The sequence below is a fragment of the Scylla paramamosain genome, chromosome 20 (genome assembly GCF_035594125.1).
Source record: "Scylla paramamosain isolate STU-SP2022 chromosome 20, ASM3559412v1, whole genome shotgun sequence".
NCBI lineage: Eukaryota > Metazoa > Arthropoda > Malacostraca > Decapoda > Portunidae > Scylla > Scylla paramamosain.
In genome coordinates, this window is record NC_087170.1 from 2,012,796 (window position 1) to 2,156,974 (window position 144,179).

At 40.5% G+C, this 144,179-nt stretch overlaps 1 long non-coding RNA gene across 1 annotated transcript; it reads left to right on the forward strand.

Annotated features, from left to right (window-relative positions):
* Positions 1-62,541: 62,541 nt before the first annotated feature.
* LOC135110729 (uncharacterized) lies at positions 62,542-65,122 on the forward strand. The gene is made up of 3 exons (XR_010273389.1): positions 62,542-62,618; positions 63,234-63,334; positions 65,031-65,122. It is a non-coding gene; the product is annotated as an uncharacterized LOC135110729 (long non-coding RNA).
* The last annotated feature ends 79,057 nt before the right edge of the window (positions 65,123-144,179 follow it).

Here is a 144,179-nt window from a genome sequence, read left to right on the forward strand (position 1 = left end):
CTGAGCGCATAACAGAGGTGATAGTGTCTGGCATGGAGGCTTACATTCCTCACTCTTTTTCTCGTCCTAAACCTTCTAAACCTGGGTTTAACACAGCTTGTTCTCGTGCTATACATGATAGAGAGGTGGCCCACAAAAGGTACTTAAGCCTTCCATCACCAGAATCTCATGCACTTTATATTTCTGCCCGGAACCATGCCAAGTCTGTTCTCCAATTAGCCAAAAACTCCTTCATTAACAGAAAATGTCAAAACCTTTCTCGTGATTTCTGGCATCTAGCCAAAAATATCTCCAATAACTTTGCTTCTTCTTCTTTCCCTCCTCTATTTCAACCAGATGGCACCACTGCTATCACATCTATTTCTAAAGCTGAACTCTTTGCTCAAACTTTTGCTAAAAACTTTACCTTGGACCATTCTGGGTTTGTTCCTCCCTCTCCTCCACCCTCTGACTACTTCATGCCACGTATTAAAATTCTTCGCAATGATGTTTTCCATGCCCTCGCTGGCCTAAACCCCTCGGAAGGCTTATGGACCTGATGGGGTCCCTCCTATTGTTCTCCGAAACTGTGCCTCCGTGCTTGCACCTTGCCTAGTCAAACTCTTTCAGCTCTGTCTGTCAACATCTACCTTTCCTTCTTGCTGGAAGTTTGCCTTCATTCAACCTGTTCCTTAAGAGTGTGACCGCTCTAATCCCTCAAACTACCGTCCTATTGCTTTAATTTCCTGCTTATCTAAAGTTTTTGAATCTATCCTCAACAGGAAGATTCTTAAATATCTATCACTTCATAAACTTCTATCTGATCGCCAGTATGGGTTCCGTCAAGGCTGCTCTACTGGTGATCTTCTGGCTTTCCTTACTGAGTGTTGGTCATCCTCTTTTAGAGATTTTGGTGAAACTTTTGCTGTTGCCTTGGACATATCAAAAGCCTTTGATAGAGTCTGCCACAAAGCTTTGATTTCCAAACTACCCTCTTACGGTTTCTATCCTTCTCTCTGTAACTTCATCTCAAGTTTCCTTTCTGACCGTTCTATTGCTGCTGTGGTGGACGGTCACTGTTCTTCTCCTAAATCTATTAACAGTGGTGTTCCTCAGGGTTCTGTCCTATCACCCACTCTCTTCTTATTATTCATTAATGATCTTCTAAACCAAACTTCTTGTCCTATCCACTCCTACGCTGATGATACCACCCTGCACTTTTCCACGTCTTTTCATAGACGTCCAACCCTTCAGGAGGTAAACATATCACGCAGGGAGGCCACAGAACGCCTAACTTCTGATCTTTCTAAAATTTCTGATTGGGGCAGAGCAATCTTGGTATTGTTCAATGCCTCAAAAACTCAATTCTTCCATCTATCAACTCGACACAACCTTCCAGACAACTATCCCCCCTTCTTCAATGACACTCAACTGTCCCCCTCTTCTACACTGAACATCCTCGGTCTGTCCTTTACTTATAATCTGAACTGGAAAATTCACATCTCATCTCTAGCTAAAACAGCTTCTATGAAGTTAGGTGTTCTGAGACGTCTCCTCCAGTTTTTCTCACCCCCCTAGCTGCTAACTCTGTACAAGGGCCTTATCCGTCCATGTATGGAGTATGCTTCACATGTCTGGGGGGGTTCCACTCATACTGCTCTTCTAGACAGGGTGGAATCAAAAGCTTTTAGTCTCATGAACTCCTCTCCTCTAACTGACTGTCTTCAGCCTCTCTCTCACCGCCGCAGTGTTGCATATCTAGCTGTCTTCTACAGCTATTTTCATGCTAACTGCTCTTCTGATCTTGCTAACTGCATGCCTCCCCTCCTTCCGCGGCCTCGCTGCCCAAGACTTTCTTCTTTCTCTCACCCCTATTCTGTCCACCTCTCTAACGCAAGAGTTAACCAGTATTCTCAGTCATTCATCTCTTTCTCTGGTAAACTCTGGAACTCCCTGCCTGCTTCTGTATTTCCACCTTCCTACGACTTGAATTCCTTCAAGAGTGATGTTTCAAGACACTTATCCACCAGTTTTTGACCACTGCTTTGACCCTTTTATGGGACTGGCATTTCAGTGGGCATTTTTTTAGTAGATTTTTTTTGCCCTCGGCCAGTATCCTTCCTAAATAAAAAAAAATAAAAATTGTTCCCAGGCGAGTCTTTGCCATGGGCCCCTCCATTCTTGCCCTGGCACATGTCTTACACCCAGCCACATACTTTTTTTACATCCTCTTGTTATCCTGGCCAAGCAAACTTCCTGTTAATTAAGGCAGTAGTTTTAGCTACCCCATGATGGCCCTATTCATCATGAGCTCCCTTCATCACCTACTTTCTCTGTCCCTTAGGTAAAACTACTCTCCATTTGCTGCGGTTCTTCTTATCTCCTGCCTAATATATCACTCCATCCCTCATAAACAACTTCCGCCTCACTCTCCACAACTTTCTGAATTCTTCTGATTGCAGCAAATCTCTTATTTCCCTCACATGCAACCTGCCAACCATTTCTATCCATAGTTTGCCCAGCACAGGGCAAGCCTTCTGCATCCCGCATCCCGCATCTGTTCTACATGTACCTTGTCCCACACCTTCATTACTGCCACTCTTGCTGACGGAGCACTCTCCCACACCTCCCTTAACTCTTCGTCTTTTCTTTCCTCCACCTCATGTGGTCTCCTTGACAGCCCATCTGCATTGATATTTTCCTTTCCTGGCCGATACCGCACATTAAAGTCAAACGTCTCCAAATCTCCCAACCATTTGCTCTCCACTGCCCTGAGCAATTTGTGGTTAGCACCACACATTTTCCCCCAACCAAATAGTTTTTATACTGCTCTGTCATCGCCCACTTCAAAGCTAGCAGCTTTAGCTTCCGTGAGCTGTAGTTACTCATGTTCCTCTCCGATTTTCTGAGGTCCCGACTAGCATAGGCAACTGGGTACAACTTCCCTTCATACTCCTGAGAGATTACTGCTCCTAAGCCTTCAAAGCTTGCATCAGTCTCTACCACAAACTGTTTTTCATAGTCTGCATTTTTCAGCACAGGCGCGTGAGTCAACTTTTCTTTTAACTGTGCAAAAGCACGAGCCTCTCTCTCTCTCCCCAGTACTTGCTTATATCTGCCTTAGAATCCCTACTCATCAGTCCATGAAGTGGTGCAGCTACCTTTGCAAACCCCTCAACAAATCGCCTATAAAATGAACAAAAGGCCACAAAAGCTCTCACCTCTCTTACAGTGCGGGGGTAGGCCACTCATGAACTGCCTTGATTTTCTCTGGGTTTGTGCTAACCCCTTCCTTGGACATTATATACCTCAAATATTTAACTTGGGATCTGAGGAGATGACACTTAGATGGATTCAACTTCAAGCCATACTTCCTAGGAAGTTCAAGCACCACTTGCAGCTTATCAAAAAGTTCCTCCACATTCCTGGAAAAAAAATCAAAAGGTCATCCAAATACACAAGTATGGTGACAAAAATGTTATCAATAAACACGTACTCCATAAAACGCTGGAAGGTAGCTGGAACATTAGTGAGTCTCATGGGGCAGTGCACATACTGGTAGTGACCAAAGGGGGTTACAAAAGCTGTCTTGGCTCGATCCTCCTCTCTCACCCTAATCTGATGGTAACCTGCAGCTAAATCAAAGGAAGAAAATACTGTTCTCCAGCCACAGCATCCAGGGTTTCTTGAATACGTGGCAAGGGAAAAGCATCCTTCACTGTAACCTCATTTAACCTCCTATAGTCCACACAAAGTCTCAGGGAACAACAAAGTCTGAGGTACAACAACTTGTCTAATTTTTCCAATTGTCCCACCTGTAGCTGACTCTCATTTACATGTACTCCCAACTGTTGCCTAAACTTGGCAAGCATCTCTGTACTCTGTACTGACACTTGTTCTGTCAATAAGCTTGCAACTTTCTTCTTTGCCATCTTATGACCATATGAAAATGTACCTATTTTCCACTGTGGCCTCAACTTCACATCCACTTTCCCCACATTTGCCACTGCCATCCAACCTCGCCCTCTTTTCACTGTAGTGTAACTTGGAAATACACATATTCCCTCTGGCACCCGGTACCCATGTCCATTTTCCAGGGGCTCCAACATTACACTTTCACTGTCCACTTCGTGCAGCCTAGGCACAAACACACTCATTATCTTCCTTGTTCCTGCTGGGATCACCAGATCCTGCAACTGTTGCACCACAGCCCACCCCAAAGGTTGCTGCATTACTCTTAACTTAGTTTCTACAGCCTTCACACACCTACTCCATTTTATCTCTAGCTCACCAAATCTCTTTTCCTTCACAGAACTCCACTCTTGCACCCACACTGCCATTACATTCATTCCCAGCAATAAGGGTAACTGGGTCCCCTGCACCACACCACCTCCCTGTACTGTACACTTAACAAATAAACCACAATTTTTTATCACTTTCCCTTCCACCACTAAATCCACTAGGGCATAACTCAAGCAAGGGATGGCAGTCCCACTTGCATCTGTAATTTGCCAATTTGCTTCATGCAACACAACTCTCCCTGGTAAGAGATGATTGATATACCACTCCTCGGTGACCAGACTAACCTCCGCCCCTGAGTCAGCCATAGCATCCACTGGTACACCATTCACAGTTAGAGTGATTACTAGGGTTCTCCCAAACAACCTGCTTCTCTTCACCTCTTTGCCAACTTCACAAGCACCTCCCACGATACTATTTACAGCATGATTTTGACATGGGCCCACATCTGGCCTCAAGGGTTGGCCCACTTTTCTCAAAGGCATCCCATTTCCCTGTGTCTTATCCTTCCACTCCCTAAACCTAGTACACTGAAACCCCTAAATGACCCAGCTGGCCACATAGAACACATGGGGCTACAGAAGCAACACCCCTTATGGCCCTCTTTGTTACATTCTGCTGTCCTAGCTCTGCCTCCTCCTGCTGAATCTGCTCCTTTTCCCTCACCTTCTCCTGAGCCCTCAGCACCAGTCCATCCCAAGTTATAGGATCAGGTTGATTCTCCCACAACTTCTGTAGCTTGACTCCAATGCCCCTGTGCCTTAGGTTTCTAAAAAACCAGGTAAACAGCAGCCACTGCCGATCCTTTACCCCTCTCGGTCTAACTTCTCGCATCTTATTCTTAATTTCCGTCAAGGAGTCAGCATACTCCCACTCCCCTTCATGTGGGTGCTGGATTCGACTATGTAATTGTTTCTCCAGCTCCACATATCCTTGTTTTGGACAAAAGGCTCTCTTGAAGCACTCCAATAACTCTGTGACACATCTCACTTGGCTGTACCTTACTCGTGTCAGTGCTGGCCTGTCCAGGAACCCACACAAATATTCCACAGCTTCAAACCCCTGCAGGCCAATCTGTGTTACAGCCTCTTGTGCATCCCTCGCCCAATCATCCCACTCCTGGACATTCTTAATCCTGCCTGAAAACCTGTTAATATTGGGAAGTGGCCGTGACCACACTATTGACTGAGACTGATGGCTGTTGGCCTGCTGCTGACATAAACCTGCAAAAGCCTCTGCCAGTTGCCCCACAGCCTTAAACCCTTCCTGACATCCAGTCCCTAACAGTTCATGGTCAATTAACTTCTCCACCTTCACAGATGTCCCCTCCATGGCTTTGACAGCAATATAAAAATACTGGACCCAAGCAGGAGTTTCTCACAAGACCCAAAAAGGGGTATGACAACTACGCTCTGCTACCAAAACTGTAATGAAGTACCAGCTGCCCACCAGCCAGCCTGGGCTCACCTCAACTTCACCACTGGAGTGAAAACTAAAAAAATCTCCTGCCAGGGTAAACAAACATAAAACATACAATTAACACTTTAATGGATATCAAAATAAATCAATACACAACTTGTGTAAACTCACAACCAAAAAAAAAGAAGAAATAACTAAATGAAACTTATACACCTCAAAATTTCCAGTTGTGGGACACCACGGGTAACCCTCGTTCACACACGAACGCTTTTTTTCCCCTGCTGAGTGATGACAGGCGTCTCCCTCTTGTCACCACAGTCTGATAGGGCTCAGGATGGCCATACACTACACCACTCCTCCAGTAGACAGGCACACACTGGTGAAGACGACTGCGGCTACTGTCCTTAAGCATCACCGTGAAACTCCTGCAATGCTGACAAAGTCACACAATCCAGACCTCTAAAACAATGCTTCAAGTGTCCGTGCTCAGCGCCAAAATCTCTCTCTTTCCAAAGCCAACACTTCCCATCAAACCCCAGGCTAAGCAGCTGAACATCATGATGCATCTAGCTCCGCCTGACTCCTCATATATATATATATATATATATATATATATATATATATATATATATATATATATATATATATATATATATATATATATATATATATATATATATATCGTGCACCGAAGCCGCGAGAGTAGGGGAGGCATGCAGTTATCAGAAGAGCAGTTACCATGAAAACAGCGGTAGAAGATAGCAAAATATGCAACATTGTTGCGATGAGAAGAAGCTAAAATAAAGTTAGATGAGAAGAGTTCATAAGACGAGAAGCTTTTGACTCCACCCTCTCTGAAAGAAGAGTATGATTGGAATCTTATCATACGAGTACATGTGAATCATACTTCATACATGGACGGATAAAGCCCCTGAACAGTTAGCGCTCTGGACGAAAAGTGAGATAAACAGGCAGAGACGACTCAAAACCCTCAATTTTGTAGATGCTATTTTAGCTAGAGACGAGATGTGAAGTTTCCAGTTTAGTTTAAAATAATAATAATAGTGATAATAATGATAATAATAACAATAATAATAATAATAATAATAATAATAATAATAATAATAATAATAATAATAATAATAATAATAATAATGATAATAATAATAATAATAATAATAATAATAATAATAATAATAATAGTAATAATAATAATAATAATAACACTTAATTGTTTATGCAAATTACATAAAAAAATATTTTGTGCGTCTCCTATATAAGAAAAATAAGCAAACATACAATACATTCATTAAAATGGAGTACTCTGTTAATTTACAGGGCCCCCAAAGGACATCGCATTACTATTTAGGACTGGGTTATCGCTTAATTCAAGAGTCTTATACTAGTTGCCACAAAAGATTTAGAATATATGGCGGTTCTGCAGCTTATTGAACTTAACCTTCTACCTGAAGGCAACAGCTGATTACTGCTATTTAGAGTGTGTGAGGGGTCACTAATAATTGCTTCACATATGTGGAAAGTACTTGTTATATATATATATATATATATATATATATATATATATATATATATATATATATATATATATATATATATATATATATATATATATATATATATATATATATATATATATATATATATATATATATATATATATATATATATATATATATATATATATATATATATATATATATATACGAGTATATATATATATATATGAACTATTCTCTACTCCCAATTTCAAACAATTTTGAATGATTTTATTGTTTGGAACAAAATTTGTTATCAATAATTGAACCAAGATACTTACATTCTCTGAGTAACTCAGCTACTTCTCCATTTATAAATAAGGATGGGTGAATAATTGGTGTTGCACTAAAGTATAGTACCATCTATTTAGTTTTCTTAACATTAAGCTTTAAATAGTGTTCGCTGCACGAAGTACTGAAACATTGTACTTCTCTGTAACTAATATCATCATTTATCCACAAACTTACAAAGGCAGTATCATCAGCGTACTTAAATAGTTGAGAATTAGTGGCCTGGCAGTGACAATTACTGATGTACAGAGTGAATAAGATTGGAGATTAAACACAACCTTGTGGAGCTCCTGTATTCAAGCTTGCGACTGATTTTTGTAACAAAACATCTTACATATTGTGGCCCGCATTAATTCATTAATCCATGAAACTTTTTGTGTTTACATTCATGTTTATCAATTTTTGCATCATTTTGTGTGGCTGGATCGTATTAAATGCACTAAAAAAGAACCACGAAGACTATTTTTCAAAATTATTTTGTGCTCAATTTGTTAGATTTATCTAGAAACTTTAGAACATAATATATTAAACACAAAGAAGCATCCTCAACGCATCTATGTTTAGTATATGCATATTTGTAGGGATCAGTGTCATGTTTGACCTGCTGATATAATAGGTTTTAATTTTTTTGTTTATCTATTTATTTATTTTTAAATCATTATAATCAAAGTTAAAGTTACTAGCCGATAATCATTCTATTTCCTTGGAACTGAAATAATTTCGGCTGTCTTGCAAACTACAGGTATAGAAGCAATATCTATTTGTTGGAACAATTTACATAATATGGCAGAAAATTATTCTTTACATAACTTTAAAAACTCCGGTTGATTTTGTCTGGTCCCACGGATTTACAAAGTTTAATAGTTTGCAAACTTTTAACTCTCTCCTCCGGGGTTATAATAGAGGATGGGTCATTTCTATAACAGAGTCTACCAGAATTGATCGTTCATTTTCAAAATTAAACTTATTGTATATACCATGAAAAACTGTTGAGCTCATTATACATGTAAAAATCTGAAGGATTATTACTATGTAACACGATTTTTGTCTTTGGCAAACATGTGTTATTTTCCAAATCTTTTCTTTTGTGGTTTTAGAATGACATTTTGCCCCAAAATATCTAAATTTAATAAATTTCAACATTCTTGGATACAAAAAAAAATCAAATGGCACAAAAATTTATTTTAAAACTTCTGAAACTAATTTTTATGATTAAAAATGAACAGTTCTATCTTGATTTGCGTGAATACAACAAATCACTTTCACGTATGAGCCCCCAAATGTAGTCTCCCATCATGTTTTCATTGAAGGATCCCTGATATCTCTGTTCAGAGTTCATTATATCTTGATGGAAGCGCTCCACTTGTTCCTCTGAATTTGCTCCCATATTCTTGAAATTGTCGAGGTGAGTATCTAGGATATGGACCTTCAAGGACATTCTGCAACCCATCTCACCATAGCTTTTCACTAAAGCTTCAACCGGTTCTATATAGTTATCAGCCTTGATGTTGCCAAGAAAGCCCTGTAATGCAGATGTGAAACACTCCCAAGGTTTTTTTTCTCATTCTCTGTGAGCTTTTGTAGAAATTCTGAGCACTCACTATTTTTCCTTACTTGTGGTCCAATATAGATACCAGCTTTCACCTTTGCCTCTGAAAGCTTAAGAAAAAAGTCTTGAAGATATATAAAGGCAGCAGACTCCTTGTTAAGAGCTGTAACAAACAGTTTCATGAGACCCAGTTTGATATGTAATAAAGGAAACAAAACCTTTTGAGGATTCACCAATTGCTCATGTTTGATACTGTGTGCTCCCATTGTAGGGTCAGTTCTTGGAGGCCAGTGCTTTCTCTGGTAATGTGCTGCTCTGTCTCTACTATCCCAAAGACAAAGTAAACAGGGATTATTGGTAAAACCCCTTTACAGTTCCATAAAAAAAAAAAGCCACCATCTTGAAGACCCAGTAACTTCCAAACCATACTTGTTGTAGTTCAAAATTCCCAGTAGAAGCTTTACACTGCTGTAATCCTCTTAAAGATGCACAGAATGAACAAGAAGCAGAGATGGATACTTGTTTATATTTTGCAGAAGTACAACTTTCAGGCTTTTAGAGGAGCTGTCAATGAAGAGTCTCCATTCATCTGCATTGCAAACAATTCCAGTAGCATCAAACAAGCCTTATACATCATTGCAGTAGTATAGCCTGTGCTCCTTTGCAAAGAAGCTGGAGAAATGTTTGTAACACTTTCTGTGCTTGGTCACTTACACACTGTCATGAAGTAAATCCCATTTCTTCAGCCTTGAAATAAAAAGCTCACCATTTGACTTTGTCAAACCAAGATCTCTGATGAGGTCACTGAGGTCCCAATGGTTTGGGTAGTAAGGATTCCTTGCGACTACAACTGTATATGTGATGTCACAGTTATCCTCTCTGTTCAGCTCATCTTCTGACTTGCTGATTTCTTCTAATAGTTGACTTCTTTCTGAAGGAGCTGATAAAGGAAGATCAGCACCGTGTTGTACTGGTGCAATGGAAGATAGAATGCCTGATAGAAAAGAGTAGTTGCATTTTTCTCAGTTCGGCGTTTGGAAAGATCCACAATGTAGAAAAAACAGTCAGTTGAGTGATCAGTAGGTTCAACCCATATTTTAGGAATAGCAAATTTCATGGCTCTGTTTTCCCCTTTATACCATCCTATAAAAGAATAACAGTATGAGTTTCTGTTAAACGTATATTAGTTTTATACTTCATTCTTGACTGGATTTTACTCTTGAAAAACTAACAGCTATTTTACCTTCTAGTGTTCTCTTACAATGCTCACAAACAAAATGAGATGCCCAGCTGGTAGAGTAAAATATGTTTTGTACGTTTCACACATTTTTCCAGATGCTGTCAAGGAGAACGTCTTTGCTCTTGTCTTGATGAATTGACCACATATGTAGCAGAATGCATCTAGAGAAAGAATGAAGCCTCTTGATGTCATTTTTACCTCTTGTGATATGTCTTCTCAGGCAGCCAAAGCAGAACTGACTGGTGGTCTGCAAGCCCCTATTTTTATATTGTCAAGTAGTACTCTAGAATATTCTTGGTCTTTCTAGAATGTGTTCCAGAATATTCTCAGTCTTTCTAGAAAATTTTTGTACCTTCTTCAGAATATTCTGAATCATTGTAGAAAATTTTTGTAGATTCTAGAAAATTTTTGATACTTCTACATATTTCTACTCTTCTAGAATATTCTGGAAATGTTTACATTTAATATAATGTTCTAAAATGTTCAAGAAATTTCTAAAAGTGTCTAATAGAACATTTTGAAAGATTTGGGCAGGTTTTTTAAATGTAAGCAAATTCTTCTAATTATGATAAATTTCTTGTTAGATTTGGTCAGTTCAAGCATGATCTTATTAAAATAAAAAACAAATCTTCAGAACACTTTGTATTCTTTCCTTCATTGTTTTAACTTATTTGTAACTTTTTAAAAGTATTTAAATAAGCAAATGAAATTTAATAAAGGTCTTTACCTGACATGAAAACCAATAGTAACCCATACTATATTGAAATAAGCCAAAAATATAAATTCATTGTTCTAACCCCAAAAGCAAAGTTTTAGCGTCATTTTTTTTTTCTTTAGATGGAAATAACTGGAAAATTATGGTTTTGGGCAAACGGCAAGAAAAAGTTAAATTTTGTTACATAGTGTCATCAACTATAATATTGGCAGATTTCTTATCGATACCAGTTAACTGTCTAAGCCCATTCGAAACAGCTTTAGGATCATTTTGTCTAAACATTTATTCTATTTTTTTTTAAATTAATTTTACATACATTCATGGTGTCATCAATTTGCTTTTCATTACTCTTTAACATATCTCTATTGTTATTGGTATGAATACACTTTTTCCTATCCAATAGTTCTTTCAATTTTTTTTGTCACCACGGTTTGTTATTAGGGAAGCATCTCACAATTTTCTTAGGTACAATAGTAGTTTAACACATCAACATTTTTATGAACTGAAATATTACTGTCAAATAAAACCTCAAAATCTGCATACTCTATACAACCCAGAAATCTCTCATACACTTCGTGAAGGACAGACCGAGGTTGTTCAGTGCAGAAGAGGGGGACAGTTGAGTGTCATTGAAGCAGAGTTATTTGGATGGTTGTGTCGAGTTAACAGATAGAAGAATTAAGTTAATAAACATTACTAAGTTTGCTCTGCCTCATTCAGAAATTTTAAAGAGATCACAAGTAAACCGTTCTCTGGCTCCCTAAATGAGCTGTTTACTTCCTGACGGGTTGGACGTCTGTGAAATCACGAGGAAAAGTGCAGGGTGGTATCCTAAGCTTGGGAGTGGATAGGATAAGAAGTTTGATTTAGATCATTGATAAATAATAGGAAGAGAGTGGGAGACAGGACAGAACCCTGAGTAACATCACCGTTAATAGACTTAGGAGAAGAACAGTGACCGTCTACAACAGTAATAATGGAATGGTCAGAAAGGAAACTTGAGATAAAGTTACAGAGAAGGATATAAGTAGAATGAGGATAGTTTGGAAATCAAAGCTTTGTGCTAGGTTCTATCAAAAGCTTTTGATATGTCTAGGGCAACAGCGAAGGTTTCACCAAAATCTCTAAACGAAGATGACTAAGACTTGGTGAGGAAAGCCAGAGAAATAGAGCGGCATATTATAAAACATATTATAAAGCGATCATAATATAAAGTTATAAAGTTAGAGATGCTTAAGAATGTGTTGAGGATATATTAAAAAAATAATAATACAGAGGTAGAAAAATGAAAGCAATATTTCGGTAGTTTGAAGGATTAGTACAATCACGCTCTTTAGAAACACGCTGAATGTAGGTAAGAAAGACACGGAAGCAGTAGTCATTCCAAGGAAAATCAGCAAAATACCTCAGGTCCCCCGCAACTAGCAAACGCCAGAGGCACCTTCGCTTACAGGGATCCTGAAGAGGGATTGGAGCGATAGGACAAGATACAAATATGAGATTGTGATCGGAGGAGCCCAACGGAGAAGAAAGGGTGACAGCATAAGCTGAAGGATTACAGGTCAGGAAAAGGTCAAGAATGTTGGGCGTATCTCCAAGACAGTCAGGAGTACGAGTAGGATGTTGCACCAATTGCTCTAGGTCGTGGAGGATAGCAAAGTTGAAGGCTAGTTCACCAGGATGGCCAGTGAAGGGAGAGGAAAGCCATAGCTGGTAGTGAACATTGAAGTCTCCAAAAATGGAGATCTGCAAAAGGGGAAGAGCGTCAGAATGTGTTCCACTTTGGAGGTTAAGTAGTCAAAGAATTTCTTATAGTCAGAGGAGTTAGGTGAGAGGTATACAGCACAGATAAATTTGGTTTGAAAGTGACTCTGCATTCATAGCCAGATGGTGGAAAACTCGGAAGATTCAAGAGCGTGGCCACAAGAGCTGATTAATTCACTGCGCACATAAACGCAACATCCAGCTTTGGATAAAAAATGAGGATAGAGAAAGTAGGAGAGAACAGAAAAGGGACTGTCAGTTGCCTTAGACACCTGAGTTTCATTGAGGAAAAGAAGATGAGGTTTAGAAGAGGAGAGGTGGTGTTCTACAGATTGAAAATTAGATCTTAGACCACGAATGTTGCAGAAGTTAAAGAAGAAAAAGTTGAGGGGGGTGTCAAGACACTAAGGATCATCGACAGAAAGGCAGTCCGATCTGAGGACATTTATGGTCCCCTCCCCAGATGGGGACTCTGAGGTTGGTGTAGGAGTTGCCATGATCATTTTGAAATCTTTTGGTCAGAATTGTGGTCATTTACACCACGTGCAGTGTTTGGTATATTTTTATTTTTCATAAAATACAACATACTTACATGCATGGAATCTACTACTGTTTTCAACTCAGATAACATAGATGAGATTTCTTAATAGCAATGAACTTCAAGAATAAGGACTACCATTGCTAGTCCCGTCCCGAAGAACAAGGCAATAAATGCGCCCTGAAGGTGCTCCAGTGTAAGAGACTGTTTGTCTCGATTTCGCTCCTTCCATTTGTACAGCTCCTTGAAATTCAAATTTCTGGAATTCGGTGATAACAAGACGACGCCAGAAAATCGTCAGTCCTGTCTTTGACATCTGGAAATAAAATTATGTCGATAAAATGCTTGGGCTGAACTGGTCCCGGCTCCATCCAGGATGGAAGGAAGTGAAGTGAAAAATCTCTTGTGTGGAGCTGAAACAACTAAATTCATTTGTCGCCGAAATATACTGTAGTACTGAATGAAATCCTATTGATGTTAAAATGAGAGGTTGAGAGTAACAAAAATAGGATACAATTCAATTTTAAAGACTAATGTATATATATATATATATATATATATATATATATATATATATATATATATATATATATATATATATATATATATATATATATATATATATATATATATATATATATATATATATATATATACACACACACACACACACACACACACATAACGCTACCGCATTAGAGTCATTCCTACTCCAGATACAGAAGAGGAAACACCAACCTACAAGCTACTGAGGAAGAGTCACGAGACCCGAAATCCGGATCTAGCACACATGGCTAGCTATTGCGCAGCCATTACACCTTTAGAAAAAGAAGTTAGAACACTTTTAAGGTGTAGAGAAAATACCTTAAAGAAAATCATTAACGCCGAATTGGCTATCACCTTCAATGAAGTATGCCTTAGAGAGAATCTCCTGACCCTAAATACACTTTATATATATATATATATATATATATATATATATATATATATATATATATATATATATATATATATATATATATATATATATATATATATATATATATATATATATAAAATCAGTGAGGTTGAAATGAACGGAATAACATTTTTTTCTATTTAATTTTATTTTATTGTGTTATTATTATCTATTTTATCTTTTTTACAAAGGACCAATATCTTCGGTTTTTGTATACAGTATAGTATAAAGACTAATATCTTCGGTTTTTACAGATAGCTGATTGAATGAATCCATTCAATCAGCTATCTCTGTTTACCATTGGAAACCCTCTGATATCTGTAAAAAAAAAAAAAAGAGATTTGAGGCAAATTTCAACAATGTAGGAACAAGACTCAATATAGCCGCCACTTACACTGCAAGAATCCACCTAAAAGCGCTTCAGGAAATACACAATAATCAGTTAACGCAAACATCTATATTTACCCTTGGTGTTTCTCTGACATCACTAAGAAAACAGTCTTAACTCTAAAATACATTTTTATTTCCTAACACTCTTCTATTTCTTAATATAATCACTGTTCAGAACCCTGTGGCATCACTACTGAAAATAGATTTAAGACATATACAGATACACAGAATGACAGTGTCATAGACAAGGACAAATATTGCCTGTAGAATGGGAAACATATAGGTGGATATACTTATAAGCATTAATCTTATTGGTGAATTAAGTACACCAAGCATATCTTATGTGTGGTGTTCCTTGCTGTAAAGGGAATTTTTAAAACACTTAAAAAACTGTGGTGACCTCATTCCTGAAACATAAGAACCTTGCTGTGGTGTTTAAAGAGTCGAATTCCCTCTCACGTTACACAGAACGTAAGAACATAAGGAGGAGGCAGTAGACACCTGCTGAAACGATAATTTTAGACAATCTTTTAGAGATTTTTGTGAAACTTTTTGCTGTTGCTTTGGACATATCAAAAGCTTTTGATAGAGTCTGGCGCAAAGCTTTGATTTCCAAACTACCCTCCTACAGTTTCTATCCTTCTCTCTGTAACTTCATCTCAAGTTTCCTTTCTGACAGTTCTATTGCTGCTGTGGTACAGGGTCACTGTTTTTCTCCAATATCTATTAACAGTGGTGTTCCTCAGGGTTCTGTCCTGTCACTCACTCTCTTCTTATTATTCATTAATGATCATCTAAACCAGACTTCTTGTCCTATCCACTCCTACGCTGATGATACCACCCTGCACTTTTCCACCTCTTTTCATAGACGTCCAACCCTTCAGGAGGTAAACATATCACGCAGGGAAGCCACAGAACGCTTGGCTTCTGATCTTTCTAATTATCTTTTTTTTTTTTTATGTAGGAAGGATACTGGCCAAGGGCAACAAAAATCTAATAAAAAAATGCCCACTGAAATGCCAGTCCCATAAAAGGGTCAAAGCAGTGGTCAAAAATTGGTGGATAAGTGTCTTGAAACCTCTCTCTTGAAGCAATTCAAGTCATAGGAATGTGGAAATACAGAAGCAGGCAGAGAGTTGCAGAGTTTACCAGAGAAAGGGATGAATGATTGAGAATACTGGTTAACTCTTGCGTTAGAGAGGTGGACAGAATAGGGGTGAGAGAAAGAAGAAAGTCTTGTGCAGCGAGGCCGCGGAAAGAGGGGAGGCATGAAGTTAGCAAGATCAAAAGAGCAGTTAGCATAAAAATAGCTGTAGAAGACAGCTAGATATGCAACATTGCGGTGGTGAGAGAGAGGCTGAAGACAGTCAGTTAGAGGAGAGGAGTTGATGAGACGAAAAGCTTTTGATTCCACTCTGTCTAGAAGAGCAGTATGAGTGGAACCCCCCCAGACATGTGAAGCATACTCCATACATGGACGGATAAGGCCCTTGTACAGAGTTAGCAGCTGGGGGCGGGTGAGAAAAACTGGCGGAGACGTCTCAGAATACCTAACTTCATAGAAGCTGTTTTAGCTAGAGATGAGATGTGAAGTTTCCAGTTCAGATTATAAGTAAAGGACAGACCGAGGATGTTCAGTGTAGAAGAGGGGGACAGTCGAGTGTCATTGAAGAAGAGGGGATAGTTGTCTGGAAGGTTGTGTCGAGTTGATAGATGGAGGAATTGAGTTTTTGAGGCATTGAACAATACCAAGTTTGCTCTGCTCCAATCAGAAATTTTAGAAAGATTGGAAGTCAGGCGTTCTCTGGCTTCCCTGCGTGATATGTTTACCTCCTGAAGGGTTCGACGTCTATGAAAAGACGTGGAAAAGTGCAGGGTGGTATCATCAGCGTAGGAGTGGATAGGAAAAGAAGTTTGGTTTAGAAGATCATTAATGAATAATAAGAAGAGAGTGGGTGACAGGACAGAACCCTGAGGAACACCACTGTTAATAGATTTAGGAGAAGAACAGTGACCGTCTACCACAGCAGCAATAGAACGGTCAGAAAGGAAACTTGAGATGAAGTTACAGAGAGAAGGATAGAAACCGTAAGAGGGTAGTTTGGAAATCAAAGCTTTGTGCCAGACACTATCAAAGGCTTTTGATATGTCCAAGGCAACAGCAAAAGTTTCACCAAAATCTTTAAAAGAGGATGACCAAGACTCAGTAAGGAAAGCCAGAAGATCACCAGTAGAGCGGCCCTGACGGAACCCATACTGGCGATCAGATAAAAGGTTGTGAAGTGATAGATGTTTAAGAATCTTCCTGTTGAGGATAGATTCAAAAACTTTAGATAAGCAGGAAATTAAAGCAATAGGACGGTAGTTTGAGGGATTTGAGCGGTCACCCTTTCTAGGAACAGGTTGAATGTAGGCAAACTTCCAGCAAGTAGGAAAGGTAGATGTTGACAGACAGAGCTGAAAGAGTTTGACTAGGCAAGGTGCAAGCACGGAGGCACAGTTTCGGAGAACAATAGGAGGGACCCCATCAGGTCCATAAGCCTTCCAAGGGTTTAGGCCAACGAAGGCATGGAAAACATAATTGCGAAGAATTTTAATAGGAGGCATGAAGTAGTCAGAGGGTGTAGGAGAGGGAGGAACAAACCCAGAATCGTCCAAGGTAGAATTTTTAGCAAAGGTTTGAGCAAAGAAAAAAGCTTTAAAAATAAATGTGACAGCAGTGGTGCCATCTTATTGAAGAAGAGGAGGGAAAGAAGAAGAAGCAAAGTTATTATAGATATTTTTGGCTAGATGCCAGAAATCACGAGGGGAGTTAGATCTTGAAAGGTTTTGACATTTTCTGTTAATGAAAGAGTTTTTGGCTAGTTGGAGAACAGAGTTTGCATGGTTCCGAGCAGAAATATAAAGTGCATGAGATTCTGGTGATGGAAGGCTTAAGTATCTTTTGTGGGCCACCTCTCTATCATGTATAGCACGAGAACAAGCTGTGTTAAACAAGGTTTAGAAGGTTTAGGACGAGAGAAAGAGTGAGGAATGTATGCCTCCATGCCAGACACTATCACCTCTGTATATGCGCTCAGCACACAAAGACGGGTCTCTGACACGGAAGCAGTAGTCATTCCAAGGAAAATCAGCAAAATACCTCCTCAGGTCCCCCAAACTATCAGAGGCAAAACGCCAGACGCACCTTCGCTTAGGAGGATCCTGAGGAGGGACTGGAGTGATTGGACAAGATAAAGATATGAGATTGTGATCGGAGGAGCCCAACGGAGAAGAAAGGGTGACAGCATAAGCAGGATTAGAGGTCAGGAAAAGATCAAGAATGTTGGGCGTACCTCCAAGACGGTCAGGAATACGAGTAGGGTGTTGCACCAGTTGCTCTAGTTCATGGAGGATAGCAAAGTTGTAGGCTAGTTCACCAGGATGGTCAGTGAAGAAAGAGGAAAGCCAAAGCTGGTGGTGAACATTGAAGTCTCCAGGAAAGGAGATCTCTGGAAAAGGGAAGAGGGTCAGAATGTGCTCCACTTTGGAAGTTAAGTAGTCAAAGAATTTCTTATAGTCAGAGGAGTTAGGAGAGAGGTATACAGCACAGATAAATTTAGTATGAAAATGACTCTGTAGTCGTAGCCAGATGGTGGAAAACTCAGAAGATTCAAGAGCGTGGGCACGAGAGCAGGTTAAGTCATTGCGCACATAAACGCAGCATCCAGCTTTGGATCGAACATGAGGATAGAAAAAGTAGGAGGGAACAGAAAAGGAGCTACTGTCAGTTGAATCAGACACCTGAGTTTCAGTGAGGAAAAGAAGATGAGGTCTAGAAGAGGAGAGATGGTGTTCTACAGATTGAAAATTAGATCTTAGACCGCGAATGTTGCAGAAGTTAATGAAGAAAAAGTTGAGGGGGGTGTCAAGACACTTAGGGTCGTCGACAGAAAGGCAGTCCGACCTGGGGACATTTATGGTCCCCTCCCCAGATGGGGACTTCGAGGCTGATGTAGGAGTCGCCATGATTTTAAAATTTTTGAGTGAAGGGTGTGTATGTTAAAAGGTGCTTGTAGTTTTGTGTGGAGGAAGAGAGTTGTCATTAGAGGGCAGGCTGTGACTGCCCCCTTGTGTTGTGAGACACAAAGGGAAACGTTCAGTGAGGTCACAGCTGGTTTTAATGATAAGTTCACAGCACCCCCTGAACAGTGCTTTAGACCTCACTGGGAGTAATTATCGTTTCGGCAGGTGTCTACTGCCTCCTCCTATTGGGGCAGAGCAAACTTGGTATTGTTCAATGCCTCAAAAACTCAATTCCTCCATCTATCAACTCGACACAACCTTCCAGACAACTATCCCGTCTTCTTCAATGACAATCAACTGTCTCCCTCTTCTACATTGAACATCCTCGGTCTGTCCTTTACTTATAATCTGAACTGGAAACTTCACATCTCATCTCTAGCTAAAACAGCTTCTATGACGTTAGCGTTCTGAGACGTCTCCGCCAGTTTTTCTCAACCCCCCAGCTGCTAACTCTGTACAAGGGCCTTATCCGTCCATGTATGGAGTATGCTTCACATGTCTGGGGGGGTTCCACTCATACTGCTCTTCTAGACAGGGTGGAATCGAAAGCTTTTCCTCTCATCAACTCCTCTCCTCTAACTGAGTTATTTTCACGCTAACTGCTCTTCTGATCTTGCTAACTGCATGCCTCCTCTCCTTCCGCGGCCTCGCTGCACAAGACTTTCTTCTTTCTCTCACCCCTATTTTGTCCACCTTTCTAACGCAAGAGTTAACCAGTATTCTTAATCATTCATCCCTTTCTCTGGTAAACTCTGGAACTCCCTGCCTACTTCTGTATTTCCACCTTCCTATGACTTGAATTCCTTCAGGAGGGAGGTTTCAAGACACTTATTCATCAATTTTTGACCACTGCTTTGACCCTTTTATGGGACTGGCATTTCAGTGGGCATATTTTTTTTTTATTGGATTTTTGTTACCCTTGGCCATTGTCCTTCCTACATAAAAAAAAATAAATAAATTACTACTAGAGAGGTTTCAGAAACTGGATCATAGGGTGCTGTGAACTCATCAATAACCCATCTGTGATCTCGCAACATAAGGGGGCAGTCACAGCCTCCCCTGTCAAGACAAATTTCTTCCTTCACACAAAATTACGAGTACATCCACCTAATTACACACACACACACACACACACACACACACACACACACACACACACACACACACACACACACACACACACACACTTCACTTTAAATTCTAAACTAAATACTCGTATGGCAACTCCTACACCAACCTCGCAGTCCCCATCTAGGGAGGGACCGAAAACGTCCCCAGGTCGAACTGCTCTTCCGGTATCGACCCTAAGTGTCTTGACACAAATGTCCCTACTTTGGACTGTTAGGGTATCGACCCTAAGTGTCTTGACACAAATGTCCCTACTGTGGACTGTCTTGACACAAATGTCCCTACTTTGGACTGTGTCCCTGACTTTGAACTGCTCTTCCGGTATCGACCCTAAGTGTCTTGACACCCTTCCAACTTCATTAATTTCTGTCACATTAATGACATTCACGGTCTTATATCTAATTTTCAATATGTAGAACACCACCTCACTTCCACAAAACCACATTTTTTTTTCTCACTGAAACACAGGTGTCTGAGGCAATTGAGAGTGGCTCCTTCTCTGTTCCCTCCTAAATTCACTACCGTCATTTTAAATCCAAAGCTGAATTGCGTCTATATGCGCAATAACTTAACCTGCCCTCGTGCTCACGCTCCGCTCTGGAATCTTCAGAATTTTCCATCATCTGGCAGTGACTACAGAGTCACTCTCGAACTATCGAACTATATCTATCTGTGTTGTATACTTCTCACCTAACTTCACTAACTATAAGAAATTCTTTGACTACTTAACTTCCAAAGTTGAACATGTTCTGACTCTTTCCTTTTGAGGAGATATCCATTTGTGGAGAGCAATGTTCACTGTCAGCTCTGGCTTTCCTCTCCCTTCACTGACCATTCTATGGAACTATCCTTTAATTTTCCTATCCTGAATCATGGTCTAGAATAACTGGTGCAACACCGTACTCATATTCCTGACCGTCTTGGAGATACGCCTAACGTTCTTTACCTTTCCTTCACTTCTAATCCTTTTGCTTTTGCTGTCACCCTATCCTTTCCGTTGGGCTCCATTGATCACAACCTCTTATATGTATCTTCTATCGCTCCAATCCCACCTCAGGATTCCCACAAACTAGTGGTGCCTCTGGCGGTTTGGCCCTATTAATTTGGGGAATCTGAGGAGGTATTATTCTGATTTTCCTTGGAATGACTACTGCTTCCGTGTCGGAGACTCGTCTCTGTGTGCTGAGCGCATAACAGGCATTATTCTGTCTGGCATGGAAGCGTACATTCCTCACTCTTTCTCTCAACCTAAACCTTCCAAACTTTGGTATAACACAGTGTGTTCTCGTGCTGTATATGATAAAGGTAACCACAAAAGGTACTTGAACCTTCTATCACCAGAATCTCATGCGCTTTATATTTCTGTCCGAAATCATGCCGAGTCTGTTCCTCAACGAGTCAAATGTCCTTCATCTATAGAAAATGTCAAAATCTTTCAAGATCTAACTCCCCTCGTGATTTCTGGCACCTAGACAAAAACATCTCCAGTAACTTTGTTTATTCATCTTTTTTTTCATTTATTTCAACCTGATGGCACAACTGCCATCTCGTCTATTTCTAAAGTTGAACTCTTCGCTCAGACCTTTGCTAAAAACTCTATATTGGATGATTTAGGGTTTGTTCCTCTTTATCCTCCATCCTATGACTGCTTCATGATACCCATCAAGAACATTCACAGTGGTGTGTTCCATGCTTTTGCTGGCCTTAACCCTCAGAATGGTTTTAGTCCTAATGGGGTCTCTCCTTTTCTCCGAAACTACACCTCCGTGCTTCTACCTTGCCTAGTCAAACTCTTCCAGATGTCTCTATCAACATCTACCTTTACCTCATGCTCGATGTTTACCTACAGTCAGCTTGGTCCTAAGAAGATTTATTTATTTATCTTTTATTTGTTTATTTGTTTTTTTATTTATTTATAATTTTTATGCAAGAGTGTCAATTGGCAAGGGACACAGAGCCGAGAAAAAAAAATCCCACCTAGGCGCCAGTTTCAAAAGAAACGTCAAAAGGATCTTCGAACATTAAAGGATAAGTGTCGTGAAGCCTCCCTCTTGAAAGAATTCAAGTCGTAGGAAGGAGGAAATACAAAAGCAGGCAGGGAGTTCCAGAGTTTACCAGACACAGGGATGAATGATTGAGAATACTGCTTAACTCTTGGATTAGAGAGGTGGACAGAATAGGGATCAGAAAAAAAGAAGAAAGTCTAATCCCTTAAACTACCGTTTTATATCTTTAATTTCATTTAATTCCTTTTATTTCCTTTCTGACCGTTCTATTGCTCCTGTGGTCACTGTTCTTCTCCTAAATACTCGTATATTAACAGTACTATTCCTCAGGGTTCCGTCCTTTCATATACTCTCTTCCTATTATTCATCAATGATATTCTAAACCAAACTCCTACATGTACATGACCTATCCACACCTTTGCTCATGATACCACCCTGCTCTTTTCCACCTCTTTTCGTAGATGTCCAGCCCTTTAATAGGTAAACAATTCACGCAGGGTGCTAGCTTTGTACAAGGGCCATATCCGTTCATGTATGGATTATGTTTCACATGTCTGGGGAGGGGTTCAACTCATACCACTCTTTTAGATGGGGTGGAATCGAAAGTTTTTTTGTCTTATCTACTCCTTTCCTCTAACTGGCTGTCTTCAGCCTCTCTCTCATCGGCGCAATGTTGCATCTCTTGCTATCTTCTACCGATATTTTTATGTTAACTACTCTTCTCATCTTGCTAACTCGATACCTCCCACTTCCTGTGGCCTCGCTGCACAAGACTTTCTCTCACCCCTATTTTGTCAAAGTCTATAATGCTAGAGTTTTCTTTTCACCCCATCTATCTTCTGTTCCACTACCTTCTTAGTTATGGAAATATGTATCAGTTTCTCATTTTTTTCTGCTCTGAAAATATGTTTGATATCCAGCATTTCCTGCACCTTTTTTTTTTAGGGGGGTGGGTGGTTAAAAGTGTAAAAAAAAAATACACTTTTAGAATTTTACTCATCTCTTCCCCCAGAACTAGCTCTCCATTCTGCCGCCGTTCACCGGCGCTTGTTTACCAAGCAGCCGGCACCTTCGGCAAGAATTACCCCTTTGGAGGGGACGATAGGGTAGCGGGCTAAAGCCAGCACTACTCACGCCTACCGTCTTCAACGGCACAGGCGATGCGAAACCTACCTGCCGAGGTCGCTCCCGACAGGATTCCGGTTGTGAGGACGCCACCCTCAGCCAGACGGTTGGCTACCTGAGCTTCTAGGCCCACCGCAGCATGACAAACCGTTCGCAGACTACGAGCTCTGCTAGGACGCTCTGGGTCCGAGAGGACGTGCACGGAGGCTCTATGCACGCCCCTCGGACCCGAGGGGGACTGGGACCGCATCCACCCCGTGTACCCCATTTCAAAGCCATGAACCCGCTGGCCCTTGGGGGCAGGAAGAGCGCTACCCCCCAAACCAGCGGGCCGTCATCCCGGAAACGCCAGAGTGACTACCGCTGTCGAGGGTTAGTGGGTTTAGCCCACCGACTCGGCAAATCACCCTGACGGCCCACCACCCAACGAGGTAGAGAACTCGAAGGAGCAGAAAGGACTCCGGACCAGTGAAGCTGTTCTGGGCTCCGAAGCCTGGCGGAGCCCCATTACTCTATGAACATTTATTGAGAAGGGAGGATGGAATATTTGTCCAACTCCCCGCCCCACATTCATCTCGCGGGGTAAGCACTTTAGCCGTAGGCCCAATCCCTCGGGCTTGTGCCTACGTTACCAGCGGGCGCCACTAGGAGGCAGGCTTCCCCTGTAACTAAGTCTCAAAGAGGTTTTTCACGTCACTCGGGGAGTCACGGCATGACACCATCCCGGGACCTCAGAGAGTCATAGTTTTCGCTCTGGCCACGTGAGTTGTGTACCCCATGGATGAGACGGGCAAGCCCAAGAGTGAACCTCTGGGTCTGAACCCGACATCATCTCCGTCAAGTATCTCCGTCAAGTAGCAGTGGGGTGGGGGTCTTGGTAGCAAGGGGGATGACGGCGAACTTGGCCACGTTGGTCCTGATCCTCCATTATCTCTCGAAGGCTTTGATTCGGGCGATCTCTCTACCAGTGCGGGCGTTCAGCATCCTGCTGGAGCGGCCTGGGTGGAAAAAAAACCTGTGAAACATCATCAGCATAGCGTACATTGATTCCGGCGTCTGAGACAGGGCAGTCGCTGGTGTAGATGCTGTACAGCATCGGCGAGATTACACTGCCCTGCGGGACTCTCGTGGCTAGGGGGAAGGCAGGGCCTAGGTGACTCCTGACTGTGACCCTGGCCGACCTGTCGTCCAAGAAGTCACAGAGCAGGCGCTCAACTGGGGCAGGCAGGCCCAGGTGAAGAATCTTGTACTTCAAGCCCAGGTGCCACACACGATCAAAAGCCTTACTAACGTCACGCAGGACCAGGTTACACCGGAATCCACCCGCTTGGTGTATGGCCATGGTCTAGGTGGCCAGAGCGATGGCGTGCACAGTGCTTCTGCCACTACGGAAGCCGTACTGTGCTGGATGCAGGTGGTTACCGGCCTCCAGGTGGACGCGAAGTCGTGAGGTGACAATCCTCTCAAGTAGTTTCCCAGGTACTTCAAGCAGGAAGATGGGCCGGTAGCTCTCAGGGTGCGTGAGAGGCTTGCCGGCCTTGGGTATCATCCTCATCTCGGCTTGTTTGAACCCATCGGGAAAGTAGCCGGCAGAGAGCGCCGCGTTAAAAATGGCCCAAAGTCTGGAAAGAGCTGAATCTGGAAGATATGAGAGTATAGTTCTTTTAATCCTACTTCCTCCCGGGCAGGTTGGCCTCCCGCGTTTCACAGCGGCGACAAGCTCCTGGAAGGAAATAAGACAGTCCAGAGGAGAGGTACCAGTGAGACGGGCAGGGTCAGCGTTGTCATAAGGGTAGGTTATCTGCACTGCAGCGGCCATGTAATCCAGCACGAGGTCGTTATCGTCAAAGTCGTCGTCGTAGTCTTCCCTGTAAATACGGTCTCAGATGGATGTAAAAAGTCGTTCTTTGTCAGGGTTGGTGTATTTCTTGTCTCCTGTGACGTCAATTAGATAAGTGTCAGGTCCCGTTGTTCTCCCTGAGAGGCATTTAATCTCCCGCCAGAACTTCCTGGGATCACGGGTGCTGGCAGCCAGGCCAGCCAGCCTCCTACCCCAGTGTTACCTAGCCTCTGTCCGTCGTGAATCCTGCAGTGCAACCTTTAGCTGGGAGAACTGCCTTTAATCGTCATAAGTCCAGCCTCTCAGCATCGCTCTTTCACGCAGTGCTCGAAACTGTATTCTGAGCAGCTGCGTAGTCCGGGAAGACCTTGGGGTAGACCTGAGTTTGAAAGAAGTCTATGGTATATGTCGGTCGGCTGTTGTCTTTACCGTAGTCATCCAAGTCTCTAAAGCATCGTCAATTTCCTCTAAGGTACCATGACTGACGTCAGGGAGCTCTGTCATCTGTAGGGCGTCGTCCTCTTTGAAAGCGTCCCAGTCGGTCCTATGAAAGGTAAATGTTTTGGTGCTGGGAATAAGAATGGGGGTGGTGGAGATGTCGAGGATGACAGGAACATGGTCACTAGTCGTAAGAGGGCCAGGTGAAAGGGAATAGTGTAGAAAACTGGCTCTATTAGTCGGAGCGATGTCAGGGGAGGAAGAAGTTTGATGGTTGAAGAAGGTGGGGAAATGGGGTCCAATGTGACATGCGGTGTTTCGGCGTAGGTAGTCTACGATGTCTGTACCAACTTGGTTAGTGGTGGTGTACCCAAGATAGGGATGTCGAGCATTCAGGTCGCTTAATAAGAAAACTGGTGTCTGTTGGCGAAGTAGGCGCAGATAGTCTGGGTGTGGTAAGTATGGTCGCCGTGGCGGAAGGTAACTAGTGGCAATTAGAATAGGTTCGTCAGGAGTGTCGCTCTCTAGTGCGCGGGTTTCTGATAATCAATCCTCCTTAATTTTGTGTCGTATGTTGCCCTTGACTGCAATGGCAACCCCGTCATTTGCTGTATTACTAAAGTTTTGTTGGTCAACTCTAAAGCCTGGAATCTTAAATCTTGTCTCGTCACTTAGTTCATGGCTGTTAATGAGGATGATGTCAGGGTCGTACTGTCTGTAAACGTTACTTAGGTCAAACTTACGGTTTTTCCAGTAGAGAACTTTGTGCTGGATTACTCGTAGACGAGGCATTACTCACGTGCTGAAGGGAGTCTACCGTGAAGTATGTTTCCCATCAGTGCTTCCTAAGCAATGAGGGAACTGCCACATTCTTTCAAACTGAGCTGCAACCTCCAGCCACTCCTCTTCACTCTTGGGAAACTGAAAAGAAATTAAATGATTTGAAAGCAAAGAAAATATTTTTTTTTATTGCAGCTATGTATCTTAAATTTTACACTCGTATGGATAACATAATTGTTATTCGTAGAAATCAGGTGTCGAGCTCATAATTAAGTAGATTATAACTATATCGATTTTGGCATTAGAGTAATACGGTTATCAGCATAGGAATCAACAGACATTGCTATACAATTGGTAAAAATTACATTTTTGAATTTCGATATAGTTGTTGAGTTATTCAGCGATTTTTGTGTAGAAATCTAAAGCTCCGACCAAGTTAAAAAAAAAAAAAATCAGTTAAAAACTCGAAAACTAAATCGAAATTGATAAATGTAATCTCTATCTTTTGTAGACCAATGTTTTTTTTTATTTATTTTTTTCAACCTTATTTGCAAAAAAAAACATTTACTAATTTCACATCTTTTATTGTATTAATTGAATTATTTATTATTTCCAGGTGGAAGAGGATGTTCATGAAGATGCTACTGACAGTGGACGGAGTGAAGCAACTGCTACTCCTATATCCGAAGAGTCAACTATCCATAGTAGCAAGATATTGTCTCGTAATTCTTCAAGATCTAACTCTTCAGCTCGTAAGAGAAAGGGAGTTCCAAATGAGGATGACACAACTGAAGTTATGAGGTTGGTAGGAAGGAAACTGGAGTCGCTACAGGCAGATGATGCTTTTACGGTATTTGGAAAGCATGTGGCAAATAAACTCCGAGGCGTCGCTTGTTCCCAAAACGCAGTCGCTCAAAAACTAATTTCCGACGTGTTATTCGAAGCAGAGTTGGACGCGCTTACGAGAAACTTTAAAATTGTTGATATCACAAGCCAGCGACAAGATGATTTTGGATTCGTGAATGAAAGGAACTGGTGTCAACAGAATATGCCCCAACAATTTAGAATGCCACATACTCTTCCATCAACAGTTGCACAGTACCACTCCATCTCGCAGCAGCCGCAGCCTGTAGCGCATAACTACGTCCCTGAACAGCATTTGCACACTCAAGGGTATGCAACAACTGGGCAAATTACGCCAGTTTCAAGCATCAGCCCACAGGAAGGTGGACAAGGAAGACAAACAGACGCCCATCAAGATGTGACCCACTCTTCCCTTGCAAACTACGTGTCAACATTTAAACCAATCTGAACTACTTGCAAGTAATTGTAATTCTATTTGGCCTATCTTTTGTGCAAATCTTATATTTACTTTTCAGATTCATGTAAAATGTTTTTTATTTTTTTATTTTTTTTCTAGACAATAGCATTATAACTTACCTTCAAATATTCATTCATCAGCACCTTGAAGACAGCTTCACATGTTTCGGGAATGATTTTACTTAGTGCTTGTTTGGAGATGATTGTTGTGAATTCAAGGTCTTTGTAACTTCTGCCAGTTGCCAAAAATCTTAACGTTTCTGTTAGCCTTTCATGTGGTGAAATTACTGTTCTCATACACGTATTTTCTTTAATGATATGGGGTGTCACTAGTTCCAATAAATAAGTATATGTTTCTATGTCCATTCGCAAGTAATTGCGCCAATCATTAGGCTCATCACGTAGTTCACGCAGTAATTTAATATGGGAGAAATTGTGCCTTTTCAAAAGCCACTTTCGCGACCACTTTGAACGACGGGAACTTCTGTGACATTCCAATCTTTTTTTTTTTTTTTTTCACAACACAACACGTCAAAATTGACAAAAGGAGTACCTCCTCCATGACGATGTTAACAAAACTGAGCGAAACTGGTGCAAACATCATGGTACCGTGTAGACACAATGAAATTGTAAGGTTTTCATTCCGTCTTAAGACTGCGCAGACAAAAGGTTGTGCAAAACGTAGCGTGTGGACCTGCCTTAAGGCTCAGCCGTTCCCATCCTTAGGAGGACACATTTCTCGGCCATCGGCGAGCCGCTCGGCCTCTTACTGGGAGCGTCGCTCTCAGCCAATAAGCGGCCAGCCGCCCCGCCCCATTCTCAGCCCCGCGCGTCTCACTCGGCAGCCAGCCTTCACAGCGGCAGGAACTATCAGCAGGCAGCTGCCCCGTCCCACTCTAGGCCCCGCGTGCCTCACTCGGCAGCCAGACTCCGCAGCGGCTGGTTCGCCGGGCTGCCACGTGCCGCATTGTGTTTTTCGTGTAGTGTTTTTCCTTTTGTGTTTTTCCTTTTGTGTTTTATCTCCAAAAGTGTAGTGCAGTGCCCAGGAGCAAAGTATTTCCCCAGCGCGTTTCTCCCTCCACAGTGCCCAGGATTTATCTCATACAGTGCCCAGGATCTACTCTTCCACAGTGCCCGGGATTTACCCACAGTACCCAGGATTCACCCCATACAGTGCCCAGGATCTACCCCTCCACAGTGCCCAGGATTTAACCCACAACGGTAAGCAGGATCTACTTGTACCTACACCCTAAAGTGCCCAGGACTAGTGTTTACGACGCGTGACCTCTGGCTCTCATGCACGGCTGCCTTCCCACCGTAGCCATGATCTGACCGACACCATGGGTCGAGTCAAAATAAAGCACCCTCGCCCCAGGGACATAGGGGTTTGACGACAGCTTCTGGCCATCCTGGCCCCTGGGGTAAAGGTCACCAGACTTATCCCTGCCAACGATGCTGTCGTGGTCCTCACCCCCACGGACAAGGACGCAGATGCCATCTTCCAGAATGGCATCCCCGCCCGCCTGGCCATCGAGGGATTCACTCCCGTTGTCCCACCGGAACTACGTGCCCAGCGTACTGTAATTTGCGCTGCCCTAGACGACCTGATATACGAACACTCACCGGAGAAGATCATCGCCGAGGTTAGAGCGCAGCACGACTGGGCCGTGGCTGAGAGTGTATTCAAGTTCCCACACTCCACCACGATTAAGATAACGTTTAAAGACAGCGATATGGCCAGAAAGGCGATCTCAGAAGGAATCCACCTCTTCCAGATCCACGTTCCGGGACACCAGATGAGGCAGGAGATTTACACCCCCCTCCTGACCTGCAACAGGTGCAACGCGGTGGAGAATCACCCCACCAGGAGTTGCCCCCAGCCACCGGACTACGTGCGCTGTTCAGAATGCAGCATCATTGAACACTCCTACAGGGACTGCACAGCCTCCACAAAAAAGTGCCTCAGCTGCGGAGAAGAGTACAGTGCTAGAGCTATGCGATGCCCCACCCGCAAGGAGGCCATCAAAAGGAAGGAAGCCGCAGTACGACAGGCCCAGGCTAAGCAGTGGAACACCTCCTACGCCCAGGCTGCTCAAGCGACCCCTTCTCCCACCAGACATCCTACCCTAGACCCCAGCAAGACCCTGGATGGCCTAATTTGCCTTTTCCATGCACATCTGGCCAATGCCTCATCCCCGGGCTGCTTCCAGCAGACCCTCTCGGCGAGCCTGGCCGAGAACGGTCAGCCTGATGTGAAGCTACCCCCTCCACCACCCTTCCAAGCCCCGGAGGCGATCATTAGGGCCTTCTCCATGGGAGCTGCCCACACTGCCCCTCTAGTGCCCACAGCCTCTCACTCAACCACCGATGCCCCCCCCGCCTCTGACGATGCTGGTTCTGTGGCCTCTTCTGCTCCCTCCTCCTCCAGCGATGAGGCCTCGGAGGCATCGGAGCAGGACTCCGATCAGGAACTAAGCATCTATGAAGACGTCCGGTTCGATTTCATCACCAAGAACAGTAAGAGGAAGAAGACTTTTACCACCCCCAATGAACTCGACCAGAGCCTGCGGCATGGGAGCCTTATCCTGTGTCACACCAGCCCACCTGAAGTGAAGCAAGTGGTACTCGAGTACGTCCGAGAGAACATGTCATGGATTATCTTCTCGAACGAGGACTTCGACATCCCTATCTTGGGTACACCACCACTAACCAAGTTGGTACAGACATCGTAGACTACCTACGCCGACACACTGCATGTCACATTGAACCCCATTTCCCCACCTTCTTCAACCATCAAACTTCTTCCTCCCCTGACATCGCCCCGACTAATAGAGCCAGTTTTCTCCACTATTCCCTTTCACCTGGCCCTCTTACGACTAGTGACCATGTTCCTGTCATCCTCGACATCTCCACCTCCCCCATTCTTATTCCCAGCACCAAAACATTTACCTTTCAAAGAGGACGACGCCCTACAGATGACAGAGCTCCCTGACGTTAGTCATGGTACCTTAGAGGAAATTGACGATGCTTTAGAGACTTGGATGACTACGGTAAAGACAACAGCCGACCGACATATACCGCAGACTTCTTTCAAACTCAGGTCTACCCCAAGGTCTTCCCGGACTACGCAGCTGCTCAGAATACAGTTTCGAGCACTGCGTGAAAGAGCGATGCTGAGAGGCTGGACTTATGACGATTACAGGCAGTACTCCCAGCTAAAGGTTGCACTGCAGGATTCACGACGGACAGAGGCTAGGTAACACTGGGGTAGGAGGCTGGCTGGCCTGGCTGCCAGCACCCGTGATCCCAGGAAGTTCTGGCGAGAGATTAAATGCCTCTCAGGGAGAACAACGGGACCTGACACTTATCTAATTAACGTCACAAGAGACAAGAAATACACCAACCCTGACAAAGAACGACTTTTTACATCCATCTGGGACCATATTTACAGGGAAGACTACGACGACGACTTTGACGATAACGACCTCGTGCTGGATTACATGGCCGCTGCCGTGCAGAGGATCTACCCTTATGACAACGCTGACCCTGCCCGTCTCACTGGTACCTCTCCTCTGGACTGTCTTATTTCCTTCCAGGAGCTTGTCGCCGCTGTGAAACGCGGGAGGCCGACCTGCCCGGGAGGAAGTAGGTTAAAAGAACTATACTCTCATATCTTCCAGATTCAGCTCTTTCCAGACTTCGGGCCATTTTTAACGCGGCGCTCTCTGCCGGCTACTTTCCCGATGGGTTCAAACAAGCCGAGATGAGGATGATACCCAAGGCCGGCAAGCCTCTCACGCACCCTGAGAGCTACCGGCCCATCTTCCTGCTTGAAGTACCTGGGAAACTACTTGAGAGGATTGTCACCTCACGGCTTCGCGTCCACCTGGAGGCTGGTAACCACCTGCATCCAGCACAGTACGGCTTCCGTAGTGGCAGAGGCACTGTACACGCCATCGATCTGGCCACCGAGACCATGGCCATACTCGTACACCAAGCGGGTGGATTCCTGTGTAACCTGATCCTGCATGACGTGAGTAAGGCGTTTGATCGTGTGTGGCACCTGGGCTTGAAGTACAAGATTCTTCACCTGGGCCTGCCTGCCCCAGTTGAGCGCCTGCTCTGTGACTTCTTGGACGACAGGTCGGCCAGGGTCAGAGTCGGGAGTCACCTAGGCCTGGTTCCCCAGGAGCCTCATGGGACTGGAGAATCCCACCCGTGCTGGTGGAAAACCACCCGTGCTGCTGTGGATATGGGGAACATATAATAATATATAATAGAACATAATATACACTGTGAAGTCTATCGACGAGTGTCTTTGTTATAGTCTGGTTGTCCTGTGGTAGGTGAGGTCCCGTCGTCCTGTGAGGGTGGCGGGCGGGGTCGTAGTCAGAGGTGGTTCACAGAGGAGGCCTTCGGTGGCGTTGGCTCGCCATCAGACACGGCACGTCCCCACCACTGTGCGCGCCCGATGCTCAGCCCCAATGCCGGGAGCTGCATAGCTTATCCGGAGGACGAGTACCCCTTGCTGAGACGACAGGAAAGCGACCCAACAACTCAGGGCGTGGGGCTGGAGGGGGGAAGATCACACAGTAGGAACGCCACTGGGGGTTGCCGTCGGTGTCACCAGGGGTGTCATTAGGCCTGGCAAATCCCCGAAGTGGTTTAGACAACACTGGGATGCTGCTTCGGTGTTGTGGTTCCTCGGCTCTCAGGGAGGGGAAGAGATATATGTGCACGCTCAGCCATCAGCCATCATTATTGGTGTTCCCCACGGCGGTGAGGCCAGCCAAGGTGAAGACTTGGATAGCATTGGATCTATGGAGCATAAAAGAGAGAAAAAACACGAACAGTATGGCAGAGTAAAAAATGGTCCATGAGGGGTGGGAGTGGACAGAGAAGGATGCAATTACTCGGGGGTATAATCAGGGGATGCATGTTAAGAATATATATATATATATATATATATATATATATATATATATATATATATATATATATATATATATATATATATATATATATATATATATATATATATATATATATATATATATATATGGTTGCTTGAAAATTTCCCAAATTACAGTATATTAATACGATTAAATGAGAAAAATAAATATTGTAACCATTCACTGCAAAATACACACTATAACTATGTCATAAAACTGCATGCTGGAAGTAAAACTTAACATCTAGTTCAGTATTATGAGCTGTAAGAAATTATCAATGCTACAATAACAATCCATGTTCACAGCACACATTACAATCAGCAAATTGTTCCTTAATGACTAGGGACTACAGTTGTTGATTGTTTTTATTATTATTATTATTATTATTATTATTATTATTATTATTATCATTATTATTATTATTATTAATGTTATTATTATTATTATTATTATTATTATTATTATTATTATTATTATTGTTATTATTATTATGTTTATTATTGTTATTATTATTGATAATAATAATAATATTATTATTATTATGATTATTGTCTATTATTATTATTGTTGTTGTTGTTCTTGTTCTTATAATTTTATTTATTTGTATTTATTTGTTTACCTATTTATTTATTTGTATGTATGTATCTATTTATTTATTTTCCAGAATGTGATGTGGCGTCCACGCTGGTATGGTTGGCCCACGCCCTGCTTCACCAGTCTGCTACAAGAGTTCCCTCTGCCTCAGGGTGCCAGCCCTTCCTGGTGACGTACTGGCTTTGGCTACTTCTTACGTGGGGAGCTTAATAGCTTTTCTCACTGTGGCTACAGAATCGCGAAGAATTGTATCATTGGAGTAACTCGCCTCCAGCGACTTAAGGTTATTGGAGCTAAAATGGTAGAATGCCGACAGAAAGAAAAGGAAACAAGCTTGCACAGCTTACCGCTACCAAAAAGTCAGGGAATTATTAAACATAGCTGGTTAATTTTATTCAAGTAGCACCTTGATACTCCTCTGGAAATCGTTCCGTTCGCAAGAATTTAGAACATTGGTATAGGCATGCAAAGGGAGAGAGAGGAGGAGACATGCATTTAGGAAATTAATGGAAACAACATTTAAAGATAGAAAGGGGTGCAACATTTCGGTGGTGGATGAGAGACGTGACAATCAGAGGAGCTGAGGAGCTGAGATGAAAAAAAAAAAAAAAAGCTCTAGAGTTTGCTTTTTTAGAAGGGCTGCACGGGTTCATTCTCCCTGCCTGCTTCGATATCCCTCTCCCTATAACTTACCCTCTCAAGACGTTTCTTCTCTAAATTTGATATTTTTTTCTTTTAACGACTGGCACCTTAGTAGGTCTTGTTTTTTTTTCTTTTTGCTGTAGGGCAGTGCCCCTCTTACATAAAAAAAAAAAAAAAAAATATATATATATATATATATATATATATATATATATATATATATATATATATATATATATATATATATATATATATATATATATATATATATATATATATATATATATATATATATATATATATATATATATATATATATATATATATATATATATATATATATATATATATATATATATATATATATATGGTAGCTATACTTAGTTCAGGGACAAAGTATAATTTTAAAAAGTTGCAAAGCTAACAGATAACACCACACACACACACACACACATACACATACACACACAGACACATTTACACACACACACACACACACACACACACACACACACACACACACACACACACACATAAACACACACACACAAACACACACACACACACACACACACACACACACACACACGGCATCGTGAATCGAGGTGGAAACATGTTATCACTAATAGTTATTCAACACGCAGAATCGCAACACACATGCTAATGTGGTCACCCAGAAGACTTCTGGAGAGCTCTTCTGGTTTGCCAGTCAAAATTTTCAGAAATCCGAGGAATAATCCCTCATCTCTCAAAAAATCATGCACCAAAATATTCCACGGATCCATAAAGAAATGTAAATGAAACAATCCTAAAATTTTTAATTCATGCTTTCCTTGGAATAAACTTCTTATGACTTACAGGATGATCCAATAGACTAGATAAAGAGAATACATGTTTCTTTAAAGAATTTTTATTCAGTAATATCTGCGCATATGCTCATTCCTCGGATCCACTTAATAGTAAGTCAATTTATCCTCATTTGAGAAATACATATTAAGTTAAAAAAAAAAATAAATAAAAAGTAGTTATATTACTAATGTGTCTAGACTTTTGGGACGCACTGTACTTTAAAAGATTCGTCCACGCAGTCATCGTAGCTTCGGTATAGCCTGGCTATAGAGTTACCAGAATTTCCTCTTTCGAACGCATTCTCTTTTCATGTAACGCTTGCGGCACTGGATACTTCTTGTGTGTGTGATAGATAACCCTTTAATCTTCATTACTTGACGTTTTGCATCCACTTCTCCAAAGCTTACGGTTCCCTGATGCACTTATTGACAGTTTGTCAGAGAATAAGCGAAATGAGTAATGGGTAATAACCCTTAGTAAATTGCGTCACTGACTGGTGACTAAGAATACACCACTACGGGTACTGGAAGCAACGAACTAATCGAGCTGCCTTTGCTTTGCTGAACGTCTCTCTCTCTCTCTCTCTCTCTCTCTCTCTCTCTCTCTCTCTCTCTCTCTCTCTCTCTCTCTCTCTCTCTCTCTCTCTCTCTCTCTCTCTCTCTCTCTCTCTCTCTCTCTCTCTCTCTCTCTCTCTCTCTCTCTCTCTCTCTCTCTCTCTCTCTCTCTCTCTCTCTCTCTCTCTCTCTCTCTCTCATTGCATCGTCAGTGGAAAAAAATACCAAAACTTCTCTAAAGCATCATACCATTACTTCCCATTATCAAAATGCCTAAGAAAAATCCAAGAAGTGGCATTCTTGAGCCCCATCATACAGACGTATAGTATAAACATAATATACAGCTCAGTGAGTCAATTCAATTAATTTCAATTCTTTACTCGTACCAGGTACAATTCTTTAGCTGTATAACTTCATACATGATAGTGATTAAACCACGTATCTTAAATTCTACAGGAAAGTTTAGAAGAGAGTATAAATATATAAAAAGAAGACTTGCACCTTACCTTGTCAAACTCTTTCAACTCTTTCTGTCATCATCTACCTTTCCTTCTTGCTGGAAGTTTGCCTACATTCAACCTGTTCCTAAAAAGGGTGACCGTTCTAATCCCTCAAACTACCGTCCTATTGCTTTAATTTCCTGCCTATCTAAAGTTTTTGAATCTATCCTCAACAGGAAGATTCTTAAACATCTATCACTTCATAACCTTCTATCTGATCACCAGTATGGGTATCGTCAAGGCCGCTCTACTGGTGATCTTCTGGCTTTCCTTACTCAGTCTTGGTGATCCTCTTTTAGAGATTTTGGTGAAACTTTTGCCGTTGCCTTGGATATATCAAAAGCTTTAGATAGAGTGTGGCACAAAGCTTTTATTTCCAAACTACCCTCCTACGGTTTCTATCCTTCTCTCTGTAACTTCCTCTCAAGTTTTCTTTCTGACCGTTCTATTGCTGCTGTGGTAGACGGTCACTGTTCTTCTCCTAAATCTATTAACAGTGGTGTTCCTCAGGGTTCTGTCCTGTCACCCACTCTCTTCTTATTATTCATTAATGATCTTCTAAACCAAACTTCTTGCCCTATCCACTCCTATGCTGATGATACCGCCGTGCACTTTTCCACGTCTTTTCATAGATGTCCCTAAGTTCAGGAGGTAAAGATATCACGATGGGAAGCCACAGAACGCCTGACTTCTGATCTTTCTAAAATTTCTGATTGGGGCAGAGCAAACTTAGTATTGTTCAATGCCTCAAAAACTCAATTCCTTCATATATCAACTCGACACAACCTTCCAGACAACTATCCCCTCTTCTTCAATGACACTCAACTGTCCCCCTCTTCTACACTGAACATCCTCGGTCTGTCCTTTACTTATAATCTGAACTGGAAACTTCACATCTCATCTCTAGCTAAAATAGCTTCTATGAAATTAGGTGTTCTGAGACGTCTCCGCCAGTTTTTCTCACCCCCCCAGCTGCTAACTCTGTACAAGGGCCTTATCCGTCCATGTATGGAGTATGCTTCACATGTCTGGGCGGTTTCCACTCATACTGCTCTTCTAGACAGGGTGGAATCAAAAGCTTTTCGTCTCATCAACTCCTCTCCTCTAACTGACTGTCTTCAGCCTCTCTCTCTCACCCGCAATGTTGCATATCTAGCTGTCTTTTATCGCTATTTTCATGCAAACTGCTCTTCTGATCTTGCTAACTGCATGCCTCCCCTCCTTCCGCGGCCTCGCTGCACAAGACTTTCTTCTTTCTCTCACCACTATTCTGTCCACCTCTCTAACGCAAGAGTTAACCAGTATTCTCAATCATTTATCCCCTTCTCTGGTAAACTCTGGAACTCCCTGCCTGCTTCTGTATTTCCACCTTCCTATGACTTGAATTCCTTCAAGAGGGAGGTTTCAAGACACTTATCCACCAATTTTTGACCACTGCTTTGACCCTTTTATGGGACTAGCATTTCAGTGGGCATTTATTTATTAGATTTTTGTTGCCCTTGGCCAGTGTCCTTCCTACATAAAAAAAAAAAAATGTTGATGAGTTGCATAAATATTTCATTGACAGATCACAAATTGGCCGGACATTAAATATTCCTTTTTAAAATATAAAATAAGATCACTGAAGAATGACCCAAAATGGGTAACTGCATAAGACTGAATATATATATATATATATATATATATATATATATATATATATATATATATATATATATATATATATATATATATATATATATATATATATATATATATATATATATATATATATATATATATATATATATATATATATATATATATATATATATCCGCGACGGTTCATGGGCCTACTCCACATGAACAAGGAACTGTGTAACTTTGAAGAAGCGTCGCGGCTTATCCTAACCTGCAGGCTTGCCCGGGGACTAGTAGGAGATTCCCTGTAACCAATTGGGGGCAATAAGCAGCAGGAAAGGACTAATTAACAGTTCCGAAGAGCCAGGATAGGCCTAGCAAGCCACTGGTGATACAGTTTTTGCTCAAGAAACGCAGAACGTGCCTCGGAATTGGACCGACCAATGGGTAACGAACCGGAATGGAACTGGACATGAAAATAGGAAACAAAAGACAATAAAGATTGCAACGATAAACTTGGCAACATTCAAGGATAAAGAAGAGGAAATAATACAGATGATGAAGGAAAGAAAGCTGGAAATCGTTGGATTATGTGAAACTAGAATCAAAGAGAAAGGAGAAAAAAACATTACATGAAAATTATAAGATCATATATAGTGGTAATGAGGATGGAAGACATGGGGTTGCTGTAATGATGTCACCACTGATGGAAGAAAGGATGGACAGTATGGACTGCAGAAATGAGAGAGTGATGGGTATAACGTTAACTATAGAAAGACAAAAATTAGCATTATCCAAACATATGCTCCACAACAGGGCAGAAGTCTGAGGGAGAAAGAGCAGTTTTATGAAACTCTACAGGAAATGACAGAAACAATAAGACATCACGAGAATATCATTGTCATGGGAGACATGAATGGACATGTCGAACAGAATAGAGATGGAGTAGAGCACGTCATCGGGGAGTTTAGCATTGGCGAAAGGAACCAGGAGGGAGAAAGAATAATAGATTATTGTGTGATGAATAACATGTCCATTATGAATACTTATTATAAATATCAGGAGAGCCATAAATGGACATGGTATCGGTGGAATGCAGCACAACAAGGATAAACTGAGAGGTCAATGATTGACCTGTTTCTCACCAACAAGAAAAACATATTTAAAGATGTTAGGACCATACCATCTATGTCCTTAGACTCTGACCACAGGTTGGTGGTGGCTAAATTGAAAATTGTAAAACCAAAGGAAAAAGTCAAGAAAAAGCAAAAGAGATTCAAACTGGAAAACCTCAAGGACGGAGAGAAGAAGCAAGCACTGCGGCAACTGGTAACATTACGAAAACCAACCGAACTGGAATTGGAAGAAATGAACATAGAAGAACAATGGAATAAATTCAAGAACACTGTGTATGGGGCAGCTGAAGAGACAGTTGGTATTGAAATCAAATATGGAACCAAAAAGAAAAGTACTGCATGGTGGACTTATGATGTTAAGGAAGCAGTCAAAGAAAAAACAAGATCTTTCAGAAAATGGATGAAAACAAGAAACATTGAAGATAGAGAAGATTACGTAGATAAACGAAACAGTGCAGAAGCAACCAAAAGAGCAGCCAAGAAGGACATGTGGATCAAGATTGGTTAAGATCTAGAGAGAGACGTAGAAGGAACAAGAAAATTATTGTATAGCATGGCTAAGAACTATAGGAAAGGAAATAACGAATCAACATATGCAATAATGAACAAAACAGGAGAACTACTAACAAAACCACAGGAGATTGAAAAAAAGATGGAGAGAATACTTCCAAGAACTTCTAAATGTGGAGGATGTGGAAGTGGATGAAGAGCGGAATCTAGATATACAGGAGGAACAAGGAGAGAACCCAAATGAGATCAGTATAGAGGAAGTGAAGGAGGCACTAAAGAAGATGAGAAGCGGCAAAGCCCCAGGGGACGACGAACTCCCTATAGAGCTATTTAAAGCTGCTGGGGAAGAATGTGTAGAGTGGATGAGGTACATTTTCATTAATGCGTGGAGAAAGTGCCCCATGACTGGCACAAAGCAATAGTATGTCCAATATATAAGAAAGGCAGTAAAACAGATTGTGCAAATTATAGAGGTATATCCCTGTTATCTCATGTTGGAAAATTGTATGAAAGAATAGTTGAGAAAAGATTAAGGACCTGTGTCGAGGAGAAACTAGGAATATGGCAGTATGGTTTCAGGCCCAATAGGAGCACGACAGATCTAGTGTTCACTTTAAAGATGATATTGGAGAAGAGTTGGGAGTGGACCATTGATAAATATATGGCTTTTATAGATCTGGAAAAAGCCTTTGATAGAATTAGAAGAGATTGCTTGTGGAGAGTCTTACAACATCAAGACTACGGCATAAACTCTAAACTGATACGAGTAATTAAGAGTATGTAGCGGGACACAAGTCACCGCTCCTAGCACTCCGTTCTCTGTTGTATTATCACCCTTCCGTTTTCACTCTCTCTACTGCACAGGCTTTTGTCTTTCATCTCTTCTATCCTCACTTTATACATATCTCTTACTTGTACACATTCTGTGCACGCTCTTTGACACATGTGTTACACATCTTCTCAATACATTATATTACTCCTTTCTTCACACAGACATACACACACACATACACTCTCTTTTTCTATAATTTTGTGTATATCATTTATTATGTAATGTATGTAATGTATGTAATTATGTAATGTAATAAGAGAGAGAGAGAATACCCAGGCTAAGTTTCCTTTGCCAGAGCTACACTGTTATGACACTGGAAATTGTTACCCTTCAAGGACTAAACACTGCTATGACCAAGAGTCATAGTTGGGAGCCTACACTTCTCGCTTGAGCAACTTCCGGGCGGCCAAGTAGCACCTCACCTTCGCTACAATTGGTGACCCCGTTGTTTTTTTTTCCGGAGTGAGCAGCCAAGTCCACCCTGCTGCTATCCTCCAACCACCTGGCCAAGGCGACGCGGTCGGCTACGGGCGAATCTTCCGGCAGCTGTCCCTTCGCCGGTGTCGCCGCCTCCAGCAGCAGACCCCGGCCCCCGCCCCGACGCTGCCCGGCCGCCGCCCCGACGCTGCCCGGCTGCCGCACCGACGCTGCCCGGCCGCCGCCTCGACGCTGCCCGGCCGCCACCCCGCCGGCCGCTGCCCCCAGCCGCCCGTACGCCGCCCCCCGCCGCCCGGCCGCCCTCACGGCGCCCCGCCCCCCCCCCGCGGCACTCTCCAGCTGGCCCTCGCCACTGGCCTGCAGTCTCTCCCAGTCGCGGACGCTCCTCCACGTAACTTCTGCCGGCCCCTCCAGTTTCCTGCTGTTACCTGGAGCCCTCCCACTGGCCTCGTCCCGCCTCCATCTACAGCTCTTCATTGGGGATTACCTACGGTCCATCGCCCAGGATTAACACTGCCATCCGTTGATTACTTACAGTGCGGTGCCAAGGATAACGTACAGTTCGTTCAGTGGTGAGTGCAGTGCCAAGGATAACGTACAGTTCGTTCAGTGGTGAGTGAAGTGACATTGCCCCAATTCGGCATCTCTCACCGCTGTGGCACCCGGTCACACCGGCGCCTCACGCCTTCACTCCTCACCGCTGTGGCTCCCGGACTTTCCGGCGCCTGTAGTGTACTTTACACAGTCACGTGGTGGTCCACTCAGCACAATGCCTGATGACGTCGACTCCATAGCCTTCAGTGCTCCTCCGTTCATCAGCCAGGACCCTTCCACGTGGTTCTCCATCCTGGAATGTAACTTCAAGGCTTCCAAGATAACAGTAAGTCTAACCAAGTTCGTGAAGGCCTCTACAGTACTACCAGCTGACGTTCTTTCACAAGTTGCTGATGTCGTCAGTGCTGCCAGCACTTCTGCTTCGCCCTATGAAGACCTCAAAGCTGCTGTTCTGCAACGCCTACAATCTACAGTGTCGAGGTGCCTCCAGGAGCTTCTGTCAAAAGAAGAACTTGGTGGTGAAAAGCCCACAGACCTTCTTCGCCGCATGAAGAAGCTGCTTGGCGACAAGTACACCTCCTTCGACAAGGAACTCTTCTTACAGCTGTTCTACCAACGCCTGCCTCCTGACACTCAACGCTGCCTCTTCACTGTCAAGAACAAGCTCTCAGTAGAAGAGCTTGCCACTCTCGCCGATGAATTCATGGCTACCCTTCCACAAGGTCAACCAGCTGCAGTAGCCTCCATCTCAGCAGAAGACAGTACCAAGCAACTTGTTGAGCTCGTCTCACAGCTTAGACCTGAAGTGAGAGATCTTCGGAGAGAGGTCAGAGAACGCTCATGCTCACGTTCGCGTTCTTCCTCCAGACACCACTTCCGGCGCCGCCAGCGTTCAAAGAGTAAGACGCCGGAGACTTCTATATTTCTGCTACTACCATGAAGAGTTCGGGAAAGACGCAAGAAATTGTAAGGCTCCCTGTACCTTCGCCAAGTCTTTAAACCCCAACAGCGAGCACTAGCGGCGCATAGTGTTCGCGACACCTCGTCTGCGCTACTGAAGTTGTATGACCCTCTCTCCCGGACCAAGTTCCTCATCGACTCTGGTGCAGACGTCAGTATCCTCCCTGCCCCTGGTGTACACCGGACGTTGCCTCCCCTCCTTCACCTTCACGCCGCCAATGGTAAGGAGATTCCTGTGTACAAGCGACGCACCTTGCAACTTCACCTGAACCTCCGCCGTACCTTCGAGTGGACGTTCTACGTAGCAGCTGTCACGCAACCAATTCTAGGTGCTGACTTCCTCCGACACTTCGGTCTCCTAGTGGACATCAAGGGTCGGAAGCTGCTCAATCCTCTCACCTCAGTCACAACAAAGGGACAGGTCACTCATGGTGATAGCACACAGATCTCCCTCCTCAAGGCAGACCACCAGTTCTCCTCCCTGCTGAAGTCCTTCCCTACGCTGACGCAGCCGTACTCAGCCAGCAAGCCGGTCACACACCACGTCTCGCACCACATCGAGACCATGGGACCTCCTACCCACGCCAAGACCCGCCGCATAGCTCCAGAGCGCGCCAGACAAGCCAAGGCAGAGTTCGAGTCCCTCATTCAGCAAGGCATCATACGGCCCAGCTCCAGCAACTGGTCTTCCGCTCTCCACATCGTGTCTAAGAAAAATGGCGAACTACGACTATGTGGAGACTACCGCGCTCTCAACTCGCGCACCGTCGAGGACAGGTACCCAGTGCCTAACATCCAGGAGTTTTCTTCTCAGCTCTCCGGATGCACCTACTTCTCGAGGATCGACCTTGCGAAAGCTTTTCACCACATCCCCGTCCATCCAGCGGACATTCCGAAGACTGCTCTCATCACACCCTTCGGATTGTTCGAGTACGTCAAGATGCCCTTTGGTTTGAGGAATGCCGCTCAAACCTTCCAACGCTTCATTGACGAAGTCCTTCGAGGTCTCCCCTTCTGCTTCGCGTACATCGACGACCTCCTCATCGCCAGTCCTGACGCAGAGACGCACCAACAGCACCTCCAGCAAGTACTCACCCGTTTTCAAGACTACGGGGTGCAAGTCAACGTCGACAAGTCTGTGTTTGGGGTCCCCTCCATCACCTTCCTTGGCCACACTGTCTCCTTGGAAGGCATCACTCCACTGCAAGAAAAGTGCGAGTCCATCCAGAACTTCCCCAAGCCTACAACACAACGCCCCAGCTGATGCTTTCTCGCGTAACATCTCTGCTGTGTCATCTTCTCCCATCGACTACACTGCCATCGCTGCTGACCAGGCCAACGATGAAGAGCTGCGGCAACTCCAAGACAACCCCGCACTACAGATGAAGAAGATACAACTCCCAGAAACCACAGTGCACGTTTACGCTGACACTTCCACCGATTCCTGTCGGTGGAAGTGTCGCCAAGGTGTGGCGACACACACGCTCTCCTGCGGCCGCCTTCACTCCAGTCTCTTCACGGTTCGACCACGTGCATGTCGACCTCGTTGGACCACTACCCTACTCTGACGGTTACCGGTACCTTCTCACCTGCGTCGACCGCTTCACACGCTGGCCGGAAGCTGCACCTTTGGCTGACATCACAACGGACTCCGTCGCACGTGCCTTCATCACTACTTGGATCTCCAGGTTCGGTGTCCCTCTCAGCCTCACTTCTGACCGTGGCAGCCAGTTCGAGTCCAGTATGTGGTACAAGGTGATGTCACTACTAGGCATCCAACGCTTCAGGACAGCCAGTTACCACCCGCAGGCAAACGACACCGTTGAGAGATTCCACCGTCAGCTGAAGTCTTCCTTAGCTGCCTCTGCCACACGTGCAGACTGGTTCCAGGCACTTCCTCTCGTCCTCCTTGGCATACGGACATCACTGAAGGAAGACCTACACCACTCCTCCGCCGAGCTCGATTATGGTACCAAGCTCAGGTTACCTGGCGAACTCCTAACTCCTGCACCTCGTTCTACTCCTTGCAGCGTTCAGGACTTTGCTGCCAACCTCTCTGATTTCATGCAGCGTCTGCAGCCTGTCCAGCCTCGCACGTCTCCCTTCAAGACTTTTGTCAGCCAGGATCTGGACACTTGCACGCACGTGTTCGTCAGGGTTGACGCTGTGAAGAAGCCCCTGCAGCAGCCCTACCAAGGCCCCTTCAAAGTCCTGAGCAGGAGGAGAAAGACGGTCACTGTGGACAAGGATGGTAAGGCTGACACCATCTCCATCGACCGAGTCAAGCCTGCCTACCTCCTTCACAGTGACCCGGCCGTCATCAACACCATCGGCCAGAACGTCGCCACCAACACCACTCGGCACCAGAAGACGGTTACGTTCCTCCTCCCTCGTCACTAGGGGGGGAATACTGTAGCGGGACACAAGTCACCGCTCCTAGCACTCCGTTCTCTGTTGTATTATCACCCTTCCGTTTTCACTCTCTCTACTGCACAGGCTTTTGTCTTTCATCTCTTCTATCCTCACTTTATACATATCTCTTACTTGTACACATTCTGTCCACGCTCTTTGACACATGTATTACACATCTTCTCAATATATCATATTACTCCTTTCTTCACACAGACATACACACACACATACACTCTCTTTTTCTATAATTTTGTGTATATCATTTATTATGTAATGTAATTTTGTATATATTGTTTATGTTTTTGCTGAATAAGAGAGAGAGAGAATACCCAGGCTAAGTTTCCTTTGCCAGAGCTACACTGTTATGACACTGGAAATTGTTACCCTTCAAGGACTAAACACTGCTATGACCAAGAGTCATAGTTGGGAGCCTACACTTCTCGCTTGAGCAACTTCCGGGCGGCCAAGTAGCACCTCATCTTCGCTACAAGTATATATAAGAACACGGAGAGCAGAGTCAAGAACAGAGAGCTGGAGAGTGAATGGTTTAGCATTAAGATAGGAGTGAGACAAGGGGGAGTGCTCTCTCCTTTGCTATTCATTATATACATGGACAGATGCCTGAAGGAAGTGTGTGTAAGGGAGGATAAAGAGATCACGCTGGCCTATGCAGACGATGTCGCTGTCGTGACAGGAAGCCAACAAGATCTTCAAGAGGCCATGACAAGATGGAATGATGTCTTAAATAGGGAAGGAATGAGAATGAACAAACAAAAAACAAAAATAATGAAAGTTGGCAGAATAAAGGAGGAATGTAATATTTACATAGAAAACGTTAAACTGAAGGAGACCGACAAATTTTGTTAACTGGGAGTACTTTTCGACGAGGAAAACAGACAGAATATAGAAATTTTAAATAGAATACAGAAGTACAATGCAAATGTCAGTGCATTGTATCCCATACTTAAAGATAAGAATATTCCAACAAAAGCTAAAACCTTAATATTTACAACAATACTAAGATCAGTACTTCTATATGGGTCAGAAACTTGGACACTGACAACAAGAACATCTTCACAAATACAAGCAGCAGAAATGAGAGTTCTGAGAATGATCCGAGGTGTGACCAGACTTGATTGAATTAGAAATGAAGAAACCAGAGAGAGATTAGGGATAACATCTGTACTGAAGATAATTGAAAAGAACAAATTGAGATGGTATGGACATGTCCAAAGAATGGAAGATACAAGATACGCAAGGAAGTTTCTGGAATGGGTTCCTCTAGGCAGGAGGCCGGTGGGACGACCTAGGAAGCGATGGATGCAGGGAGTTGAAGAAGCTACTGAACGAAGAGGAAGAAATCTACAAGAAATAACCAGAGATGAGGATTTCATGGATAGAGACCATTGGAGAAGATTCGTAGAGGCCGGACACTGACAGGCATTGCCTACCTTGCGTCTGGTGAGAAAGATATATATATATATATATATATATATATATATATATATATATATATATATATATATATATATATATATATATATATATATATATATATATATATATATATATATATATATATATATATATATATATATATATATATAAGAGATTATAGGTATGGGAAGAGGATTTACGGCTTTTCAATATAATTAATTAGTTAGAACAGTCAGGAAATTAACGAAGAAGGCTAAAAATACTTACGAATTAAAGGTAGCAAACCAATCGAAGACCGACCCTCAGGAATTCTATCAGGTATATAGGACAAAGAAACAGAAAAATAATGGGTCCATTAAATACATCTAATGGAGAGCTAGTTCTGGGGGAAGAGATAAGTGAAATTCTAAAAGGTGCAGGAAATGCTGGATATCAAACATATTTTCAGAGCAGAAAATAATTAGAAACTGATACATATTTCCATAACTAAGAAGGTAGTGGAACAGAAGATAGATGGGGTGAAAGGAAAATTCTAGCATTAGAGACTTTGACAGAATAAGGATGAGAGAAAGTCTTGTGCAGCGAGGCCACAGGAAGTGGGAGGTATGGAGTTAGCTATCGGTAGAAGATAGCAAGAGATGCAACATTGCGCCGATGAGAGAGAGGCTGAAGACAGCCAGTTAGAGGAAAGGAGTAGATAAGACAAAAAGAAAACTTTCGATTCCACCCCATCTAAAAGAGCGGTATGAGTTGAAATTCTTCCCAGACATGTGAAGCATACTCCATACATGAACGGATAAGGCCCTTGTACAAAGCTTGCACCCGGTGGGGGTGTTTCCCTGCGTGAATTGTTTACTCACTGAAGGGCTGGACATCTACGAAAAGAGGTGGAAAAGAGCAGGGTGGTATCATGAGCAAAGGTGTGGATAGGTCTAGGAGTTTGGTTTAGAATATCATTGATGAATAATAGGAAGAGAGTATATGAAAGGACGGAACCCTGAGGAATAGTACTGTTAATATATTTAGGAGAAGAACAGTGACCACAGGAGCAATAGAACGGTCAGAAAGGAAATAAAAGGAATTAAATGAAATTAAAGATATAAAACGGTAGTTTGAGGGATTAGACTTTCTTCTTTTTCTGATCCCTATTCTGTCCACCTTTCTAATCCAAGAGTTAACCAGTATTCACAATCATTCATCCCTGTGTCTGGTAAACTCTGGAACTCCCTGCCTGCTTTTGTATTTCCTCCTTCCTACGACTTGAACTCTTTCAAGACGGAGGCTTCACGACACTTATCCTTTAATATTCGATGATCCTTTTGACGTTTCTTTTGGAACTGGCGCCTAGGTGGGATTTTTTTTTTCCCCGGTTTTTTCTCCCTTGCCCATTGACGCTCTTGCGTAAAAATTATAAATAAACAAATAAACAAATAAAAGATAAATAAATAGATTTTTTTAGGATCAAGCTGACTGTAGGCAAATATCGAGCATGAGGGAGAGGTAGATGTTGATAGAGCGTTCTGGAAGGGTTTGACTAGGCAAGGTAAAAGCACGGAGGTGCAGTTTCGGAGAAAAGGAGAGACCCCATTAGGACAATAAGCCTTCTGAGGGTTAAGGCCAGCAAAAGCATGGAACACACCACTGTGAATGTTCTTAATGGGTAGCATGAAGCAGTCATAGGATGGAGGATAAAGAGGAACAAACCCTAAATCATCCAAGATAGAGTTTTTAGCAAAGCTCTGAGCGAAGAGTTCAACTTTAGAAATACACGAGATGGCAGTTGTGCCATCAGGTTGAAATAAAGGAGGAAAATATGAATAAGCAAAGTTACTGGAGATGTTTATGTCTAGGAACCAGAAATCACGAGGGGAGATAGATCTTGAAAGATTTTGACATTTTCTGTTGATGGACTTTTGGCTCGTTGAGGAAACAGACTTGGCATGATTTCGGACAGAAATATAAAGTGCATGAGATTCTGGTGATAGAAGGTTCAAGTACCTTTTGTGGGCCACCTCTATCATATACAGCACAAGAACACACTGTGTTAAACCAAAGTTTGGAAGGTTTAGGTTGAGAAAAAGAGTGAGGAATGTACGCTTCCATGCCAGACAGAATCATGCCTGTTATGCGCTCAGCACACATAGACGAGTCTCCGACATGGAATCAGTAGTCATTCCAAGGAAAATCAGAATAATACCTCCTCAGATGCCCCAAATTAATAGGGCCAAACCGCCAGAGGCACTCTGGAGCCCGACGAAAAGGATAGGGTACAGCAAAAGCAAAAGGATTAGAAGTGAAGGAAAGGTAAAGAACGTTAGGCGTATCTCCAAGACGGTCAGGAATATGAGTACGGTGTTGCACCAGTTATTCTAGACCATGATTCAGGATAGGAAAATTAAAGGATAGTTCCATAGAATGGTCAGTGAAGGGAGAGGAAAGCCAAAGCTGACGGTGAACATTCGTCTCCACAAATGGATATCTCCTCAGTAGGAAAGAGTCAGAACATGTTCAACTTTGGAAGTTAAGTAGTCAAAGAATTTCTTATAGTTAGAGAAGTTAGGTGAGAAGTATACAACACAGATAGATATAGTTCGAGAGTGACCCTGTAGTCACTGCCAGATGATGGAAAATTCTGAAGATTCAAGAGCGGAGCGTGGGCACGAGGGCAAGTTAAGTTATTGCGCACATAGACGCAATTCAGCTTTGGATCGAAAATGAGGGTAGTGAATTTAGGAGGGAACAGAAAAGGAGCCACTCTCAGTTGCCTCAGACACCTGTGTTACAGTGAGAAAAGAAAATGTGGTTTTGTGGTAGAGAGGTGGTGTTCTACAGATTGAAAATTTGATCTAAGACCGTGAATGTCATTAATGTTGCAGAAATTAATGAAGTTGGGAGGGTGTCAAGACACTTAGGGTCGATACCAGAAGAACAGTCCAACCTAGGGACATTTGTGTCAAGACACTTAGGGTCGATACCGGAAGAGCAGTTCGACCTGCGGACGTTTTTGGTCCGTCCCCAGAAGGGAACTGCGAGGCTGGTGTAGGAATTGCCATATTTAATTTAGAATTTAAAGTGAAGTGTGTGTGTGTGTGTGTGTGTGTGTGTGTGTGTGTGTGTGTGTGTGTGTGTGTGTGTGTGTGTGTGTGTGTGTGTGTGTGTGTGTGTGTGTGTGTTTGTGTGTGTGTTTGTGTGTGTGTAATTAGGTGGATGTATTCGTAGTTTTGTGTGAAGGAAGAAAGTTGTCTTTAGAGGGGAGGCCTTGACTGCCCCTTTGTGTTGTGAGACACAAAGGGAAACGTTCAGTGAGATCACAGATAGGTTATTGATGAGTTCACAACACCCTATGGTCCAGTGTCTGAAACCTCACTGGTAGTAACTGTCATTTCGGCATTTGTCTACTGCCTCCTCCTTATGTTCTTATGTTTTTTTGTAACGTGAAAGGGAAATCAACTCTTTAAACACCACAGCAAGATGTTTATCTTTCAGGAATGAGGTCACCACAGTTTTTAAGTGTTTTAAAAATTCACTTTACAGCAAGTAGCACCACACATAAGATATGCTTGGTGCACTTAATTCACCAATAAGATTAATGCTTATAAGTATATCCTCCTATATGTTTCCCATTTTACAGGCAATATTTGTCCTTGGCTATGACACTTTCATTCTGCGTATCTGTATAATTTGTCTTAAATCTATTTTCAGTAGTGATGCCGCAGGATTCTCAACAGCAAAATTAATACGGATAAGTAATTATATTAGAAAATAGAAGAGTGATAGGAAATAAAAATGCATTTAGAGTTAAGATGGAGGTCATTCATTTAAATTATAGAAGTGCCGATAATGACATTATTTATTTATTTACTATTTAGTCAAAAATACTGTTTTCTTAGTGATATCAGAGAAACACCAAGGGCAAATATATATGTTTGCGTTAAATGATTATTGTGTATTTCCTGAAGCGTTTTTAGGTGGATTCTTGCAGTGTAAGTGGCGGCTATATTGAGTCTTGTTCCTACATTGTTGAAATTTGCCTCAAATCTCTTTTTCTTACAGATATCAGAGGGTTTCCAATGGTAAACAGAGATAGCTGATTGAATGGATGCATACTAAAAACCGAAGATATTGGTCCTTTAAAAAAATAAATAAAATAATAATAATAATAATAATAATATAATAATAATAATAAAATTAAATTAAATTAAATAAAAAAATGGTATTCCGTTAATTTCAACCTCACTGATTTTATATATATATATATATATATATATATATATATATATATATATATATATATATATATATATATATATATATATATATATATATATATATATATATATATATATATATATATATGCTTCACATGTCTGGGGGGGTTCCACTCATACTGCTTTTCTAGACAGGGTGGAATCAAAAGCTTTTCGTCTCATCAACTCCTCTTCTCTAACTGACTGTCTTCAGCCTCTCTCTCACCGCCGCAATGCATATCTAGCTGTCTTCTACCGCTATTTTCATGCTAACTGCTCTTCTGATATTGGTAACTGCATGCCTCCCCTTCTTCCGCGGCCTCGCTGCACAAGACTTTCTTCTTTCTCTCACTCCTATTCTGTCCACCTCTCTAACGCAAGAGTTAACCAGTATTCTCAATCATTCATCCCTTTCTCTGGTAAACTCTGGAACTCCCTGCCTGCTTCTGTATTTCCACCTTCCTATGACTTGAATTCCTTCAAGAGGGAGGTTTCAAGACACTTATTCATCAATTTTTGACCACTGCTATGACCCTTTTATGGGACTGGCATTTCAGTGGGCATTTTTTTATTAGATTTTTGTTGCCCTTGGCCAGTGTCCTTCCTACATAAAAAAAAAATATATATATATATATATATATATATATATATATATATATATATATATATATATATATATATATATATATATATATATATATATATATATATATATATATATATATATATATATATATATATATATATATATATATATATATATATATATATATATATATATATATATATATATATATATATATATATATATATATATATATATATATATATATATATATATATATATATATATATATATATATATATATATATATATATATATATATATATATATATATATATATATATATATATATATATATATATATATATATATATATATATACATATATATGGGCAGGAGATTCTCTCCAACGCATACTTCATTGAAGGTCATAGTCAATTCGGCGTTAATGATTTTCTTTAAGGTATTTTCTCTACACCTTAAAAGTGCTCTAACCTCTTTTTCTAAAGGTGTAATAGCTGCGCCATAGCTAGCCATGTGTACTAGATCCGGATTTCGGGTCTCGTGACTCTTCCTCAGTAGCTTGTAGGTTGGTGTTTCCTCTTCTGTGTCTAGAGTGGGAATGACTCTAATGCGGTAGGAGTATATATATATATATATATATATATATATATATATATATATATATATATATATATATATATATATATATATATATATATATATATATATATACTTTGACATTCAGGTCAAGTATCTGGAAAGAAAATTATGTTAATTAAAATGCTTGGGCTGAACTGCTCCCGGCTCCATCCAGGCTGGAAGGAAGTGAAGTGAAAAATCTCTTGTGTGGAGCTGAAACAACTAAATTCATTTGTCGCCGAAATATACTTTAGTACAGAATTATATGCTATTGATGTTAAAATGAGAGATTGAGAGTAACAAAAATAGGATATAATTCAACTTTAAAGTCTAATATATATATATATATATATATATATATATATATATATATATATATATATATATATATATATATATATATATATATATATATATATATATATATATACACTGCTCCCGTGTTAGAGACCCGTCTTTGTGTGCTGAACGCATAACAGAGATGATTGTGTCTGGCATGGAGGCGTACATTCCTCATTCTTTTTCTCGACTTAAACCTTCCAAACCTTGGTTTAACACAGCTTGTTCTCGTGCTACACATGATAGAGCGGTGGCCCACAAAAGGTACTTAAGAATTCCATCACCAGAATCTCATGCACTTTATATTTCTGCCCGGAACCATGTCATGCAGTCTGTTCTTCAACTAGCCAAAAACTCCTTCATTAACAGAAAGTGGCAAAACCTTTCAAGATCTAACTCCCATTGTGACTTCTTGCATCTAGACAAATATATCTCCAATAACTTTGCTTCTTCTTCTTTCCCTCGTTTATTTCAACCAGATGGCAGCACTGCTATCACATCTATTTCTAAAGCTGAACTCTTCGCTCAAACCTTAGCTGAATTGTTTACCTTGGACGATTCTGGGCTTGTTCCTCTCTCTCCTCCACCCTCTGACTACATTATGCTACCTATTAAAGTTCTTCGCAATGATGTTTTCTATGCCCTTGCTGGCCTAAACCCTCGGAAGGCTTATGGACCTGATGGGGTCCCTCCTACTGTTCTCCGGAAATGTGCCTCCATGTTTGCATCATGCCTAGTCAAACTCTTTCAGCTCTGTCTGTCAACATCTACCTATCCTTCCTGGTGGAAGTTTGCCTACATTCAGCCTGTTCCTAAAAAAGGTGAACGTTCTAATCCCTCAAACTACCGTCCTATTGCTTTAATTTCCAGCTTATCTAAAGTTTTTGAATCTATCTTCAACAGGAAGATTGTTAAACATCTATCAATTCACAGCCTTCTATCTGATCGCCAGTATGGGTTCCGTCAAGGCCGCTCTACTAGTGATCTGGCTTTCCTTACTGAGTCTTGGTCATCCTCTTTTAGAGATTTTGGTGAAACTTTTGCTGTTGCCTTGGACATATCAAAAGCATTTGATAGAGTGTGACACAAAGCTTTTATTTCTAAACTACCCTCCTACGGCTTCTATCTTTCTCTCTGTAACTTCATCTCAAGTTTCCTTTCTGACTGTTCTATTGCTGGTGTGGTAGACGGTTACTGTTCTTCTCCTAAATCTATTAATAGTGGTGTTCCTCAGGGCTCTGTCCTGTCATCCACTCTCTCCTTATTATTCATTAATGACCTTCTAAACCAAACTTCTTGTCCTATCCATTCCTACGTTGATGATACCACCCTGCCTCTCTCTTACCGCCGCAATGTTGCATCTCTAGCTGTCTTCTATCGCTATTTTCATGCTATCTGCTCTTCTGATATTGCTATATATATATATATATATATATATATATATATATATATATATATATATATATATATATATATATATATATATATATATATATATATATATATATATATATATATATATATATATATATATATATATATATATATATATATATATATATATGTATGCTTTCTCCTCCCGCGGCTTCGCTGCACAAGACTTTCTTCTTTCTCTCACACCTATTCTGTCTACCTCTTTAACGCAAGAGTTAACCAGTATTCTCAATCATTCATCCCTTTCTCTTGTAAACTTTGGAACTCCTTGCCTGCTTCTGTATTTCCACCTTCCTATGACTTGAATTCCTTCAAGAGGGAGTTTTGAAGACACTTATCCTTCATATTTTTTTATTACTGCTTTGACCCTTTTATGGGACTGACATTTCAGTAGGTTTTTTTTTTGGGGGGGGGGAGTTTTGTTGCCCTTGGCCAGTGTCCCTCTCATATAAAAAGTATATATATATATATATATATATATATATATATATATATATATATATATATATATATATATATATATATATATATATATATATATATATATATATACACACACACACACACATTATTTCAAACAATAAATAGATCAATAAGTCATTGAAGGTTTATTTTTTTATAAATAATATTTATATAATGGAAAAAAAAAACATGATATTTCAATTCGAGACCAAATGCAAATCATTCTGCAATAATATACCAAGACGTCTCAGGTGGTATGGGTATGTAGCAAGGACGGAAGAGGATCACCTTGGGAAGAAACACGTGGAGAAGCCAGGTGAATAGGAAAACTAGGGGAAGACTAAATATTAGATCCGATGGAAATGAGACAGCAAGAGACAGCTGTGTCTGGAGGAAAACGATGCCCTAGACACACGCTATTGTCGACAATATACGGACTAGAAAGGTGGAGGAGACAAGCTAGAGAAACTGTAAGGTCTTTAAGACTGATTGCTGTCTGACATTCCTTATAATAATCTCAAACTGAATACAACACGAAGAAAGACATTATATATATATATATATATATATATATATATATATATATATATATATATATATATATATATATATATATATATATATATATATATATATATATATATATATATATATATATATATATATATATATATATATATATATATATATATATATATATATATATATAATAATAGTAATTGTTGAGACTGATATATATATATATATATATATATATATATATATATATATATATATATATATATATATATATATATATATATATATATATATATATATATATATATATATATATATATATATATATATATATATATATATCAGTCTCAACAATTACTATTATGATATACATGTGAAATTCATTATTTCATATATTTATATCATGTGTACTATGGCCAGTCCTTTCTCCACCTCTCAAGGGAATTTCACACCCACTTTCAATCCCTAGGGATAACACCTGCGTACATATGTTCGTCTTTCTTATTAGTCATTTCTCCTTCTTTGCCTCAAGGGAATTTCACACCCAGTTCCAGTCCTTAGGGATAACACCTGCGTTCGTCCCCCTTCTCTACCTCTCAAGGGAATTTCACACCCACTTCCAATCCTTAGGGATAATTATCTGTGATCCACTTAACTCTGATAAATACAGCCCGCAGTTCATTCGGGAGTTCAATCCTAGTCAGAGACACAGTCAGTCAGTCACCAGTCACGAGCAGTCAGTCTTGGTCTCTCACTCAGTTCCGTTCAATCACAGTCAGCCGTGAGAGACGCTGCTCAGTTATGATTCATATCACTTCAGAGAGAGAGTAAAATCAATTATAACATTACAATTTCGTCTCGAATCAAGTGTGTACTGTTTACCTACTATTAAATCAAGATCTCTCGACATCTTTTCTTTTATTCGCACAGATTATGTATCAACTGACTACCCACGAATTCCACACTACCAGAATCACCGCCTCACTCCGGTCCTCCACGCTACCTAATAATAATCATCATCAATCATTAATATCAGAGCAGCGGCAATTAATCAAAGTTAGAACAAGTGGTGGGCAACAACCAGAACACCTGGTGGCAAATCAATGATATATATATATATATATATATATATATATATATATATATATATATATATATATATATATATATATATATATATATATATATATATATATATATATATATATATATATATATATATATATATATATATATATATATATATATATATATATATATATATATATATATATATATATATATATATATATATATATATATATATATATATATATATATATATATATATATATATATATATATATATATATATATATATATATATATATATATATATATATATATATATATATATATATATATATATATATATATATATATATATATATATATATATTAAGGGTGTATATGGGCAGGAGTCTTTCTCTAATACATATCTCATTGAATGTGATAGCTAGTTGAGCATTTATTATTTTTCTTAAGATATTTTCCTTATATCTTATGATTGTCTTATATTCTTTTTTAATTGGCTGTATGACTTCGCGGAAGCTAGTCATTTTCGCTAGATCGCGATTTCGGGTCCTTGACCCTTCTTCAGTAGCGAAGGTCTATCCGTGTTGAGGGTGTCAGAGAGAATGGCTCAAGCTGATTGCGGGGGTGTACGAGTATTTATACCGGTAGGCTTGTCACCCCGCTGCGCGTCCTGGTCTCTGATTGGCTGACGGCTGTCGCGGGCTCCAATCACTCCAATCCCTCCTCAGGATCCCCCTAAGCAAAGGTGCCTCTGGCGTTTTGCCTCTGCTAGTTGGGGGGACCTGAGGAGGTATTTTGCTGATTTTCCTTGGAATGACTACTGCTTCCGTGTCAGAGACCCGTCTTTGTGTGCTGAACGCATAACAGAGGTGATAGTGTCTGGCATGGAGGCGTACATTCCTCACTCTTTTTCTCGTCGTAAACCTTCTAAACCTTGGTTTAACACAGCTTGTTCTCGTGGTATACATGATAGAGAGGTGGCCCACAAAAGGTACTTAAGCCTTCCATCACCAGAATCTCATGCACTTTATATTTCTGCCCGGAACCATGCCAGATCTGTTCTCCAACTAGCCAAAAACTCCTTCATTAACAGAAAATGTCAAAACCTTTCAAGATCTAACTCCCCTCGTGATTTCTGGCATCTAGCCAAAAATATCTCTAATAACTTTGCTTCTTCTTCTTTCCCTCCTCTATTTCAACCAGATGGCACCACTGCTATCACATCTATTTCTAAAGCTGAACTCTTTGCTCAAACCTTTGCTAAAAATTCTACCTTGGACGATTCTGGGCTTGTTCCTCTCTCTCCTCCACCCTCTGACTACTTCATGCCACCTATTAAAATTCTTCGTAATGATGTTTTCCATGCCCTCGCTGGCCTAAACCCTCGGAAGGCTTATGGACCTGATGGGGTCCCTCCTATTGTTCTCCGAAACTGTGCCTCCGTGCTTGCACCTTGCCTAGTCAAACTCTTTCAGCTCTGTCTGTCAACATCTACCTTTCCTTCTTGCTGGAAGTTTGCCTACATTCAACCTGTTCCTAAAAAGGGTGACCGCTCTAATCCCTCAAACTACCGTCCTATTGCTTTAATTTTCTGCTTATCTAAAGTTTTTGAATCTATCCTCAACAGGAAGAATCTTAAACATCTATCACTTCACAACCTTCTATCTGATCGCCAGTATGGGTTCCGTCAAGTCCACTCTACTGGTGATCTTCTGGCTTTCCTTACTGAGTCTTGGTCATCCTCTTTTAGAGATTTTGGTGAAACTTTTGCTGTTGCCTTGGACATATCAAAAGCCTTTGATAGAGTCTGGCACAAAGCTTTGATTTCCAAACTACCCTCCTACGGCTTCTATCTTTCTCTCTGTAACTTCATCTCAAGTTTCCTTTCTGACCGTTCTATTGCTGCTGTGGTAGACGGTCACTGTTCTTCTCCTAAATCTATTAACAGTGGTGTTCCTCAGGGTTTTCTGTCCTGTCACCCACTCTCTTCTTATTATTCATTAATGATCTTCTAAACCAAAATTCTTGTCCTATCCACTCCTACGCTGATGATACCACCCTGCACTTTTCCACGTCTTTTCATAGACGTCCAACTCTTCAGGAGGTAAACATATCACGCAGGGAAGCCACAGAACGCCTGACTTCTGATCTTTCTAAAATTTCTGATTGGGGCAGAGCAAACTTGGTATTGTTCAATGCCTCAAAAACTCAATTCCTCCATCTATCAACTCGACACAATCTTCCAGACAACTATCCCCTCTTCTTCAATGACACTCAACTGTCCCCCTCTTCTACACTGGACATCCTCGGTCTGTCCTTTACTTATAATCTGAACTGGAAACTTCACATCTCATCTCTAGCTAAAATAGCTTCTATGAAGTTATGTGTTCTGAGACGTCTCCGCCAGTTTTTCTCACCCCCCCAGCTGCTAACTCTGTACAAGGGCCTTATCCGTCCATGTATGGATTATGCTTCACATGTCTGGGGGGGTTCCACTCATACTGCTCTTCTAGACAGGGTGGAATCAAAAGCTTTTCGTCTCATCAACTCCTCTCCTCTAACTGACTGTCTTCAGCCTCTCTCTCACCGCCGCAATGTTGCATATCTAGCTGCCTTCTACCACTATTTTCATGGTAACTGCTCTTCTGATCTTGCTAACTGCATGCCTCCCCTCCTTCCGCGGCCTCGCTGCACAAGACTTTCTTCTTGCTCTCACCCCTATTCTGTCCACCTCTCTAACGCAAGAGTTAACAAGTATTCTCAATCATTCATCCCTTTCTCTGGTAAACTCTGGAACTCCCTGCCTGCTTCTGTATTTCCACCTTCCTACGACTTGAATTCCTTCAAGAGGGAGGTTTCAAGACACTTATCCACCAATTTTTGACCACTGCTTTGATCCTTTTATGTTACTGGCATTTCAGTGGGCATTTTTTTTTTTTTTTTTTTTGTTGCCCTTGGCCAGTGTCCTTCCTACATAAAAAAAAAAATAATAATAATAATAATAATAATAATAACAATAATAATAATAATAATAATAATAATAATAATAATAATAATAATAATAATAATAATATATTATTAATAATAATGTCATGATACCTTGATAAGTAATAATGATGATATCAATAATAATGATAATATCAATCTAGCTAACTATATAGATGGCTTAACTCCTTTTATTATATTATTATTATTATTATCATTATTATTATTATTATCATTATTATTATTATTATTATTATTATTATTATTATTATTATTATTATTATTGCTGTTGTTAAACAATCACCTAATTGTGCTTTTGTCCCAGTGAAATTGGCAGATAGTGGGTACACTACCTGAATAGTACACTCAAAGCTGGTTTCACACCTATCAGTGCCGTATTAGTATCGTATAGGTTTAGTGTCAGTGATATCCATGTCGCTTTCTTGACGTCTATGCACACATATCCTTTCAGACGTGGAGTTGGCTATGATTGTCATAATTCTTGATGAATTGCTTAACAAAAAATGAAGAAAAGAAAAGTGGGTAAATGAAACGTGGAAGAAAAAGAGAAACTGAAGGAGACTTTGCTACTCTGTACGAGGAATTAATTAATGATGAAACAAAAATTTTCCAGTACTTAAGAATGTCCAAAAACTGTTTGATGACATTGCTCAGTGATGTGTGGTGTGGTGTGGTGTGCTGTGGTATGGTGTGGTGTATTATGATGTGGTGTGGTGTGATGTGGTATGTTGTGGTAAGGTATGATGTACAATGTGATTAATTACATCAATTAAAAAGAGTATTTATCACCATTTCAATTTCTTCTATTTTATTTCAAACACTCGTCCGACATCCGTGAAACTTTTTAAAATACCAGTGACGACGATATTCCATTTCACGGAACGGAGATGTAACAATCACTTCAGTCAAAACACGGTACTTCGCCGGACGTGTGTAAATGCTTCCGCCGAATTCCAAAATGACGATTTTTTTTTTTTACTGACACTGAAGAACTGAACAGCACGGAACGAATACGGCACTGATGTCTGTGAAGAGACCTTAACCCGTATCCCTCTGGAGGCATATTCCCGAAGTCTGGTAATGTTTCGGCCCATTTACTCTTGTAGCGGTTAGGTTAGGTTAGATTAAGTTATGTATAGGTAATTTTGTGCGAGAATCTCAATGAGACTATTTTAGAGAGAATCCTACAGTTAGTTTTGGAGCTACAGCCTAGTGTCCATACAGGCTGGCGGACGACTCCTTCCAGACTTCAAGAATATGCATTCTGGCCCTTCACAAGCTTCAAGAACCAAAGTGATTACAGATGACCATTGCAGCCTCCTGTAACATTGCATAATATGCCCCTACCCAAGCAAGAACATACCGGCATCATACAGCCCCACAACTGCATGTACTGATTCTACACACAAACTTCAGCAATAACTATCCAACATTAATCAATACAGAAACAACATCAATAATTAACTTACCAGAAATGAACGAGGCACAGCCCACGTGGGTCCTTGTCTTGAGTTTTGAATGATGGCTGCTGGACTGGCGAGTGGCGACGCTACTACTCCCCTCTACTGGCGGGATGCCACGTCAAAGGCGGTAGATTCAAATTGCAGAAATTGTCCCAAACTACGCTTGATGTACTATATTGTCATATATAACATCAGATTATTTCATAAAATATTACAAACATTTCAAACGGAGTGATTTTCATCGCAAAGCAAGTGTGTAAACGTGTTTAACCAATAATTACAAGGAAACAGCGATCGCATGAAATGACTAATACATTAGTCACAGTTGTTTTGACGAAGGATTTGACTAACTTTGGTTTTGTGTGCGGGATGTTTGCTAACTGTCCTGTATGTAATTTATTTATGAAATATTTATACAACTCATTTACATTTACTTCACCTAATCCCCTCATCTCGGCCGCTTCCATCCCCTGCACTCCCTCATCTACTCGCTTCGACCTTACTTTTCCCATCTCAGCATGACCTGACCCACCAACATACATATATCTCCCCCTTTCTCCCTCCTCCGCCCATTCCGGACACTTCTTTCCTCCTCTTACCCTACACCCTCACATCTTACCTCACCTCTCTCATCCTGCCTTATCTCTCACAACTCCGTGTCGGACCTAACCACACCCTGCATCCGTTGCCAGTCAACTTTGGAGGTACCTTTTTGATTCTTCAAATTGGCTCTCCTAAAGTCAGTTATCTTACAAATATTTTTATTTCTAAAAGTTTCCTCCTATTTTAATTTGTACCTAATTTCCCAATTATTTAGGAAATACAGAGGAAAAAAAAAAAAAAAATATATATATATATATATATATATATATATATATATATATATATATATATATATATATATATATATATATATATATATATATATATATATATATATATATACATGTATGTATATATATATATATATATATATATATATATATATATATATATATATATATATATATATATATATATATATATATATATATATATATATATATATATATATATATATATATATATATATATATATATATATATATATATACGAGTATATATATATATATATATATATATATATATATATATATATATATATATATATATATATATATATATATATAATGGAACGGTCTCAGTCCGTTCCATTCATATATAAAAAAAAAAATATATATATATATATATATATATATATATATATATATATATATATATATATATATATATATATATATATATATATATATATATATATATATATATATATATATGTATATATATATATATATATATATATATATATATATATATATATATATATATATATATATATATATATATATATATATATATATATATATATATATATATATATATATATATATATATATATATATATATATATATATATATATATATATATATATATATATATATATAATGGAACGGTCTCAGTCCGTTCCATTCATATATCTAAAGCTGAACTCTTCGATCAAACCTTTGCTAAAACCTTTACCTTGGACGATTCTGGGCTTGTTCCTCCCTCTCCTCCACCATCTGTCTACTTCATGTTACCTATTAAAATTCTTCACAATGATGTTTTCCATACCTTTGCTGGCCTAAACCCTCGGAAGGCTCATGGACATGATGGGATCCCTCCTAAAATTCTCCGAAACTGCGCCTCCGTGCTTGCACGTTGCCTAGTCAAACTCTTTCAACTCTGTCTGTGAACATCTACCTTTCCTTCTTGCTGAAAGCTTTCCTATATTCAGCCTGTTCCTAAAAAAAAGGTGACCGTTGTAGTCCCTGAAACTACCGTCCTATTGCTTTAATTTCTTGCCTGTCTAAAGCTTTTGAATCTATCCTCAACACGAAGATTCTGTAACATCTATTACTTCATAACCTATCTGATCGCCAATATGGGTTCCGTCAAGGTCGCTCTACTGGTGATCTTCTGGCTTTCCTTACTGAATCTTAGTCATCCTCTTTTAGATATTTTGGTGAAACTTTTGCTGTTGCCTTAGATATATCAAAAGTTTTTGATAGGGTATGGCACAAGGCTTTGATTTCCACACTACCCTCCTACGGCTTGTATCCTTCTCTACGTAACTTCATCTTAAGTTTCTTTTCTGATCGTTCTATTGCACCTGTGGTAGACATTCACCGTTCTTCTCCTAAATCTATTAACGGTGTTCTTCCTCACAGTTTTGTGCTGTCACCCACTCTCTTCCTATTATTCATCAATGATGTTCTAATTCAAACTTCTTGTCCTATGCACTCCTACGCTGAAGATACCACCCTGCACTTTTCCACGTCTTTTCACAGACGTCCAACCCTTCAGGAGCTAAACAGTCCAAGCAGGGAATCCTCAGAACACGTAACTTCTGATCTCTCGAAAATCTCTGATTGGGGCAGAGCAAACTTGGTATTGTTCAATGCCTCAAACACTCAATTCCTCTATTTATCAACTCGACACAACCTTCTCGACAACTATCCCCTCTTCTTCAATGACACTGAACTGGCTCCTCTTCTCCGTTGAACATCCTCGTTCTGTGTATGTGTGTGTGTGTATATATATATATATATATATATATATATATATATATATATATATATATATATATATATATATATATATATATATATATATATATATATATATATATATATGTGCCTGTTTGTGTGTGTGTGTGTGTGTGTGCGTGTGTGTGTGTGTGTGTACATTTATTTACGTACAATGTATTTTATCTTATCTCTCTTTTGGGATATGTGTCTGGGATGGGGTAGGTCTTGAATATATGCATGTTGTCTTCATCACTTTCAGGATTGTGTCGTTTGCTTTCCAACAATTCTGTGACCTTGTTTTGACATGAAAATACAAAAAAAAAAAAAAAGCTATTCTTATCATAGAATAAAAATTCCCACCAACAACAAATTAAATATTAATGCATTTTTCATAGAAACAAAAGATATATATAGGTGTTTTATTTTCACGTATCATTTACAGATGCCGCCATTATTCTTTTTGGAAAGGAAATGGGGAATAATAGTGCGCTCACAAAATCGTATAAACGCTGAACGAAAGAATTTCATCACGAATTTATGTCCTACCAGCAATGCAATCGTGAGTGAACGTTCTTTCCAATTTGAAATTAATAGTTGATGATCCCCACAATTACGATTATAGAAGGTTACATGTTCATTTTTGACGTCATTATTCAATAATTCCAAAGTAGCTCCGAGTGCACTTCATTTAACAATACATGTTGTTGTCTTGCTCGCCTCTACCAGGAAAGGTTACCGCGCATTCGTTGGGGTTATGTGATTCATAAGACACAAGTGCCGTACTCTGTACGGCACTGTACGGTTCAGCTTGAATGACAAACGTTCAGATGGAAGCACCACGCTGTCTGAAAGTGGCCATGGTAGAGGTGTGTATCCCTGTAGTCCAGTCTGTGCAGTGTCTTGAGTCATGATAGGGCACTCTTATTGTGAAGGTTACCGTGATGTTATATCAGGTGGTTCTTTTGGCTTTCAGCAGTTTAGTGGAACGGAACGCTGTACTACGGTGGTCGTAATGGTAGTAGTAGTAGTAGTAGTAGTAATAGTAGTAGTAGTAGTAGTAGTGTGTATATATATATATATATATATATATATATATATATATATATATATATATATACGAGTATATATATATATATATATATATATATATATATATATATATATATATATATATATATATATATATATATATATATATATATATATATATATATATATATATATATATATATATATATATATATATATATATATATAAGACCGGCGGCAATCCCACACAGGTGGCCCAGACAAAATAAAACACACACACACACACACACACACACACACTGCCGCAAACACATAATTTGCTCCGTCGACCTCCGTTGGTAAGGGACAGTTTCACGGCCCACCGTATTACATCCCAAGAACACAGCAAGGCACAGCTGGTCTTTTTATATTTACAGCAATAATGATAATAAGTAATCCCTTTTACCTTACAGTACCCAATCATGATGGAGGTGTTCGGTTCGCCGCCAAACGTAACCTACGTTGGTCCTGTTGTGACGCTGCTCCATCTCCTAGCTGACCAACTCGATCTTTGGTGAGCCTCGTTTCTTTTTTTTTCTTTTTTCTTTCTTTCTGTATTTATTTATTTTCTATTTTTCGAGGTGCAGCTGCCCTTCTGGGAAATATCGTGACCGAGATGTTGCATGGATTTGGTATTTAGAGACCACTGGGAACTCACAAACATTTTCAAATTTTTATCAATTAACTATATATATGTATATATATATATATATATATATATATATATATATATATATATATATATATATATATATATATATATATATATATATATATATATATATATATATATATATATATATATATATATATATTTCTTGCAAGTGACCACGAAAATTCTTAATCGCCTGCGTGAGTTCGTTGAAAGTTATTTGGTGCCAGTTTATATATCTTCAACATATTCATTAAGTAACGCAATCATCGTGCAAGAACACAGACAATTTTAAATTCATAAAGACAGCTAATATTCATTCGGTCCAATTAATGTTCAGTTAGGAAAATACAAATGGTATCAGTATCATATCAATTACAATAAGTATTCCGCAATTAAGCTTCGTACACCATACAAACCTATCATGCCAAACATCAAACAATATGTAAATTGTCCAACTCCTTTTATAAGATATTTGTATTCTAGACTGCATTACATTTTACAGTTCCACTTATTTCATGTTATTCCTTCCAACTCGTCTCCTTTCTGGTGAAACCCTTTGACATCTTTGCCTCTGCGTCTTTTACTGAATTCTCTCTTTGACACTACTCATATACACTGTTTGGAACTATTTCCCTCAAAAAAATTATATATCTTTATTTTCATAACATTTTACATTATCTATCATTCATGTATCTCATTTTCTCTTATGATCAGCCCAAAAGTGTCGCACTAAGTAAAGAACGCCACTCGGGTTATGGAGATCGATTTGAAGGCAGAACTTAAGTGGGTGTTGGTATTTTTCTGTAAGCAAACTTTCTTGCCTCATGGTTCCTCGCTCTTCCTGATCGAATTTCCTTTTTTTTATCACTTTCCCCGCCTTGTCAATTATATACTCGTTAATCCCCTTTTTCCTGTTGTTGTGTCCTGCGTGTGTCGTTTGTCCGTGTTTATATATATTTTTTTTTTCCAATTTCTTCTCCAGATTTGCCTTGTTCTTGATATCCGGTGTGAATTTCCCTTTCGATCGGAAGATCAGCTTGTTTTCTTCTGTTCTATTCATCTTCTCCATTTCTTCTCACTTCTTACTTATTCTATCTTCTTCTCTTCTTTCTTCGTACGTAATACAGTATATAATATGGTGTGGGGTCACAACATACATAATAATAAAACAATAGCCTAAAATAATTCTACTGAAATAGACACTGAATCCAAGGATTGGATTATGATTACATGATTCATTTTCTGTCTTTTTTTTTTTCATTTCTCTATTTTTCTTATTTTATTTTCAAGTTACAGTTGTGTATCTGGAAAAAAAAAAAACACACAAATAGATAGTCGTCTTAATAGCACTTTATTTGTGATTTGACACTGAAAGTGAAAGTGAATATTTGACTCTCTCTCTCTCTCTCTCTCTCTCTCTCTCTCTCTCTCTCTCTCTCTCTCTCTCTCTCTCTCTCTCTCTCTCTCTCTCTCTCTCTCTCTCTCTCTCTCTCTCTCTCTCTTTCTCTCTCAAAACATTACTTCAAGACCACCTCTTCTCTTGCTATCTCTACAGCTACGAGTTTCTAGATCTCCGCTTCGAGCAGTATGGTCAACTGATGGACAATGGCTCGTGGACGGGGCTCATGGGACTGCTGCAGAGAAGCGTGAGTCACTGTTCATTTGCGGTGATCACAATAAATCTCATGCACTTAGAAAAATATAGACTTGTGAGATTTTACAGAATATATAGTTTTAATGGGTTCACAGGTGCTAGTCAAATCTCATGTAGACTATGCTCTGCAGTTTTGTTCCCCATATTATAGGAATTATAAAGGTCTATTAAAATCAGTACAAAGAAGAAGGACTAAAAGGATATACTCGTATAGGGATAAGAGGTATTCCTTATGAAACGAGACTGAAGCTTTAAATTTACATTCTTCAGAGAGACGTAGGTTAAAAGGGGACCTGATGAAATCTTAAAATGGTATAGAGGTTATAACAAAGATTATCAGTAATGAGGATAGAACAATAAATAATGGGTTCAACTCGAAAAAAATTAGGTTCAAGAAAAAGATAGGAAGGAAGGTGTTCTCAACCAGAGTGATATATGAATGATTCATATATATATCTAAAGCTGAACTCTTCGCTCAAACCTTTGCTAAAAAACTCTACCTTGTATGATTCTAGGCTTGTTCCTCCCTCTCCTCCACCCTCTGACTACTTCATGCTACCTATTAAAATTTTTCGCAATTATGTTTTCCATCCCCTTGCTGACCTAAACCCTCGGAAGGCTTATGGACCTCATGGGGTCCCTCCTATTGTTCTCCGAAACTGTGCCTCCGTGCTTGCACCTTGCCTAATCAAACTTTTTTCTGCTCTGTCTGTCAACATCTACCTTTCCTTCTTGCTGGAAGTTTGCCTATATTCAGCCTGTTCCTAAAAAGGGTGACCGTTCTAATCCCTCAAACTACCGTCCTATTGCTTTAATTTCCTGCCTATCTAAAGTTTTTTTAATCTATCCTCAACAGGAAGATTCTTAAACATCTATCACTTCACAACCTATCTGATCGCCAGTAAAGGTTCCGTCAAGGCCGCTCTACTGGTGATCTTCTGGCTTTCCTTACTGAGTCTTGATCATCCTCTTTTAGAGATTATGGTGAAACTTATCCACTTATCCACTTCTTACGCTTCTTATCCACTTCTACGCTGATGATACCACCCTACACTTTTCCACGTCTTTTCATAGACGTCTAACCCTTCAGGAGGGAAACACATCACGCAGGGAAGCCACAGAACGCTTGACTTCTGATCTTTCTAAAATTTCTGATTGGGGCAGAGCAAACTTGGTATTGTTCAATGCCTCAAAAACTCAATTCCTCCATCTATCAACTCGACACAACATTCCAGACAACTATCCACTGTTCTTCAATGACACTCAACTGTCCTCCTCTTTTACACTGAACATCCTCGGCCTGTCCTTTACTCATAATCTGAACTGGAAAACTTCACATCTCATCTCTATCTAAAACAGCTTCTATGAAGTTAGACGTTCTGAGACGTCTCCGCCAGTTTTTCTCACCCCCCCTAGCTGTTAACTCTGAACAAGAGCCTTATCCGTCCATGTATGGAGTATGCTTCACATGTCTGGGGGGGGTTCCACTCATACTGCTCTTCTAGACAGGGTGAAATCAAAAGCTTTTCGTCTCATCAACTCCTCTCCACTAACTGACTGTCTTCAGCCTTTTTTTTCTCATCGCTGCAATGTTGCATTTCTAGCTGTCTTCTACCGCTATTTTCATGCTAACTGCTCTTCTGATCTTGTTAACTGCATGCCTCCCCTTCTCCCGCGGCCTCGCTGCACAAGACTTTCTTCTTTCTCTCACCCCTATTCTGTCCACCTCTCTAACGCAAGAATTAACCAGTATTCTCAATCATTCATCCCTTTCTCAGGTAAACTCCGGAACTCCCTGCCTCCTTGTGTATTTCCACCTTCCTATGACTTGAATTCCTTCAAGAGGGAGGTTTCAAGACACATCCTTCATTTTTTTACTACTGCTTTGACCCTTTTATGGGACTGGCATTTCAGTGGACATTTTTTATTTATTTATTTTTTTTTATTTTTGTTGCCCTTGGCCAATGTTCCTCCAACATAAAAAAAAAAAAAAAAGAAAAAAAATTCATTAGGTTTTTAGTGCTGAGCCATTAGTGAGCTAGCTAAAAGAGATAGATGGGGATGATAGGCAGAAATAAGTATGGTCTGACCATACTTATTTCTGACCATTTGGGCGTTGTTCTTTCCGGGGATTTCCCTACATGCGGTGATGTCAAACTTTTAATAACACACGCATGTCAGGTACTTACTATTTCAAATTAAATGAAGTTGTAGTATATATACTCTGTAAAGCTCTAAAAGGGTAAGTTATTGTAATAGATGTTTATTTTTTAGTGATAGCTGCATTGTTTTTTTGTAAATATTACAATATTTGGTAACGTTTCTTCCAGACGTTGACATTCTTTATGAGTGACTCAGATAGGTCACACTGTCAGAGTGACCGTGTCAATCCATCGGTCACTTTCTCTAACACAAAGCATGAGAAGAGGAGAGAGAGAGAGAGAGAGAGAGAGAGAGAGAGAGAGAGAGAGAGAGAGAGAGAGAGAGAGAGAGAGAGAGAGAGAGAGAGAGAGAGAGAGTGGTAGTGTGGGGAGCGAAGTTATCACTGGCACTAGGTTCTAATTCGATAATTTGGCTACTACAAAGTTCGCCAGAGCCACAGGACGTGTATTTTCTGAATACACAATGGTTTACTGGTATTTTTTTTTTTTTGTTCAAGATAGTCAGACTACAGGAATATTTCAAATAGATATTGCCATGTGTAGCTGATGAATAGCTTGTACCTTCCTTTTTTTCTTATGTTCCAATGTTATATAAATTTTTATACATAACTGATAATGAAACTTAATGAATTTCTTGCTGACAGCTATCCATATTGTTACCTTTATTTATTTTCATTAGTTATAGTGAAAAATTTGGAGATCTCATAAGAGACGGGATTATCAAATAAACAAGCATTTCTGAGCTAAAAAATAAATAAATAAAAATAAAAATAAATAAATAAATAAATGAAAATTAGTGGTCATTCGGCACTGCAAATGAGATGATAATGTTTATACAATGAGTTTTTCCCTATTACTGTTCATTGGATTATGGTCCTTGCATAGTTTTCCTGATGTGCTGATGTTAACTGTAAAAATAAAAGACTTTGTCTCTTGAGTGACCACTAGACGAAATGTTGCAGGAAGGTGGGGGTGAGGTGTTTGGTTTGTCATTTGTTGTTTGTGTTAGCTGGGAGAAATTTGATATTCAGCTCTTTCATTATTATCAAATTGAGTGAATATTTGTTAGATTTAGTTTACTTTATTTGTTTGTACGTCTTTCAACTTTTTTGGTTGTGAAAGAGGAAAAAAAATAGGTACTTATCTTATATATATATATATATATATATATATATATATATATATATATATATATATATATATATATATATATATATATATATATATATATATATATATATATATATATATAGTTCTGGTAGCGTTGTTTCTTATTAAGTAGACGGGATTCTATTAGGCACTGGAAAATCCCATGAAAAAAAAAAGTTTGTTTTATTTGATGGAAGTAAATTTCTATATAAGGAAAGGGCCTCATACTATATTTTTCTGAATACACAATGGTTTACTTTGTATATTTTTCCATAGTCAGACTATAGGAATATTTCAAATAGGGACTGCCATGTGTATCTGATGGCTTCTTGTAGCTTCCTTTTTTTTTTTCTATTATATTCTAATTTTCTTATGGTTTACTTGGTTCACAATGATTTACTTAGTATATTTCTCTGTTACCTTAGAGTTATGGGGCCCCTATTCTAACAAAAGTGACCATGCCATAAATGAGTTCATGAAAAAAAATAATAATAATAAATAAATAAATAAATAAATAAATGAGAAATTTACAATAAGTTAATGTTAGTATAGCCAACAATCAATCTTAATCTACGTTTGCATTAATCTTCGTTACTAAACATCCTAATCTTCGTTACTAAACATCCTTAAGTTGTTATGAACGATATTATTTGTATTAATTTTAATATAAATTATTTTTCATGGGTATGATCTGGAGCTAACCTAATCATGTTTTATATAAAATTTCGGGAATGAGCATTTTAATTTTCATAGAAACATGTTATGTATCACTGGTGTATATGACCAATACGCTGTCAGAGAAAATTATTTATCTATCCTAAGTTCAAGTTTACATCCTGAAGTTATTTCCCCTATAAAACCTGCTTCCGATAATTTATTTATTTATTTTTTTTATGTAGGAGGAGTACTGGCCAAGGGCAACAAAAATCCAACAAAAAAATATGCCCACTGAAATGCCAGTCCCATAAAAGGGTAAAAGCAGTGGTCAAAAATTGATGAATAAGTGTCTTGAAACCTCCCTCTTGAAGGAATTCAAGTCATAGGAAGGTGGAAATACAGAAGCAAGCAGGGAGTTCCAGAGTTTACCAGAGAGAGGGTTGAATGATTGAGAATACTGGTTAACTCTCGCATTAGAGAGGTGGACAGAATAGGGGTGAGAGAAAGAAGAAAGTCTTGTGCAGCAAGGCCGCAGAAGGAGGGGAGGCATGCAGTTAGCAAGATCAGAAGAGCAGTTAGCATGAAAAATAGCGGTAGAAGACAGCTAGATATGCAACAACAAGACAGTCAGTTAGAGGAGAGGAGTCGATGAGACGAAAAGCTTTTGATTCCACCCTGTCTAGAAGAGCACTATGAGTGGAATCCCCCCAGACATGTGAAGCATATTCCATACATGGTCAGATAAGGCCCTTGTACATAGTTAGCAGCTGAGGAGGGGGTAAGAAAAACTGGCGGAGACGTCTCAGAACACCTAATTTCATAGAAGCTGTTTTAGCTAGAGATGAGATGTGAAGTTTCCAGTTCATATTATAAGTAAAGGACAGACCGAGGATGTTCAGTGTAGAAAAGGGGGACAGTTGAGTGTCATTGAAGAAGAGGGGATAGTTGTCTGGAAGGTTGTGTCGAGTTGACTGATGGAGGAATTGAGTTTTTGAGGCATTGAACAATACCAAGTTTGCTCTGCTCCAATCAGAAATTTTAGAAAGATCAGAAGTCAAGCGTTCTGTGGCTTCCCTGCATGATATGTTTACCTCCTGAATGGTTGGACGTCTATGAAAAGACGTTGAAAAGTGTAGGGTGGTATCATCAGCGTAGGAGTGGATAGGACAAGAAGTTTGGTTTAGATCATTAATGAATAATAAGAAGAGAGTGGGTGACAGGACAGAACCCTGAGGAACACCACTGTTAATAGATTTAGGAGAAGAACAGTGACCGTCTACCACAGCAGCAATAGAACGGTCAGAAAGGAAACTTGAGATGAAGTTACAGAGAGAAGGATAGAAATCGTAGGAGGGTAGTTTGGAAATCAAAGCTTTGTGCCAGACTCTATCAAAAGTTTTTGATATATCCAAGGCAACAGCAAAAGTTTCACCAAAATCTCTAAAAGAGGATGACCAAGACTCAGTAAGGAAAGCCAGAAGATCACCAGTAGAGCGGACTTGACGGAACCCATACTGACGATCAGATAGAAGGTTGTGAAGTGATAGATGTTTGAGAATCTTCCTGTTGAGGATAGATTCAAAAACTTTAGATAGGCAGGAAATTAAAGCAATAGGACGGTAGTTTGAGGAATTAGAACGGTCATCATTTTTAGGAACAGGTTGAATGTAGGCAAACTTCCAGCAAGAAGGAAAGGTAGATGTTGACAGACAGAGCTGAAAGAGTTTGACTAGGCAAGGTGCAAGCACGGAGGCACAGTTTCGGAGAATAATAGGAGGGACCCCATCAGGTCCATAAGCCTTCCGAGGGTTTAGGCCAGCGAGGGCACGGAAAACATCATTGCGAAGAATTTTAATACGTGGCATGAAGTAGTCAGATGGTGGAGGAGAGGGAGGAACAGGCCCAGAATCGTCCAAGGTAGAGTTTTTAGCAAAGGTTTGAGCGAAGAGTTCAGCTTTAGAAACAGATGTGATAGCAGTGCTACCATCTGGTTGAAAGAAAGGAGGGAAAGAAGAAGAAGCAAAGTTATTGAAGATATTTTTTGGCTAGATGCCAGAAATCAGGAGGGGAGTTAGATCTTGAAAGGTTTTGACATTTTCTGTTAATGAAGGAGTTTTTGGCAAGTTGGAGAACAGACTTGGCATGGTTCCGGGCAGAAATATAAAGTGCATGAGATTCTGGTGATGGAAGGCTTAAGTACCTTTTTGTGGGCCACCTCTCTATCATGTATAGCACGAGAACAAGCTGTGTTAAACCAAGGTTTAGAAGGTTTAGGACGAGAAAAAGAATGAGGAATGTACGCCTCCATGCCAGACACTATCACCTCTGTTATGCGTTCAGCACACAAAGACGGGTCTCTGACACGGAAGCAGTAGTCATTCAAAGGAAAATCAGCAAAATACCTACTCAGGTCACTTCAACTAGCAGAGGCAAAAAAAAAAAAAAAATATATATATATATATATATATATATATATATATATATATATATATATATATATATATATATATATATATATATATATATATATATATATATATATATATATATATATATATATATATATATATATATATATTCTTTTTTTTTTTTACAGATGTTATCGTTCCTTTAGGAAAATCTGACGAAATAATTTTACATGATCACTACTGAACGATGATATTTTATATCTTCCTTCTATTTAATTTCTTTACTTTTTGTTCCAAGACACGGCTATACTCTTGGGGTAAAAAAAATAGTCACTTTCACAAGATGTGCGTTAACCTAAAAATATCACATATCAAACATTTCAAAGATAACAAATGTATGAAACATATCAACCATAGCAAAGATATCTTACTTGTGACAAATAACAAAAGATTTTTTTTTTTTTTTTATCTCGCTCTCTCTTTTTCTCTGTTACATTAACATTCTATACATCAACTGAGGTGTTGTGTTTGGTCGGAACACTTCACCCGAGATTCAGTGACCTGTCTCCCATCATCCCTCTCTATTTTATTTATTTATTTATTTTTTTCAATACAAGTAGTGGGGCCCTTTCAGTCGAGAGAGAAATGTCTGTCTCGGCAGTTTGCGCGTTAATCTGCAGATTTACACATTTCATATCGTTTAATATCATACAATGCCTTGAAGTTGTAGGCATTTCATAGACTGTGTAGGAATTCTATGCAATACCGCGTTTTACACTACTTATAACACACACACACACACACACACACACACACACACACACACACACACATACACACACACACACACACACACATATATATATATATATATATATATATATATATATATATATATATATATATATATATATATATATATATATATATATATATATATATATATATATATATATATATATATATATATATATATATATATATTGTGCCACTTTCACAGTCACGTATTTTTTTAAAAATATGGAAATTAAATAAATAATCAAAACCTAGAAGAAACAAACCAATAAAAAAAAAATCTCAAAAACTGAAGTACTCCTCTCTCATTAGTCACAGAACTGGTTTAAATGGAAAAAAAATAAAATAAATAAGTAAACACTTTACTATTACTAGCACTATCATACATAAAAAAATAAAAAAATAGATAAATGAATAAATTACAGGATTAACACCACCAAAACGACAATAATAATAATAGTTGCAGAAAGAGGAAGGCTCAGTCACGCAACTAGTTAACACAAATAATGTAGGATCTCAAAAGTGCTTACCTGGCTTTTGTGTGTTGGGTTATGTTCAGGATAGCTTCTGAAAGCAGGCAGATGTCCAGGTAGCTAGAGAACCCGGGTACTACAGTCAGCGTGGCCATCGCTACCTGGTAGCTGGAATCGAAGTGATGTTTCGTCTTATGGGTGGAGTCGGCAGGTCCAGGGCCTCCTCCGGCCCATGTAGACCGGTTGGCGTCACCAAGTGAAGTCTCCTTTTATTCGACACCTCAACACTTCAACACCTCTGTCTTGGATCTCCTTCGCACTTCATTTAGTCGCTTGCTAGATGTGGCTCGTGTCCTGGCCGCGGGTGCCCCCCTCCATGGGTTCTAAGGCAACATCGCAGCTCAGAGGAACCGACGCATTGTCTGTTTGAAAGTCAGAGCAGAAGAGCGGTAGACAAAGTCCTTCCTCGAGTATGATCAGAGCAAGAGAGCGCCCCAGCATGGTACAAGGGGCATGAGGATGTTGTCGGTATTCTTCCCCCTGTGTGTGTAGCTCTTTTTGATTGGCCACCGCCATTTCAACACGACATAATTCTTCTAGGGCCCTATCTGCTTTTCCTGCAGCTAAATAACATGCTTCTCGGCCTGGTTCTGATATTCGGATTGTACAATATTAACTTTTGACTGAGTTTTCCGACCTACATAGTTATTGCCCTTAGCGCGCGATATTCAAACACTAGGAGGTGCGTGAACATGAGAGATTTTCAGGGAAGACGGATCTAAAATTCTCCCTTTTTTTTTTATAAAACCATAAAAAAAAATTAATGCAGTACACACAAACACACACACACACACACAAAAAAAATAAAAATTATCCCTTTTTTTTATAAAACCACAAAAACCCTTAATGCAGTACACACACACACACACTCACACACACACACACACACACACACACACACACACACACATATATATATATATATATATATATATATATATATATATATATATATATATATATATATATATATATATATATATATATATATATATATATATATATATATATATATATATATTACAACCATAGGTTTCACCCCTCTTACAGCTGTTGCAAATCCATTAGCTTCCCTGAGCTACCTCCTATGTGGCTAAGTGCATGGCTTAATTGTATGGGTGTACAGGGTCTTTCTGAACTTCTTCACCCTCAAAACAGACAGTCGCAATCCCGGGTTCCTCCCCTCGTCACGGCTGCCTGTATCTTAGCTCAGCCTGTACAGTCTGTAGAGCGGGGATCGGTACAGAAACTTCCAGACAGGTGCCGTGAGTTTATTTGCGGGCGCTGTTCACAGGCGCAGTTAGATTCCTCAGACACGGTCACAGCAAGTATACAACAACAGAGGCCCAAACTCCAGGTGGTGCTTAAATCACAATAAAGGAAAACCATTGCAGGCGTGAGTGTGTGGTGTTTTAGGTAGGCGTCCAGTCAGCCGAATGACCGAGACCGTGGCAGTACCCAGCGAGGTGTAAACCGCATTACTGGAACCTACCTCGAACTTCTAATGGTGTATCTATGTACTCCTACAAGTCTACCTACTACATGGGCTGGTGCAGGGTTACTATCACCTCCACCTGTTTTTTTTTTTTTTTTTTCTGGCCTCTTGGGTATGATTCACACAGCCTGTTTCACCCACCAACAGGCAAGGGAATATTACAACAGCAAAGTCACTCAACAGCTGGAAAAAAAATGAAAAGCCACCTTCCAGGAGGCACTGCTACGACAAGCAACAAACATATATAAGGCATTCTCTTAAACAACTAACGAATGCATCCACTCCCATCTCTGTAGCTGGACAATAGATGAGACAATTCAACCTTTTAGAAGATAGATGCTGCCACCTGAGTAATGACAAGGACTGGGGAAGAAGAACACTCTACTTTACAACAGCGTACTTATAATCGTCTGTGCACAGAATCCATAAAAAAAACTGGCACACAGTAACATTTATCAAAACAACAAATACATGAACAATGTGCCCACAGCAGAAGAAAATGATCTACTGACCATTCACAGACACCAGATACTCTACTATCAGTGTCGAAAAGTCACGTCATAATATATCAAGTGCGTTACAAGAAACTACATTCACAGACACCAGATACTTTACTATCAGTGTCGAAAAGTCACGCCATAATATAACGAGTGCGTTAAAAGGAACTACACTTACAAGCAGGTTGTTAATGTTCTAAACAATAACAATTATTAGCAGGAGCGTAATGCGATAAATTACTCAAATACCCCTTAAAGTAAATGCCCACTAGCTGTATCCGTCCCGGTCTCCTCACGGTAACGTTGCCTTCAATGCACGTCTATCTTTTGTAAGGATGGACTGTGACTGGGAGAACACAGCTCTCAGTAGCTACGAGGATATGACTTATGCGAGAGGGGAAGGGGAGGAACGGAGAAGGAACGAAGCTAGCAAGTGGCTGGTCTGCGTGTGGCTCACCCACAACTTGTATTGTTCCAGAAACATTGTCATCTTCGAAAAATCACTACAAGCTCATGACAGTGGCTGGATGCACTCTACCTGATTACTCCGTAGGTAAGGCACACTTTTCAGCTAAATAAGATGGGAGCTCAGTTTTGAAAGAAAACAAAAAAACAAAAAACAAAGGGAAATATGGAAAATTAAATGGGTAAAAATGATGACGACATGCAGGGGTGTTTTACAGTAAATTCAGAGCGAGCGGCCAGGCTGTTACTTTACATCGCGCATCTTCTCTTCGTACCCACTAACATTCCTTCACACACACACACACACTCTCTCTCTCTCTCTCTCTCTCTCTCTCTCTGCTCCTTCATTTCTTCGTCTCATCTTTCTCCACACCTCCATTCTTTGCTATTTAATTCTTTCTATTCACTATATATATATATATATATATATATATATATATATATATATATATATATATATATATATATATATATATATATATATATATATATATATCTTTCTCCCATCGCCTTCATTTCTTCGTCTCATCTTTTTCCTCAACTCCTTTCTTTGCTATTTATTTTTTTATTCACTACTTATGCCCAATATATATATATATATATATATATATATATATATATATATATATATATATATATATATATATATATATATATATATATATATATATATATATATATAACCTATAGTTGAGTGCAGCGAGATAACGCAATATATAACGAAGAAAGAAGTAAGAACAAATGAGAAAAGAATAAAGAGAGAGAGAGAGAGAGAGAGAGAGAGAGAGAGAGAGAGAGAGAGAGAGAGAAATGAAGAGAGAGAGAGAGATGAGACGAGAGACAGCCTGGGGACGAGACTTGGACACATCCCTGACAGGTAGCCGATCCAGCCTGAAGCTTTTGGTATATTATTCATCCACGCAGTCACTCATATTCCCCACACACTCTTCTTTTAATTCCCCTTTCCCATCCAATCTGAGTCTCTCACCCAGTATTTAGTAGAAAAGTTGCTTCCGACAATAAAGTTCTCATGGTGGCCACTCGTTTTAAAACTTGGCCCCTCATGATTTGAAAGTTTGTCCACGACGGAGCTGTACTGTATTAGCCTGTACTGGCAGCCTAACTCCAGGAACCATTTAGTCTGGTCTGTCACTGGTGACGTTGTTAGCATGGGTAGCCCTTTCTCCTGAAGTAGTAGCCTAGGTCGCCAGGTCATAGGAACATGGAAGCCCCCCTTCCCCCACCATGACATGGCGATTCCCACTAGGGGGAGTGAGTTGATTCCGGTGTTTCTGTTGTGCATCACCACTGTATCAGATTTGTTGTCCCCCACTTGTTCTGAGTTGATGATTGTTACTTGCCCAGTCGATTGATGATGTTTTGGTGTGTTGATAGCGTGAGGACCTGAGTGAGGCGGTGATTCTGGTAGCTTGGAGGTCATGGGTAGTTGATTGATATGTGCGAATAAAAGACAAGCTGATGAGAGTTTTTCTTGATTTAATAGTAGGTAGATAGTAAACATTTGATTCGAGACGAAATTATAACATGACGATTGATTGTTCTCTCTCTCTGAAGTGATATGAGTGATGACTGAGCAGCGTCTCTCTAGATTGACTGACTGTGAGCGATAATGAGTGAGAGACCAAGACTGACTGCGGCGTGACTGGATGACGGACTGATTCCGATTCTGACTGGGACTGAACTGGAACTCCTGAATGAACTGAGAGCTCGCTATCATGTGGGCTGTATTTATCTGAGCTAAGTGGATCGCAGATAGTTATCCTTAAGGACTGGAAAGGGGTGTGAAAGACGAGGTAGAGAAGAAGGACGAACGCAGATATGATCCTTAAGGACTAGAAGTGGGTGTGAAACTCCCTTGAGAGGTAGAGAAAGGGGACCGAAGGCAGCTGTTATTCCTAAGGACTGGAAATGGGGTGTGAAATTTCCTTGGGAAGTGGAAAATGACCAGGAAGCAAAGCGCAGCTTGCCATGGTACACGTGGTATGATTATATGAAATAGTGAATATACATATTTATAATAATAGTAATAGTTGAGACTGATACACCGGAGCTTGAAAAGAAAAAGTTGACAGAATGCTTTAGAGATCTGAGAAGGCCTCAGAATCTGATTGGCCTAAGGAGGGATGGGTATGGATGGGCCTTGCTGCCAATATGTTGAAGGAAAAGGTTCTCGAAGTTTATTACTGGATACTAGCTGAAGATCTGGAGGATTGTGAGGAGTTTAAGGGTGACATCCCGAGAGCTTATTCGCTGCGGCCGCAGGCGTATAAGTTGCAGTTCCGTGGAGGGAAGAAAAGGCCTTGTGACTCCTTCCTCGAGTGCGCTCACTATCTCGAGTACACTCCATTCGTTAGTTAAAGGAGTTCATTAATGTGGCCGAGAATGAGTTGGTACAGCTGCTTCATGAGAAAAGGTTTAAAAGCCTGAAGGAGGCAGCTACGTGGGCAGATGACCATGTGTTGTCGCACTGACCTGACCCACGTTGAACTGGTGGGACGTCTGGCGAATCCGGTGACAGTTTGACTGGTGGCGTGGCAAGCGCCAGTTTGTCGTTAAGTCCATGCACGCTATAGCAGTGGATTCAGTGATAACAAGTCTCCACCCAGCCTTCGAAGAGAACAGGGATGAGTAAAAGAAAAAAATGAATAAAATAAACTCTTGAGTAGCGAGGCGGAGGTAGGAGGGGAGGCATGTGGTTAGCAAGATCAGAAGAGCAATCAGTATGAAAATAGCGATAGAAGATAGCAAGAGATGCAACACTGTGGATATGAGAAAAAGGTTTGAAAGGAATTGACATGACGAAAAGCTTTTGATTCCACCTTGTCTAAAATAGCGGTATGGGTCGAACCCCCCTCATAGATGTGAGGCATACTGCATACATGGGAGGCGGATAAGTAGCAGGGTAGCAGCTGGGGGGTGAGAAAACTGGCGGAGACGACCAACTTCATAGAAGTTGTCTGAGCTAGAGATGTGATGTGAAATTTCCAGTTTAGATTATAAATAAAGATAAGCAAAGATGTTCAGTGTAGAAGAGGGAACAGTTGAGTATTATTGAAGAAGAGTGCATAGTTGTCTGGTAGATTGTGTCGAGTTTATAGATGGAGGAATTGAGCTTCTGAGGCATTGAATAATACTAAGTTTGCTCTGCCCTGATCAGAAATTTTAGAGAGATCAAAAGTCAGGCTTTGTGTGGGTTTCCTGTATGACTTGTTTACTTCCTGAATGGTTGGACGTCTAGGAAAAGACATGGAAAAGTGCAGAGTGGTGTCATCAGCATAGGAGTGGATAGGACAAGAAGTTTGGTTTAGAAGATCATTGATATGGATGAAGATCAATGAGTGGATGAGAGAACAGAATCCTGATTATCACCACTGTTAATAGATTTAGAAGTGACCATCTAGCACAGAAGCAATATAACGGTATTGAAAGGAAACTTGGGATGAAATTACAGAAAGTGGGAGGGTAGTTTGAAAATCAAAACTTTGTGCTAGACCCTTTGTGCTAGACTCTAAAGCTTTTGATATGTCTAAGGCAACAGCAAAAAAATAAAAATAAATAAATTTTCGAAAGTTTAGGCTGAGGGAAAGAGGGAGGAATGTACACCTCCATATCAGACATTATCACCTCTGTTATGCGCTCAGGACGCACAGACGGGTATCTCACACGGAAGCAATAGTCATTCCAAGAAAAATCAGCATAATACCTCCTTAGCTCCCCACAGACAAAACGCCAGAGAATTTCCGCTTTGGGGTATCCTGAAGGGGTGAGTGATTGAAGCGACAGGACAAGATACACATATGAGATTGTGATCGGAGGAGCCCAAGGATGACAGCAAGAGAAGAGGGTGACAGCAAAAGCAGTAGTTTTAGAGGTTAGGAAAAGATCAAGAAGGTCGAGCGTATCTCGAAGACGTTAAGGAATACGAAAAAGTGTTGCACCAGTCGCTCTAGGTCATGGGGGATAGCAAAGTTAAAGACTAGATCACCAGAATGGTCAGTGAAGAGAGAGGAAAGCCAAAGCTAGTGGCGTAGGCACGAGAGTAGGTAAAGTAGTTGCGCACATAAACACAACATCCAGGTTTAAATTGAAAATAAGGATAGAAAAAGTAGGAGGGAACAGAAAAGAGGCTACTGTCAGTTGCCTCAGACACCTGTGTTTTAGTGAGGAAAAGAATATGGTCTAGTAGAAGAAATGTGGTGTCCTGGAGATTGAAACCTAGATCTAAGACCACGAATGTTGCAGAAGTGCTTGCCGCTCGGGAAGCACCTTCAGTGTTGCTGAGGGCTATTTGTGACCAAGTCGTTGTTAATTGTCAGATGTTGGACCCGAGTAGAAAAGTATGTGATGATAGTTGCTGTCTTTCTCAAAGCAACAAAGAGTCGGGCTTGATAAGAAAGGATTGCAAATGGGAGCAGTGAAACTGGCCCAGGGGCACGTTGGCCAGGCTAACGTTGGGGCAAGGGTTGGGTGTGTTTGGATGGCCACATGCGGGAGTTTGGGTCCGTGTATGGAAATGTGTGTCCTGGGTCCTAGATAGGAGCAGCTATCAGGTAATCTTAGCAATTCCTGTGTCATCGGTTCGTCAGCGGAAGACGTGAGTAGTAGTATCGCTGTCACATCCGAAAAATACAATTTCATTTAAGAGCAACCATTTTATTTTTCGAGAGAGCGGCATCTTTATTTTATCCGTTTTAAGAGGATGTGATGTGGCGGCTCTGTGCAGCCAGAAGTGGGCAAGCTGGAGTGAAGTTTTGGGCAGTGAAGGCCTGGTAGAGAGAATAGAGTGCTCACAAGTGAGAACTGAAGGATCCAGCGTTATCTACCTACATAGAATATATATATATATATATATATATATATATATATATATATATATATATATATATATATATATATATATATATATATATATATATATATATATATATATATATATATATATATATATATATATATATATATATATATATATATCACCCATCAAGAAGCTATCATGTGAACCATTTATCAACCTATGCTTATATAAATGATCCATAAGAAATTAGGAAATAAGGGTTGATGCAAGAAGGCGTCAGGCCTACACATGACATTCCCTATATAAAACTTACATATATCCACTTATCATCCTCATCCAGAAATTTATCAACATTTTGAGGTATACGCTGTAGCAGCGCGTGGCCTTGGCTCTCATCTCCGCCTTACGTGGATGATATACTTCTTTTAAGACAGAAGAACATAAGAAAATAAGGGAAGCTGCAGGAAGTTGTCAGGTCTACATATGGGAGTCCTTGCATGAAACATGGCTATCTATTTCAGTATATCAATATTAACTATAAATTTATCCAATATTCATTTCAAGCTTCCTTATGACTCAGCACTAACACCCTGGTACCAAAGTCTATTCCATTCATCTACATGTCAATTGTATACCAACACAGGTGTGGCTGGTGTTGTTCCTTGTTTCCCTGATGATGTTCATCGCTACCTCACTACTACTTTGGAGCCACAAAATCATCCAGGCACTGACAAAGTACTTGCCGCACTGTTTCCATGCAATTAATGGGTGTCATATAATAGCAGGATAGATGTATACTCTGAGACAGTTATTAAGCCCTTTTTTTTTCTAATTATATTCTCTCTCTCTCTCTCTCTCTCTCTCTCTCTCTCTCTCTCTCTCTCTCTCTCTCTCTCTCTCTCTCTCTCTCTCTCTCTCTCTCTCTCTCTCTCTCTTATTTAAATAGTACAGGGAGTGATTATATAGACTAGAGCCAAATTACTGTAGTAATCTCGCTCGAGACGTACATATATACATATACTATACTCTGGTCCGATGCAGCTTAAGTATTCCACGCCGCAGTCTTAGCAAATTTCCTCTCGTGGCTGGTAAAGGTGAGGCGAGTGTCTATCTCCACCCCTTGGAGGGAGATGGACTGCTAGGCGTGCAGCCTCCTGCCGTCGAGAAAGATGGCCGTGGGTTGGGAGTCTGCAACTTCTTCAGCCTTGGCAAATGTGTAGGAGATGGTTTTTCTCGGGGGGCGAGAGTTAACTGCCATCGCCTGCTCCAGGTGGATATGTTGTCAAGGGCCGAGTTTATTGTATTGAATGATGCCTACCAATCCCTCCTGTTGCAGGTGATTGTGCCATCATCAGCAAATGCATGGCTTTCGGGTATCATTTGTAGTTAGAGGAGCCTGAGAACACTATCCTGGGGCACACTGACGTTGACATTTTGTTGGGAGGACGTGTGGTCGCCAATCACGATATGAAAGGATCGGCCGTGAAGGTAGTCCTCCAAGAGAAGCAGCAGCCCGCCGCACACACCGAGGCTCCTCAGCTTGGCCGTTATGCCGCTGTGCCACACCTTGTCAAAGGTGCCAGTTATGTCGAGGCTGAAGACAAACACCTCTCTTCCGTTGTCGATGGCCATGTTCCACTCCGCACAGGAGAGGAGCAGCAGGTCCGCACCCGATTTTCCATCACTGAACCCGAACTGCTTTGAGATGAGAAGGTTGGGATCAAGGAAGGCGGTGCATGAAAATCCTTGTGATGCGGATCTTCAAGATCTTCCTCACCACAGACAGGAGGGAAGTCAGCTTCTGAGATTTTGAGATTTGTCATGGTGCTTTTCTTGTGCACGGCCACCACTGCTCATCTGCGAGCTATGAGAAGCAATTTCTTAATAGGTGGGGGCTTATTCGGTCTGATCCCCCTGTGCTTTCTTTCCACTTGGGAGGGCAGAACCTTCATCTCTATTGTGATGATGTAGATGGGTCTTGGTTCATCCCTTGTTACCACTGGGATCTTGACTGGTGCACATGTCTTGTCAGGCAGAGCAATTTTGTTGGAGAAGTGGGAGGCCAGCACTTCTGCCTTGTCCTGGCTTCGTGTTACAGCCTCATCGTGTAGTGTGGTGAGCGATGAGATGGTGCTGTCTGTGACAATATATATATATATATATATATATATATATATATATATATATATATATATATATATATATATATATATATATATATATATATATATATATATATATATATATATATATATATATCTTAAATATATATATAAAATATCTTAAACACCGACGTCTACGTGAAACCCCACAAACCCTGGCCACTGCCTGAACGGGGACACCGAGTGTCCCATGATGCGGGAAGAACGTGCCATTCCCACCATGAGACACCATATTCTAACTCGCACCTGTTGTGTTTTTGTCGCCTACCTCACCCACTGGACAGACACATCCCTCAACAGAGCCTTCCGGCACGACTTCCAAAGACGACATGCGACTCGTCCTGACTTCGATTGGGTACACTCCGCTGTTGATGCAGCACGCTAACTTGGTGTCGAAGAATTGTTGAGGTGTGAGCCTGATCTCCCCTCTCTGACTTCCTTCCCCCACCAGCTTGGGCTCCACCACTCTTCACCGTCACCGCTTTCACCCATACCAAGCCCAGGGCGTTAATCTGTTGCAATATCACCATAGGTCATCACCTGCCGCCACACTCCACCAACTTCAAGGCTGAACTTGTTGCAATCTTGCTCGCTCTTCGCCATGCGTGTGAGATGCTGGGTGAAGGTGTGTGCAGTCACATGCAAATCTTCACTGACTCGCTCTAAGCCATCCCTCAAAGTCAACCCCGTGATAACGTCCAACTGCTGCCATCTATATACCTTCAGATGACACTTCTCTACCACCACAGGGCAATGATCAGCTGCCACTGAGTTCCCGGACACGTCAGGGTGAGAGGGAACGAAAAGGCATATGCTGCAGCTAGCCTCGCTAATAAGGGGGGCGAGATCACCTTCGAGCTCACACGCTGCACACACATGACCAGCACCATTGTCGAGGCCACTCTTGAGCAGACACGAATTCTTTTCGACGCTGCCTTGATGGAAGTCATACTCCGCCCTCTGGTACGACAACGCCACTCACCGGCGAACTGCGCTGTTCAAAGGCCTCCACCCTAGTGTCGCTAACGATTTCCGCCGTATTCGGCTGGGATATCTATGCCGCTCAGAGGTTCTCAACACCCAAGCCTGCCCCTACTGCCATTCAGAAGATATGCACCCGCTCCTCCAATACCTCCACGGTGCCCTGCAACACACGTTCTGCGTCAGACAGTCGCTGATCATGATGAAGATGAAGCAAAGGTAGTTGCTCAAATTGTGTGCCTGCCCTCTCCCTCCCCTTCAAACGCTTATTGAAATATGCCACACCCACCCACCTCCACGATAGGATTCTATCTTTAATATGCGCCTATCCTTCACGGGCTTCGTTACAGGGCACGATAGACACAGACATACACAGACAGACAGCTTCTCCCTGTTCTTCAAAGCCTCTTAGGAGGTGGGGCCCATCGGAGGATAGACATAGACAGACCAGCTTCTCTCTGCTCTTTGACACTTCTCAGTAGGCGGGGGATGTGAAGGAGAAGCTGCAGGCAGTACTTTTCCCTAGGTAGTAGTGGCTCTGCTTTTCGGAGCGGTCTTGGCAATAGGACACAGGGGAGGCAGACTGCTTTTTCGCTTCGATTTGCCTCGTTCACAGGAGGTCGATTAGCGACCAGCCTGTGCTTGGGGCTGATGTGGCTGTGACCGGTTTGGACCCAACAATAACTCCGACACTCTATACATTTAAATACATTTGTCCTCACTTGGTAACTTTTGTATAAAAAGAACTACGACTATATAGCCCCCATGGACATCTAAAAATAGCAAACATGTCAGAAGTTAAAATTAAACACCGGGACCCTTGGGGCATAAGATACGCCTGTTGTCGATTTCTCACAACTCATATATGTTAAGAAAATCATACAGACAACAGACGCATTTATAATACTCACCATAACTGGTGGAGACACCGACAATATTTTCTTCTCCTACACCAATGATTTCCTCATGTAACGACAATTTCAAACTGTACTACCTCAAAAGCCCGTGCCAAGAGGACTATTGTTCTGCTCAAAGTGGATGACCATATTTACAGTAAACCTGACAAAGAAATAACATAAGAGTTCATCAGTGAAAACAGCTTCCTACATGAAGGCATCGACAGCATCTTTAAGGTTCCCAAGGCTAAAATAATACAAGTAACCCTGAACAGCTCCACAGCAGTCAAGAAAGCCATCGAAACCGGGATACTCACTTTTAACATAAGCATCACCCACAATAACTTAGAAACAGAGGAATTCATGCCTGTACTTACTTGCATGAAATGTTATGTTATAGAAGAACACCAGACCAACAAATGCCCAAAAGGAAGAGTACCAAGTCTGTTCAGAATGCGCCAGCAAAGATCACTTATGGAAAGACTGCAAGTAATCAACCAAGTCTTGCCTGAACTGTGGAGGTGACCACCGCACCCTCACAAACAAATGTCCCATCAAATAGAATTACATCAACACCTGACAGTATACTAGCAATCAATAAAACTTTCCACAGCATGAATGAATATACAACTCACAGCGTAGCGAGAGGACACACAAATTATTAATTTACAAAGGAACACTATGACATTATAATATCAACAAAGACAAATATGTCTACAATTCAGTCCTTCTCCAGAACACAAACTGGGCTGCTTTATTTATTCTTTTTCTCCTCTTATTCCTCCCACGAGACCTGTCTCTGGCTCTTATCCACCACTTGGGCTACCAATCATATTTAACTCACTGGTCTTTCCAATTCTCCGCAATGGAGAACATACTATATTCTCCACTGGGCCTTCACAGCCCACACATTCACTCCGTCTTGCCCGCTCCTGGCTCCTCAGAGCCGCCATGCTACTGTACAATCAAAAACGAAAAAAAACTAAAAAAAGCTACTTTCACGGCAAAAATAAGAGGAGTCTTCTGCCCACTCTTACTTAAATAAAATGGTACTTCCAAGGAATGACACGACAAAATCTGTTTCTCACTGTCAGGTACAACAATATTATTACACCACTTTTTTCGCCGACCATTTGATGACACACGAGTCGCCACAACGAGTTAACAGCTGGTCTTTTCCAGGACAAATCACACCCATTCCTGCACACCTCTTATTATCCCCCATACCAGGGAAAATAAAATCAAAGCAAGGGGGAAAGGGGTCCCAGCAAGAGATAATCAGGCCTGCCAGCCTCAACAAAGCGGCAATAATTAATAAACGCTGCCACATCCGACAACCACAGCTGATCCAGAATCATCTTGACTCCAAACCGGCCAAGCACCGGGCAGGTATGTGCTACTTCCACACGTGCCTCCTTAAATGCAGATGGCACAACAAATAGGAGCTACAAATCTGTCCTCCTCTCTTCGCCAGCTATACAAAATATTGTTACTCTCCAGCAACACTGCCCGACCCTCTACTTCCTTCTTACCCTCTCCTGCCTTGGTAAGAACTGGGGCAACGCGTCTCTGAGGGGCAGAGCCCGGTACGGTGGTTCTACCATTACTTACCAAAAGGAGTGGCTCACTAAGTAACTTAACATCCACCGTGTCTGGTCCCAGCAGGAGACCAGCGTGCTCCCCGCCTCCGGTACACCGTACAGCAGAGGAAACTGCTACCTATCCAGCAGAGTTAGGAAACTCCACCCTCAGCAGTGACCCCTAACATACCAGACACACCAACACCAGACTGGTGCTCGAACTGAGTACCGGCAACCACAGCCTCCAAACCGGGTGACATCTCCGCCTGAGCGGCACCTCCGAGGTGCTCCGCAAAGTGAGGCAAGCTAGTGAACAAACTACCCAAGCCCAACACTCCAGCTTCACCCTCGGCAACACCCCAAAGTCATATACTTCCTTTGGTAACCCTGCACTGTCGTAGTCAACCCCACCACAATGACTCTGGGCACTCTGCCCCCACTGCCACATCAGCACCCACTCGCCATTCTTTTAGCGGTGGCCCTGCTTTGTTGCAATCAACCCCAAAAATTACAGAAGGCACGGGCGGCTGACGCAGGGGCGCTCGCCTCGCCTTGGAGTAACAACATCAAGTCAGGGATCACAGCAACCTCCATATCTGGTGCGGTTTCGGCGGATTGGGGATGTACCCCATCTTTCCCACTTGTCTTCCCTAAAAGGAAATCGACATCCCACACTGGCAGGTTTTCTGCTAGCGCCATACGCGTCTCTACTGTCATTAGGGGGCACACAGGCCTCATCTACGCCATAGTAAAGCTTTTTGCTGCGCCGAAATCCCCGGCACCACACAGGCGTGTCTGAGCCAACTCGCCTCCCAGTAACACTCCTGTACAACGACTGCTGTGCTGCTGTGTCTCTCAAAACGGTGATGGGGTACTCAACCCTAGCAATCTCAACAGTACACAAGAAAGGGCGGCACCAATCCAAACCAGATTTCAAAGGGGATGGTGAGGTATGAATAATAGATGAGGGGGCATCTATTCCTGCCTTTCTTCCCTCACAACCAAATATTGGCCGGACCTCATCATTCTATTGTGTTCGTCCCTAAGACACAATCAATGCCACCGGTTTCTGGGGGGCCTTGGAAGCCGTGGCTGTCACTAACTTAGGAGAATTAAATTTCAAGTGCCCAGTATTCTTACAAAAATGGTGCATAGGCTGTATACTGTACCTGAGAGTGCTATACACCATTCTCCCAGTCTTCATCGAGGGGTGGGTGGAGACTTATTACTAATTAGACTTACTCGTCCTGTCTTGTTACTAAAGCCACTACTATAACGGCAAACCAGCGTCTACAGCGCCTCCAGACAAACTGTAACCGACCCCGCCACATATCCCACTTAACCAACGAGACACTGATCGGTGAGCCAATACGTGGTCAACTTCCCACGTGGCCGCCCCTTTCTCCTGGACAAGTGGCATAATCTCCTTCTCAGCTACATTAACAAACTGCTGAATCACCATGAGGTCTTTTATTTCACGGAAGGATGTGACACGTTCGGTAGCTATCCACTTTTCAAATAACTCATTGAGGTAGCGAGCATAGTCAATATACAAGTCATTAGGCTTTCTCTTAGCCCCTCTAAATTGTTTCCGGTAGGCTTCTGGCCGGAGCTCATAGGGTTTAAGATGTCAGCCTTAAACTTCTCATAATCCTCTAAATCCTCCAGTGACATTCTATCATAAACTTCTAACGCCTGTGAACGCCAGTCGCATTTAATGGCACAAAAACACTAATGACACAAGCACACAAAAAAAACGGCATGGCCCGAGACAGTCCTAGAACCACTTCAATTGGCTTATCCTACCTAGCACAGCATGGGCCTACTGCTGTCAATACTATAATTGAAATACTATGTGTATCCCTCTAATATATATCCCACAATCCTCTGTGCCAGCGCTCCGTCACTCTAGCAAGCTAGCCTCCTCTCCTCTCCTTAGGAAACATTAAGCCCGATTGAGAGTGGGAACAATAGGGAAGACGCGGTCTCACTCTGCTGCGTAGGGTGGGTGGGAAGTCATATGACTTAGAGGGGGGAGGGGATGGAAGGGGATAGGGACGCTGATGTGGAAGCCAGCCCGCGCCGCACTTCCACCCACACACAAGCTCACTCTAAAGAGACTGCAATCTTGCAAAAATTAATATGGACTAATTACAGGGATTGAATGGAATCTGATCACTTTATTAGGGAAGGTAACTTATCTATTATAAGATGTACCAAGCTCAGGTCTCGGGGAGAAGGGGAAGTAGTTTTTAAATTTAAAGTGTAAAGAGGCGGGGTGGTCACAAGCGATTTAATATTAAACACTGGGAAAAGCGGGCTTGAATGATTGTAGTTCAGGTTCTCTCTCTCTCTCTCTCTCTCTCTCTCTCTCTCTCTCTCTCTCTCTCTCTGTTTCCTACTGTTTCTCTTTTCCATGTCGATACTCATAACAACATGTATAATGTAAGAGTGACAGTGGTCTAGGGCAACAAAAATTTCAATAAAAAATCCACTTAAATACCAGTCCCTGGAGCAATGCCAAATATAATTAAAAAATAGCATAGAATAAGTGTCTTGAAACCTCCCTCTTCAAGTCATAGAAAGGAGGAAATACATAAGCAGGCAGGGAGTTCCAAAGTTTACTAGAGAAAGGGATGAATGATTGAGAATACTGGTTAACTTTTGCATTAGAAAGGTGGACAGAATATGAGTAAGAGAAAGAAAAAAAGTCTTGTGCTACGGAAGGAGAGAAGGCATGCAGTTAGCAAGAGCAGTTAGCTTAAAAATAGCGACAGAAGATAGGAAGAGATGCAACATTGTGGGGATGAAAAAGAGGTTTAAGACAGTCAATAAGAGGAGAGTAATTGATAAGACGAAATGGTTTTGATTCCAACCTGTCTAAACGAGCAGTATGAGTGGAACTTCCCCACCCCCACATCTCCATACTTGAACGGCTAATACCCCTATTCACAGTTAGCAGCTATGGGGTGGGAAAAACTCTTGGAGACCACTCAGAATACCTAACTTCATAGAAACTGTTTTAGCTAGAGATGAAATGTGAAGCTTCCGGTTTAGGTTGTAGGTAAAGAAAAGATGTTCAGTGTAGAAGAGGAAGACAGTTAAGTGTCATTGAAGAAGAGGGTATAGATATCAGGAGAGTTGTGTCGAGTTGATAAAGGAAATTAATTTTTGAGGCCTTGAACAATACGTACTCAGGCGGTCCGTAGATTCTTTGTATGAGCTGTTTAATTCCGGAAAGGGTGGACATCTACGATACAACGTGGAGATGCTGGGTGGTATCATGAGCATAGGAGTGGATAAGACATGAAGTTTGGTTTAGAAGACCACTGATGAATAATAGGAAGAGAATGGGTAACAGGACAGAATCCTGAGGAACACCACTGTTAATAATTAGGGTAAGAACAGTGACTGTCTACCACAGCAGTAATAGAACACTCAGAAAGGAAACTTGAGATGAAATTACAGAGAAAAGGAAAGAAGACGTAGGATAGTAGTTTGGAAATGTTTTTTTATATGTCTAAGGCAACAGCAAAGGCTTCACCAACATCCCTAGAAGAGGATAATCAAGACTCAGTAAAGAAAACCAGAAGATCACCAGTAGATCGGCCATGATGATACCCATACTGGCGATCAGATGTATGGTTGTGAAGTGATAGATGTCTAAGAATCTTTCTGTTGAAGACGAACTTTAGAGAGGCAGGAAATCAAAGCAAATGGGCTGAATGTCGGCAAACTTCTAGCAAGAGTGAAACGTAGATGTAAATAAACTGATGACCAGGTAAAGTGCAAGCAGGGAGTTTCGGAGGACAATAGAAGAGACCCCGTCACGTCTATGAGCATTCCGAGGGTTTAGGTCAGCGATGGCGTATAAAACTTCACTGAAAAAAGTCTTAATGGACAGCATGAAGTAGTCGGAGGGTGGAGGAGAGGGAGGGAGAAGACCTGGATCTTCTAAGGTAGGGTAGTTAGTAAAGGTCCGAGTAAAGAGTTCAGGTTTAGAGATAGATGAGATGGCAATGGTGCCATCAGGTGAAAGAAGAAGAAGCACAGTTATTGGAGATGTTTTCCGCTAGGTGCCAGAAGTCATGACAGGGGTTAGATCTAGAACGATTTTAACATTTTCTATTAATTAAGAAGTTTTTGGCTAGATGGAGGACAAACTTGGCATGATTCCGGCCAGAAATATATAGTGCACGAGATTCTGGTGATGGAAAACTCAATTATCTTTTGTGGGCCACTTCATTATCCTGCATAGCACGAAAACAGGCTGTTAAACCATGGTTTGGAAAGTTTAGGTCAAGAGAGAGAGTGAAGAATGTATGCCTCCATGCTAGACACTATCACCTCCCTTATGCTCTCAGCACAAAGAGACAGGTCTCTTGACACAGAATCAGATACTACGTACGTATGTCTTTGACAACAGTTACATTATTATTGTTATTAATATTATCATTAATATTATTATTATTATTATTATTATTATTATTATTATTATTATTATTATTATTATTATTATTATTATTATTATTATTATTATACAATAAAAATAATTAATAATAATAAATGATAATAATAATAATAATATTAATAATAATAAAAATATAATAATAACAATAATAATAATAATAATAATAATAATAATAATAATAATAATAATAATAATAATAATAATAATAATAATAATAATAATGATAATAATAATAATAATAATAATAATAATAATAATAATAATGATAATAATAATGATAATAATAATAATAATAATCATTATTATTTATTTACTCTTATATTGACACTTTCTTGGCATATCGTTTTATTACTTATCTTTTTTTTTTTTTTTTTCTACGCCAGTGTCCAACAGAAGGTGACCAACACTGGGCGTGTGGCAGCCTTTGAGAAATCAGCTTTGTACACTTGGTGGCCGCTACTGTCACAGAGTAAGCCTCCTAATGTGCACGTCATCCTGGGGACTGAGGGGTCCTCATGTGCACGGATTCGAATCCTGGCCGGGCTCCGAAGTTAAGCAGGGCATCACTCGAGGCAACAGTTCTCAAATGCCAAAAACAAAGTTCTTTATGAAGCATCATCCCAGCTCCGATAAACTCAGATGTAAAAACCGGAAAAAAAAATCTGAAAATGTGTTGATTACATCCCCCCCACACACAAACACACACACATACACACACACAGAGAGAGAGAGAGAGAGAGAGAGAGAGAGAGAGAGAGAGAGAGAGAGAGAGAGAGAGAGAGAGAGAGAGAGAGAGAGAGAGAGAGAGAGAGAGAGAGAGAGTGTGTGTGTGTGTGTGTGTGTTCACGTATCTTTTTTTTTCAAAATGTCTTTCCATGCGAGTTTCAGTCATTTCCTGATTCAAACATTCATGATTGGAAACATAAGAAATTAAGGGAAGCTGTAAGAAGCGGTGAGGCCTACACGTAGCAAATCCTGAACCATACCTACATACTTCCACCTATCATCCTCTACCCTAATTTTGTCTAATTTTATTTTAAAGCTCCCTAATGACTACATTAAACAACCTGATAACTGATTCACTGATAACCGTCTTTGCATCACTTGTTGGTAAAGTAAGAAATGTATCAGCAATGGTGGATCATCATTCTCTCGTCCCAGGTCCTTACAGTTATCAACCACGAATTCCTGTCTCTCTTGCAGCTGACTCAAATTGGGCTGGCTTCCCCCAAGTAACCACCTAAATGACTTGGTGCATGGCTTAATATGGGGTTACAAGGTCCTCTTTTGAATCTTTACACATACGGTCGTAACACCACGTTATACGAATGAAGTCGCTTGCCTGCTGCACCCACCCACAGGCAAAGGAATATTACAACAACAACTGCCATACCACTCCAACCGGTGGGAATCGATAGCCACGTTCTAGGGAGAGACAATCACAACAAGGGACACACACTTAAAAGGGTGAGATATAACAACTCGTTGGGCAACCGCCCTTGAATAACAAATCCAACCCACTGTCCAACGAAGTATTATATCCTCCAGCTGAGTAGTGTCGTTTGCAGCCTCCTGGATGGCAGGCCTTGACTGGGCATGAGAAGGGAGTAAAGTTTAACTACGTATCGATTTAGTTTGTCTGCTCCTGAGCACCCACTTGTTTCCTTGTTTGATTGATTGCCTATTCATCTTCTACTGTTTTGAGTTTAGATGATAATACTTGCCCAGTTGATGATACTTGATGTGTTGGTTGCGTGGAGGACCTGTAGTGAGGTGGTGATTCTGATAGCTTGGAGGTCATGGGTATAAGTTGATATAATTGGTGTGTGAGAGTAAAAGACACGTGTGATGAGAGTTCTTGATTTAATAGTAAAGAATGTACACACTTGATTCAAGACAAGATTAACACGTGACAATTAATTGTTCTCTCTCTCTCTCTGAAGTGATGTGAAATGATGATTGAGCTGCATCACTGAAGACTGACTGTGACTGAGTGGAACTGAGTGAGAAACCAAGACTGACTGCTCGTGACTGGCTGACTGAATGACTGGGACTAAGCTGTACCCTGAACTCTGACTCTGAGCTGAACTGAGAGCTCGGTACCATGCGGGCTGTATTTATCTAAGCTAAGTGGATCACGTTTTGGGGGAGAAGAAATGACCAATGAGATGTCATGAAATGAGGTGAAGCAGCCAATAGAAGGAATCATTATTTTAGCCAATAACCAGGAAGGAAGACTCAGAATGAACGCAGGTGCTTTTCATAAGAAATGGGTGGGAAATTCCCTTGAAAGGGTAGAGAAAGGTTAAAATAGCATAGGCTGGCTGGATATGGGATAAATATATGAACACACGCACGTAGAATGGATATATGAAATGGTGAATATACATATATATAATAATAATAATAATAATAATAATAATAATAATAATAATAATAATAATAATAATAATGACGATTGTTGAGACTGATACAGATGCCTTCCCCCACGAAAAATGCTCCCTTGCATTTAGATATAACAATAAAAATAGCAGTAAGACGGGAGCAATTAACAGATAATACATGACATCAGAGAGAGAGAGAGAGAGAGAGAGTATAGAACGAGAACCTTAATAATAACATGTAGATATGATAATATAATACATGTACAACACATATAAGTTAAGAGAAATATACACATATATACGTGATATTGAAAGTAGATGATTAAACCTTGGAATGGGAACGAAGTTTCAGTTTGTAAGATTGTATGTGTGTGGTTAAGCTTGAGTCGCCTGAAGGATCTGTTAAATCAGAACTTAATCATACCTGAAGTGCACACTCATCATCGAATTCCTCGTTCACACGCTTCAGATGATCGACATGGACCATCTGTTCTACTAAGGTTTTGAGATCTAGAATGTTTACTTTGTGGCCATTCGATTACATGGTGCAGCCCAGAGAACAATGAATCTAGTTTAGAGTTACAATCGTGAACTCTGGGGAAGACTATATCGCCGACTTCAGTGGAAGAATCTGCCGCTCTACGATGTTATTTCCGCAGCATCTCAGCTTGCGATGCAGTGATGCGATCGTGAATGAGCTTATGAGTGAAAATCACGGAAACAACATTTGATGTAGTCATCTATGTTGTAGACAGGACGCGGCGCGCTGTGGAAAAATTCATACGGAAGACGCTTATGGGTACCAAACAGCACGAAATGTAGAGACTTGTTGATGATGGAGTGAATTGCTGAGTTGATAGAGCAGGCTATCTGAAGAAGCCATTCATCCCATGAGTGCTTTGCTTCTGTTATGTAAAGCAAAACGTCAAGGATACGTTTATTGCAACGCTCTACTTTGCCGTTTGAACTGGTGAGTGAGAAATGATGTTACATTTCTTGAAATGAAATTCTTTACAAATATCCTGTAAGACAGAAATATTTAATTCAGCGCCATTGTCAGATAAAATTATCGCGCGACCAACAGAAGTAGCAGTATTGTCCTTAAGAGCAGCAAGAATGATGAAGCGAGTGAAACTATCCACACAAACTAGAAGATACTGATAACCGTTTTTTGTAAGTGGAAGTCTGAGCAGATGAACAGAGACTGAATGAATCCCAAGGAGCGGAAGTGATGGGGTATGGGAGTGATGGACTGTCGTTTGCGAGCGATAAGCGGTGTGAAGCACACTGAGGACAGAGCGCGCAATGTTGAAAGATATCTTTCCTCATAGTGGACAGAAACATAATCGTTGTGCTTGCGCGAGGCATCTGTCCCAACCTGGATGTCATGCGTGGGGTGAATCGTGAACGTGGTGAAGTATGGTACTCACTAGTGACTGAGGTATCATGAACGGAGATAAACGCTCACTAGAATCGTTAGTAAAGATATCACTCGACTTATACAAGAAACCGTCTTGCATGAAAAAAAAAAAAAAAAAAAAACGTATCAGCACTCAATTGCAACTTAGGAAGATTTGTCTCATCACCAGATTCAAGGTAATAAGCAACACTAAAACAGAAGGCGTCTGAATGTTGATGTTTCCTTATCTCATATATGGTTGGCATGGCAAGATTGTCTGTAATGGCGGATATAGCGGCAACATTGCGTGATAGCGCATCTGGCGCTGAGTTTGCCTTACCAGGAATATATGAAAATGTAGGATTAAATTCGTGAATCGTGAAATGCCAACGAGCAAATCAATCTGTGAACGTGTTGCCTTTGTGTTGTCTCTGTGACAGCATAATGATCAGTGTGGACATGAATCTTATAGCCTAAGATGAGTTCACGGAAATGACGTAACGACTAGATCACGGCGAGACTTTCACGCTTTGTGACGTCATAATTTTGCTCTGCCTTGTTGAGAAATCTGCTAGCATATACTAATAGGCGATGATTACCAAGTGAATCTTTTTTGCAGAAGAACAACACCGATTCCAAAGCCAGAAGCGTCAGTGTATAAAGTGAAATTTGGAATAGCATGGACTGGTGCTTGACACAAGGCAGTTTTGAAAAGATCAAAGGCATTTTTCCTTTTCAGACCAGATGAACGTAACATTTTTCTTGAGCAAATGAGTGAGAGGTTGAGCGATAAGGCTGAAATTTTTGATGAACTGGTGATAAAATCCAGCAAGACTAATGAATTATCTATTCTGATCGATATTAGTAGGAACAGGGAAAATTATTAACAGCATTTACCTTGCCATTTAAAGTGAGAATACCATCTCTGTCGACTTTATAATCAAGGAATTTGACTTGCTGTTTGAAAAACGAGCATTTGCTGAGATTGATTATTAAATTTTCATCTTACACTATAGCATACAAGATCTGAATAATCACCTCTCCTACAGGAAGAAAAAGAAAAAGGCTTCCATTCTATCCCATATTCTTTTAGGTCAATATGATCATTTCCTGTCCAGCACACAAAGAGACTACCACTCTGTATTCTCCTGCAGCACCCTCAAGTATCTTAGCTGTCTGCCTTTCTCTCATTAAAAAAAATAATAAAAATAAATAAATAAATTATGTATATATATATATATATATATATATATATATATATATATATATATATATATATATATATATATATATATATATATATATATATATATATATATATATATATATATATATATATATATATATATATATATATATATATATATATATATATATATATATATATATATATATATACACCTTCCCTTATGTTCCCATGTTGTCAGTCTCCTTTCTTACTTCACTTCCTTCCCTCATTCCCTATGTTCCTGTGCTTGAAAGAGTGACAGAAAGAGAGACTCTGTGTGAAAATGGTCCTGTAGAGACTTTGACGCAATGAAAACGTCATCAAGGAAACAGAATACATATACTTCAAAATGACTCAAGCTGAGCACAAGTCCCAAAGCCTCCTTCTCAATATTGTTGTAAGCCTTCTAATATGGTAGCAGCTTCTTAGAATAATAGCCTATGGGGTGTTCAGCTCCCTCATAATCCTGCATTAACACACCACCCACACCATCCTGACTGGCATCCACATATAACTTTTTTTTTTTTTCATAATCAGGCATGCACAGCACTGGATTCCTGATTAACATTTTCTTAATTTCCACAAAAGCTTCCTCACAATGTTTATCCCAACAAAATTTTGACTTTTTTTTCTGTAACTTAGTCAAGGGCATGGCAACATCTGAGAAATTTTTACAAAAACGCCTGTAATAACAACTGGCCACTAAGAATCTCAGTATCTCCTTCCTTTTGGTGGGTGGAGGGAGATCTACAATGTCTTTAACCTTGGCTTCCACAGTTTTCACTTCACCTTTCCCTACCTTGAAACCTAGGTATTCCACATCAACTTGCACAAGATGACTTTTCGTCAAGTTTACAATAAGGTTGGCATCATCCAGCCTCCTGAATACTTTCTCCAGTAAATGCACCTATCCTATCCTATCAGATGGTAGATAGTCCTCTGGTGGGGATGACAGAGACCACCACTCTGGCAGCAGTCCCTCATTCAAGAAATGGGGAGGTGGAGGTGCTTGAATTGTTCCCAGTCTGCGCTGTGACTCTAGCGATGATGGTCCGGAGGGTACTCGTGGAAACCGAGGGAGCAACACAGGAGGATGAAAACCTGAGCAACCTGTTCGAGGAACCTGATGAAAAAGGAAATAGCACGGAGTATGCGAGTGATGAAAGGGTTGTAGGCCAGGTGGAGCCTAACCTTGATTTTGTGGTAGAGAAAAGTGAGCTGATAAAAACTCAGGAAAGTGATGAAAGCTTGGAGCCTCTTTGGAATGAGGCTAAAAGGCTGGGTGAGCTTGATGATGAGTATGTGGGTTACTATGTGGATAACGGTGTATTATTGAGAAGTTGGAGGCCCTCTGATCACTGGATGGTGAAAAAGCAGATTGTGGTGCCACAAGTGTATAGGAAGAAAATATTGGAAATGTCAAATGAGGAAAATTTGGGGGGGACACCTAGGGGTCAGGAAAACCCTAGGAAAAATTTTGTGTAACTTCTACTGGCCCAAAGTGAGAGTGATGTGAATGAATTTTTTTAAAACTTGTGGTTTTATGTCAGAAGGTGGGCAAGATGAACCAGGTGATTCCCTGCCCTCTTTCACCCTATCCCTGTGGTTGAGGAACCTTTCAGTAAAGATGTGACACACTGTGTAGGTCCTTTGCCAAGGAACAGAATGGGAAACCAATATTTGCTGACTATTATGTGTATGTCATCCAGGTTGCCTGAGGCCATCCCCCTCAGGAATATAAACTCTAAAATTATTGTGAGGGAGTTGGTGAAATTTTTCTAATGGGTAGGAATTCATAAGATGTTGCAGTCAGACCAGGGAAGTAATTTAACTTTTCGTAAGTTCAAGAAAATTCTAAGGGGCCTGAAGATTGAACAGAGACTATCGATTGCTTATCATCCCCTGTCCCAAGGTTGTCCAAGGATTTCGCCAGACTCTGAAAAACACCCTCAGGATGTATTGTGAGGAGCTGAGTGTTAAGTGGGATGAAGCGCTGCCACTTGCTTTGTTCGTGTTGAGGGACAGTGTGCAAGAGTCAACAGGTTTCAGCCCATTTGAGTTAGCGTATGGACATGAGGTGAATGGTCCTTTGAGGATAGTGAAAGAAAAGTGGTTAGGAGTAGAGGCATCTCCTAATGTGGTAAAGTATGTATCAGATTTCAAGGACAGATTAATGAGAGCTAATAATTGCGCAAGAAAATTTGAAAGGTAGTCAGAATGAGATGAAAGGCTGCAATGACAGGAAGTCAAGGGCCAGATATTTCCAGCCTGGAGACAAGATCTTGGTCCTTTTCCCATTGCAGAAATACGAAATAACTGTGATAATACCATTGAATAATCCAGCATATCGAATGTTAATTCAGGGAAGTGCTGAGTTAGGAGAATGTGTGAAGTATACCTTGTGTTTTGTACGATGTTTAGGCACATAAGAAGGTAAAGAATTGAGGATGGATGATGATATGATGGACTGGTCAGAGAAGGGCGCGAGGAGTTTTCTAACGATGAATGAGACTGTGTATGGTAATGTCTGCAGTCTTGTAAGAAATTACCTACCCTTTTTGGAAGGAACAGAATGCTTCAGGATTGAAGGAGTGTGTACCTGAACTATTAAAAATTTTCCTACACTGCGGGAGAACATGACCAGGCACGTTGCAACGATTGCAGGTAACATTTCTTGATCTCGATTTCGATCGAGTGTACTGGTAGCGAGATGAAGGGGATGTGTGTCTAATGTAACGTCCACGAGAAGGAGAAGAAGAAAGGGAAGGTGGGTGATGAGGAGAGATGAGTGAAGAAGCAGCAAGAGCCTGAACAGGCTCAGAGGTGGGAAGGGGACGCTTGTCAGAAATGATTTTTGCAGACACCATATATGTAATCAGATCTGTGGAATTCGAAGCCACTTCCGACCTGGAAAATGGGAGACACATGAAAGGAGGTGAACAAGTTTTTAACTCATCTGATGACAGTGAGTCATTTATAAACCAATTTGAGTTATCAATTCTGAGCTCAGTGAGGAAGTAATGTTTCCTGACTGGTAAGGATTAGTGTGTGAGCGGAAGTGCTGTGAAATAAATTTGGAGTTTGAGAAGGGAATGGGTGGCTCCAAGCCTAGATAACTCTGGAACTGATTTCTGAGGTGAGTGGTGAAGTCATTGAAAGTGGTGAAATAAGCAAATTTGTTTGATTCCACCAACAGTCCAGCGAGACTCGAAGGTTCGTGAAAGATGTGTGATTTTAAAATGGACACTTTTCCTTATCAGATGTTGCTGGACGTCGAGTGCATTCTTCCTCAATTCTCTGAATAAACTGATGAACAGTCTCTGTGCCAGTACCAGAAAAATTAGGAAGGTGATGAGATTCGTGTATGAAGGTAATATGAGGAATAGCGGTGGTTTTAGTAGGCAGGCAATGAGGGAGAGAGTACAGACTGTGAGCGCGTTTGCATGAGCAACGTGAAGTGTACAGATAATCAAGGAATAATAGGCACAGGAATATAAAAAAAAAACACGCAATACGATAACACAACACACAATATAACACAGAATAATACACAAAATGATAACACAACTAACAACACAAAATAATGAAAGACATAAGGAAATAATATAAACACTGTTAGACAGACAGACAGACAGACAGATGGCAGGAGACGGATAGGAAGACAGAGAGGCAGACAGACAGACAGGTAGATAAGAAGACAGATCAACACCACTTAATAAGAGAAGGAAGAGTGAAAAACCAGAATAATCTGGATCAAATTGGATACTTGAATTTGATGAGGAAGTGACAGCAGATGACTGGAGGAACACAGTTGGTCAGACCTGGATGATTCTGGATGGCTCCGGCAGTGAGAGTGTTGACGGCAGCGACTCGTGGAGAATCTCAAGAATATGACCGTTGAGACCTGGCTGTGAGCACTGGTGAAGAGGCTGGTGGGTGGGTTGGCTCGGGGAAGGAGCCAAGTCCGTGAGCACTGAGGTGGCTCTGGGGAGGAGGCAAAGGACACCCACTAATCAGGAGGGAAGCAGGAACGACGACCAGCGGTGGTGACAGGGTGTGGCGATGAGGAGGTTGCGGCCACAGGGGTTAGTCTCCTGGGAGCAGGGGGCGGCCATAGAGATGAGTCATGTGGGAGCACGTGGGAGCGGCAAAGAGAGAGAAAGAGCATGTGGCGTATCAGCCTCGCAACTTGCCTGCGATAGGGCATGATATTTGTGTCTCGATGTGTACTTGTGAGTTCGTGTGTCTTCGATCGCACAACACCGCTTACTACCACTTGTTATGAATATGTTTCTCTGCTCCTGACCACCCACTTGTTTCCTGATTGATGGATTGCCTGTTCTCTTCTTTTACTGTGTTGAGTTTAAATGATGACACTTGCCCACTTGATGATGCTTGGTATGTTGGTAGCGTAGAGGACCGGTAGTGAGGCGGTGATTCTGGTAGCTTGGAGGTCATGGGTATAAGTTAATATAATTGGTGTGTGCGATTAAAAAACATGTGTGATGAGAGTTCTTGATTTAATAGTAGAAAATGTACGCACTTGATTTGAGATGAGATTAATACGTGACGATTGATTGTTCTCTCTATCTGAAGTGATGTGAAATGATGACCGACCAGCGTCTCTCAAGACTGACTGTGACTGAGCGGAACTGACTGAGAGACCAAGATTGACTGCTCGTGACTGGGTAACTGACCGACTGGGACTGAGCTGTACTCTGAACTCTGACTCTGAGCTAAACTGAGAGCTTGCTACCATTCGGGTTGTACTTATCTGAGCTAAGTGGATCACGTTTTGGTTTTGGGGATAAAGAAATGTCCAATATGATGCCATGAAGTGAGGTGACGCAGCCAATAGAAGGGGTCGTTATTTTTAGCCAATGACCAGGAAGGAAGATGCAGAAGGGATGCAAGTGTTTTTCCTAAGGACTGGAAATGGGTGTGAAATTTCCTTGAGAGGTAGATAAAGGTTAAAATAGAATAGGCTGACTGGACATGGGCACACATTGGATGAATATATGAACACACGCATGTGGGGTGGATATATGAAATGGTGAATATACATATAATAATAATAATTAATGAGACTGATACAGCTATATAGCTATGCACTTAACATCCTCTGCGGCTAAACACGCTACAGGAGGCTTCACCAGAAGTAGCATTTAACAAAACAATGTGTACATAGACAAGCTGCCCACAGAATAAACAAGATGGTCAAGAACAAGCCGGAGGAACTAAAGGGAAAATGCTAAAATTAGATAGGGATAGAGACTGGGTGAAGAGTATAAAACTTTTAATGTAACAACGAGAGCGAAGCAGATTCATCGTCCAACAAACACCCCCACTTCCGCTCTTGCCTCCTTCCCGCCTCTCTCTCTCTCTCTCTCTCTCTCTCTCTCTCTCTCTCTCTTCTCATTCTTCTTCATTCTTACTTCTCACTTCTTATTCCCCTGCTACTTACGCCCGACATAAAACCACGTTAAAGTAATAAGTTATAAAACTATTAAGTAGCATCCCTTATTCAAGACAGATTAATTAAAATAACCCCTCAGTCATTGTTTGTAATTATCATTTCACAAAATATACTTTTATAAATGCTGAAAAAAAAACACGTCTTATAGTTTTCTTTATAACCTCAGTCCAGTTTTTTTTTCACTTTGAATGAAAGGCATAGTGGGGAGGGATGGAAGGAGGACAGGTAGAAAAGAGACAACCTCACGAAATTATTTTTGGCAGATTTCAACATGAAGTATAGTATTTATTTATTTATTTTTTTCTGAATCTGGGTATATTTTGTATGGCGTGGTTGCTCCCTCTCTTGAAAAATTCAGATACAGTTTGACGTCGTGAAAAAATCACACACACACACACACACACACACACACACACACTGCCTTGTAGCTCAGTAATAAAGGGGCCGAGTCTGTGTTGGCTGTCATGGCTGACGTAGGTTCGAACCCCACTATGGTCTGACCATTTTGAATTGAGGGTTTGGGCGTTGTCATTTTCGGGGATTCCCCGGTCTGTGACTGCCACACTTACACCTAGACACACCTCATGTCAGGTGCTTTCTACCTCGAAGTTAAATGGTGTTGTAGTATATATACATTGTGAAGCTCTAAAAAAGGCAAGTTAGTGTAATATGTTTTTTTTTTTTAATGATACTTGCATTGTTTTCTGCAAACACCACAATACCTGGCAACATTTTCTCCAAGCATTGTCACTTTTCCATGGGTGACCGAGTAAGGTCACCCATGGTCACACGGTCAGACTGATCGTGTTAATCCATAGGGGGTGGTGTGTGGGAAGCGAAGTTAACAGTGACACATAGGCTCTAATTCGATAGCAGGCCAGTACAAGGTTTGGCACCACCGTAGGTCCGGGAATCCCCGTAAACGACACCGACCAAACGCTCAATTCAAAATGGTCAGAACATAGAGGCTGGTCACCTTTGGGATTTTTCCGCTGACAAGTGGGCAGTTACTATTCCCCGACCAGAGGAATGGGGTGTGTGGTGTGTGAGGTTATAGTCTTACCAAGTGATCGGCAGTAATGAGCACTGAGAGGGTAACGGCTCGTTGTTGCAGGTCTGCTGGTGATCAGGCCCTGGTAAATTACACACTCACACACAAGCGAATTTTAAAAAGAGATGGTAGGAATTGGTTCTCAAATAGAGTGGTAGTGAGTGAAATAGACACAGTAATCACGTTATTAGTGCTGAATTATTAGGGAGCTTTAAATGAAGATTAGACAGATTTTTAGATAAGGATGATAGCTAGAAATAGGTAGGCATATTTCATACAAGGACTGTCACACATAAAAGGCCTGATGGCAGCTTTCCTTAATGTCTTATACTCTAAATACGCACAACGCGATGTCTTCTTGAAATATCAATAATCTCTCAGATTTCGGATAAGGATGATTAATGGTTAACTATTCCTTCCTCAACCTCCTAAAGGACAAGACCAAATTTCCGCTTGTCATTATGAGTTACAAAATTTATCTTTACACTATCCATTTTTTTTTTTTATTTAATAGGGCCAATGGTCAAGTGCAACAAAAACCAAAAAATAAACAAAAAAAAAAGGTCCACATTGCCAATTCCCATACAGATGTCAGATAGAATTGTAAAAAAAAAAAAAAGAGGATATGTCTTGAAACCTCCCTCTTGAGAGAGTTGAAAAAGTTATAGAAAGATGAAAATACAGAAGTAGGCAGGTAGTTCCAGAGTTTACCAGAAAATACTCGTTAATTATTGCATTAAAGAGGTAGACAGAATAGGAATGAAAGAAAGAAGAAAGTCTTGTGCAGCGATGCACGGTGGGAGAGGAAGCATACGTTTAACAAGATCAGAAGAGCAGTTAGCGTGAAAATAGTGGTAGAAGATGCAACATTGCGTTGATGGAAAGAGGCTTAAGACAGTCAGTTAGAGGAGAGGAATTGATAAAATGGAAAAGCTTTTGATTCCACACTGTCTAAAATAGTGGTATGAGTGGAACCCGCTTTACATGTGAAGCATACTCCATATATGGACGGATAAGGCCCCTGTACAGAGTCAACAGCTGGAGAGAGGAGGGGAGGGGTGATAAAAAATTGTCGAAGAGGACTCAGAACGTCTAACTTTATACAAGCAGTTTTAGCTAGAGATGAAATGTAAAGTTTCCAGTTTAGATTATAAGTAATTTACTTAATTTTCAGCCGATTGCTGCTTTTTTTGTCCATCCACAGTTCGATAATTATAGTGTGAATGCTTGTTTCATTACCAGGCTAAGTCAGGTTATTATAGTTATTGCTATTATTGTCATTATTATTATTATTATTATTATTATTAGTAGTAGTAGTAGTAGTAGTAGTAGTAGTAGTAGTAGTAGTAGTAGTAGTAGTAGTAATGTTGTTATTATGATTATCAGTATGTTTGGGTAGGCACACGCGCTCCTCCCAAACCTCCAATATCTTTATACCGCCTTGCCCTTTCAAAAAATAGACTATTGTGTAATGCAGTAGCTATACCACCTCCTGATAATGAATTCTTTATCCGTAAGTAGTTATGTAAGTAACATTAAAGTCAAAGTCAACAACTTTGCGTGACAGATTGCCAGTAGTTTTTTTGTTTTTTTCTCAGCAAAGCAAAATTTTATATTTATACAAGAAGAGGTACATAAAAATGATTCAGCAGTACACACACACACACAAAAAAAAAAAAGGACATGCAAACTCAAGTTCAAAGGGCTTTTTTTGTACATTTTTCTTTTTCTTTTTTTCATTATCTGTGAGAATGTAAAGATTGTTTTCATTTCAAGCCAAGAACAGCCCACATTGAACTGGCCATGTGAGAAGCATAGTGACAGTAAGTGCAGTTTTACAACCTTAAGATATTGATCCTGAGCTCTGTTGATAGTAAACTTAGCATAACTGCTATCTTTTTTAACTCAAAGGGCATGCTTGATAGAATGATTGGAATACGTGGAGTAACATTAAAGCTGCTATAGTCACTTCTATTGCATGTGACACCAGGTTCTTTACTATTGGTCGTATGTCACTGCACAACCTGGGAGAATCCAGGTTCCTGCGAAGCATTATTGAAATACCCATTTGGACAGTGTGGTGTTAATGGTTGAAGTTTTATTTAATAGTGAATTCAAAATGGCCTCAAGGTGCCTCAGATAACCTTAGAGATTAAATTCTAACTATACCTCAAGGTTGGCATTTGTCAAGTCCTGTGGACTCCTGCGGACTCCTGTGGACTACATCTAGTGTTAATGGTTGAGTATTATGTAATAGCGTCCTCAAAATATGCTTCAGCAGCATTGGATGATCTCGTAAGTCAATTCCAGCCTCATATTAGTGTAATGAAGTACCAGCTGCCTACCAGCCAGCCTGGGCTCACCTTAACTTCACCACTGAAGTGAAAACTAAAAACAAATTTCCTGCCACGGTAAACAAACATGAAACATACAAATAACACTTTAATGGATATCAAAATAAATCAATACACATCTAGTGTAAACTCACAACAAAGATAAATAACTTAATAAAATTTGTACACCTCAAAACTTCCAGCTGAGGGACACGACGGGTAACCCTCGTTCACACAAACGCTTCTGGTCCCCTGCTGACAGTGATGACAGGCGTCTCCCTCTTGTTGCCACAAACTGATAGGGCTCAGGGTGGCCACACACTACACCACTCCTTCAGTAGACAGGCACACTACGGCTACGGGCCTTAAGCATCAGCGTGAAACTCCTGCAATACACCCATGGTGCACTCAAATCATCCTCTCTCCCGCTCCCTACATTTCATTAACATCCAACACTTTGCCCAACAATATCTTCACACTGAAATACACTGTCATATACCCGCTATGCTGACAAAGCCACACAATCCAGACCACTAAACCAACGCCCCAAGTGTCCGTGTTCCGCGCCCAAAAATTCCTCCCATTCCAAAACCAACGCTCCCCATCAAACCCCACGCTAAACGTCTGAACATCGCGATGCGTCTAGCTCCGCCTGACTTCTCACATTATCATTTCTCAGGGCAAATTAACCTTGTGAACCAAGTTTGGAATTGATTGGTTGTAAAGTCTTGTAAATTGATACAATGTATATATACAGCATAGAGATATTATTATTATTATTAGTAGTAGTAGTAGTATTGTTGTTGTTGTTGTTGTTGTTGTTGTTGTTGTTGTTGTTGTTGTTGTTGTTGTTGTTGTTGTTGTTGTTGTTGTTGTTATTATTATTATTATTATTATTATTATTATTATTATTATTATTATTATTATTATTATTATTATTATTATTATTATTATTGTTATCATTATTATTATTATTATTATCATCATCGTCATTATACATAAATATAATGTAATGCTGAGAACAATGGATGTCTACGTAGGATTGCTAGGACGTAATAGTCATTTAAGTAGTTTATAAGTGTATATGTCAATTTGCATTCCTTCCTGACATCCTTCTCCCCTTCCGTCTTTCTTTACTTTTCCACATTCAAATTTAATTTGCTCGAATATTTCACGATTTCCAAGAACTACTGCTGTATAATAATCTCCTCTCTCTTAAGCATTACTCTTACTTCAGTAATCTACTATAACCCTTTTGAAACTCATACATTCAGTATTACCCACATAAAGCATAACATAACCAACCTGACGAGCTAAAAATCTAGTCTCGCTACTATTACAAAACCTCTCCCTCCCTGCGTTCGAGATGCAATTTGACTTAAGTTTACTGTTTTGCATGAATTAATTTTCCTGTATAAATTTTAAGCATCTTCGGACTTTTGTCTTTAAAGGTTTATCATCTCTCTCCAACCCCCCCTTCTTCTTTTCCCATTTGTCTAATAAAACCAGTAAAGTTATTAATACCCAGAAGTCCCAAATCAGGAATATGCAATACATTTGAACGAACGCTGCTACCCCCCCCACAGGCTCGAGCCCGCGGATTTCTCTCACTTCCTGCCTGCCTCTCTCCACAATAGGTTTCTGCTTGATTGCCTCCCTGTAAGTCTCTTATAAGTTAGAATTTTGTGGAGTGAATACCATTGTGACTGATTAACGTAACATTTAATAACATTGTAACACTTCCTTTCCGCTTCCCCCAACGCAACAGACGTCACGTCAACCCTAAACACCCACATCCTTACTTAACCTTTCGTTAACACGAAACAGTGTTTTGTTCATATTCTTTGTCCGATGAAGTGATTTTTTTTTTTTTTATGGGCAGAAGTTATGTCTGTGTGACAAGGTGAGGTTGAATAAACTCAGTGGTAAAACTCCAGTATAATGAATTGTATTTTACGTGATCGACAGTCGTATGCTATGCCTTGAAATTACCAAATAAATGAACCACATATTCTTTTCCATAAAAAAAAAAATAGTCCTATGAAGAATACTTGTTCACTATTTCGTTATGCTTACCAACTGAAGTGTTTTCTCTCTTTTTTTTTTTAATTAGTCATTCATTAAATTTATTAATTGACAATATTATCAGTGCATCTTTTTACCTATAGCTCTATTTCAAACATCCTTTCCATCAGGAGTTGACCAAGTTGACTGCTGGACTGGTGACAGCAACTACCCCTCCCTTCCCCTTTTAAATTGTTAAACAAAAAAAAAAAGATAAATAAATAAATCACTGAAAATAAACAAGGGTCCATACAATAATCATGTATTATAATATACATACTGCAGAGAAATTACCACAGTTCTCCTCTTAGATATGCCGCAGATGCCTTCCCGGGGCTCAGCTCGAGTGTCGGTAGGCGTGTGGATGCTTACATCCCTCATCGTGGGCGCCGTTTATCGCAGCAACCTAAAGGCGATGCTCATCATTCCTAAATTGGAGCTTCCCTTCGACAGCATGGAAGGCTTAACGGAATCAGGTCTCACGACTGCCGTCATCGAGGGAACCAGCATGCATCTCGACGTGATGGTGAGAGGCCTATATTCTGAAACGCTTTGCCCTCTCACGGCGACTATTTTCAAAAGCCACTGACGGATTTTTCCTGTTAATGATGTAGAGAACTTGTTGTTCTGTTACCATAAAAGAACACCCTCAAACACCCGTGTGACTTCAACTAGGGACTGTTGAATGCAGTGGAGATGAGGCAAGAGGTGTTTAGGAAAAGAGAGAGAGAGAGAGAGAGAGAGAGAGAGAGAGAGAGAGAGAGAGAGAGAGAGAGAGAGAGAGAGAGAGAGAGAGAGAGAGAGAGAGAGAGAGAGAGAGAGAGAGAGAGAGATTTCAAATATGTGTGAACGTATGCATGTTAAAAAATAACTATCCCACGCCCTTACATTTGCGTGGTGTGTAATAAATATTTTTAACAAACCCATCAAGTTTTATTTATTCATTTATTTATCTATTTATTTAACTAATCAATTATTTAATTAATTACTTATCTATTTTTTTATGTATTTTTATTTATTTATTTATTTATTTTTTTTTTTTTACCGCTGATGATTGTTTCATTTATCAAAATGGGAAATGTTCCAATTATATATTTCTACGTATGCCCAAGGCGAGATTTCATTCGTAATAAAATAAACAACATCGCTGTAATATGTTCCTGTGTCTTTAGTTTATCATTCAACTCTAACGCACCGTCTTCAAACTCTCTTTGCCGCAGTGTTGCACCTCCAACTATCTTATACCAATATTTTCACTTTAACTGCTCTTTTGAATTTGCTAGCTGCATGTTTCCTCTCCTCCCACGGCCTGGCTGCACAAGATTTTTTTTTTACTTTCTCTTACCCTTATTCTGTCCACGTGTCTCTAATACAAAAGTTAAGGAGTGTTTTCAACCGTTCATCCCTTTCACTGGTAGGCTCTGCAGCTCCCTTTCTGCTTCTTTTTTTTTTCTGCTGCCTTTGACTTGAACTACCTCAAATAACTTATCCTCCAGCTTTGGATGATCCTTTTTATAACTTTCTTAAGGACGTGGCACTCGGAGAATCTTTATTTTTCGTTCCTCAGTTGCCATAGGCCAGTGCCTCTCTTACTTAAAAATAAATAAATAAATAGATCCTTATGCTTAGCACAGTCAAGAAATATAACGCTAAGGATGACATAAACAGTAGTACGTCTTTAATTGCACACATGGGGGTACAAGCTATGGTCGGTTCCCGTTCTGGATTTAGCATCAAAATTGGCAAGAAAATACACCGGTTGATAAAACTCACAGTTGTCCATCATGAAGTATTCGCTGTAAAAGCTATTACCTGTCGTTATCAAGATGGTTAACTTCGTAGAGATACATTGCACTAGACACCTCATCGGCCACAAACCTCTTATGACAAAATATGTTTTTCTAAATGTAAATTTTTTGTCAAAATATCTGCTCGTGTTCCTGAAGTGCGATATGAAGTAGAACCCTTCCTTAAAACAGAATAATTAATGGAAGATTGATTAGTCTCACATCGGAATTCCTTTTGCACGGATGTGTTTGTGTTTCGTGAACAGTGACCTGACGTTATAACTAGCTAGTGTAGACATGGCGGTTTTTGCTACTGAGTCGTCTAGTTGTGTTAATTCTCCAGTTCTCGAGGCCTTCGTTGCAAAGGTCTCAGAGGTGGAGGCTGAGTTCCATCCAAGGATCTCGGAGATGAGTTTCGTGAGAGGATCTCAGTATCTGAGGGAGGGTCGTGCCCCGCCATCACTTTACCCAGTAAGGCGACGGAGGAGCAGCGGTCGATTGTGAGCAGGGGCGCCAAGAGGTTGACGGTATTCAAGGCGCCTCCCCTCGAGAAGCGCCACGTGGAGATGAGGAATCCCTTCAGTGTGTTGGAGGGAGTGACGGAGGAGGTGGACGTGGCGGGAGGAGACAAGGAGAAGGAAAGGGCAGACGTAGTTACCCTGCCCCAAGGTAGAGTGCTTGTGCTTGGCGATAGGTTAGGCACGTAGATAGTGCGTTTTGTGCCGGAGATAGGAAACGTAGGATGAAGGTGTGTTTGCCTAGGACAGGGATAGGAAAAATAGCAGATATGCTAGACACTTGTTTGGAAAATTATGGGACCAAGCTCATTTTTTTTTCTCTCTCTCTCTCTCAGTGCGGGAAGAAATAACCTTGGTAGTGTCATGCGTGAGGAACTGTTCAGGAAGTATAAACAGGCTTTGGATAAGATTAGGAACAAGGACGGGATTCCTGCGGTATGTGGTGTCTTGCCGAGGAGTTGACTGGTAACGGACGGAGGGGGAAGGGCAGGTAAGGTCCAAGACGGAGGTGAGAGAGATAAGGCTGGGTGAGGGAGGTGGGGCGAGGTGTGAGGCAGGAGGAGCGGAGAAATGGCCGGATGGGTCGTAGGAGTAAGAAAGAGGGAGATATGCCGAGATGCGAGTATATCGGAAGATCAGGTAATACCGAGATAGGCGAGGTGAGGTCAAGGCGGGTAGAAGAGGAGTGAAGAGGATGGAAGAGATAGGGAGATCAGGGGAAGTAAATGTTATCTTTTTTTATGTAGGAGGTGTACCGACCAAGGGCAAAAAAAATCCAATAAATAAATAAAAAGCCCATAGAGATGCCTGTCCCTGAACAGAATCCGAAGCGGTAGTCAAAAATTAAAGGATAAATGTCTTGAAAGCTCCCTCTTGAAGGAATTCAAGTCATGGGTAGGTGGATATACAGAAGCAGGCAGGGTGTTCCAGAGTTTACCAGAGAAAGAGATGAATGACTGAGAATACTGGTTAACTTTTGCATTAGAGAGATGGACAGACTAGAGGTGAGAGAAAGAAAAAAAGTTTTGTGCAGTGAGGCCGCGGGAGGAGGGGAGGCATGCAGTTAGCAAGATCAGAAAAGCAGTTAATATAAAAACAGCGGTAGAAGATAACTAGAAATGCAGCATTGCGACGATGAGAGAGAGACTGAAGACAGTCAGTTAGAGGAGAGGAGTTGATGAGACGAAAAGCTTTTGATTTCAACCTGTCTAGAAGAGCGGTTTGAGCGGTATGAGCGGTTGATGAGTTGTATAAATATTACGCTGTTAGACAATATACAGGCCAGTTAGCAAACATCCCTTTTAAAACAATAAGATCACAGAAGAATTACCCTAAATGGATGACTGTTAAGTTAAAGCACTACACAGGACTGAAAAGAAGTATATATAAGAGATTCAGGTCAGAAGATGTTTTAAAGACACAATATAATGAATTAGTCAGAAGAATCAGGACATTAACGAGAACAGCTAAGAAATAATTATGAATTAAATGTAGACATCCAGGCGAAAACTGACCCCAAGGGATTTTATCAGGTATAAAGGACGAAGAATAGAAAAATAATAAGTCCATTAAAGGCAGCTGATAGGGAGCGGGTTAGTTTTGGGGAGGATATTAGTAAAATATTGAACGAGTATTTTTCAACTATCATCCAGGAAAACATGCAGGAAATGCCGGATAGTCATCAGATTTTTACTGCAGAAGAGAATGAGAAGCTGACATATCACATAAGTCACAAGGACCAGATGAAATATGTCCCAGATTAGTTAAAGAATGCAAAGGGATTATTAGTGAACAGTTAGTTTCTGTCTTTAGGAAACCACTAGACTCGGATGAGGTACCGGTAATGTGTAGGCCGGCGAATGTACCCATCTTTAAGAAAGGGGATAAACCTTTAATGTCTAATTATAGGTCTGTCAGTTTAACTTCTGTAGTAAAATAATGGAGTCAGTAATAGCAAGGAATATTAAGGAGTATTTAGACAAACATAACTTAAAAAATCGGTCACAACATGACCTCACGAAGGGGAAGTCTTGCCTTACGAACTTGTTAAGTTTTTATAATAAAGTAAAGTTTACGAGGCGGCAGATAATAATGATAGTTATAACATCCTACATCTGGACTTTAGTATAGCGTTTGGCAAAGTACCCCCATCAGAAGGTCCTAACAAAGGTTAGGGCACACGGCACAGATAGGAATGTGTTAGGCTGGATAAGGTCGTGGTTCGGCGACAGGTGACATAGTTGTAATAAACGACTCCAAATCCGAGTGGGGGCAAGGAATTAGTGCGGTGCCACAAGGATTAGTTTTAGGGCCATTGTTGTTTTTAATATGTATTAATGACTTGGATAGTGAAATTAGTAGTGACATTAGTATATTTGCGGATGACACGAAGAGGTAAAATAATTAGGTTTGATTCGGATGCCATCACCTTGCAGGCAGATTTGGATAGGATGAATGAATGAACATACAGATGGCAAACGCAGTTTAATATTTACAAAGGCAAAGTACTTACTGTAGGTAAAAGAAACCCACACAGTAGGTATACAATAAACAACAAAGCTTTGGTAGGTTCAGTGTACGAAAAAAAAAATTAGGAGTTATAGTTAGCTCTGAATTCTGTCGAAGAAAACAATACATAAAGGCCAGAAATAGAGCAAATAGGGTATTAGGATTCATTTTTAGAAGTGTTAAAAGTAGAAGTCCCGAAATAATATGAGTTATATTTGATGTTGGTCACACGTCATCGAAACTACGCTATGTAGTTCTGGTCCCCATATTACAGGAAGGATATAGGTCTTTTAGAAACAGTACAAAGGAGGATGGCTAAAAGAATACAAGGAATGAGGGGTATTCCTTGGAAGCTGTTAAAATCACATTCCTTAGAGAGACGTAGGCTAAGAGGAGATCTGATAGAAATCTATAGACATAGATTAAGAGGAGATCTGATAGAAATCTTTAAGTGGTATAGGGTTCATAACAAGGGGGACGTAAGCAAAAATCTTACGATCGGATAGGATAGAACAAAAAATAACGGGTTCAGGCTTGAAAAAAAAAAAAAAAGTTTAAGAGAGAGACCGGTAGGAATTAGTTCTTAAATAGAGTGGTAAATAAATGGAACGGACTCGGTAATTTGGTTGTTAGTGATGAGTCATTAGGTAGCTTTAAGGACACGGCTAGCTATCTCCTACCGTTATTTTCTTGCTAACTGCTCTTCTGATAATGCTAACTGCATGCCTCCCCTCCTCCCGCGGCATCGCTGCACAAGACTTTCATCTTTTCTTTCTCATCCATCTCTCTAATACAAGAGTTAACCAGTATTCTCAATCATTCATCCTTTTCTCTGGTAAACTCTGGAACTTCCTGCCTGCTTCTGTATTTCCACCTTCCTATGACTTGAACTCCTTCAAGAGGGAGGTTTCAAGACACTTATCCTTCATTTTTGACTACCGCTTCGGACCCTATTCGGGGACCGGCATTTTAGTGGGCTTTTTTTTTTTTTTTATTGATTAGATTTTTGTTGCCCTTGCCCGGTGGTCTTCCTACATAATAATAAAAAAAAAATAGCGAAAATTTGGTAAAAAAAAATCGAGATTTAGCGTTTTTGACCGAAGTGCACTACCAGCTTTGGTATTCATCTCGCAATACTCCCACCATCTTTTCAAAAGAATCCTTGCATTCTATTTTTTTTTTCAGCATTACTATTTTTTTAAGTGGGTGTAGACAGTGACGTACACACAAGCGCATTACAAAAATATTTTCCATTTTTTTTTTTTTTTTTTTTTTTTTTTTTTTTTAAGGAAGCTAATGGCGAATACTAGCAACTAGATAGGCTTGCGAGAGCAGGGGGATCATTGTTGGTGGGTGACTGGAAGGGTGTCCTAATGGCTACTCAGGCTTCACAGTGTAGGCTTGTCGCACTTGTTGGCAGCTTCTCTACAAGAAATCCATTCACAAGATCTCTGAAGGATGGTGATGCCCAGCAAATCCTTTAGAAGGAAGAGGGAACTTTTACAGAACGCAAGAGTAGCGAAGAGACTGAAGAAATACCGGAGGACTTAAATTCATCCTCTTTACCGGAGGAAGCCTTGGGCAGTCCATGAGTTTTTTTTTTTTTTTTTTTAAAGCCTATTTACTTCCAGTAAAAAGAGGAAACTACTGCTTTCATCATTAACAGACAAAACATCCGATTCTGCTGAACATGTACGGAATGATCTCGCATTAGGGCAGGAACCGACCAGCCACAACACCATGAAGGTTTCATTTACCCTTGAGTCTAATCAATTTCAGCTTGTTCATGGTATGCATGACTGTCATTTAATACAGTAATGAAAAGGTGCCTCAGTAGATTTACACAAAATTCAAATGAATCATTCTATATCAGAGTATGCCCCGAAACACATTCCTGCAACCAAGGAGAGAAGCTGGATTGTGCTGTGGCCCAGGCAGCAAATGAATACATTGCAGGGTATATGGAAACTAACATTTAAGGCCGTATGGGAATTCCATTTACTTCCAATGTGAAATCTTTCCTTGAAAAGAAGGATACAGCAATGGATATTCCACTGAAGAAAAAGATGAAGAACAAGCCCCTTCAGAGGGACATCCAATACACCACAGGTGGCCACTGAAGTGTCGGTCTTCACTTTTAATTAATTGCCGTTTTCTCATTTGTAACTTAATAGCATTCAACTCAAGATTTATCTCTTATTTTTTTTTTTGGCGATTTTCATAATTCTTGCTAGAAAGTATAAATGAAAGTGCTAAAAAACCTACAACGCACTTTTTGCAATTTCATAATAGTTATTATGTATGGAATTTTTGTATCGCAATAAATGACTACTTTCATTTAGGAAAATAAAAATTATATTGTGTAATGATAAGAAAAGAAGTGCGTTGGATATTTGGGGTTCAATCTAACTATTGGTGTTTGCGTCATCTTAATCTCAAAAATATTTTTGAAAAGTATATATATATATATATATATATATATATATATATATATATATATATATATATATATATATATATATATATATATATATATATATATATATATATATATATATATATATATATATATATATATATATATATATATATATGTGTGTGTGTGTGTGTGTGTTTGATATAAATGTCAGCTTCACATCTACGAAGCATGATTCAGCAAACGAAATGCTTTCTAAATGAAATTTCATGTACACTGCAACTTTTTTTTTTTTCAGCGCATTTTCACAATCTTTTGATATGTGGAAATAAGTACGTATATTTCATACAGGGACTGCCACGTGTAGGCCTGATGGCTTCTTCCAGCTTCCCTTATTTTCTTATGTTCTTTTGTCTTATTGCCTGCTGTTAGCAACACGTAAGCACATTTTATGTATTTTTTACTTATTTTCTATTCAATGAATTTCGATTATTAGTGATTTCAGTTTTATCTCCCATAACATAAAATAGTCTTTCTTCTATACCAGTTTGTTTTCTTGTTTGTTTGTATTTCCTCATTTGCTTTGTTATTTATTTATTCATCTATTTATTGAAATCATTTAAATATCGTTATTTTTTTCTTAGGGTTTTTGACATCAACGTTTCATTCGTTTTTTTTTTTTTTTTATCTATGATATTTTGCATGTGTTAATTTGTTATCATTGACGGCTTAGGGATTTTCTATTTTCTTCTTTGAGCGCCTTCACTCGTATACCGATAGTGCTGGCTTTAAGTAAATTTCACTTTTTTTTTTTTTTTAATTTCGTGTTCCTCTAGTTATCTCGTCTATAATTTTTTTTTTTTTTTTTTTCTGGGTATCGACCGACTTCTTTTCAACTTAGGATATTCACGATTTTGATTAACAGCATTTTTTGTTCTCTTAATTTGCATTTCATCATCTTATAGTTGCTGGACTTCAATGTATTCAGTACGGATGCATCAGTTTGATTTTCAGGGTAAAATTGATTTCATTCATTTCACAGTCTAATCTCTTCCGTTTTTATTCATAACTTCCCTCACACTGAATGATTGTCTTATAGCTTCCAATTATTCTTCTCAATTTTTACGTGGTTACCATCTCTGTCATTTCTTGTATATATTCCAGGATTTCCTAATGTTACTCTTACCATCTTTTACATTGATATTACATTATAATGAGAGAATAATGGCCAAGTGACAAGCACTTGCCTCACATCCGAGAAGCTTTCAGATAACTTAATTTAGATGGTCGGAAGCAAAAATGGGTTCGACTTCTTTCACACTGCAACTCCTGTTCACCTTGCAAAATAATGCACGGTGAAGCGTTCGTAACCTTGCCTTCTGGGAGGAGTGCAAAGCTTCGTAAAAATCCTCCCCTCATATGCGTGTATGTTGTGAGTGTCTATATAATTGTGGTTCCTCTAAGAGACACTCTACATACACCAATGATTCGCAAACTGTGTGCCTGTGTTCTTAAGTTTGTGCGTTTTAGTAGACCTATACTGTACTGATCACTGGATTGGTGCACCGTGAAAGCCCGGTATGTACCGTCTAAGACAATGGTCGTGTGAAGTTTTTGTCTGATTATGAAATGTAACTCGTGAAAGATAATGAAATCTCGAAATCTCTGAATTTGAAAAGCTACTGTTCAGATAAGGATTCAGAGCTTCGAATCTCCCACTTATGAAATAATGGCTAAACCAAACCAAGGAGATATGAAAGGTTCAAAATGTTTACTGCGCCGAGGTTTCATATCCGGTGTGAAATGTGTATTATACTCAGCCAAGCAATGATTTAGACATGCCTCATGCTGTGTATCATATGGGACAGTCATCAATTCATGATATATACTGAAAATCACGTGTGCTTTAGATATTCCTTTAAGAACATGAAGGGTTAAAAAAGATCTAATGTATCAGAGAAGACCACACTCGCGTGGATACGAACTATTATGACGCACAAGGTATGGTGAGCATTGAAGGCAGTGCTACCAGTCGTTCCCATGACACACGGCAGACAGCACCGTAAGGTTAGCCATGGACCAGATGTTTTTACCAAAATTTATGACACGGCTTTTGTCTGTAACTGTACCTTTAGAGCGCTACTAAGCAGCAAAGTTTGAGAACCACTGGTCTACAGCTTGCCCTGAAGTATGAAAATTAAAGGTAGAAAGAGGAATTATGAAAAGATTGATGGAAAATTTTTATATTGGCTCTTGACATCTTAAAAGTTATATCCTCGTTATCGGAGGATCATGTTGGTAAGTTAAGGAGGTTTAATTTATCGACTCACCTCGACTATTTTTAAGAACCACAGAGATGATCAGAGATGATAATGTAGACATCTTTTAAATACGTTAGAGGTGCGACGCTGATGTGTTTCAGAATATGAAAGAGGTCCACAGTTTGAGTCCGTAACTGCTTGAACTGTTCTGGGACTGATGTGACTGGAAACACAAAGGCGGAAGTAATAAACTGGTCACCCTGCTCCACTTGCAGCGACCCAGGAAGGAAGGTGCTACCATTCCTACGCTAGTGCTCATCATTCACCACTGCACCCCTTTACGTATAACTCTATATTTCCATTCAGAATATCTCTATTTGTAATGCATGATTGGCGTTTTCAGATTATCTTTTATAGCAATTGGGCAATCATTCGTCGTTTGTTTATCAATTTTACTTAATTTTTATTTTATTTTATTTATTTATTTATTTACTTATTTATTTAATTATTTATTTATTAACTTTTATTTATTTATTTATTTTTAAGAAAAAGTAAGATGTAGTGATAATTCACTTATCGTGTAGCCTACGAAACCTTTTTTTTTTTTTTTTTTTTGAGTATTTGTACTTATTTTTCAATCCTTTTAATTCATTCATTTGCCAATTTATTTTCCAGAAGGCAGACACAGTCAGTACTCTTGGACAGCTGAAGGAAAATTTAATAGTTGTTCCAAGTGATCAACAAGGCATTGCACTGGTCAACACTGTCAGCGGGCGGTACGCTCTATTCGCCCCCGGGCTGGCACTCATCGGGGTTCTTCGTCTGGATTTTTCCAGGGTCAGCTTTTCATAGTCCTAGATGAAGTGCGCTCATTGTAGTGAACTATATATGTGCAGTATGATGTAATCTGTCTTTAGCCTCTTTCTTTGCCGCAACGTTGCATTTCTTCTACTGCTTTTTTCTATACTGCTTGATCTTCTAATCTTACAAACTGCATGCCTCTCTTCCTCACGCAACCGCGCTGCACGCGACTAACTTTCTACTAGTTCCTCTTACCCCTACTCTGTCCACCTCCATAATGCAAGAGTTAACATGTATTCCCTTTCACTAGTAAGCTCTGGAACACACTACCTATACTTGTGTCTCTCAAATGCTACAAATCGAACTCTTTCAAGAGGGAGGTTTAAAGACACTGTAATTTTACGCAGATAATCCTTCTGGCACCACAGTGGACTTTTTTTTTATATGTAATTTTTGTTTCCTCTTACATAAAAGGAATTGAGCCGTAGGCTCTCTCACACCCATATTTGAGAAAAAATCTAGTATATTACTAAATTATTTCCCTATGACACACGCACACACACACACACACACACACACACACACACACACACACACACACACACACACACACACACTATATATATATATATATATATATATATATATATATATATATATATATATATATATATATATATATATATATATATATATATATATATATATATATATATATATATATATATATATATATATATATATATATATATATATATATATATATATATATATATATATATATATATATATATATATATATATATATATATATATATATATATATATATATATATATATATATATATATATATATATATATATATATATATATATATATATATATATATATATATATATATATATATATATATATATATATATATATATATATATATATATATATATATATATATATATATATATATATATATATATATATATATATATATATATATATATATATATATATATATATATATATATATATATATATATATATATATATATATATATATATATATATATATATATATATATATATATATATATATATATATATATATATATATATATATATATATATATATATATATATATATATATATATATATATATATATATATATATATATATATATATATATATATATATACATATATATATATATATATATATATATATATATATATATATATATATATATATATATATATATATATATATATATATATATATATATATATATATATATATATAACATTTCTTCCACAGACAGGAAAATGACGTATCTACATGATGTCCCGTGGATTACAAGGTCCAAGGAGCCTCGGTCTTGGTCTTCCTAAAGGGTCGTCACACACCAAGAATAAACAAGATGTAGGTGTTCATTACTGTGATATATTAATTACACGTACGACCAAAGCATATAACACACATACGCCGCCGTTGTATAATATGAAGTTGTCCCAAAAAAATGCGGATGCGTGTACGAATATCAGTTTTTAAAGCAACGGATGCGGATGAGGGTATGAGGGAACAAAATGTTGCGGATGAGGATGCGGTCGCGGATGTCCGACGACTATAATATTCTTCTGGATACGATGCGGATGCGAATATCAGTTTTTAAAGCAACGGATGCGGATGAGGGTATGAGGGAAGAAAATGTTGCGGATGGGGATGCGGTCGCGGATGTCCGACGACTATAATATTCTTCTGGATACGATGCGGATGCGAATATCAGTTTTTGAAGCAACGGATGCGGATGAGGGTACGAGGGAACAGTGTTGCGGAGGATGCGGTCGCGAATGTCCGACGACTATAATATTCTTCTGGATACGATGTGGATGCGAATATCAGTTTTTAAAGCAACGGATGCGGATGAGGGTACGAGGGAACAAAATGTTGCGGAGGAGGATGTCGCCGCGGATGTCTAATGATTATAATATTCTTCTGGATACCGATTATTTTTCATATTTCAATATATATATTTCATATTATGAAATACGACTTTTAGTCACGTAAGTAACACTCATGTGATACCAATATGCGGAATGCGGACCCAAGTCGTCATGCATCCCACCAAACACTTTCCTGAATCTCCACTCCTTAGAAGTAGCAAAATCACATTGAATTTAGATGAGTGCAATCTTAAAGTGTTGTTGATATAGTTTATCAAAATTACTTGAACTTGACAGACTCACACTGTATATTTCTTCAATATTTTAAGAAGGAATTTCAAAAGCAAAAGTATCTGTACTTTAATGCATGAAGGACTTTACGCTTTTCATCAAAGAATAATACAGCACCACTGACTAATTGTTCTTTCGGGGGACAGCATGAGAGACAACACAAGTAAGTGCGTACCATTTCTAATAAATTTGGCTCCACCATTTTAGAGAGTCTTTATTTGTTCTTTTCTTTTCTTTTCTTTGTGATATCTCTTTACTTCTTCTACTGAATTTGCACTTTGTGGCTTATCGTTTTCGTCACTGCTTGAAGGTGAGAGTACTAAATTCATTGTCTCTGACACTTGCATTTGTACTTGCTGTTGGATTACGTTTCAGTCTTTTTTTTTCCGATTCTTTTATATTATCCTTTAGCTAATTACACAGACCAACAATTGCTGAATTAACGGGGTCCATGGTGTAAGAAGACAAAAAAAATTGCCTTTATATTTAAGATTAAGGTAAATTGCAAGCGTATAGATATACATATTTTCAATTCAAGTAAATATTTTGCCAAAATCACTGACCCTCATAGTTTCAAAAGTTTATGACACTAGTAGTTTCTTCATCTTTACCAGTACTGTGATCTTCAGATTGTGCTAGGGGCACATATAGAGCCTTTCAGGTTGTCCAGGTGCAAGGGAAGCTAGCAAACACTTGCGTATAACGGCTCCCGTGTATTAACAACAGTAAAATAGTGTGTGTTGATGGCCTGGCGGCCTGGCGGTGACCGAGTGGCGAGCGGAGACATCAATAAAGGGGGCACGGAAACAAAACAAAGACGAGGAGCGTGTTATAATGAATACATAAATGATAAATAAAAATAATAATAATGATAATCATAATAATGATGAAAAGAAAATTAACATACATTGTTACGCACCCCCGCAGTCCCTACTGTCACAAGTTGCTGCACGACGCTCGCTGGCCGGGCTACACTCAACGACACACAGCCTTACCGTCGCGTCTCCAACAGTCCAGGAGGAAGAGGGGAGACAGATGGGGCCACACGTAACACTTGCGCCCTCAGCATCACTATCACTGCCCTGTCCCTGTTCGGGTCCTGGCTGCGGGTCCACCCCGGCTGTCTTCCCGCAGGTTCCCCAGGAGAAGGTACTGCTTCCCACGTACTACGACAGGTGATCCATGTGCATTACCTTTGACCGCCTGTCGGCACCCATGTCCCACCGTGTTGTCCCACCGAGTGCGAGGGAACGGAACTGCAATATCCACGGCGACCCCGACCACTACTTCACATTCTACCTCAGGCCGATCTAGTACACGCGCTGCCGCACCGCCCCAACTTCCTCCTAACACTCGAGTGGCCACTGGTATTTCCCTGGTGCGTCTCCCTCATCAGTTCCTTTCGTCTGGCGCGCTGCACCACCACCACCCAGCTGTCCCCGCCTCGCCCAGTGTCTACCCAGCGCCGCTGAAGCACGCCCTCCTCCAGGCTCAGCGCCTCCCACTGCTCCATCAAGCACTTGGTAGTGGGGCTCTTGGATAACACCTGCTCCCAGCATGGCCGTCCCTCGCCAGCCTCAAGCCACTGGATCACGGGGGCCAGATCAGGGTCCTCGCGCTGGTCCTTCCTCCACTGTTCACCGGCTTCTTCTGCATCTCCTAGGGCCTGTAACTGCTGGCACGTGACGTCAGGCTCTCTCCGCGAGCAGTGGGTCCAACTGGGCTCACATGGACGGCGGCTGAGGCTGTCAACATTACCGTGCACACCTCCAATGTTGTGCATAGTGGGGTAATTATACTGTTCCAGCTTGCCCAGCCACCTTGCAAACTGTCCTTCCGGTTCCCTCAGCATCTTGAGCCAACGGAGAGCAGCGTGGCCAGTCCGCACGGTAAACTATATCCCGTAGAGGTAGCGGTGAAAGTGACACAGGCCCTTCACCACTGCGGCAAGCTCCTTCCTCGTCACGCAGTATTTCCTCTCCAGCTTCGAGAACTTGGTACTGAAGTAAGCCATTTTAGGTTAGCTGCTCGTAAACGACACAGTGCCTGAAGACAACTCAACTTCTCCTCGAAAGTGTTCCTTTACACAAGGACGTCGTCAAGATACATCAGGGCCGATTTTCACAATCACCTTAAACCGCCACAGCCCTTGGCCAAGGGAGAAGGCGGTTTTCTGCTTGTCCTCCTCTACCATCTCCAGCTAGTGGTACACAGACTTGAGATTCAACTTCGAAAATCACCGCACTCCAGCCACTGCGTCCAACGTGTTGTCCATCCGAGGCATCCGTTACTGTCACGACGTCAAGGGCACGGTAGTCAACAAAAAACTTCTTCGTGCCGTTCTTTTTCGGAGCACCACGGGCTGTTCGACCTCTCAATCACGCCAGTGGCGTCCATCTCGTGCACGGTACGCTGCATCTCCTCCCTTTTTGCAGGTGCCACTCGCCGCGGATTCTGCTTGATGGAGTGACTGTCTCTCGTGTGGATAGAATGCTTCGCCAGAGTCGTGTGGCCCAGGTTCAAGTCACCATGGCTGAAGACGTCACCATACTGGGCCAGCATCCTCCGCATCACTCTGGCTTGCTGTTCTGTCAAGTGGCCCGCGCTCCTTCACGCTAAATCCTCCAAATGCTGGGGTAACGTCCTCGTCGTGACTTCTTTGTTCTCCTTGATCCCGAGGCGTGGTTCCACCAAGGGGAGCGGGGTGGTGGAGGTAGACGGATGGGCATTCTCTTTTGCTTGCCGACAGCGCGTCCCTTCATCTCCCTGGCGAGATACTTGGCTCTGCTGTTCACTCCTCTCACTCAGAGTATCATCTCCGACGATCAAGATCCGCGCATGCTTCTACTCGCATGAGTAAGTAAATCCCCGACAGGCACGGGCATTCCAGGGCGGCGACAAACACAGGCAACCGCTCCAACGCGCTTCACACACCGACGTTCACCATCACGGGGCCCTGCATGGCAACACACCAGTGACGCCACACAGCCACTGAGTGGCTTCGAGCACGCCGAGCACGTCCACCAAGTCCTCCCTCACGAACGTCCTCTCAGAGCCCGTGTCCAGGAACCAGCCGAGCAGGGCGCACATTTATCGTGCCCGCAACTGGCACGGCTGTATGCGCTGCTGTAAGCTGGCAGCTTACTCTTGGTGGGGCCGTGCGACCCCCAGCTGAGGCATTGTCCCGTTGCTCAGCCCGGCCGCTTTTCCCGCCTCCACCACTCCTTTGGGATCCTGGCATTCCCTCGAGCGGTGTCCAGCCTGGCCACATATCCAGTAGCACGGTCTGAAAAACATGTGACTGGTGTCCTCCAGGCGAAACAGACTACAGGCGCGATCCCAAACTCCTGACACTACTGTTAGGTACCCCGCGGTCCCCACTGTCACCAGCTGCTGCTGATTCTTGGTAATTTTTGTTTCTGATGTGCCGAATCGTGAACTCAGCGCTCTGTTTGGCCCCTGTTGTCGGTAGCAGTCGCAAGGCAGCAGTCTTTCAAGTCATATCTCAGCCACTCTATAGCTTGCACATGCTAAATTCACTACGTTGATTTATTTGCTATATAACATTGCCAGCCGCTGGCCAAGTACCCAGCGCCTTGGAATCGCCACCCCGGCCGTCACCGTTCCTAGTTAGCCACGTGTACCTCAGCTAAGTTGTCTGTTATTTATATTAATATTTATCGATGATCTATGTGTTAACTAGGAGACCGTAGGATGAGTGAAGGTCAAGAAAATAAAAATTGCCACAACTGAAAGTGTAGTGAATGGACAAAGGAGGTGGGACACCAAAGCATGGGCTTTGGTGGAGATCTGGACTGGAGCAGACCTGTTAGGTAAAGGTGCAAGAATAACAAAGCGGTTGAAATGATCAACACAGACTAAAACATAGAAAAATCCTTTGTGATTACAAAGTAAGTGCTGAAGGTCCATTACAACAGTGTCAAAACGACCAGAAGGTGTAGGGTGTTCTAGCATAGGAGCTGTGTGTGTGTGTGTGTGTGTGTGTGTGTGTGTTACCTTTAGTTTGAGCACAAGAAAGACATTGTGGTACATGGTTGGTGATGTCAAGGGTCATCATAGGCCAGTAATAATGTTTATGAGCCATTGTCAAAGATATGTCATGTCCTGGATGACCGTACTGGGGAGTGTCATGAATGAGCTGAAGCAGTGAAGGAACTAATGAAGTGGGGATGAGAAGTTGCGTCACTGTTTGCTCATGAACTGATACGTTATGGCATAAAGTACTATCAGCAAGGGAAAACTGAGACAAGGGGACATGCAACTTTGGTAAAGCAGAATCATCTTCCAATTCTAAGACATACATCACAGCAGACCATAAGGGGTCTTGAAGCTGGGCATCAAAAAGTTCCCCACGTGAGAAGTTAGTAATCCCAGACACAGCACCAACAGCAACATTTCGTGAGAGAGCGTCTGCAGCCACATTTGCTTTACCGTGCAAATACTTGATCGTCGGGTTAAACTCATCAACTCTTGGAAGACGACCTGTCAGATATTTACCATTGAAAAGTTTAAGAAATGCAGCATGATTAGTATAAACAGTCAATGAGTAGCCATAAATGATGTCATGAAAGTGGTGAAGTGCCCATACAAGCGTTAAAGCATTTAAGATGAGTAACTGAGTACCGAGACTCTGCAGCATTCAGGGCACGGCTGGAATATGCAATGACATGAGGACGAGAACTCTTTGTTTGTTGCATCAGAAAAGCGCCAACGCCTAAAGCACTTGCATCGGTGCAAAGTGTATAAGGCAGACTAACCTGGAAAGGCAAGGACTGGAGCATGAGTGACTGCGTGTTTGAGTCGGTCAGAATTAGTTTGTTGGGTATCATGCCATACGAAAGAGACATCCTTTTTTAAGAAGACGCATGAGAGGCGACATAATGGATGCAAAGTCTATGATGAATGCACGGTAGTAACCCGCAAGACCAAAGAAAGAACACACATGATTTACTGACTTCAGGGTAGGAAAGTCTTGAACAACACGGATCTTGGGGTCAGTAATGTGAATGCCATCCTTGTCAACTACATTAACTAAGAACTCAATACGTGACCGAAAGAATTTACATTTATGCAGGTTAAGTTTAAGTCCTGCTTCTTGGAAACTTTGCAAAACAAAGTCAAGTTTATCAAAGTGAGACTCAAGATCACAAAATACTAAGATCAAATCATCAAAGTCTGCAAATAAACCTTCGCCAATAAGACCTTGATAAATAATGTTAACAACTCGCTGGCAAGTCAAGGGCGAGTCACATAAACTCATTGGGGCACGGAGCTACTCATAATGACCTGATGACGTAGAAAAGGCAGTAATCTCACGGTAGATTCCAAAAGGAATCTACCAGAAACCTGATTTGAGGTCAAGAGTAGTGAAAACAGTGTTATCTTTTCCGATGGACTGCCAAAATCACTTAAAACAGGAAAAGAATAATGGTCAGGGACGGTCACCGAGTTAACTTTGCGAAAATAAACAGTACGGTAACAATTGTCTTTCATTGCGACCAAAAGCAGTGGCGAATTCCAGGGAGAATGTAATTCTTGAATGACACCATCTTTCAGCATTCCATCAACTAAATCCTAAACGACAGCGCGTTGAATGTGAGGCAGCTCATAGGAAGGCATCGGATTTTAACTGAATGTGATGCGCAATACGGTATGTGACACCAAGTGGTTCATTAGGCAATGCAACAGCCGGTTTTGGAGAGACGAGACTTAGCTGTCTGGATGTCAAACACCGCTACATGAGCTGAAAGCTGATAGATGAGATCGACAGTGTCATGAGAAATATCTGAGTTAGGGGAACAGAAGAAATAAGGTACAGAGAGTATTGAAAGAACCTACTGTCGCAGATTTTAAAAGAACCAAGAAGTACGCCGGTCTTGAGAGAAATCGGGGCACCTGTTAGATTAGTCAGCAAGGCATCAGTTACGTGATCATTACGGACACAAGAAAGAGTACTTTCAAGAACCAACCTACGAGCACGGACAGTCTAGCAAAGATAAGACATACGAGTCACCAGGAGGAGTTGGCACGCTAAAGGGAAAAAGAACAACACTCATAGAGCCTACACGCTGGCGCCCAATCACAACTGCAGAACAGACATCCACAGCAGAGACTGAACGTTTCGACTCTGTAAAATTAGGCAATGATGAGCAGTAATATCTCGGGTGTGAACACTGCAAAGTTTAAACAGGAGATATAGAGGCTGCTAAGAGTTGAGCCAGAATGTCCATTCCAGAGATAACATTATCCTGATAGGAAATAACATGATGTTGGGAAATACATCAATACCATGATTCACAAGCGAATCAAGTCCTAACAGACCATCGCTGTTGAGTACAAAATCAGGGGTTACAAGATATTATGCTTCAAGTGATGGTAAATTATGTGCAAGAGACAAAGGGAGAACAACTATGCCAGTGACATGTAAGGGAGAACTTAGTACACTGAAAAGATTATTGTCAGCAGGCTGTAAGGGGAGGTTAAATAAGTCCTTAAATTTGGAATAAGCCAGGACATTCCGGAGATTACAAGCAGCACCAGTGTCAACTCTCAATGAGAAAGGAGTGTCATAAGAAAAGCACTGATATACTTGCATACCTTTCAAGATACCGATGACATTGAGAAGGGAAACAGACTGCTCAGAACAAGGCGGCTGACCAAGTACTAATCTTTCCCATTTTGAAATTGGCGACTCTGAAAATTTGACCAAGAGGGCGTCACTATTTGATCTCGCTGCAGTTCCAGAATTTTGAAACATTTCTCTGACACGTTGTTACCTAAACCATGAACAAGATATAATTTAGAGGGATGCTCACGAGGCATGCGAGGTCTCAGAGCTGGAGACAGTGAGTGTGTATATCGTGTCTGATATACGACCTGGTGACGACGAATATGGCGTGAATACTACTTAAAAGGCACATTCCTGGGAGAAGTTGCTTCGCGCTCGGATGGAGGCGATGAACGAGCAGACTTGAGGTCTCTGATACGAAGCAACGCATGTAGGTGTGGCTATCTCTATGGCAATAAGTGCATGAAAGAGGTAAACGCTGTGATGAAGGTAACACCTGAGAAGGCACACGCTCGACGTGAAACGTCTGAGGTGGAAGCGATGCTGGAAACGGATCATTAACAAAAGGTGACATGCTACGAGAGGGGAGTAATTCCTGCATTTTTTTTTTTTTTTTCTGATTTTCATGGCAAACTCAAAAAGAGAGTTAGTGGGTTTGATGTCAATGGTAGAAGCAATATGTCTTTCCTGAGATGAAAGATAATTAACATAACTAAGAAGAGTTGAAAGCTATCTAAACTCATCTGACAATTTTGAACCTAATTTCCAGACTTCAAAAACTCCAAAGCATCCTGGGCGTAGTCGGTAGCATGAACGTAACCGGCCATGTGACCTACATTACCAAGCTGTGTGGTAAACGAGTCAGCATAACGAAAATCCCATAGAAAGAAATCATGAGTTTTGATGATCGAAAAGCGTGCAAAAAATTACTGCGAAAATTAGCATAATCATTTTGAAGTAAACAAGGCTTAAAGAGTTTGCCGATATCAAAGTAAAGGGAAGAAAACCAGGCAGAAGTTGGGCACGAACGAGACATTTCTTCAGCACCAGAAGTAAGGTTACTTTTAGTCATTAATTCCTCACATTGTTGCAAAAATGATAATGCAGTGCACTACCTCCAAATATATTAATGAAAAGATCCTGGTGAAGGAGTTTCATAGTAGAAGCAGAAGTAGCCACAGTAGCAGCAGCAGGAGCAGTAGATGTAGGAAGATTAGAGGCAGAGATAGAATTATTAGCCATGGTATTAAAAATAAACAATGTCTATACTGTAGTAAACTGGAAAGATAAATGTTCCCACTTCTTAAAAACATTTACCACCCCCTCCAAAAAAAAAAGTACATATGAGAAATAGACAAAAAAAAAAAATAAATAAATAAATAAATAAAATACACAAGAGAAATATACACACGTATAAAGGTATAATAAGAATAAAAGTAGAAATAATGAAATGAACAGAGCAATAATGTGCCACAAAATAAGTGATATACAAGCAAAATATACAAAATATGACAAAACTTGACAATTATTCGTTTGTTGTGTTAAAAAAAGAACTTTATATATATATATATATATATATATATATATATATATATATATATATATATATATATATATATATATATATATATATATATATATATATATATATATATATATATAGGAGTTCAATGTCTGCTATCGTTTTGTTTTTACTCGTACAACAGTAAAAATTTTTTTTTTTGGTTCGATAAAAAAAAAAAGTAAAAACAAAAAAAAATCGACTTCAATGTTTCTCAAAAATCAAAATCAACTCCAAACACTAGTTTCGAAGGCAGATATTATTCGTTTATCATACTTTCATATGCTGCAATAACTCATGTCTGTATAACAGGAATGGCAACGGAGGAGATAATTTTTATATGGCAAAATCCAGCATTTTTAGATATCAAGCACAAGGATGAAGGAATTAGTGTAATTTACCTATTGCAACTAGGGACTTGAAATTCACAGCATATATACGTCACGATATGTAGAAAAAAAAAAAAAACAGACATAGTTTCCTTTAGTTACTCCGAGTGGTTTTGTACATAGGCCTAAAGCGATTCATGATTTCATGCTTGAATTAGAACGTGGGGAGTTTTTTATTATATTTCGCCATATTTCTATTAAAAACCAGTGTTCCTCTGTTTGAAATATATAAAATATTAATGGAAAAAATATGTGATGTAGATACATTGATTTTTACTTGGATTTAAGAAGAAATAATCATATATTTCAAATTTTCGTATATAAATTCCAGAAATATTAGTTAGAGGTAAAAAATCCCATTATTTGATGTGTGCAGATAAAGAACCGTGGATATTTTATAGGAGACTAAAAGAAAAGGACTATCTCAGCAAAAAAATAAAAATAAAAAAATAATTTATGAGAAAATTTTTTTTATCATACATGTCTCCCGGAGCCTGAAACCATGGAATTTCACGGCGGAACGCCTCATTGCGTTAGGTAAAAAAGAAAAAAAAGAAATGAATGAAGATGTTGCATATACCCCCGAAAAAAAAATAAATAAATAAAAGCGGGAAAAATACAGAAAAAAAACATGAAAGAAAAAAATCAGGTTGATCTTGTACAACCTCCCTTTAAGGGATATTTGAGTAACTTACTACAGTACGCCCCTGCTTATAATTTGCGCAGTGTTAGGTGATTCCATCAACCTGCCTTTCTTTGCGATGCAGTCTGTGACATGACGTGACTCATTGTCTCGTGCGTCGAGTACATACTGTTAGTGAGCGGTCCTTGTTACTTTTGTGAGTAGTTTGTATGTGTACATAGTGTTTTGTTAAGTGTTACTGCGATCTGGGCTTTCTCAGAGTATTCAGAAGCAGAGGATCATTATACGCTGATTTGCAGTAAATTATCTTTCTTCCCTGGGCTGTGTCGTTCCTGAAAGGGAGCAGACCTTGTTGTCTGGGAAGTTCGATATGATATTGAACAGCAGAGGGAGACAGTATTCTACAGAAGTGAGTGGATATTGACTGGTAGTTCGTGAGGCTGGTACTCTGCAGAACACTATAATCTTTATATGCGGTTGTCGCTTGTAGCAATTGTTCTTCCCTACAACGTGGCTATCGATTCTTTCCCAGCTGTTGGAGTGGTTTAGCAGTTATTCTAATATTACCTTACCTGTGGGTGGGTGAAACAACCTGACGATCTCATTTGTGTAACCTGTTGTTATGGCCGTCTGTGAAAAGAGTGCAAGAGTCAAAAGAGGATTTTGTAACTTATATTAAGCCCAGCATCAAGTCTCATAGGTGGTGACTTGGGGGAAACTAGCCCACTCTGAGGCAGTTGTGAGAGGGGCAGGAACTTGTGGTTTTATTACTATAAATCCCTCTTTTATCAAAATGAGCATAAACACTCACAAAGTAAAAATGGAAGAAAAAAAAATGAAATAAAACACAATAGACAAGGAAGAAACACAGCAAAATGGAGAGAAGATGGCGCCACAACTCACAACAGTTAATCACAGAGCGCAGGGAGAGAGGTAAAGAAGGTCGGAGACTCATCAGAAAGCGGACAGAAGCTGCGTAGGCAGCAGAGTGCAAGAAGCAAAACTTACCGCCAAAATATAGTAGCAAGGGCGAGAAATGCAAAATATATCCAACACACAAAAGATATGACTCACAGCAAAGAAAGTAAACACCAGATACTTAGATATGAAGCGTAAAAGCTGGAGCTACGGGCGAAGACACGGGGAACGTACGGGGAAGACAGCTGGGTGACGATCACAACTAAGACAGTGGGGCAGACCAGGATGCACGGGGACAAAGCTGATCAGGCTCAGGAGTAGTGGAGGACGAAGCCGAGGCAAGAATGGCAGGCTGGGAAGTCCAGACAGCGAGCAGCAAACACAGAACAGCAAAGAGCAGCACAGCAGGCAGTGTGGAAGCAAGAAGCCCAAGTGGAAGCAAGGCGCGGGTGCGTGTAGATGCGGGGCATGCGACGGAAGGCGTCAAGTCGCGCGACGTGGAGACAGCCAAGCAGCCCAGGAATCCTAAGAATACTCAGCAGAGGCACAGGAGACACCGCAAGGCAGCTTGGTAGCAGGTGGCTGGTAGCCCACAAGAGTATGGCCAAAGCAGGAACAGCGAGGCTTGAGTGGCGAGGTAGCGGCAAGGCATTTGGTGCGTGGTAGCCCGGGTGGCGTTAGGCAGGACAAAAGGTACAGGAAGGGGGCAGCCACAAGAAAGCAAAAGCAGTCACTCAGAGGCACTTAGGAACTACCTTGACATTAGTTTTATGTGCAAGGGACATATATGGAATCTTTCAGGTTGTTTAGGTGCAAGGGAAGACGGCAAGCACTTGCGTATAACGGCTCCCACTTATTAACAACTGAACAGTGCAGACCGTGTGTCAATGGCCTGGCGGCCTCGCGGTGACTGAGTAGCAAGCGAGAGACACCAAGACAAAGGGGACTGGAAACAAAACAAAGACGAGAAGCGTGTTGGAATAAAAACATAAATGATAAATAAGATTGGTAACATTGATAATCATAATATTAATAATATGAAAATAAACATATAATATAAACATGGACATAATCTCATAAGATTCTTCTGGGTCTGATATATATATATATATATATATATATATATATATATATATATATATATATATATATATATATATATATATATATATATATATATATATATATATATATATATATATATATATATATATATATATATATATATATACGAGTATATACATATATCTGTGTGTGTGTGTGTGTGTGTGTGTGTGTGTGTGTGTGTGTTTTATGTAGGAAGGTCACTGGCCAAGGGCAACAAAAATCCAATAAAAAAAAAATATGCCCACTGAAATGCCAGTCCCATAAAAGGGTCAAAGCAGTGGTCAAAAATTGATGAATAAGTGTCCTGAAAACTCCCTCTTGAAGGAATTCAAGTCATAGGAAGGTGGAAATACAGAAGCAGGCAGGGAGTTCCAGAGTTTACCAGAGAAAGGGATGAATGATTGAGAATACTGGTTAACTCTTGCGTTAGAGAGGTGGACAGAATAGGGGTGAGAGAAAGAAGAAAGTCTTGTGCAGCGAGGCCGCGGAAGGAGGGGAGGCATGCAGTTAGCAAGATCAGAAGAGCAGTTAGCATGAAAATAGCGGTAGAAAACAGCTAGATATGCAACATTGCGACTGTGAGAGAGAGGCTGAAGACAGTCAGTTAGAGGAGGGGAGTTGATGAGACGAAAAGCTTTTGATTCCACCCTGTCTAGAAGAGCAGTATGAGTGGAACCCTCCAGACATGTGAAGCATACTCCATACATGGATGGATAAGGTCCTTGTACAGAGTTAGCAACTGTGGGGGGTGAGAAAAACTGGCGGAGACGTCTCAGAACACCTAACTTCATAGAAGCTGTTTTAGCTAGAAATGAGATGTGAAGTTTCCAGCTCAGATTATAAGTAAAGGACAGACCGAGGATGTTCAGTGTAGAAGAGTGGGACAGTTGAGTGTCATTAAAGAAGAGGGGATAGTTGTCTGGAAGGTTGTGACGAGTTGATAGATGGAGGAATTGAGTTTTTGAGGCATGGAACAATACCAAGTTTGCTCTGCCCCAATCAGAAGTTTTAGAAAGATCAGAAGTCAAGCGTTCTGTGGCTTCCCTGCGCGCGCGCGCGCGCGCGCGCGCGTGTGTGTGTGTGTGTGTGTGTGTGTGTGTGTGTGTGTGTGTGTATACTTCTATATATCTGGGACAACCTCGTCCCGCTACTGTGTCCGGTTGGCAGGAAGGGATTGTAGGACGTCAGCTTTTCTGATCAGTACTCATAGGAGTGTAGTTATCTTCGTTGGCCACTACACACCGTGCCTGCCTCCAGTGTTGGTGTGGTTAGGCAGGGTGGGGTTAATACCGGGTCCATCTTAGATAGTCATGAAAAAAAAATAAATAAAAAAGGATGGCGTGGGATCTGAGGATCGCGTTGAGATTCCCCCGTGCTTGGTTTGGCGTCTTGTGATTGACCAGCACAACTGTCCGCACTACTTAATCCCTCCACGATCTTCTTATTCCCTATCTGCTTCTGTCTAGATGTAAGTAGCATCCTCTTCTGCCTAGTTTTAGTATTCTTATTGTACCATATTCATCTTTTAGAAAGTTTTCTGGGTCTGCGTAATTGAGGCACTCAGAGCGCGCTTTTCAGAACACCATAAGGTGAATGAACCTGAGAGATTTTCAAGGAAAGTGAATATAAATCCCCCTTCTGGTATAAAGAACAAAACCTTCGATACACTATTTGCGTGGTTACTGTTCTTTTGAAGTTCATAATATCATGTCTCCATATCCAGAATACTTTCTACTTACTTACTTGTTCCGTCCACCTTATTAATGGAAGATTTAACTTGTATCGTCTGTATTTTATTACCCTTACCAGTAAACAGTAGGACTCTCTTCCTGTTTCCGTACTTTTTTTTTTCCAGCGATTTGAACACAAGCTATATGCCAAGTGGTGGCAGAAAGCATATGTAGAATTTTTAAATGTTTGGCCCAATTTTAAAACACTACTTACAATTTCTGCCACCACTTGCCATTGTACATTTGTCTGGAGTAGAACCTCCCTTGTGTACATTTTATTGTATTGTACAACTTTAACCTAAGGATGGGAAGTCCCCTTTCTTGAAAGGTTGTGGTATGAAAATGAAGAGTACTCTGTAAGTCGTGGCCTTCACTTATATTATATATCATTTCCCACAGCCTTATGAGACTTGCAGATTCTGGCATCCTCAGAAAAATCATCCTGGATGCTCTATACAACTCGACAGAGTGTCTGAAGCCTCTGGCCATGCTTGCCTCACCGACGAGGCGATCCCTTGAACTGGAAGACTTTCACGGCGTATTCACCTTGTATGTAGCAGGTACGTAGGTTCGTTAAAATTCATTCAAATCTAAATTCAAATTAATTTATTTACCACTGGGTAGTGGTTACTCTATACAATGAGAATCACTAGTAGACATATGTCTACATGTCACACAGGGTAATAATGCTAATACATTATAGATTATGCAAATTTTATAATAAAATTTGTAAAATTATAGTAAAAGAAATAAATTTAAGTAAAACTTATAACTATAATAAAATGACATTAACACATAAATAATGTAAAACATAATCATGCAATAAAACAGCAATACATTTTAACCACCTTAGATTTACTACCAGTAGCATAGACTTCTGTTTCCATGTATGCTGCATTGCTGATAGTTTGAGTCCTTTAATATATGAGGCGCTGCGGGCCACAAGTACGTAAGCGCAAAAATTAACTTTCGAGATAAACGCGCTCAAAGTTTAACACTGATAATGCACCTAAGATTATTCTAAATATGTGTGTATTATACATCAATAGAAAGGTCTTGAGAAGTTCTATTTAGTTGTGTAGGTTTTGGTGGAAAATGTGAAAATTTTCGGAATATTACGAAAAAAAAAATTTTCGCTACCCCCGAACCATAATTTTTTTTCTCTGTAACAGTGGTTCTAAGTATTTAAATTAAGAGTACCTATTATAATAAGGAATCTATGAAAGTTTCATGAGGATCGCTGTAAAACTAAATTTTTTATGAATATTTTCCTAGCGAAAAAAAAAATTGCTCGTGATCGGAACTTTAATACTCGTACCATTCAGTTTGGCATCCTGGTATGTTCAAAGGTGTGTAATATTGATAAAAGTCTGTTTGTTTAATGATTATGGTATGTATTAATACAATAGTAAGACAATAATAAATTTTAAAGTGGAGGAAAAAGTCGGGAAAATTTTTATTGTTTGTTTTAACATTATGGGTTGTCTCTCATCCTTTATACTGGCTTGAGACAGTTAAATTCATTATCAGGATAGGCCTTTTCCATCCTGGCAATGAATTTAGCGGATTTAACTGCGCTGTGATTGGCTGCCGCGAGGCGTGGGTGTGACGTCACGCTCTAGCGCGCTGCTGATTGGGCCGGCCGCGTCTGACAGCCCGCGCTACTTACGGACCTGTGGCTCGCAGAAACAGTGGTATCTCGCTATGTTTTTCTGCACAATTTCGCTCGACTTCCAACCTTCGTATAAGGGGTAGGAAGGTCGAAATTGATTTGGCCGACCTTACCACACGACTTTTACACCCTTCCTCTGTACCGAGCAAGCTATAACTCGATTTCTCCAAATTTTACCTTAAGGTAGGTTGCCACACGCGCACTTTTTGGGCACGACGTGGCACGAGGTGAGTGCGCGCCACACCGCGAGTAGAAACAGTACAGAAACAGAGACGTCGGGTACATTGCGCGCAAGGGTGTGGCGATGTGGCACGAGGTGAGCCCGATCTGGGCACGAGGTGTTGCGAGACGTGACACGAGGTGATCACGACGTGGGCACGAGGTCATCGCGACGTGCACACGAGGTGTGGCCCAACCCGACGACCCGTTTTGAGGGGTCGCACAGGCATTTTAATTAATTACGAGGTTGTTGCCGATGTACTGTCACGATATGTCACGGGGTGTTGTGAGGATGCGTCCAATATTTGCAGCGCCTCCCAAGCGGTATATAAAGGGTGGGGAATGATGATCAAGTCACTCAAAGCTAGACTGGCAAGCAGGGAAGATGGAGGAAGAAAACTACAGACAAGAGGCTCAAGTACTGATGGCAGGAATCCTGATGGTGGCTGCTGCATTGCTGCTGCGAAGAAGACGTCTACAGCAACCTCCCGTGCCACCCCAGCCACGAGCAAGAAGACCCAGAACAATATGGTGCCGTGAATGGCTTACGAGACGATCGATGCATGGCGATTTTCACCACCTGCTGCAGGAGCTCAACCGAGAAAACACCAAGGGCTACAAGAACTTCCTCCGCATCAAACCTGAACTTTTCGGAGAGATGGTGGACCGGCTTACTCCAATCCTCGCCAAAAAAGCCACCAGAATGAGAGAGCCCCTGTCAGTGGGGTTGAAGTTGGCTGTCACCCTCCGATTCCTGGCATCCGGCGATTCATATACGAGTCTGCAATACAGCTTCAAGGTCTCCAAAACCGCCATCTGTAGATTCGTACCTAAAGTCTGCCAGGCCATAATTGACATATACAAACCTGAGGTGCTCAAGTGCCCAAGAACTCCAGAAGAATGGAATCAAGTTGCCGAAGGATTCTCAAAGAGGTGGAACTATCACAAGTGTGGAGGTGGTCTGGATGGCAAGCATGTTCGAGTGAAGAAAACCTGGCATGCAGGATCACTGTTCTTCAATTACAAGAAGTTCCACAGCATTGTCCTCATGGCCGTCGCAGATGCAAACTACAAGTTCCTGTACGTCGACGTAGGTGCTGAAGGAAGTGCTGGTGATGGAGGAACTTGGTTCAAGTGCACCCTTCACGATGCCATCGCGCAGAAACGAGTGGGATTTCCAGAGCACAGCTTCCTGCCGAGTGACGACACGCCAATCCCATTCCACATTGTTGCTGATGATGCCTTCGCCCTCAAGACCTGGCTTATGAAACCTTACTCACATCAATCCCAGGTATACGAAGAAAAAATCTTCAGCTACAGGTTGTCTCGCGCCCGTCGTGTGGTGGAAAATGCTTTCGGTCTTCTGCAGTCACGATTTAGAGTCTTCGGCACTACCATGCTACAACGACCTGCAGTTGTCAAAATTGTCACCATGTGTGGGTGTGTGATGCACAACCTGATATTGGACGGCTACTCAAATTTTCATCCCCAAGAAGTCGACTGCGAAGATGGTGACCATAACGTGATTGATGGATCGTGGAGGAACATACCAAATCTGATGCAACGCCTCCAAACTCGACGGGGAACAAATCCAACGAGAGAAGCAAAGGCCGTCCGAGACTACCTGGCTTTGTACTATGCATCAGAAGCAGGCGCAGTTCCCTGGCAAGAAAGGATGGTATATCCAAGAGGACGACCAGCAGACGAACAAAGGATGGAGCAATAATTAAATAAATAAATTATATATATATATATATATATATATATATATATATATATATATATATATATATATATATATATATATATATATATATATATATATATATATATATATATATATATATATATATATATATATATATATATATATATATATAAGCTGTGTTAATAAATGTTATCTGTGTATTTGATAATAAAGAAACCGATTAAGCTTCCTTGACTTTGAATTATACCCCAAAATATAAACTATATACATTATAGGAATATCATATTTGGGTGGGAGGGAATGGGAAAGGAAATAAGAGTAAAATAGAATATAATTATGTTAAAAAAAAATTTTAAATATGAATTTAATGTTTACAAAAATTATTAACTTCTTAAGTAATAGGCAAATCTGGATAATTAAACACCTTCATTTATTAATTACATAAGACTTTGGTCTAAAATTGTTAAGATCGTCTGGTTATAAGATTAAAATTTTAGCAAAGAATTTTTCATATTTACGACATTGAAATAAAATCTATACTTGATGGATATATCAAAGCTATAAAATGTTCATATATATATATATATATATATATATATATATATATATATATATATATATATATATATATATATATATATATATATATATATATATATATATATATATATATATATTATGGGGACAGTACCTTTTCCATGTGTGATTCTCTGATTTAATTTTCCAAGTGTTTTACCTTTTACCAGTTATTATTTCAATACCTTATTTATATATTCAGTTATTATTTTCCAAGTTCTTTATTACCAACTCTTCATTATTCCCTTTTATCTGTTATCATTTCAAATCCTCAATTTTCAATCCATTTCTTAACTTCCCAAGTTTTAGTATATTTTTTTTCTCTTTTACCATTTATGTCCCAATTATTTATATTCAGTTTGTAGTTTATAATTTTTTTTTACTGGTAAAAGGAAACATTAAAAAAGTGTTTTTAATGTCTCCTTTTACCAGTTATTATTTTATATCCATACTTATATTATATATGAAAAGGGAAAAAATATAGTTGTTTTTTTCATATTTATTTCATACATTTTAACATATTTTTATATGCAATACATTTTTATTTTGTTTACATTTACTCGTCGCTATCCTCCGCCTCGTAGCCCTTCGGCGTCTCGATCATGGGGGACATTATGGCCTTTTTCGCCGGCGATTTCGTCTTCTGGCCCTGGAGTTTGGTGGTCGTACTTGTGTGCTGCAGGGTCTTGACGGGGGACGGTGAACAGCCGAGTATAGATTCCCACTGTATTGGGGTGGGCACCTGCTGCTGCTGTGGCTGCTGAGGGAATTGTTGCTGTTCTGATTGTTGAGGCTGGTATTGTTGTTGAGGCTGTTGGTACTGTTGTTGTTGGTATTGGGGCTGCGAGTAATGTGGCTGCTGGTACTGCGGCTGATGATAGACTGGAGGAGGAGGAGGAGGAGCAGGAGCAAGAGTAGGCGGTGCAGGAGGCTGCCACAGGTGCGATGGGCTCGCAACTCCTAGTGGCATGGGCACAGAATCCAGCAACTTCCTCGGGTCTTTAATAGCACTCCTGGCCATCACTGGTTCCTCCATGAGGCTGATCATGTACGCGATCTTGGAGAAGAGTACTCCATGATGCATGGGGGAAACCTTCTTCAGGCGAGTGTACATAAATTCAACAAACTGCCGGATGTCAGCGTCAGGTCCCTCGACTGGTGGTTTTCGTGTAGCTAGCAGCTGTGCACTCTGGAGTAGTTCTTGGATGGCACTGCTCTCCTGAGTAGATTTGGTGGATCGTGGGCTGGATAGTTCCTCCTCCTGCCGTTCCTTCTTCCTCTTCCTCCTGGCAATTGAGCAGGCCGATAGGACAGACTCATGGCTGGAGGAATCTTGATCGTCACCTTGTCTGCCGAAGTCATCACTAGGGTGCGTACTTTCGTGGGCGATGTGACCTGCCAGGAAGGCCCAAACCTCGACGATCTTCTGCTCCCTCTGCGTCCTCGGCCTGGCTGCTGATCCACTCTTGCTCTCCCTCTTCTCGATTTTCCCAAAATCTGTTCTCTTCTTGTCCACCACCTTCTTCACCTGCTGGTGAGAACAGTCCGAGAAAGTTTGGGCCAGGTCCTTCCAGAGGCTCTCCTTCCACGCCGGATTCAGCCACTTCTCGTTCCGCTTATCGTAGAGCTCTGGATGCAACTGGACGTAGTTTGCTATCTCCCTCAGTTGGTCGTCGTTGAAGGGGTAGTCCTGAACGTCTTTCTTGGATGGCCGAGTGCGTTTCCTGGAGAGCCCAGCAACAGGTTGTACCTTCACCACTTCCACATCAGGAACGTCAGTGTCGTCAGGAACCTCAGGAGGAACATCACCAGTTTCTTCCTCCTGCAGACTCGGGGAAGACTCCTGCTGTGGTGCTTGCTGCTTGCCTTTCTTGGGCATCTTGGAAAGGTTGGCTGGAGATGGGAGGGTTCTTCTTCTGTCTGTGTTTGCGAGATAAGTGACCATGTGGCCCACGGGTGCTGTTTATATACCCCTTGGATCAGGTCACGTGAGAGGCAATTATACAGCTCGCCACCACCTCGCGCTAACTTCGTGCCCACCTCGGACTAACGTCGCGCCCACCTCGCACTAACCTCGTACTACCCCGCACCACACCTCGTGACACCTCGCGCCCAGGTAGCACGAGCTCGCACCACTGCGCGCCAGGCGCGACGTCGTGCCAATAGGCGCGAGGTGTCTCGAACAGGGTACGAGGTATCACGAGGTGATGGCACGAGGTGGGGCCGACGTCGCCACTTCGTACCACGTCGGGAAAAAAAATGAAACTGTTTTGATTTTAACGCGACGTCGTGCCACCTGCCTCGACTTCCCCGACTTGGTGGCAAGAGGTCTGCACGAGCTGCCGCGCTGTTGGGCACGAGTTGGCGCGAATTGGGTGCGCACTCACCTCGTGCCACGTCGTGCCCAAAAAGTGCGCGTGTGGCAACCCGCCTTTACGCACTTCTGGCCCGCAGCGCCTCATATGTCTGACCAGTTTGGATTTTAAAGTAGAGTGCACTTGTATTAGAGATGTTGTCAGGTAGAAAGTTCCATTTCCTCGAACGATTTACAATTTTTTTTTTTTTGCACCAGTGTGTGTTATTGTTTTGGAAACAATAAGATCGTTTTACTGTTTTGTTATGCTGCTTGCTGTGTTGTGGACTGTAGGAAAAGTGTGGAGACGTTCGGGATAAATGTTGTGCAGTGTCTTGTACATGGCAAAATTAACCTCCAGGAAGTATGAAGGATGTCGTCTTCTGAGAATTCATACAGGTCCTGGTCGTAAATACGTCCTTAGCTGTAATTAAACGTTCGTTGTTGCTTGATGGAATCAAAGATCCCATTAGAAGGGCAAGGTAGATGGACAATCATCGCTTGCGTTAAATATTTAGCTCAGATCAAAACACCTTTATTATATTTCTTAAATGTTATTTATAGGGAGCACTCTAAATTTATAGGGAGCACTCTAAATCTATCTCCCTCTGCCACTCTCTCTCTCTCTCTCTCTCTCTCTCTCTCTCTCTCTCTCTCTCTCTCTCTCTCTCTCTCTCTCTCTCTCTCTCTCTCTCTCGCCAATAGACACCTGCCAAAACGATAATTATTCCTCGTGAGGACGGAAACACTGGATCAAGAAATGTTGTGAACTTACCATTTAACCCAGATGTGACTTCACTGAACGTTTCCCTTTGTGTTTCACAACACAAGGAGGCATTCATAGTCTGCCCTCTAAAGACAACCCTCTTCCTTCACACAAAACTACATGCACCTAATCACACACACACACACATTTTCACTCAAAATTCAAAATCAATACGGCGACTCCTACACAACTTCTCATCTGGGGAATGGGGGGTGGGGGAGACCATGTATGTCCCCAGGTCGGACTGTTCTTCTAGTATCGATCCTTATTATAGTCTTGACACCCTCTCCCCATCAACTTTTTCTTCATAAACTTCTGCAACTTTTCTCGGTCTTACATCTAATTTCCAATCTGTAGAACAACACCTCTCCTCTACTGAACACTATGTTTTTGTTTTTGTTTTCTCACTGAAACATAGCTATTTGATGGAACTGACATTAACCCATTTATTGTTCCATCCTATTATATATATATATATATATATATATATATATATATATATATATATATATATATATATATATATATATATATATATATATATATATATATATATATATATATATATATATATATATATATATATATATATATATATATATATATATATATATATATATATATATATATTATTTTATTTATTTATTTATTTTATTTATTTATTTATTTATTTATTTTATTTTTTTGACAAAAGATCGATGTTATGTCAATGCAAGCAACGACTTAACCTGTTCTTGTGCCCACACTCTTGAATCTACCGAGTTTTCCACCATCTAGCTACGACTACAGAGACACTCTCAAATTGAATTTATATGTGATGGTTACCTCTCACTTAACTCCTCTAACTATAAGAAATTCTTTGACTATTTAACTTCCAAAGTGGAGCACATTCTGATTCTTCCCTTTTGCACAGAACTCCATTCTTGGAGACTTAAATGTTCACCAATAGCTTTGGCTTTCCTCTACCTTCATTGACAATCCTTGTGAACAAGCCTTTAACTCTATACTTCACGACCTAGAGCAACTGGTGCAACACCTTATTCGTGTTCCTGACCGTCTTGAAGAAACGCCCAACATTTTTTATCTTTTCTTAACCTGTAATTATGCTTATGCTGTTACCCTATCTTCTCCGTTGGGTTCCTCCGATCACAATCTCATATCTATTTTGTACTATCACTGCACTTCCTTCTCAGGATCCCCCAAAGCGAAGGTGCCTCTGGCGATTTGCCTTTGCTAATTGGAGAGATCTGAGGAGGTATTATTCTGATTTTGTTTGGAATGATTACTGCTTCCGTGTCAGAGACCCGTCTCTGTGTGCTGAGCGCATAATAGAGGTGATACTGTCTGGCATGGTGGCCAACATTCCTCATGCTTTTTCTCGACTTAGACCTTCCAAACCTTGGTTTAACATAGCCTGTTCTCGTGCTATACATGATAAAAAGGTAACCAACAAGAGCCTTCCATTATCTGAATCTCATGCGCCTTATATTTCTGCCTGGAACCATGTCAAGTCTATTCTCCAACTAATCTAAAACTCTTTTATTAATAGAAAGTGTCGAAATCTTTCAAAATCTAACTCCCCTAGTGACTTCTGACACCTACCCCCAAAAAATGTCTCCGAAAACTGCTTCTTCTCTCTCTCTCTCTCTCTCTCTCTCTCTCTCTCTCTCTCTCTCTCTCTCTCTCTCTCTCTCTCTCTCTCTCTCTCTCTCTCTCTCTCTCTCTCTCTCTCTCTCTCTCTCTCTCTCTCTCTCTCTCTCTCTCTCTCTCTTAAAGCACCCATTCTTAAAGCTGAACTCTTCGCTCAAACCTGTGTCAAAAACTCTACGTTGGATGATTTATGATTTAGAACTCCTTCCTTCCTCTCCTCCATCCTCTGACTACTTCATTCTACCCATTAAGATCCTTCGCGATGCTTTTCATGCCGTCGGTGGCCTAAACCCTTGGAAGGCTTATGAACCTGATCGGGTTCCTCCTATTGTTCTCCGAAGCTGTGCTTCCGTGCTTGCACGTTGCCTAATCAAACTCTTTCAGCTCTATCATCTTCTACCTTTCCTTCTTGCTAGAAGTTTGTCTACATTCAACCTGCTCCTGAAAAGGGTGGATATTCCAATCCCCCCAGGCTACCGTTCGATTGCTTTAATTTCCTACCTATCTGGAGTTTTTAAATCTATCCTCATCAGAAAGATTCTTAAACATATATCACTTCACAACCTTTTATCTGATAGCCACTATGGGTTCCGTCAAGGCCGCTCTACTGGTGATCTGGCTTTCCTTACTGAGTCTTAGTCATTCTCTTTTAGAAATTTTGGTGAAACTTTTGCTGTTGCCTTAGACATATCAAAATCTTTTGATGGAGTCTGGTACAAAGCTTTGATTTCCAAACTCCCGTCTTACGGCTTCTATCATTCTCTCTATAACTTCATCTCGAGTTTCGTTTCTAATCGTTCTATTGCTGCTGTGGTAGACGGTCAATGTTCTTCTCTCAAATCTATTACTAGTAGTGTTCCTCAGGATTCTGTCCTGTCACCCGCTCTCTTCTTATTATTCATCAATAATCTAAAAGAAACTTCTTTTCCTATCCGCTCCTACGCTGATGATACCACATTCACCTTTTCACATCTTTTCGTAGACGTCCAATCCTTCAGGAAGTAAGCAGTTCATGCAGGGAAGGCACAGAGCGCCTACCTTCTGATATCTCTAAAATATCTCATTGGGGAAGAGAAAACATAGTGTTGTTCAATATTTCAAAAACTCAATTCCTATATCTATAAACTTGACACAACCTTCCAGACAAGTATTATCTCTTCTTCAGTAACACTGAATTATCTACCTTTTCTATACTGAACATCCTATGGCTGTCCCATACTTATAATTTAAACTGGAATCTTCACATCTTATCTCTAGCTAAAACACCTTTTTATGAAGTTAGCCGTTTTGATTTGTTTCCGCCAGTTTTTCTCGCCCCTTTAGCTGCTCACTCTGTACAGGGGTCTTATCTGTCCATATATAGAGTATGCTTCACATGTCTGAGGGTAGACTCATTCACGCTGTTCTTCTAGACAGAGTAGAATGAAAAGCTTTTTTTTTTTCTCATCAACTCCTTTCCTCTAACTAAATCTCTTCAGGCTCTTTCCTATCACCGCAATGTTGCATCTTTTGCTCTTTTACCACTATTTTCATGTTAACTGCTCTTCTGGTCTTGCTAACTGAATGCCTCCTCTCCTCCCGCGGCCTAGCTCCAAAAGACTTTTATCTTTTTTTTTTTTTTTCTATCCCAGTTCTGTCCACCTCTCTAATGCAAGAGCTCACAGTCATTCATCCCTTTCTCTGATTAGCTCTGGAACTCCCTGCCTGCTTCGGTATTTCTTTCTTCCTATGAATTGAACTCTTTCAAGAGGGAAGTTTCAAGACACTTATCCTTCATTAGTTGATGTATTTATTTAGAATTTTCCGTAGAACCTGTAGGACCTGGTATTAAGTTGGCTCTTTATATATATATATATATATATATATATATATATATATATATATATATATATATATATATATATATATATATATATATATATATATATATATATATATATATATATATATATATATATATATATATATATATATATATATATATATATATATATATATATATATATATATATATATATATATATATATATATATATATATATATATATATATATATATATATATATATATACCAATTGCCAGCGGCCTTTTTGTATTCTTTTTTGGTTCCCGCTCCGTTTTTCCCTTGCCGCCACCTTGCTCTTTCTCTCTCTCTCTCTCTCTCTCTCTCTCTCTCTCTCTCTCTGCGCCAGATGGAAAGAGAGAGAGAGAGAGAGAGAGAGAGAGAGAGAGAGAGAGAGAGAGAGAGAGAGAGAGAGAGAGAGAGAGAGAGAGAGAGAGAGAGAGAGAGAGAGAGACGGGAGGAACGAAGAAAGAACAAAAAAAAAGAATGATAGTGACATATAACGGTACAACGATGGGATGAGAGAGAGAGAGAGAGAGAGAGAGAGAGAGAGAGAGAGAGAGAGAGAGAGAGAGAGAGAGAGAGAGAGAGGGGGGACAGAGGGAGACAGAGTGGAAAGTAGAATTGTGGCGAGACAATCAGGAGTTAGCCGCGAATCACGTCACTACAAGGGGTGAAGCTAGCTTTCGCAGGACAAAATCTACTTCCTTTCGGGAATAATTCTCCGGGAACCATTAATATTGTCCCTCACTTGCGACCTTGCTATTATGCACTCTCCCCCAAGTATGGCAGGTGGGGGCTGAAACCCCCTCTAGCCTCGCTCGACACCTTAATTAAAGGGACACGCAAGTCCCACACCACGACAAGGCGGTTCCCACATGGAGGTCTCAACATCTAATACTGTTGTAGCACCTTCCCACCTTTCTCTTCTTAGAATTTTGCGTTTGCTGTTATTGTCCGCAACAATTTCTTTATATTTTCATATGTTACACATAAGCCCTCCACTGCATCTTCAGTTGCAACATTACAGACTCCTTCAGGAGATCTTATTATAGAAGTCAATGCTGCCATGGAATCTCAAACAAAGAAACTTTCCAAGAATTTTAAATTACAACAGAACATAATTGCAAGACCTGAGTTTCTTAACTCAACGGACGCTCATTCTAGCCCTGCAGTTGTCTCTGTTTAACCATCTGCTGTTTCTTCCCTCGAATTCTCAGACTACAGAGAGAAACAAGCAAACACATTATTAACAATAAAAACCTCACAAAGTTCCTCCTTAGTCCTATGAGAAACGTGCCCGAAGATCTGCTGATTAACCTGTTTCCTTTGACTCAACGGACCTACCCCCAAGTAACATTCCTTTGGGAGCATAAAGTAACCTTGAGCCAGACTTAGATAAGTGAAGTAAATCATCCACATCTGCCTTAGACGCTGAGGGTTTCTTTGCATGTCTGCTTATATATCTTCCTCACAAAGCGATACCAATCATTCTTTCTATTCAGGCGTTTCAAAGACCCCTGTATTGATTGCTATCACTACATCAGTTACTCATTCTCAGGTTTCCACTTCCATTTTTTTTTTTTTTCATTTAAATTATATTTACAGAGTGAATATTATTACAAAATTTGAACTTAAAGTTTCTTGCTGTCACAAGCAACTATTATAAAAGTCTTGATATCATTTAATTTCTACAAGCGATCCAGGAATATATAAACTCTCCGCTCGAGTTAGGTGCCTGCTTGGTCAGGTTAGCAAATGGAAGCTCCTCTCTGGTGCATCCCTGAAACTCCCTCATATTA